Source organism: Manis javanica, chromosome 4 (assembly GCF_040802235.1).
Source record: "Manis javanica isolate MJ-LG chromosome 4, MJ_LKY, whole genome shotgun sequence".
In the NCBI taxonomy this organism is placed as follows: domain Eukaryota; kingdom Metazoa; phylum Chordata; class Mammalia; order Pholidota; family Manidae; genus Manis; species Manis javanica.
The window spans coordinates 132,441,235-132,548,480 of NC_133159.1; the positions used below are offsets into that span (position 1 = coordinate 132,441,235).

The 107,246-nt window shown below is 45.0% G+C and overlaps 3 protein-coding genes across 9 annotated transcripts; 2 read left to right on the forward strand and 1 right to left on the reverse strand.

Annotated features, from left to right (window-relative positions):
• The first annotated feature begins 462 nt into the window (after window positions 1–462).
• Window positions 463–47,963, forward strand: NCBP3 (nuclear cap binding subunit 3). Of its 3 annotated transcripts, none has more exons than XM_073235003.1 (15): window positions 463–739; window positions 2,663–2,728; window positions 4,601–4,706; window positions 26,335–26,460; window positions 29,094–29,222; window positions 29,430–29,506; window positions 30,230–30,338; window positions 32,600–32,699; window positions 32,996–33,099; window positions 34,974–35,271; window positions 36,257–36,411; window positions 37,857–38,018; window positions 38,890–39,052; window positions 39,510–39,670; window positions 42,379–47,963. In XM_073235003.1, the coding sequence occupies exons 1-14, from the start codon at window positions 557–559 to the stop codon at window positions 39,616–39,618; spliced, it is 1,887 nt and encodes a 628-aa protein (XP_073091104.1). In that variant the 5' UTR covers window positions 463–556; the 3' UTR covers window positions 39,619–39,670; window positions 42,379–47,963. The 3 variants fall into 3 exon arrangements, with proteins under 3 accessions (XP_073091104.1, XP_073091105.1, XP_073091103.1); XM_073235004.1 differs by having other exon boundaries at window positions 47,319–47,963; XM_073235002.1 differs by having other exon boundaries at window positions 465–739; window positions 39,510–40,231.
• A 95-nt stretch (window positions 47,964–48,058) lies between these two features.
• ITGAE (integrin subunit alpha E) lies at window positions 48,059–99,782 on the forward strand. 5 transcript variants are annotated; one of them, XM_037022849.2, is made up of 27 exons: window positions 48,059–49,034; window positions 66,009–66,129; window positions 72,652–72,743; window positions 77,234–77,301; window positions 77,685–77,802; window positions 78,038–78,175; window positions 78,580–78,695; window positions 79,336–79,487; window positions 80,157–80,310; window positions 80,943–81,093; window positions 81,554–81,621; window positions 82,321–82,456; window positions 83,055–83,194; window positions 83,540–83,680; window positions 84,309–84,533; window positions 85,317–85,447; window positions 86,262–86,392; window positions 87,782–87,945; window positions 89,050–89,178; window positions 92,164–92,237; window positions 95,441–95,573; window positions 96,969–97,067; window positions 97,566–97,645; window positions 98,324–98,401; window positions 98,908–98,971; window positions 99,055–99,162; window positions 99,710–99,782. In XM_037022849.2, the coding sequence occupies exons 1-27, from the start codon at window positions 49,001–49,003 to the stop codon at window positions 99,716–99,718; spliced, it is 3,054 nt and encodes a 1,017-aa protein (XP_036878744.2). In that variant the 5' UTR covers window positions 48,059–49,000; the 3' UTR covers window positions 99,719–99,782. The 5 variants fall into 5 exon arrangements, with proteins under 5 accessions (XP_036878744.2, XP_017527099.3, XP_073091101.1 ...); XM_017671610.3 differs by lacking the exon at window positions 99,710–99,782 and having other exon boundaries at window positions 99,055–99,189; XM_073235000.1 differs by lacking the exons at window positions 48,059–49,034; window positions 77,234–77,301; window positions 99,710–99,782 and having other exon boundaries at window positions 77,685–77,899; window positions 99,055–99,189.
• HASPIN (histone H3 associated protein kinase) lies at window positions 99,164–102,472 on the reverse strand. The gene has a single exon (XM_017671611.3). It carries the CDS (start codon window positions 102,332–102,334, stop codon window positions 99,995–99,997), a length of 2,340 nt encoding a protein of 779 aa, XP_017527100.1. The 5' UTR covers window positions 102,335–102,472; the 3' UTR covers window positions 99,164–99,994.
• Window positions 102,473–107,246: the final 4,774 nt, after the last annotated feature.

A 107,246-nucleotide genomic window follows, 5' to 3' on the forward strand; every position in this document is an offset into this window, starting at 1 on the left:
TACATTGTAAACCCATGGACTGCCCAGGGATGATAGGCCAAGGCTCATACTGGGCTCTGGAATCAGATGGCCTAGGCTTAGATCCAGGTTTCATCTCGTAAGTAGCTTGTCGCATTGGGTGCATTTATATGCCTCAGTTTCCTCACATGTGAAATGGGAATAATAATGGTGTGAACTTTATCGGGCTGTTGTAAGGATTCTAGCACTTTGAACGTCGCTGGCACGTGATGATAGCTCAGTAAAGTTAGCTTTTATTACAGGTTTGCTGCTCAAGGCATAGCTATTTTCTAAGCCCATATTGCACCCATCCTCCAGGCCCCGCCCCCTCCACCAGGTCCCGCCCACATCCCCACTGGGTTCCACCTCCCCACCCTGTCCTGCTCCAGCCGTCCCAGTTCCTCCAGCCACCAGGGAGCGGCAGCGCCGCAGGCGGCCTTCCAGCCGAAGCAGGCGGCGCTCTAGGCAACGGCGGTGGCTGCTCTGTGGCCAGTGGTGGTGGCGCTCTAGTCCGCGGGTGTGCGGAGCGGGCGCTCAGTGGTGCGGCCGGCGGGAGGCGATGGCGGCCGTACGGGGCCTGCGAGTGTCGCTGAAAGCGGAGGCCCCAGCGGGGCCGGCGCTGGGGCTCCCGTCGCCTGAGGCAGAGTCCGGTTTGGAGCGTGGCGAGCCGGAGCCCATGGAGGTGGAGGAGGGCGAGCTGGAGGTCGTGCCGGTGCGGCGCTCGCTGAAGGAACTGATACCGGTAGGGCGGGGGGCGGGGGGCGAGAAGGAGGTCGCCGAGAGTGTCCCGCGCCCTAGCGCGCCGGAAGGGGAGGCGGCCGGTGCTCGGCTGGGGAAGTCAGACGAAGGGGAGGGAGGGGGGCGAGCGCCCGGGGGCCGGGGGCGCCAGGCTGCGGGAGAGACGCGGAGCTAGAGAAAGGACGCCTGGGGCCCGGAAATGGGTGTTGGGGGCGCTGGAGGAGGTGGGGGAGAGCTGGGGTGTAGTTGGGGACACCCCCTTCGGTGCCACTGCGAGTCATTCTCTGCAAGGGGGTGAGTGAGGAGGGGCTGGGATTGTCTGGGGTCCTGAGTACAGGGGGAGCCCCTGGCCGGACCAGACCCAGCAGCAGCCCAGAAAGCACAGTCTCCCTGTGCGTCCGGCTCCGGTGGAGCTGGTGCCTTGTTAAACACAGCACTCAAGGTTTCACCTGGGAGGGGTGGACTTGTCAGCAGCAGAAACTGTGTTTCTGTTGTGACTTGAGGGTCATTTTGTCCCCGTGCAGTTCCACTGCTGTGTAACACGTACACTGTAGCTCCAGCATCTGCTGCTTAATGAAACCAAACTATCGGCCAACCGGCAGTGGCCCGTCTTTTATCACACTGGGGATGGAGAGAGGTGTTCTGTTTAAAGTGTGGTGGTTCCCTGTCCGGTTCTTAGGGCAGGTCTGGGGCCTGCATGGTTCCTCTCATGTACTGAATTTCTCACCTCACGGTCAGCAAGTCTTTTTCCCACATGTCAGCAAGTCTTGCTTTTAAACTGTAATGAAGATGAAGGTAGGTGAAATTAAGGTGAAAGTAGGATCACTAACGATAGCATTTGGTAATGACTGGTAACAATTAACATAGTGGCATTGAGCCATTTACTACCTTCTGTCATTTAAACATCACTGTAATTGTAAAGTAGATACTACCCTCCCTTTATTCATTCAGTTCAGCATGAATTTCTTGCATCCACCGCTATGTGCCAGGTACACTCCTAGGTGCTTGATGAAGCTCAAACTCCCTCCTGGAGTTTGTTTCAGTTGGGGGCACAAGCCAAGAAATAATTTCCTATAGGCATAAGTGTTGAAGGAAATAAAACATGTTAGTGGGATAGAGAGTGCAGAAGGCAGGGAGGGTTTGCAGAGTGGGAAGCAGAGTGGGATAGAATGGTCAAGGAAGTCCTGTGAGATCGTGACATTTAAGCTGAACCCTAAGGAACAAAAAGGAGCCAATCATGTGCAGATTTGGGAAAGAGTGTCCCCATCACGGCAACAGTAAGCACAAAGGCTTGGAGATGGGAACAAGATTGTTTTGTTGGAGAAGCAGTCCTGTAGCTCAAGTAGGAGAGCAGTGAAAGAGGTCAGGAAGGCAGGCAGATACCACAGAGGCATCCTAGATCCAGAGAGGCCAAAGAAATTGTCCAGCGTCATGTAATCAGCAAAACTCAGAACTGTGACTTGAGTCCTCAGCTTCCAAATCCCATCCTTTTTCATTTCACTGAGCTGTGCTTTCCCCAGGACATCTAGGTGAGCTTGGACTGGTGCATTTTGGTGATGCCTTCTACTCTAGCTGGTGGCCTGGCCTGATGAATTTGTCCAGTCTGGGTTGGGGCGATAAGTGACTGTACCTCATCTTAAACAGTTTTCACAAAAGCTTTTAGGTTTTCCTTTACATGGATACCTACAGTAGATGAACTTACTTAAGGTTTTGGATTGGCCCTGATCTAGAAAAGACTTCTCATTAGAGTGGCTAATTGCTATTACAGAGCTACTGAGACAGGCTTCTTTATCATTAGGGGTTGTCAGGTGGGGGAAGGATTGCTGAAAAGAATGACTGTCCAGCGGCATCAGTTGTTGGACTATCTTTTATCGTGAGGTCTTCCTCAGTTGCTGTCAGCATGTCTCACCCTTACCCCTCATGCTAGGACACAAGCAGAAGATATGAAAACAAGGCTGGCAGCTTCATCACTGGAATTGATGTCACCTCCAAGGTAAGACAGACCATGATTCATTTATACATTTTGCTAAGTGGGTGAACTTAATGAACTTTGTCTCCAGGACTTGTAGAACACCAGTTATTCTTTACCTCCTTTTCTCTTTTGTTGCTGGATTAAAACATTTTCTATAAAATTAAATTTTGTATTACACAGCAATGCTTTCATGCATCCTGAAAACATCGAGTAGAATTAGTGTGTTCTGATATCCATGGAAAGATGAAATCACTGTATACCTAGATACCCGTGCTTAACCATTTGCAAGAAGTTCTGTGCTGGGAATGTTTTGTACTGCTATGTCCACTCTTTAAAATGTGTATACTGTTTCTGCTCTCAACAGAACAAAATGTGAAAAGCGCCTGGCACATAGTAAGCCTTTAGTAAATGTCTTTATTCCTCACTGGTTGCAGGCTTAGGAAAATAGGATTTGCTAATTGTGGCTGTCTAAACTTTGAAGGCCAAGTCATCTGAATTATTCTCTGTACTAAGGAGTATTGCCTTTTATCTAGGTATTTATTACTACATTATCTGCTTCATTTTAACTTCTCAGAGTCAAACCTATTATTTTCCTTATTATAAACAGTCAGTACATATTTGCTGCTCTAATTGGTGATATCCAACCCTGGACATTCTGATTTTAATGTGTGCAGTTAAGTCTGGATCAGAATTTTTAATTACAATTCTGAATAATAGTACTCTGTTGCTATACTGGTTGTATGAAACCAATAAATAAATAAATATGTCGTGCTTACCTTTTTACATTTAATTTGGGTCTCCATCTATCTCAGATTACTTAAAGGCCAACAGAAAGAACCAATCACCTTAAAGACAGATAAGAAAAGAGAACAAAATGAAGATGTCCTCTTGTTGTAAATGACTGAGTAAACTCTAGTGTTCTTAATCCTGTAGTTTGCATTATATGAAATAAATATATGGGAGAAAGGGTGGTAGCCCCAGAATTGTTACATAAGTTGTTACCAAAGGTAGGTAGATAAGTTGTTTGCACTGGGAAGATGTCAGTGAAAAAAATTAGCCTAACTATTGAGAAATAACAGAAGCGTTTGCTGCTTTACCAATCTCCACAAGCTTTCTATAGTCAGACCCTCAATTAGTGTGACAAAGTCAATATACAATTAGTGGGTGGTTCCTGAGAGCGTTCAAGAACCCACAGTTGGACCTGGATTTATTTTAGCTCTTGGGAAAAAAACACAGGAAGCTGATTATTTTGTTTTTCAGTGAAGCATCAATGCCTCTTGTCACTTAAAGATGAAAATTGGCAATTCCATGGACACAAACCTAGAATAGAGGAGAGCGTCTCTTTGCTTCAGTGTTATTTTTACACGGGGAAAATGCTTTAGGGAGTGGACTGCTCAGGCAGGCATAACGTTATAGGTGTGATTACCATGTACACAGACGCTGTGAAATGCGGGTGGTGGTGGGGCTTCTAGAAATAACACTGAGATCAGAAGATTATCCCTGTTATAGCTAAAGTGTCTCCAGCACATATTTTAGCTTTGGTATGCTTCAGTTCTGTATATCAAGTGGGATGTTAGGATTGTTTAGTTGTAAATAAATAAAACATTATATGTTATTATTACCCATCAAATTGACACATATTCCTTGAATTCCTGCTATGCCCCAGCTACAGTGATAAGCATTGAATCATCATGGAATTATTACAGATAATGGCAGAGTTAGTGTGTGCCCTCCCAGTCACTGACTCAATATCCCGTTCTCTGCAAAAATCAGGGAAGGCACGTGCTGCTTATTTCTCTCTATTTTAGGGTTGTCACTGATGTATCATGTCGTGTGATGATTTAACTTTCCTCCTCCATGGTTAACTTCTTTGGCTTTTTCTGGACCTCCTAGGAAGCAATTGAAAAGAAGGAACAGCGAGCCAAGCGTTTCCATTTTCGATCAGAAGTAAATCTTGCCCAAAGAAACGTAGCCTTGGACCGAGACATGATGAAGAAAGGTACGGCGTGCTTTGGGGGAGTTTTTCCATGTTACCCCAGGGAATAACTTTGCTCTGCCACAGCCTTGTGCATTTGGCCTTGCCTTGCACGTCCAGTCCTTATCCACACAGTCCTAGAGGAAGAGAATTGTTCTTAGATGACCTGTTTGAAGTTGAGCTGCTATTAGCTATATCTCAGATGTTAGAGCTGGAAAAAAAAAAGAGAGAGATTATCTTGTCTGAAAAGGCCCAGAGAAAGTCACCCAGTTAGTGGCAGAGCTGGGATTAAAACCCATGCTTCTGCAGATGCTTACTCATTTTCTGCTTTTATCAGAGAAGTGTTAACTTCTCTTTCTTTTGAATGTAGTGGAAATGTATCACAGTAAGACTTTTTTTAGGGGAGTCAGAGCAATATTGGGATTGGTGTGGAAAAACCATTAATACTTAAATGTTAATACATTATTCTAGTTTTATTTTATTTTTGTGTTTTGTTAGGTATTTTGCTTCCAAGAACTTATTTTGAGTTACCATACATAGTAATCTGTCCCAGTCTTCTGAAGCAATTTATAAATAAAAGGGAGAATTATTACTTTTTTAGTGAAATCAGAGCCGTACTCATTACTTCTAATATAAATCCATGAATGCAAAAGGTCTCCCTCTGTTGTATTTGCAAATTTGGGTATTTGTGACAGGCTTATTTGGCAGCCCTTTGAATGCATGTTAAAGGTCTCTGCTTTGCTGTGTGAGTTTCTCTAGGCTTGCTTGGTTGATAAAAACATGTTGGATGAATGAGAGAATAGCTACTGTTTGTTGGGAACTGGCTCTCTTACCAAGCACTGTGTTAATCTGCACATTTCATATTTGTTATTTCTCACAACGGTCCTATGAGGAATATGTTTTCATCCCAATTTTACCAAGAAGGAAAGGCTCAAAGAAGTTTGATAAATGCCCAGGGTTATACAGCTAGTAAAAGTGGACTCAGGATTTGAATCTAGATTTATCTGACTTTGAAGCCTTCTTCTTAACTGCTTTGCTCTGATGCCTTATAATGTGTGATGTGATACCATAGACCCAAAACTCCTGAGTTCATCCCAGTGAACAGAGTAACTTGGATGAAGAGTTCAACTCTGGGTGCTGCTTTACTCTTTGCTGCATCATGAGTTCAAATTAGAAATGTGACCTTGGCTGCCAAATAAGCCTGTCACAAATACCCAAATTTGCAAATACAACAGAGGGAGACCTTTTGCATTCATGGATTTATATTAGAAGTAATGAGTACGGCTCTGATTTCACTAAAGAAGTAATAATTCTCCCTTTTATTTATAAATTGCTTCAGAAGACTGGGACAGATTACTATGTATGGTAACTCAAAATAAGTTCTTGGAAGCAAAATACCTAACAAAACACAAAAATAAAATAAAACTAGAATAATGTATTAACATTTAAGTATTAATGTTTCTAGGCTGGGTTTCTAGGCATCTGCTTGAGCGGATTTCTGTTTCAGGAAAAGTCCTGTGAACACCAAGGACAACCGTGTAGCTTCGCATTCGCGCACCTATACAGTGTGGGCTAGGTAGGCCTCTGAGGCCTCTCTTACAGCTCCACCTTGAGAGTACTGTAGTGTCACCACACCTGTTGACTTCTAGTCCTGTGAGCATTTCTTTTGAAATCTTGCCTCTGATCTTGTTCCTGCCTTTCCCTTTGCTGATTTGCCCTCCTTTGTTCCATGCTTAGTCTAGTTCAGGTGTTACTTCCTCCATTACCCATCCCTCTTCACCTGCTCAGATTTCTCTCCCACCTCTGTTGGAGCTCTTTAGGGTGCTAAGCCCTCCTGGAATAAGTCTCAGTTCCTTTTTGAATGGGGCAGTTATTGAACCTTTTTAGGTGTCAGTCTCCTTTTCGGTAAAGTGGGAATATGATAACCTACCTGAATAGGGTTGCTTTTGGATTTAAAAAAATTGTTTTTTGGCAAAGCAATCCTTATCTGATGGTTCTAAACATATTCCTAAAAAGCAATAGATCTGCCTGAGATGTCAGCTGGTGCAAGGTGCTGCTTCTACTTATCTCTCATCCAGGAGACAGTGTGGTATGTCTCTGAGTGCTGGCAGGGATGTTAGGGACACAGGCTTCAGTAGGACCAGTCTTCAGATCCCAGCCTTGCTACTGACCTCAGCTCTGGGACCTTGGGCAGGTTTCTCAACCTCCCACTACCTTATTTCCTCATCAGTAACACAGAAATGATAAATAATTTCCCCTCATAGTGTTGTTGAAAGTATAAGTGAACCACATAGCAGAGTGACTGGCACATAGTAAACATTTATCAAATGATATCTTTCTCCCGAACTCTGGAGAACCCTGCTGCCTATACCAGATCAATTTAAATTAGAATGGGGGAGGTTTGGACAGGTCCCGGATATAGTTATTATTTTTATATCTCCCTAGGAGTCGTTATGTATGGTTAAAGCCACTGGTGTCAGGGTGAAGAGCATGGATTCTGAAGCCTGACATCCTGTATTCAAATCCTGGCCTGTCACCTTCTAGGGCGAGTTATTTAGCCTCCAGTAACCTGCGTTTCCTAATCTGTAAAGATAACAGTAGTTCTTAGAGGGTTGCTGGGAGGCTTTAACAAAATGTTACAGTTCTTAGAGAGGTGTCTGGCACTCAGTAAGTGCCCAATAAATGTTAGTCATCTCGTTGTCTGGTGTTCTTCATCTTCCAAGCAGTCATCTAAGTGGCCCAGCCTCTTGGGAGAATGGGGACATTGGAGCAAGCATCTTGACCCCAGGTGTCAAGTTATTTCTTACTATTATTAATATAAGCAATAACAAAAGATACCATTTTATAAATGCTTACTGTGTGCCAATCACTCTGCTGTATGGTTAACTTCTGCTTTCAACAACACTATGAGGGGAAATTATTTATCATTTCTGTTTTACTGATGAGGAAATACGGTAGTGAGAGGTTGAGAAACCTGCCCAAGGGTCAGTAGCAAGGCTGGGATCCGAAGACTGGTCCTACTGAAGCCTGTGTCCCTAACGTCCCTGCCAGCACTCAGGGCCAGGGTGTGGGGCACACGCTGCACTAGACCATTCTGCATCAAGAGGGACTTGATACTCTTGAGGGACTCAATGTAAACAGCTTTAGCCTCCTTATCCCCAAGATCAAAGCTCTTAGGGTTGGGAGGGACCTTAGAGGTTATCTAGACTAACCTTCTGCCCAGTGCTGCAGGCCTTTTGGCAAAGTTCCCAATGGTCTTTAGGCCTGTGCCTGAACATTTCCCAGTGATAGTACAGCTGTTCATGAGGCAGGCAGTCTTGTTTTGGGGATTTCCTCATGTGGAGAGAAACTGTTGTCTAGTAATTTCTGTCAGTTAGTTACTGTGTGACTCTTAGAACAAAATAAAGTCCTTTCCTTATTCACATAATAATAACCCTTTAGGTGAGGAAACGAGAAGCCTGTTACCTAGTTTTTTTTAATGTGACCTGACTTCCTGGTCTCCCTCCTCTAGATTCTTTCCAGTTTCTAGATGTCCATTAGATGAAGCATAGATTTCAGATATGGTTGGATTTGTGGAGAGTATGGTAGGATTATTACCAGAGCCTCTATCCTGGTCATTTCATAGTGTTGTATTCATCTTCTAGTCAACAAAGTACCTAAGTCTTTCTTCCAGGAAATGCACCCATCGAAACATCGAAACAGTCTTTCTCATCTTGTACTTGAGGCACTTATAAGAAATTACGTTTTAATTTATCCCCATTAAATTACAGCACATTGATTTCAAGTCTCTGTTTCAGCCTGTTGAGTTAATTTTCATCTTTATGTTTCAGCTTGTAGCTGGGCGCCTCACTTCGGTGTGCATGGCTTCTGCGTCTTTGTCCCATTGTTGCTAAATGTTGAACAGGATAGTCCTGTGTCATGCCATGAAACCGATCTATGAATTCTAAGTCTTATTCTGTTACCAGGCCCACATTTCTTTGCATTGTCATGTAGAGCTAGATTACATGCCTTAATGAGCTTGAGGTAGAACACTACCTATGGTATTTGAATTTATTGGCCTGGTAGTCCTGTCAAAAAAAAAAAGAAGAGAGGTCAGTGTGGCTTGCTTCAAAGCAAACTCATCATTTTTTATGGTTTCTTCAGGGTCATCGATTTTGTCTGATAAGCAGTTTTTTTTTTTTTAAGTTTCTGAGAATGACACTAATCTTTTCAAACTGGTTTGGGAATTTCTCTTTTCCTCTTTTATGAAAATCAGTACAGGATTAGTCCTTCTCAAGACTTTAAGGTAGTTCACTCTTCTGCCACTTTTTAGAGATTACCTGCCTAATTTAGAGATTACTGTATAATTCTGAAATCACATCTGAGTGTTTTGAGTCAATATGTTGGGATGTAATTCTCTAGGAGATTTAAATCTGTTAAAACTAAATCTTATGCTGTCCTCCTCTATCTTGGTTTTAGTCCTTACTTTTAATAGCTATTCTGCTGCCAGTAAATACAATAGCAAATTACACCAACAGTTCTGCCCTTTTTCTTACATCATCTTCCCAAAGCAGTATTGCTTGTGCAAAAATTTTTTAAAAAGCCAACAGTCTTTTTGATAAGGCTATTTACTCTGGACTGTAACCTTTTCTTCATTGGATGTCGTACAAACAACTCATGTTCACTAAAGAAAATGGGGAAAGTAGAATAAGAAGTTGCCCACAGTCCACCATTCAAACCCATTGCCAGTGTTTTGTGTATTTCCTTCTCATCTTTGCTGGGTGTGGACTTTATTTTTGTTACTCCCTTTGTAGTCATACTGCTGTTTTCCTTTTTACTTGCCAGTCTGTGATCAGCATTTTTCATGTCATTAAATAGCCTTGATGTTAGTCTTGCAGATTCTTACATGGCTCACATCCATTTTCTTACATCTGTCAGTAGTAATTTACCCTTTATCTGTCTCCCGTGTTTTGTTCTGTGGTTAGTTGTGCTTACCTAACCTTTGCTGCCTTCTCTTTCCTTGGGGATCATCTCTCATACTCCAAGTTACTGTATTTAGCGTCTTCCAAATCTTTGCATCATTGAAATCTGAGGCCTTGGAATTGGCTGCTTTTCCTGTGGATTTTCAGAAATCTGCTTTCCTAAAGACTTGAGATTTGTGTCCTACTATTATCATTCATTGTTTTCTTCCCCGTTAGAAAACCCACATGATACCCCCTCCACCTTTTGTGGTCAGCGCTCAGTAAATGCCCAGTCCTGGTTCCCCAGGGCGTCTGTTCCCTGCCACCTCAGCAGTTATCCCTTACTCAGCCATTGACCGCCTTTGTCCTGTTTGTGTGTTTTAAGCAGTGCCATTGTCAGCAAGGTGAGGAGTGCAGCGCATTCTCCTTTGGCAACCTTCCATCAAATCTGGAGCCTCACAGTATTTATCTCTAGTGGATCCTGCCACTGTCAGTCAGTTTGGTTCTTTTCTGAAAAGCACCTTTCCTATCCTCCAGCTGATTGAGATAAGTGTATGTCTGCAGTGATACAGCTTTTGCACTTCTTTTTAATGTCTTTACTTTTTTAGAACAACATTGTCCATTTTGTTGTATATGCTGTTCTCTCTACATTAAAACAGACATTTTGTTCCTGTTCCTTACACTCTTTTCCCTTTTTTTTTTTTTTTTTTTGATTGGGATTGCCTTTAATATAACAGTTATTTTGGAGAGAATCGGTATTTGTACAGTATTTAATCTTAAAATCCATGAACATCATACATTCTTCACTTATTTACATCATCAACTTCTCTGTGTAGTGGTTTTTTGTATCTTTTATTAAATTTTTCCTAGATGTATGTTTTTGATGCTGTTGTAAATAGTACATTGAAAATTTGTTGCTGATGTTAGAAATGCAACTGATTTTTGTATTCAGAAAACTTGCTAAACTCTGAACATTTATCTGTACATTCTTCAGGATTTTTATATGTATGTCATGTCTACAATCATGACACTTTTTCTCCTTTCTTTCCAATCCTTTTTTTTTTTTTTTTTGAGAGGGCATCTCTCATATTTATTGATCAAATGGTTGTTAACAACAATAAAATTCTGTATAGGGAGGTCAATGCTCAATGCACAATCATTAATCCATCTCAAGCCTAATTCTCATCAGTCTGCAATCTTCTGAAGCATAATGAACAAGTTCTTACATGGTGAACAAATTCTTACCATGAACTTAGTGAATAAGTTCTTACATGGTGAACAGTACAAGGGCATTCATCACAGAAATTTTCGGTTTTGATCACACATTATGAATTATAAATAATCAGGTCAAATATGAATATTTGTTTGATTTTTATACTTGATTTATATGTGGATCCCACATTTCCCCCTTTATTATTATTATTTTTATTTTTAATAAAATGCTGAAGTGGTAGGTAGATGCAAGATAAAGGTAGAAAACATAGTTTAGTATTGTAAGAGAGCAATTGTAGATGATCAGGTGTGTGCCTGTAGACTATGTGTTAATCCAAGCTAGACAAGGGCCTTAAAACATCCATGGATGCAGATTTCTCTCAAAACAGGGGGGTGAGGTTCTAAGCCTCACCACTGTTGATCCCCAATTTCTTACCTGATGGCCCCCCTGCGACTGTGCCTGTCTTAGGTTGTTCCTCCCTTGAGGAATCTTACCCGTCTCTGGCTAACCAGTCATCTTCCGGGGCCATACAGGGAGATGTAAAGTTGGTAAGTGAGAGAGAGGCCATATTGTTTGAAAAGGTTAGCTTTTTACTTCTTTGCAGATTTATGCCCTGTGGCTTCTATGCCCAGCACTTGTCTCGAGGTATCTTTACCACCTGGAGGAATTATGATGCTCGGTAAATTCGATATGAGGCACAAATTCTATTTAAGGGTTGTAATTAGGAAGGAAGAAGAAAAGCTATAGAGGTAGCATATGGAAGAAAACATGGGAGGATTGATTATTTCTTTGCCATATCTTCTTGTATAGTACCTTAAGCATGTATAGGTTTTAAACTACTAACTAACTTGCGCACACATATTAACATAATAGGAATACGGTGACATAAACTAAGCAAATCTATAATTACCAGCCATCTCCAGTGAAGCCAAGAAAACCATTTAGGCACCCTAGGCATTTGTCAGAATTTGTCTATGTTATGATGGATATTGTCCAACTGTACTTGAACAGTCTGAGAGAAATCAGACAAATTAAAGCAACCCATTTCTGGGATCTGTTCACATCCCATATGTTCTTTTAACCGTAGATAGTCTATAGTCGTAAGATTTTGGAGCACTACAACTTGCACCCCTCCCAACTCCTGGTTGAGTTCCAACAGTACAGATCCTCTCAAATTCGTTGTCTCACTGTATGCACATGCCAGCCTAGACATCTCCCTCCTCATTCCAGTGGCAAGTCCAGGAAACGGTGGGATGGACGCAGCCACAACTGCAGCATCGCCCGGATCCCTGTGGTGGCTTTTTGATGATCATCCCCCGGCACGAGTCCTCCAGAGAGTACTGATGCCGGAAGCTCCTCCTCATATCGTATCTTAGTTCATTTTCTGGGTAGCCAAGCTAGGCCTTGATCTTCTGCATAAAAACAAACAGACCCTTTGCCCACACTTTGACATGCCCTCTATACCACTGTGTAGAACTCATTGGAGGTCAGCACACAGGAACTGCTTTTTTTATTTTTTTATTTTTATTAAGAGAAAGGAATATTATCAGAAAAGAGTACCTCCATAGCCGATCATCTGACACCCTTTAAGTGATCAAAATTAAGGATATTTAAAGCATGTGTTAATCTTTGATTTACCAATAGTTTTATCCTATCAAGGAGTAATCCCCCTATTCATTCTTTCTCTCTTTTTTTCCCTTTTTTTTTAAATCTTTAATCTACACTTACATGAAGAATACTATGTTTACTATGCTCTCCCCTACACCAAGTCCCCCTAAAAACCACATTACAGTCACTGTCTATCAGCATAGCAAAATGTTGTAGAATCACTACTTGTCCTCTCTGTGTTGACAGCCCTCCCTCCCCTTTCTCCCTCCCCCCCATGCATGCTAATCTTAATACCCCCTTTCTTCTCCCCCCTCCTTATCCCTCCCTGCCCACCCATCCTCCCCAGTTCCTTTCCCTTTGGTACCTGTTAGTCCATTTTTGGATTCTGTGATTCCGCTGCTATTTTGTTCCTTCAGTTTTTCCTTTGTTCTTAATACTCCTCAGATGAGAGAAATCATTTGGTATTTCTCTTTCTCCGTTTGGTTTATTTCACTGAGCATAATACTCTCCAGCTCCATCCATGCTGCTGCAAATGGTAGGGTTTTCCGTCTTCTTACGGCTGAGTTGTATTCCATTGTGTATATGTACCACATCTTCTTTATCCATTCATCTACCAATGGACATTTAGGTTGCTTCCAATTTTTGGCTATTGTAAATAGTGCTGCGATAAACATAGGGGTGCATCTGTCTTTCTCAAACTTGATTGCTGCGTTCTTAGGGTAAATTCCTAGGAGTGGAATTCCTGGGTCAAACGGTAGGTCTGTTTTGAGCATTTTGAGGAACATCCATACTGGTTTCTACAATGGTTGGACTAATTTACATTCCCACCAGCAGTGTAGGAGGGTTCCCCTTTCTCCACAGCCTCGCCAACATTTGTTGTTGTTTGTCTTTTGGATGGCAGCCATCCTTACTGGTGTGAGGTGATACCTCATGTAGTTTTAGTTTGCATTTCTCTGATAATTAGCGATGTGGAGCATCTTTTCATGTGTCTGGTGGCCATCTGTATTTCTTTTTTAGAGAACTGTTCAGTTCCTCTGCCCATTTTTTAATTGGGTTATTTGTTTTTTGTTTGTTGAGGCATGTGAGCTCTTTATATATTCTGGACGTCAAGCCTTTATCGGATCTGTCATTTTCAAATATATTCTCCCATACTGTAGGGTTCCTTTTTGTTCTATTGATGGTGTCTTTTGCTGTACAGAAGCTTTTCAGCTTAATGTAGTCCCACTTCTCATTTTTGCTGTTGTTTTCTTTGCCCGGGAGATATGTTCAAGAAGAGGTCACTCATGTTTATGTCTAAGAGATTTTTGCCTATATTTTTTTCCAAGAGTTTAATGGTTTCATGACTTACATTCAGGTCTTTGATCCATTTTGAGTTTACCTTTGTATATGGGGTTAGACAATGGTCCAGTTTCATTCTCCTACATGTAGCTGTCCAGTTTTGCCAGCACCATCTGTTGAAGAGACTGTCATTTTGCCATTGTATGTCCATGGCTCCTTTATCAAATATTAATTGACCATATATGTTTGGGTTAATTTCTGGAGTCTCTAATCTGTTCCACTGGTCTGTGGCTCTGTTCTTGTGCCAGTACCAAATTGTCTTGATTACTATGGCTTTGTAGTAGAGCCTGAAGTTGGGGAGTGAGATCCCCCCTACTTTATTCTTCTTTTTCAGGATTGCTTTGGCTATTCGGGGTCTTTGGTGTTTCCATATGAATTTTTGAATTATTTGTTCCAATTCATTGAAGAATGTTGCTGGTAATTTGAGAGGGATTGCATCAAATCTGTATATTGCTTTGGGCAGGATGGCCATTTTGACGATATTAATTCTTCCTAGCCATGAGCATGGGATGAGTTTCCATTTGTTAGTGTCCCCTTTAATTTCTCTTAAGAGTGACTTGTAGTTTTCAGGGTATAGGTCTTTCATTTCTTTGGTTAGGTTTATTCCTAGGTATTTTACTCTTTTTGATGCAATTGTGAATGGAATTGTTTTCCTAATTTCTCTTTCTATTGGTTCATTGTTAGTGTATAGGAAAGCTACAGATTTCTGTGTGTTAATTTTGTATCCTGCAACTTTGCTGTATTCCGATATCAGTTCTAGTAGTTTTGGAGTGGAGTCTTTAGGGTTTTTTTATGTACAGTATCATATCATCTGCAAATAGTGACAGTTTAACTTCTTCTTTACCAATCTAGATTCCTTGTATTTCTTTGTTTTGTCTGATTGCCGTGGCTAGGACCTCCAGTACTATGTTAAATAACAGTGGGGAGAGTGGGCATCCCTGTCTGGTTCCCGATCTCAGAGGAAATGCTTTCAGCTTCTCGCTGTTCAGTATAATGCTGGCTGTGGGTTTATCATATATGGCCTTTATTATGTTGAGGTACTTGCCCCCTATTCCCATTTTGCTGAGAGTTTTTATCATGAATGGATGTTGAATTTTGTCAAATGCTTTTTCAGCATCTATGGAGATGATCATGTGGTTTTTGTCTTTCTTTTTGTTGATGTGGTGGATGATGTTGATGGCTTTTCGAATGTTGTACCATCCTTGCATCCCTGGGATGAATCCCACTTGGTCATGGTGTATGATCCTTTTGATATACTGTTGAATTCTGTTTGCTAATGTTTTATTGAGTATTTTTACATCTACATTCATCAGGGATATTGGTCTGTAGTTGTCTTTTTTGGTGGAGTCTTTGCCTGGTTTTGGTATTAGGGTGATGTTGGCTTCATAGAATGAGTTTGGGAGCATTCCCTCCTCTTGTTTTTTGGAACACTTTAAGGAGAATGGGTATTATGCCTTCTCTGTGTATCTGATAAAATTCCAAGGTAAATCCGTCCGGCCCTGGAGTTTTGTTCTTGGGTAGTTTTTTGATTACCGTTTTTTTGCTTGTAATTGGTTTCTTTAACTTTTGTGTTTCTTCCTTGGTCAGTCTTGGGAGGTTGTATTTTTCTAGGAAGTTGTCCATTTCTTCTAGGTTTTCCAGCTTGTTGGCATATAGGTTTTCATAGTAGTCTTTAATAATTCTTTGTATTTCTGTGGAGTCTGTCATGATTATTCCATTCTCATTTCTGATACTGTTGATTTGTGTTGATTCTCTTTTTCTCTTAATAAGTTTGGCTAGAGGCTTATCTATTTTATTTTCTCAAAGAACCAGCTCTTGGTTTCGTTGATTTTTGCTATTGTTTTTTTCTTCTCAGTTTTGTTTATTTCTTCTCTGATCTTTATTATGTCCTTCCTTCTGCTGACTTTAGGCCTCATTTGTTCTTCTTTTTCCAGTTTCGATAATTGTGATGTTAGACTATTCATTTGGGATTGTTCTTCCTTCTTCAAGTGTGCCTGGATCGCTGTATACTTTCCTCTTAAGACTGCTTTCGCTGCATCCCACAGAAGGTGGGGCTTTGTGTTGTTGTTGTCATTTGTTTCTATATATTCCTTGATCTCTATTTTGATTTGTTCATTGATCCATTGATTATTTAGAAGCATGTTGTTAAGCCTCCATGTGTTTGTGAGCCTTTTTGTTTTCTTTGCAGAATTTATTTCTACTTTTATACCTTTGTGGTCTGAAAAATTGGTTGGTAGAATTTCAGTATTTTGGAATTTACTGAGGCTCTTTTTGTGAGCTAGTATGTGGTCTATTCTGGAGAATGTTCCATGTGCACTTGAGAAGAATGTATATCCTGTTGCTTTTGGATGTAGAGTTCTATAGATGTCCATTAGGTCCACCTGTTCTAGTGTGTTGTTCAGTGCCTGTGTGTCCTTACTTATTTTCTGCCCAGTGGATGTATCCTTTGGGGTGAGTGGTGTGTTGAAGTCTCCTAAAATGAATGCATTGCAGTCTATTTCCCTCTTTAGTTCTGTTAGTATTTGTTTCACAAATGCTGGTGCTCCTGTGTTGGGTGCATATATATTTAGAATGGTTATATCCTCTTGTTGGACTGAGCCCTTTATCATTATGTAGTGTCCTTCTTTATCTCTTGTTACTTTCTTTGTTTTGAAGTCTATTTTGTCTGATATTAGTACTGCAACCCCTGCTTTCTTTTCACTGTTGTTTGCTTGAAATATGTTTTTCCATCCCTTGACTTTTAGTCTGTGCCTGTCTTTGGGCTTGAGGTGAGTTTCTTGTAAGCAGCATATAGATGGGTCTTGCTTTTTTATCCATTCTATTACTCTGTGTCTTTTGATTGGTGCATTAAGTCCATTTACATTTAGGGTGACTATTGAGAGATATGTACTTATTGCCATAGCAGGCTTTAGATTCGTGGTTACCAAAGGTTCAAGGTTAGCTTCTTTAGTATCTTACTGCCTAACTTAGCTCGCTTATTGAGCTGTTATATACACTGTCTGGAGATTCTTTTCTTCTCTCCCTTCTTATTCCTCCTCCTCCATTCTTCATATGTTGTGTGTTTTGTTCTGTGCTCTTTTTAGGAGTGCTCCCATCTAGAACAGTCCCTGTAGGATGCCCTGTAGAGGTGGTTTGTGGGAAGCAAATTCCCTCAGCTTTTGCTTGTCTGGGAATTGTTTAATCCTGCCATCATATTTAAATGATAGTCGTGCTGGATATAGTATCCTTGGTTCAAGGCCCTTCTGTTCCATTGCATTAAATATATCATGCCATTCTCTTCTGGCCTGTAGGGTTTCTGTCGAGAAGTCTGATGTTAGCCTGGTGGGTTTTCCTTTATAGGTGACCTTTTTCTCTCTAGCTGCCCTTAAAACTCTTTCCTTGTCCTTGATCCTTGCCATTTTAATTATTATATGTCTTGATGTTGTCCTCCTTGTATCCTTTCTGTTGGGGATTCTGTGTATTTCCGTGGTCTGTTCCATTATTTCCTACCCCAGTTTGGGGAAGTTTTCAGCAATTATTTCTTCAAAGAGGCTTTCTATCCCTTTTCCTCTTTCTTCTTCTTCTGGTACCCCTATAATACGAATATTATTCCTTTTGGATTGGTCACATAATTCTCGTAGTGTTGTTTCGTTCCTGGAGATCCTTTTATCTCTCTCTATGTCAGCTTCTATACATTCCTGTTCTCTGGTTTCTATTCCTTCAATGGCCTCTTGCATCTTATCCATTCTGCTTATAAATCCTTCCAGGGTTTGTTTCACTTCTGTGATCTCCTTCCTGACATCTGTGATCTCCCTCCGGACTTCATCCCATTGCTCTTGCATTTTTCTCTGCATCTCCATCAGCATGTTCATGATTTTTATTTTGAATTCTTTTTCAGGAAGACTGGTTAGGTCTGTCTCCTTCTCAGGTGTTGTCTCTGTAATCTTTGTCTGCCTGTAGTTTTGCCTTTTCATGGTGATAGAGATAGTTTGCAGAGCTGGTACGAGTGACAGCTGGGAGAGCTTTCCTTCTGGTTGGTTTGTGGCCTTCCTCTCCTGGGAGAATAGTGACCTCTAGTGGCTTATGCTTGGCAGCTGTGCGCAGACAGGGCTTCAGCTACCTGCCCGGTTGGTTTGGAGTTTATCTCTGATGTTGCTGTGGGCGTGGCCTGACTGGGGCTGCTCCTCCAAAGTGGTGGAGCCCGGTTGGAGGGGGAGCGGCCAGGAGGCTATTTATCTCTGTAAGGGGCCTCTGTGCTCCCTGTTGCCCAGGGGGTTAGAGTGCCCAGAGATCCCCAGATTCCCTGCCTCTGGGCTACGTGTCCTGTCCTGCCCCTTTAAAACTTCCAAAAAGCACTCTCCAAACCAAAACAACAACAGCAACAACGAAAGATAAAAAAAAAAAGGGGAAAATGCGTGACTTTCTTTGTCCTCAGGCGCCGGTCTCAGGCACGCGCTCACCGGTCTTGCTGCTCTGTTTCCCTAGTATTGGGGTCCCTGTCCCTTTAATGCTTCCAAAAAGCACTCGCCAAAAAAAAAGGGAAAAAGACGCTATTTTCTTTGTCCTCAGGCGCTGGTCTCAGGCACCCGCTCACCGGTCTTGCTGCCCTGTTTCCCTAGTATTGGGGTCCCTGTCCCTTTAAGGCTTCCAAAAAGCACTTGCAAAAAAAAAAAAACCGCTCCCGTTTCTTTGTTCTCTGACATCAGCCTCAGGCACCCGCTCGCCGGTCCTGCCGCCCTGTTTCCCTAGTATCCAGGACCCCACGTATGCACTGTGTCTGCGCTCTGGTCCGGAATCCTGGGGCTGGGTGTTCAGCAGTCCTGGGCTCTCTTTCCCTCCCTGCTGACTCCCCTCCACCCGCCAGGGGCCGGGGGGAGGGGTGCTTGGGTCCCACCGGGCCGGGGCTTGTATCTTAACCCCTTCGCGAGGCGCTGGGTTCTCGCAGGTGTGGATGTGGTCTGGATGTTGTCCTGTGTCCTCTGGTCTCTATTTTAGGAAGAGTTGTCTTTGTTATATTTTAATAGATATATGTGGTTTTGGGAGGAGATTTCCACTGCTCTACTCATGCTGCCATCCTGGCTCTGCCCCCTCTTCCCTTTTGTTTTTAAGCTAGTTCTCTCACCTGTAGTGCTTTCTTTTTCTTTTAATGTTGGAATGCTTTGTTATACTAACCCCCTGATACTTTTGATAATTTATTTTTGTCATTTCTTTTGGTTTTTATTTTCTCTACTTGTCTCATTTATGATTAAATCCTTGTTACCAGATCAACAAATCTACAAGATGCTTTCCCCCTGATCCTCAGTCTTTTGCCTCTGCCATCACCAGCTCTTCCTGTTGTTGGTTGCCTTCTTCACAACCATCTCTTTACTTCCCAGAAGACCTTTTTCTTCCAACGTCATGACTTTTAGCTTGAAGAGCTAAGAAGGCTCTTCGGGTTAAACCCTTGAGTTTCCCATCCTGCATGTTGGAATCACTCTGGATGTCCAGTGTGGACATCCACCTCACTGGGGCACCTGGTCACAGTTGTGCTGTGACCACTAATCAGGAGTTGTGGGGTTCCTTAGTCTTGATGGTGTTGTGGTCTCCATGAATCTGACTGACAGGAAGTTATTCACCTGCTTTATTTATTTATTTTTATTTTGGTACCATTAATGTACAATTACATGAGCAACATTATGGTTACTAGACTCCCCCCATCATCAAGTCCCCACCCCATACCCCATTACAGTCACTGTCCATCAGCGTAGTAAGATGCTATAGAATCACTACTTGTCTTCTCTGTGTTGTACAGCCCTCCCCGTGCCGCACCCCTACATTATGTGTGCTAATCGTAATGCCCCTTCTACCTCCTTATCTTTCCCTTCCCACCCATCCTCCCCAGTCCCTTTCCCTTTGGTAACTGTTAGTCCATTCTTGGGTTCTGTGAGTCTGCTGGTGTTCTGTTCCTCCAGTTTTTTTTCTTTGTTCTTTTTTTTTTGAGAGGGCATCTCTCATATTTATTGATCATATGGTTGTTAACAACAATAAAATTCTATATAGGGGACTCAATGCACAATCATTAATCAACCCCAAGCCTAATTCTCAACAGTCTCCAATCTTCTGAAGCATAACGAACAAGTTCTTACATGGTGAACAAATTCTTAGATAGTGAATAAGTTCTTACATGGTGAACAGTGCAAGGGCATTCATCACAGAAACTTTTGGTATTGATCACGCATCATGAATTATAAACAATCAGGTCAAATATGATTAATCATTTGATTTTTATACTTGATTTATATGTGAATCCCACATTTCTCCATTATTATTATTATTATTATTATTATTATTATTATTATTATTATTTTAATAAAATGCTGAAGTGTTAGGTAGATGCAAGATACAGGTAGAAAACATTGTTTAGTGCTTTAAGAGGGCTAATGTAAATGATCAGGTGTATGCCTATAGACTAAGTATTAATCCAAGCTAGACAAGGGCAACAAAACATCCACGGATGCAGAAGATTTCTCTCAAAACAGGGGAGGTGAGGTTCTAAGCCTCACCTCTGTTGATCCCCAATTTCTCACCTGATGGCCCCCCTGTGACTGTGCCTGTCTTAGGTTGTTCCTCCCTTGAGGAATCTTACCCGTCTCTGGCTAACCAGTCATCTTCCAGGGCCATACAGGGAAATGTAAAGTTGGTAAGTGAGAGAGAAGCAAAATATTTTGAAAAGGTTAGCTTTTTACTTCTTTGCAGATTTATGCCCTGTGGCTTCTATGCCCAGCATTTGTCTTGAGGTATCTTTACCACTTGGAAGAATTATGATACTCGGTAATTTCGATAGGCACGAATTCTACTTAAGGGTAGTAATTAGGAAGGAAGAAGAAAAGCTATAGAAGTAGCAGACGGAAGAAAACATGGGAAGATTGATTATTTCTTTGACATATCTTCTTGTAGTGTAACATAAGCATGTGTAGGTTTTAAACTACTAATTAAATTGCATGCACACATTAACATAATAGGAATACAGCTACATAACCAAAGCAGACCTACAATTACCAGCCATATCCAGTGAAACCAAGAAAACCAGTTAGGCACCTTAGGCATTTGTGAAAACTTATCAATGATATGATGGATATTATCTAACTGAATTTGAACAGTTTGAGAAAAATCAGACATATTAAAACAACACATTCCTGGGAACTGTTCACATCCCATATGTTCTTTTAACAGTAGATAGTCTATAATCGCAAGATTTTGGAGCGCTGCAACTTGCACTTCTCCTAATTCTTGGTTGAGTTCCGACAGTATAGATCCAGTCAAATTTGTTGTTTTACTGTATGCACAGGCCAGCTTAGATATCTGCTTCTGCATTCCAATGGCAATTCCAGGAACTGGTGGGATGAATTCAGCTACAACTGCAATAGCACCAGGGTCTTTGTTGAAGTTTTTTGATGATCATCTTCTGGAATGACTCTTCCAGAGAATGTTGTTGTTGGAAGGTCTTCTTCATATCGTATCTTAATTCGTTTTCTTGGTAGCCAAATTAGGCTTTGATCCTCTGTATAAACACAAACAAACCCTTTGCCCACTCTTTGATATGCCCTTTATACCATTGTGAAGAACTTATTGGAGATCACCACACAGGAACTGCTTTTTTTTTTTTTAAGAGAAAGGAATATTATCAGAAAAATGTACTTCCAAAGCTGATCATCTGACACCCTTTAAATGATCAAAATTAAGGATATTTGAAGCATGCATTAATCGGTGATTTGCCGTTAGTTTTATCCTATCAGGGAGTAATCCCCCTTTTCTTTTTTTTTTTGTTATCATTAATCTACAATTATATGAAGAATATTATGTTTACTAGGCTCTCCCCTATACCAGGTCCCCCCCCACAAACCTCTTTACAGTCACTGTCCATCAGCATAGCAAAATGGTATAGAATCACTACTTGTCTTCTCTGTGTTATACAGCCCTCCCCTTTCTTCCACCCCCCCATTATGCATACAAATCATAATACCCCCTTTCTTCCCCCCCCCCTTATCCCTCCCTACCCACCTATCCTCCCCAGTCCCTTTCCCTTTGGTACCTGTTAGTCCATTCTTGGGTTCTGTGATTCTGCTGCTGTTTTGTTCCTTCAGTTTTTTCTTTGTTCTTATGCTCCACAGATGAGTGAAATCATTTGGTACTTGTTTATCTCTGCCTGGCTTATTTCTCTGAGCATAATACCCTCTAGCTCCATCCATGTTGTTGCAAATGGTAGGATTTGTTTTCCTCTTATGGCTGAATAATATTCCATTATGTATTATGGAAGATACCACATCTTCTTTATCCATTCATCTACTGATGGACACTTAGGTTGCTGCCATTTCTTGGCTATTGTAAATAGTGCTGCGATAAACATAGGGGTGCATCTGTCTTTTTCAAACTAGGCTGCTGCATTCTTAGGGTAAATTCCTAGGAGTGGAATTCCTGGGTCAAATGCTATTTCTATTTTGAGTTTTTTGAGGAACCTCCATATTGCTTTCCACAAAGATTGAACTAATTTACATTCCCACCAGCAGTGTAGGAGGGTTCCTCTTTCTCTGCATCCTTGCCAACATTTGTTGTTTGTCTTTTGGATAGTGGTCATCCTAACTGGTGTGAGGTGATATCTCATTGTGGTTTTAATTTGCATTTCTCTGATGATTAGCAATGTGGAGCATCTTTTCATGTGCCTGTTGGCCATCTGAATTTCTTCTTTGGAGAAGTGTTCAGATCCTCTGCCCATTTTTTAATTGGATTATTTGCTTTTTGTTTGTTAAGGTGCGTGATCTCTTTATATATTTTGGATGTCAACCCCTTATCGGATATGTCATTTATGAATATATTCTCCCATACTGTAGGATACCTTTTTGTTCTATTGATGGTATCCTTTGCTGTATGGAAGCTTTTCAGCTTGGTATAGTTCCACTTGTTCATTTTTGCTTTTGTTTCCCTTGTCCAGGGAGATATGTTCATGAAAAAGTTGCTCATGTGTATGTCCAAGAGATTTTTGCCTTTGTTTTTTTTCTAAGAGTTTTATGGTTTCATGACTTACATTTAGGTCTTTGATCCATTTCGAATTTACTTTTGTGTATGGGGTTAGAGAGTGATCCAGTTTTATTCTCTTACATGTAGCTGTCCAATTTTGCCAACACCAGCTGTTGAAGAGGCTGTCATTTCCACATTGTATATCCATGACTCCTTTATCGTATATTAATTGACCATGTATGTTTGGGTTAATATCTGGACTCTCTATTCTGTTCCACTGGTCTGTTCACCCGATTTAGTTTGGCCACCTACATAGGCTCTCATCAAACTTATTTTTACTCTTCGAGATGACAAGGCACTATTTAAAAAATCATTTATCTGAAAGTATTTGCATGCATTTTATTTTTTCAAGAAGGTTGTTCTTGCCCATTTTTAAGTTCTTCTGAAGGGTCCCAAATGTAGTGCAAAGGACAGATTTGGGGGAAAAGGAGACACCTTCAAATCTTAGCCCATTACATTAGAGCTGTGTGACCCTGGGCAGATGCCACAGCTTCTGTGAGCACTGGGGGAGATTACAAAAAATCCTGGTGGAGAGAGTCTGGGAGAGTGCTCAGATAACAGGGTCTTGGAGAAAAAACCAGCCCCGTCTTTCCCCTCCTGTAGTCTGGGGATGGCCTGGGCGATATATACATGTAGCTTGCTTCTCCAGTGTCCATTGTATTTTAAGTTTGTTCTAAATAAAAGTAACATATGTCATATATTTAGGTTGGCTTAGGATCCTTTTTGACTATAGCCTTCAACCTTTCTTCCTTCCTGGAGGTAACAACGGTTATCAGTTTGGGGTGAATCATACAAGGCTTTTTTTCTAGGTATTTTTGTATATAAATATGTACCCTTAGAAAATGTATGATAGTGTTTATGTTTTAATTTTTTAAATGTCATTTTATGTATTGTTCTGCATCTTGCTTTTTTCACTCAATGTGTCTCCCATGGTATATAATTTATTTCATTGTTTTACCTACATACTGTTCTTTAATATGAATAAACCATGATTCATTTTATATGGATAAACCCTAACTTAGTACTCAGATCGCTACTGGGTTGTTAGAAATAGAACTGCAGCAAACTTCTTTGTGTGAGCTCATCTGTGAGCCATCATAGATACTGAGGAGTAAAATTGTGGTGTTTATAGGGCATGTGCTAAATATTTGTAATAGACACTCCCAATTTGCTCTTCAGAGTGGCTGTACCAGTTCACGTTCCCACTGGCAAAGGGTGTGGCTCTTCCCCCCACACTGCCAACAATTGATGCTAAAAGACATAAATTAAAAAAAAATTCTAGTCAAAGCTGAGTATCTTGTTTTAATGTACATTTTCCTGATTAGTAGTGAGATCAGCTATCTTTTCATAAGCTTATTGGCCTTTTGTATTTGCTTTTGTGTGAGATACCTGCCCATATCCTTTGCCCATTTTTATTTTAGGCTGTTATTTTCTTACTGATTTTATAGGATTTCTTTAGTTTCATACTTTGCTTTATATCCAGGAGCAATGTCTCTTCTTTTCACAATTGTCTTGACTATTGCACCTTTCTCTTTGACACATTTAAAATTTTAGAATCTGCTTTTCTGGTTCAGTGAATAATCCTGTTGAATTTGATATTGCTTTAGTTACTACAGGTAATGTAGGGAGAAGTATATGTATTTTACTAACACTTTGTTTATCTTCCTCAGCCTGATATGCCTATTCTGAATTAAATCATTTGTGTAATGCTGCTGTTATGTGATAAGAATTAAAATAGCTTAGCTTATTGTGTGTCTCATTTTCTTTTTTTTTTGTTTTGTGTTGTTTTTTATTTAAATTTTACATATGTAGAACCATGCAACGTGGACTCATTTGTGTCTGGCTCCTTTCACACGACTCTGTGTCTGACAGATCCAACCAGGTGGTCGGACCTAACTAACATAATTTAGGGTGTGATGTTGGTCAGTTGTACTCTTTGAACAAATCATCTCATGTGGGAACAAACTGTGGCGTATCGGGAGGCACGTAGCATTGCTCCTGGGCAGACATCCCCTGGTTGTCCATGAAGGGATGTGGGGCAGTCCCTCCAGTGAGTCCACGCCGACAAAGCGGTGGAGGCAGTTTCCCAGTGCTGCCTTCATCACAGCCTAGCCACGGCTGGCATTCCATGGCTGGAAATAGGTGCACATCTGTGAGCTTCCTCCCGGGCAGTGTCTGTGCCCTCATATGGCTTAGTACATGCCAGACACTTTGTCCTGCTATACCAGCAGCCTGCGGGCAGAGTGATGAAGTATGCACACCGCCGGGGCCGCTGTCTGGTTATCGAAGCTATCAGGTCTGGCCTGGGTTCCCGAGGATTTTCCTGCCTGTAAAAGACTTGCTTGATAAAATGGGAGACTGGTGGATGAGGTATAGATGTCTGCTCTCTTCACCAACTCTTGTAGGACTTCCGTGTCTTATCCTGGTGTATTTTCATGAAGATCTTTAAGGCACTCTTTAGATGCCTCCTGAATTAGGAGTCTGGAAATCTAATAGCCCTGAGGCAGCAAAGCACAGCTGTGGTGGGGCTGTTTTAATGAGATGAGTGGAAGGCACAGCCGGGATTACACTGGGACTGAAGCAGTTCCTGGTGAGAAAAGTGGTTCGGGAGCCAAGGGGTGAGCACGTGGGTCAGTGCAGACATGACTAGTTAGGCGGGCTTTGTCTGGCTTCTGCCACTAATTAGCTGGTCATTTAACAAAGCCACTCAACAGCTTTGGACCTCAGATTCTGCCTTTGTTTTGAAAAGTGAAGTGGCTGTATTTCATGATCTGACGCCTTCCAGTCTAAAACAGTGTGTTTTCTAAAACTGAATGGAATATTCAACATTGCAGGGTGTTAATTGTCTCATTCTGATTATCTGGGTGGTCTTGCCATAATGCAGTAAACCTTCACTTAGAGAGTTGGAGACATTTACATCTGGTGGAGGCTTTTACAAGTCAAGAAAACAGACTCTAAATGTGCAGATGACTTATTCGAGGACGTCCAGATGGTTATCTGAAAAAACTAACCTGTTACACCCCGAATCTCAGGTGCCCAGTTCTGAGATCTATTCAGTAGTTTCTCAGAAGAATCGCCTAGAAAATTACCTCCTTTCCTCGAAATCCTGATCCCACTGGATTATAGAATCAGGACTGTACTCCATAGAACTTTTGAAAACTTGCTAGACCAGCGGGAATGGTTTTACATTAGCTGCTGCCATCAGCTCCTTTTTTTATATTAAGGTGTCATTGATACACATTCGTGTTTCATGCGGTCTGGCGTAGCCTTTTGTGTTGCTCTTTTAGGATTAGTTGTATTAACTATATTTTCATATTATATGTGGTTTTGGGAGGGGTTCTTTGTCTCACCTCTCACGCCGCCATCTTTAATCTCCTCATTTTCTTTTAAAGTAATTGTCATCTCCTTTAGCATATTTCTTTTCTAAATACATGTGATCTGAACTGTTATAAAGGGATACTGGTGGGGTATGCAGTAGTGGGTGGGAAAATTCTATCATTTCTGTGTCTTGTTTCTCCAGCAATCCCCAAAGTGAGACTGGAGACGATCTACATTTGCGGAGTAGATGAGATGAGTACCCAGGATATCTTTTCCTATTTTAAAGAATATCCTCCAGCTCACATTGAATGGTTGGATGATACCTCTTGTAAGTACACCCAAGTTTCCTGTTGAATATGCTTCTGTTTACAATTTTAAAAGCGTTCTTACCATCTCAGATGGTAAATGATTATGGCTCACACTCTGTGTCTAACCTCTGCCCTAGCCTAGGAGAGGGAAAATTGCCTGAAGATTAGCACAGAATGCCTTAACCAGTATTCCAGGGCAGTGCAGAGGTGGTGACCAAGTCTCTAGGAGGTGGCTGCTGGCATCTGAGTCCAGTGTACATGATAGAGGCCTCTTTAGCTCTACAATTTCCCAGCAAAGGAGGGGATCCAACTGTATATACATGGGGCTGCGTTTTCAAGGCTTTAAACTTTGTCATTGCAACTTGTCATACAGCTGTTCAGCAGGCTAGCCTGCCTCATTGCCTCTGTCTGAGAACTGAACCAGAACCTCTGACACTGTATCAGCCCTCTCACTCCTGCTTGCTTTGGAACTTCACCGGCTTGCCCTAACCCGTGAACTGCCCGATTTGTGACCTAATGGTGATTTTTAACTTAACCTTCCCGTGTCAAGTCCAGCCTGGCCTCTGCTAGCCACTTTGCTGGCTTCTTGTCTTGACTCACTTCTAGTCTGGCTTTACCTACTGCCAGCTTGCTGACCTGCTGGGTTACCCCAGGTAGCAGCCTGATTTTCCTAGTTGCTTTCTTTAGAAAGTGATTCAGTGTTTTCATTGAAAGAAGAAGAAACATTGACTGATGTGTGGGTGTATTTTCCTACATATATATATATGTATGTATATGAATAACAGTAGCAATATTATACACAGCAGTAATAGTAGCATAACTCCATTTGGGTTCCTGGACCCAATTCCAATGTCTGTGTGTGGGGGGGTCTCCCCCCTCCACACCACCAAGAAATTCTCCAACACCAGCAGGGTGTCCGAGAACTCAATTCTGATGCTATCTGCCTGAAAACAGCACCAGATTCCCCAGGTTAAGGGCTCCATCCTACAAGACGGTCCTCCATCCCCCCACTCCAGATGCCAGTCACAAGCCCCAGTCAGTCCCACTACCTTTTCCTTAGTTTCAGTTAATTTGCTAGAGTGGCCCACAGATCTCAGGAAGACACTTATATTTACCAGTTTTATAAAGGATACAAATTAACAGCCAGATGAAGAGAGACATAGGGCAAGGTCCCAAATAAAGGAGTGTCGGTCCTCGTGGAGCTTGGGTCCTTGCTCGGTGCACGTGGAGGTGTTCTGGTTCCCTAAGCGTAGAAGCTCTCCCCGACTGAGAGAAGCAGAATCCAACAGAGCGATAAGCTCTCCTTGGGGTTTTGTGAGGGCTTCATTGCTTGGTCATGATTGACTAAATTATTGGCCATTGACTGATGCAGTCTGGTCCAGAGTCTCTCATTAACATGCCAAAACACCCGTTTCACCTTTAAGACTGTAGTGTTTTCAGGAACTGTGGATGAAGATCAAATACACCTAGGAAATATATATTTGGTCAAATGAATGGCCAAATATGTATTTCTTATGACTCATTTTATCACAACTGAGTAACAGATTTTTCTTCTTTATCCTTTTTGCTTAACTTACACCATCCAAATCAGGGGTTGGCAAATCTTTTTCTATAAAGGGTTGAGTGGTAAATATTTTAGGTTTTGCAGCCTGTACATCTCTGTTTCATCTCCTCGACTCCACCATTGCAGCATGAAAGCTGACAGTACGTGATTGTCTATGAGCCTGACCATTTTCCATGGAACGTTATTTACAGAAATGTGATTGTGTAATTTTTTTATATTAATTATAGGTAAATAAAGTTGGTACAGAAATAACCAAGCAGTAAATAAACAGGTGGTAGGTTGGATTTGGCCTTGGGGTTATAGTTTGCAAATCTTTGATTTGAGTCGTTGAAATGATAGCTAACAGGATGTTAGAGTTAGAAGGACTCCTGGAATTAATTACCCAATTCAACCAGCTCATATTACAGAGAAGGGAAGTTGCTCAAGCCCAGGTGGCACGTTAATAACAAAGATGAGAATCTTTAGGCCTTAGTTTTTTAAACTGAGGTGTAAAATTAAAGTAAGATTGAGAAATGCTGTTTTAAACAGAGTAAAACAGATCTCTTTTCTACAAGATTCTTCAAAAACTTTTTCTTACCAAATTCTGTTACTTAAAGAAGTAAATTGAGTAAGTTGCTACAAAGCCAAGGGGCTGTCATGCCTCCATGTTATCTATCCCATGGATACCTTCATCACCCACAGTTCTCAGTGGCAAAACATCATTTAGCATGTCTGAGTGACAAGATACAGCAGAGAGCTTCCCTGTAGGGGGCAGTAGTATAAAGGATATTCCAAGTTTATTTGACCACCACCATCATCATCAAAAACCGCTGACGTATTCTGGCACTCACTGCATGTCAGGCAGTTTTAATATAGAATGAAATACTTGACCATCACTTGTGGAACCCAGTTTTGGCATGTAGCTCTGGCTAACTTCATCAAAGAGGTTTTACTATCACTTTCTGAACTTGTTTTATTAGTTGGTTTATACATTTTACTGGTGCCAGTCTGCAGCTAGATGAGGCTGGAGCAGTGAATACGATGCAGTCTCTGTTGCCCAGTAATTGTTTGGATGCAGTGTAACATTTTTTATTTTACATTTTATTTTAGGTAATGTGGTTTGGCTGGATGAAATGACAGCCACCCGAGCCCTTATCAATATGAGCTCTCTGCCAGCCCTGGATAAGATAAGAAGCAGGGATGCCAATGAGGACAGGTCATCTGAGAAAAGTAAAAAAGGTAACTGAACACAAAGGATGGACTTCAGGGCTAAAAGTCCTTTTGTTTACACAGTTTGAGTTACTGTACAGCGAATTATATAGCATGTCATTGTCAGTTATTTCAGAAGTGGGTCCTCAGGAAATAGGAGGAGAAAACATTAGACATCTGAATTGTTTGAGATGGAGTTATGTTAAGGTTCATCTTGTCCCTCACATTCCATTTTAGATAAGCAGGAAGACAGCTCAGATGATGATGGGGCTGAAGAAGGAGAAGTTGAAGATGAGAACTCAAGTGATGTTGAGGTTAGTAATAGGGCAAAGAATATGTAAGGTTTTACTATAAAAACTGCTTATTGTCTTTTTATTTAAAGCTTAAAGACTTAGTAAGTTGTGTGCTTCCTCTGCCTTTTACCAGTAGGCCTTCTGAAGGTACACCAGCCTCTCGGCCCTTAAGTTCCTGTGGCTGTAATAAATGATAGATACATCTTGAAATCTTAGACTAGCGTTCACGCTTGTGTATAAAAGAAAATGTTTTATTGAGAAATACTTTTGAGTGGTATCTACTCAGGAAAAAAAGCAAGTAATGGCCTATTTCCTAATGGACTATATATGATTGTTGGAAATACTAAAATGTGTTCATTTTAAAAATATTTATTGAGTGCCTACTTTGTACCAAATACTAGGTGCTGGGGATATAGTGTCAAGCAAAACACAGTCCTTGCCCCGTTGGAGCCTATATCATAGTGGGGAAGACAGACAATACACAGATATGCAGATATGTAATGTAATGTCAGGAAGTAAGGGTGTTGTGAAGAAACGTAGGGAAAGTTAAGTGGATGGAGAGTGCTGGAGACTATTTTAAACAAGGTGGTCAGGGAAGACCTAACTTAGAAGCTCTGCAGAGGGACTGGTGCTGTACTGTTGATGAGTGTTACTACAGGTGGAATATGCCTTCTTAATCAATGGTAACTGAGTAAACACGGAAAAGGCTTTAATTTTTCTTTGAAAATACTCTTTTTTCTTAAGTTGGACACGTTGTCTCAGGTAGAAGAAGAGTCTCTGCTAAGAAACGACCTTCGTCCAGCCAACAAACTTGCTAAAGGCAATAGGTTGTTCATGAGATTTGCTACAAAAGGTAAATGTGATACTTGGTATTGATTTTTATTATTAATCACAGTGATTTATTATTATGTGAATCAGAATCTAATTTCTGATTTGAATCAGAAATTAGATCAAGTAATCTCAAGGCCCCTCTCAAACTATAATATTCTGCAGTGATGATTTGCTGTCTGAGTTGAATTTCAGACTTCGAGGGTGAATATTAGCTATTTGTATACTTTGGTGTTTCTGGCTAAAGTAAGTTTTCTAGTTTTCCATATGTGGTTTTCAGCCAGTTTATCTTCTGAACTATGAAAATTTTTTAAATTGTATTTTTTTTAACTGATCAGAGCAGTAGCTTCCTGGACATCGCTAATAGTGCCATTAGCTCTGATTCTCTGAGAAATTAAATTAAAAGTCTCTTACAGTTCATATGGCTTCTTATACACAGTGAGTTTGGTGTGTCTTAAAAAATACAAATAGTGTTTTGAATCACTTGAGAATTAATTGGAGGTGGTAACATTTCACCCCTGAATACTTCCGTATGTATTTCTGAGAATAAGGGCTTTGTTTTTAATCAAAGTCATCAAAATCAGGAAATTTAACAATACAATGCTGTTAGCTAATCCATAGTGCACCTTCAGATTTCATCAGTTGTTTCGTTGATTTCCCCACTTTGTATATTAAAACTGCCTGGCACACACAGAGAGTGCTGCATAAGTGTTAGCAGCACTTGATGGTGGTGGTGATTGTCAAATGTATTTGGATTATTCTTTACACTACTCCCTCCTTAAACTCAGATCCACTCCAGGACTGAGAGGTTAAGGATGCCATGTCTCCATAGTCTCGCTGAATATGAGACTCCTCTACCTGGTTTTCCTTGACTTAAAAACATTCCTTCAAAAACATGTTTAAAGCATATAGGCTCATTATTTTACTGACTGCCCCTCAGTTTTGGTGTCTGATGTCTCCTGATTAAATCTGGGTTGTGCATCGGAGGGCAGGAATACCACAGAAGTGGTGCTGCGTCTTACCAGGAGGCACATGATATTTGTCCCATTCCCGGGGATGTTAACTTTTATCAATTGGTTAAGGTAAACTGTGCCAGGTTTCTTTACTGTAAAGTTACTCTTCCAATTGTAATTTGAAGATTTGTGAGGAGATATTTTGAGATTATGTAAACAGCCTGTTGCTCATCAGACTTGCACAAATAGCTTTAACAGCCATTGATGACTTTTTAACCCTCCATTTTTTTATTAGTTGGCAGTCTGCTGTAAGGAAAAGCTTTCTCTTTTTACCCATTTATTTATTTACTTATTTATATCAGTTTACACTCATGGAGCCTTGTTTTATTCAGTGGGTTATCATCCATTTAAATTGTCTTGGATTTGGCCAGGAGAGCCCCTTCACACTGTGTTCTTTTGAGATGCCTCCATGATTCTTTGAGCACTTAATTATTTTGTGGCACAGTAAAATGTCTTGTTTGCCCAGACTCAACTTACATCTTCCCTGCCCCAGATCTGGAATTGGCCACGTCTCCAAGGAGCTGGGGGGCCCTTTTTTTGTAGGTGTACCCCCTGGTTTATGCTGCCAAGTTTTCCCACAGCACTGGATATGTTTGCATTGGTGTTTATGCTTTGCAATCATTTGAGCGCCCAAGGAGCTGTCAAAGACCCTGACCACCTTTTCTTTCTGTTAACTGGCATTTCATCTCGACAAATGTGATTTTTTTCTCTAATTGTTCATTTGCATGGCTATTTGGGTGCATTGTGGATATATACTGCTCTGCTGTTTTCTTTAAGGTATTTTGAGGAACATCATGATAAACTGGAAAAAAAGGTTTACCAAATATATGGAATTGTGTGTGATCTGTTTCTTTAATACTGATTTTGTATTATTGGAGTGTTGTTATTCAGAAATGAGTATCAGCTTTGAGGAGGCAGTGAAAATGCCACCTTTTTTAGAAAGCTTTTTGATTCTTGAACACCTGTAATGACTGAAGCTCTCTCATGCTTCTGGGAACCTGGTATTTTATATTGTTTTTGTTTTTTAATGATATTTTCTCTAGTAAGTTGGCTCCTTCAGAGCATCTTAACCTCATGTATCCCTGTAGCTTGCTCCACCCTCTCCACAGTGTCAGAGACACTCAGAGGGACTGTTATTATGGTGCCTCTTTCCATTGTGTTGGCAGACTGCTCATCTGATCCCAGCTATGGAAACATTCTTTTTTTTTTAACTCTTCAACATTGTCTTCACACCCACAGGAAATCCTAGGTAACTGTTGCAATTAATTTTTAGATGACAAAAAGGAACTTGGAGCTGCCAGGAGAAGTCAGTATTACATGAAATATGGAAATCCAAATTACGGAGGCATGAAAGGAATTCTTAGTAATTCTTGGTGAGTCCAAAACCTTAACAATACTATAGTTTAAATAGTACTTAAACTTTTCTTAATCCTTCAGTTGGTATTCTGCAGTGGAATGTCGACACCATGTGTGTGGACTTGAAAGAAGACAAGAAAGAATTCAAGATCCTTAACTGTGGTAAATGGTGTGAGAATGCTGAATTTTAGTTTCATGTAAAATGTCTCTTTTAGTACCTAAGTTGCATCAGTGTGGAGTTGAAATTAATTAGTGAATTTCAGGGTTCTTCTTGTTGGTGTTTGATTATGTGCTTATCTTGGCGATGTTGCAGGAAGCGAAGATACCATTCCCGTCGCATTCAGCGGGATGTGATCAAGAAGAGAGCCCTGATTGGGGATGACGTTGGCTTGACGTCCTATAAACACCGACATTCCGGTAGTTGCCTGCTCAGCTCTTGGGTAGACACATGTTTGGCTCCCGAAATCGTATTTTTATTCTTAATGCAGTCTTTTAAGGTTCCAAACTTTATCATCCTTTCTTCCTTGCCCTCACCCTCTGCCAACATATAGGAAAGTAAGTCAAGTCACGATTAATTTTAAATTGCCCATACAAAGAGGTCAAATGATTTTATAAAAGCTGCTCTAACAAAAAAGGCCAAATGTGATGTAGGGAAAAGACTTTTCTTAGGAATCTGATTTTCTACTGTTAATATCAAAAGCTGCATGAAAAAAATTTTTAAAATTATTTTATCAGATGAGCTGATGTTATTGTTCCTTTATCTGATAGTGAAAAACAGGCTTCCAGGTCTAGTATTTTATGCTTACTGGTTTGTGCACATGAATGCCTCAGTAAAGTGGATTTCTTGACTGGGGTTTCACTTTGTTTTGCTCTTCCTTCCTTCCTTCCTCCCTCCTTCCCTTCCTTCCTTCTTTCTTTGGTACTTTCTGTAAAAGAACCATTTTCATTATGTTTTATAAAGATTTCTTTTTATTTTGGACCTAATCTGTGGACTCATTTACATGCTTTGTAGAACTAGCTAAGTCGGTTTATAAACATGGAATAACATGTATACACATTTATCATTGTAATAGGGACAGGGAGAGATGAAGTTACCATATTTAATGTCTAAGTCCAAAGTTGCATATTTGAAATCTGCATCTTCAAGATGCTTATACTTTTCTGTTGCAGTTAAACTTCTCCAATTTCAGTTACTCTAAGATACTTTTATCATATCATCATTAAACTAAAAGCAAATTGCCCCTAATTCTAGCACTCTAATAAAATACTCATTTCATTTTAAACTTTTCCTTTTTGTCTCTTCATAAGTATAATTGTGAACATATATTTTATATTTTTCCACATATAAGCATTTTTCTATGACCTTGGAAGTTACAGCTGATTTTCATTATTCGTGATGGTTATGTCTATAGAGTCACTGTGATCATTGAAGCAGCAAATTTTAAACCATTCAGAACTTATCATACCATTTTCATCATCTGATCAGTATATAACCTTGTTTGATGTATATTTCTGTTTAAAGATGTTTTATTTATTATATATTGTTGATTCATTAATGTTGGACTCACAGCCAACAGCACTATAACGCATGCCTGAATGAAGTTTATCTATCTGTTTAAAGATGTTTTATTTATTATATATTGTTGATTCATTAATGTTGGACTTACGGCCAACAGCACTATAACTCATGCCTGAATGAAGTTTATCTAACATATATTTTCTCTATTAGGCACAATACAGACCTCTTAGGAAGTACTTAGGAACAGTAGACAGTTTCAGCACTACATTTGGAGGCCATTTTAAACAGTGAAATCACCAACAAAGGCCACAAAAATGTGAAAAATGTGGCACTCACTAGATGGCAAAAAGAGCACTTGCTTACAATACAAATGCTGACACAAGAAGCCACATTGTTTGACCTCAGCTGGGAACAAGCATGTCTGGTGTCTCAGATTTTTTACCACTCTAAACATATCCACAAATGACCACAGAAGTGCTTTGCGTGTTGAATTTGGAGTTACAAATAAATTTGGCAAATTCACAAAAAAAGAATCTGTGAATAATGACAGTCAACTATATTTTGGGTAATATCCATCAGCCTGCTAGATCATACTTTACCTGGCCATTCTCCTGTTGTAGGTATCAGAGTAGCAACCAGATTGGCACTGTTACAGATAATGCTTCAAGAAGCTCTCAGGCATGGGCACCTCATCTTTTAAAAAGATCCCAATGCAGAGTAGAAAATCAGATTTGTTAGTAGAAAACCTCATGTTTTCTGGTTAAATTTCTAGGACTGGTGAATGTTCCTGAGGAACCCATTGAAGAGGAGGAAGAAGAGGAAGAGGAGGAGGAGGAGGACCAGGACATGGACGCAGACAACAGGGTGGTGGTAGAATACCACGAGGAGCTCCCAGCTGTCAAGCAGACTCGGGAGCGGAGCGCATCTAGGCACTCCAGTGCCAGCAGCTCAGACTCAGATGAAATGGACTATGATCTAGAACTGAAAATGATTTCTACTCCCTCACCAAAGAAAAGCATGAAAATGACTATGTATGCTGATGAAGTGGAATCTCAGTTGAAAAGCATTAGGTAAAAGTATTTATTCTTTTTTTCAGATAATCATGTTTATTTATCTGTTCTAATTTAGTCCTTTGGAGAATGTGAATAAAAGAGTACATTTTTTTCCTTTAAATATACAAAAAGTGATATTTGTTATAAAAACTAGAGAATACAGAAAGGGAAAACCACCTGTAATTTCATCCTTTGCTAAGGTAACAGCTGCTAGCAATTGAGTGAATAAACTTCCTGCTAATTTTATGTATATACATAACACATGGAGAAATTATAGATATATTTGTACAAAAATGAAATTACTATGCTATTTGTGTTTTTTTGCAGCATGCTTTTTCCATTTAATATGTTGCAGACATCTGCTGTTTTTCAACTGTATCTGGTATTGTTTGAAAGTATCATGATTTATTTAACCAATCAACTAAGGTTAAAGTCTAGGGGTGCTCTCTTTAAGTATTCTTGGTGGTATATTTGGGAAAAGGAAAAAGACATTCTAGCTGGTTTGTTTGTATGGCTTTGTTCACATCCTTAGTTTTAGTTTTTGGAGAGCTTGCTGGTGGTGACTGCTGCCAGAATGACGCTGGCCCCTAGTGTGGTAGCAGATGTGGTTTGACAGAGAAGTCTGCCCTTTAAAGAAGGGGATGGTAGACTCTCTTGTATTTTGACTGCAACCATATCAGAGCCTGGGTGAGCAGAGAGCCCCTGTAGGCCTGTTTGTCCCAGAAGAAGAGAGGGGACTCATGACCACGTGCTCTTTGATGGCTTACAGATATAAGTGGAAACCACCCTGGAAAACTCAGGAACCTGCTTGTCCCATCTGGTCTCTTCACAACAGGCTGATCATGATTTTTGTAGGCAAATAATTATCAGGGTCTGGTATTTGTAAATGAATGTTGGCCGTATTAGATTGGATTTCTTAAATTGTTTTCCAAAATATATGAGGTTGTTTCATAGGCATCATCCCACAGTTGACATTGGTTAATTATGTCCTTTTTTTTTAAAGGAACTCCATGAGGGCAGATACTGTATCCACAAGCAATATCAAAAACCGAATCGGTAACAAATTACCAACTGAGAAATTTGCAGATGTCCGACATCTGTTAGATGAAAAACGCCAGCACACGCGTCCACACCACCTGGGCAGCAGTGCTAAGTCAGGTATTGTCTGGTCGTGTCTCTGGGCTTCACTCTTGAGCTCTAGAGAGCATATTGGGGCAGGGATGGGTCCTTGGATAGAATGGTGCCTCTTGTGGACTGCTTTAGTTGTCCTGGTTCATCATGTCTAGGTTTTGGATCAGGCATTGGAACTTTAGGACATGAAAAATAATCAGGTTTTTGCATTCCTAACCTTCAGTATTTTTATCTCAATTATTTTACTATGCCTGTCATTGGTATACTTTGTACATAAGGACAGTAGGAAATTAAGCTGAGTTGCTTTATACATGGTTAAGAATTTGAACTAGATAGCTTATATGTGCAAATAGGATACAGTACTTGGCCACGCATGCTGTATGCCAGGCCCTGGGCTTGCTGCTGGCAGTGTTAGGGGTTTGTGGAGGGGATGCAAAGTCATCAGGAACTCAGATGGAGAAACACGGGTGCACACATTCAGATAATTCTACCCCAAAGAGGAATGGAGTAACTGCTCTAAAAAGTATATAGGCAGTGGGCTGTGGGAGCAGAGAGGGGTGGGAAATCTACAGGGAGAATTGTGGAAGGCTTCTTAGAGAAAGTGGCCTTAGAGGGAGGCCTTGCGGGGAGAATAGGACCTGAGTTGGCAAACCTAGTTTTTGAAGATGGGATGTAACCTGATCTTTATCTGGTTTGGAAAGATTATTTGGTGGCAGAGTGGGAGTAGGATAGAGAGTTAAGTGAATAACAAGGACCCAAACTAGATCCGGGTCAGTGGAGACAGAGTGGGTGACAGAACTTCAGACCTTGGAAAGGAAGAAGACTCAGCACTGGGCAGTGAGGGAGGGAAGGGAGAGAAGCTGAGGGCTCAGGTCTGAGGGGTGAAGGATGGGGCTGTACTCTTGAGACAATAAGCAAGGTGGGTTAGCCCAGCGCGGTGAGGTCCTGAGAAGCCTGGTATTGTTAATGGGAACTTGGGAGGACAGGTGGCTCTCAGGGGGGGTTGGAGGAAAAATAGGTTTGATTTGGGGTATCTTCCCCTGATCCTTTGCTTTTTGCCAATCTCATTATTGTTAAGTATAATAAGTTTATTGAGAACTTCTTATATGTTCAAAGATTATGGCTTCTGCCCTCAGGGAGCACAGTATTGCTTGTTAGCTGAAATGTTTGTAAATTATGTGGTGTGCTTGGTTCTACTAAAACAAAAAGCAAAACAGTTGATTTTGCCTTCGAAATTCCTTTCTGGAGCAGTCACCTGAGACACTTTCTCCTCAGGACAGCTGTGTCTGGCTTTTTCTAGGGGAATCGGACTGACTATGCAGAGAAGAGGCTTTGAGAAGCTTGATTTTGTTGGGCGCTGTGTCCCCAGCTTGGGGAGACCTGGCACTGGGCTGTGTGGAGGCCGCGGGCTGACAGCATGGAGAGCAGAGCACGTGCGTTTGGTCATAGCAGTCCTTTGTTTCTTTTCCTAGACATACGCCAGAGGCTAGGAAAGAGACCATATTCTCCGGAAAAGGCTTCTGGTAGTAACCCGGTCGTTCGGAGAGAGCCCTTTTCTGATGTACATAGTAGGCTAGGTGTTCCCAGGCAAGATGTTAAAGGCCTCTACTCTGATACTCGGGAGAAGAAATCAGGTTGGTAACACTTGTAACTGACGGGGATGGGACTGGGTAAGAGGAGAGACAATGGGTCTATCACACAAAGGCTTTGTTTGCAGAAGAAAGGAAATAGTATATGCCAAAAATAAGTGATTTTTTCTCCATTATAATCATTTTTATAATAATAGTAAGAATGGTAACAGTGTGGAAAATTTAGAAAATGGGGGGAGAAAACCTACCCCTGGTTCTTTCTGTTTAGCACAAAAATAATGTTTAGTTTCATATAGGCTATTCCAGTCTTTGTTGATAAACAATATCCTACTTTTTTTATGTAGCATTTTATCATAATAATTTTTCCACATTGTTGTATTCTTTATAAATAAAACTTTTAGTTGCCTTATAGTGTGGCTGTGCTATGAAATTCTAAACATGTATTTCTCTATTAGATGTTAATAAAGTGTATTTTAAAAATTAATGGATAGTGGGCAGAATCTCTGAAAGTTTACAGTGTAGCAGGGCCATCAGTTTGCAAAGTGTTACAGCTGGGAATCATCTGGGAATGCGCCACTCCTGGCAGAATGAAGCTATGCGCACAGCATGGTGAGTCTCCCCAGGGAGGGACAGGTGTAGTAAATAGTTTCCCAGGTGATTTGGATGGACCTAGTGTGGGGGCCACATGGCGCCCTGCCGTGAGACTCTCCCACTGGGTCCAGTCCCTCAGTTTGCAGTCTGGGGCCTGCAGCCAGGGAAGCGAGAGCACCCCCCCGAGACTGCACAGTGGCTGCAAGTGCCACAGACACCCTGGTACTTCTTGCGTATCATGTGCTGGTAGTTCCCCAGCCTCCTCGGTACCTCCCTGTTTCTCAGCATTAACCGCCAAAACTGAAGTGCCTTCTCATCCAAACAGGTAGTTTATGGACTCGCTTAGGATCCGCACCCAAGACCAAAGAAAAGAACATGAAGAAAGTGGATCACAGGGCGCCGGGCACTGAGGAGGATGACTCTGAGCTGCAAAGGGCGTGGGGGGCTCTGATCACGGAGAAAGAACAGTCTCGCCAAAAGAAGAGCCGGTTAGATAACTTACCATCTCTTCAGATTGAAGTTAGTCGGGAAAGCAGCTCTGGTTCAGAGGCAGAGTCCTGATGCCCTTGGGGCTGAGGGCAGCTGCCCCAAAGCCTGCCATTCCTCCGCGGGGTGGGGCGCACAGAAGGAGCCTCCCCCTGCAGGAGCTGGCGCCCCTCCTGCTCTTACACAGTCACCCTCAGCTCTTGCTCCTCCAGCAAGACATCTTAAGAATGTGACATGTTTGAAGGGCATCTATCTTTTGCTGCAGAGTTATAGTTCTGGGCCCTCAATTCTTTTCCCACCACCCCACAAGCTTTAACCCTTTGAGGGAAAGGCAGCCCTCCAAATTTTGTAGACATTTTTCTTAATATTTTTAACATGTGTCTTTTAAAAGAAATGTTTTACACAATTCATCCAAAGAGCAGAGAACTGAACTTCTCACTATTGCCTTGGCCCTGACAGCTGTTACCAGCACCCTTTTCCCAAGAAAAGTCAATTCCCAGGTGCTTATTGGACAGCCTTCGAGGGGGAAGATGAGGGAAGCTGCCAGCTCACTCTTCCAGGACCCTAGTGTGGGGTCGAATCTCATGGACCTGACCTCAGAGGTGCACCAGTGCCGCCAGGTAGATAAGAGACGCAGCGTCGGTCATGCTTCCGTTCTTCCCCGGGAATTTCTGTCAGGGGCCCCTTATTAGCCATCAGCTTGAGTGAAGACCCAAGTTCAGTGCTGTGGGATTTTTAGGAACAAAAAACTGTGACTTCTGGATTTGGGGTGAATTTTTGTGCTAGGGGCAGGGTCATGGGTTAATGTTGAATAATTTTTAAGTCTGTATTACGTTTAAAAAATATTGATTTAAAAGTTTAAATTTTTAATTTTTATATGTGAAAGTACTTCCTGTTGGCTACAAAGGAAGCTCAAGTGGTGTCTTCTTATGTGCTGTTAAATATATATTATATACTTTGGAAGAAGGCAAAGAGAGGAGTCTCATTATTTTTAAATGATCCTAATTGTATAATCTGTTGTACATAGAATTCAACTTGCTTTTTTGGCCACTGTAGGAAAAAGAATCTGTCCATCTGAGATGGGGGTCCTGTAGTTTATTATTACTTGAGAAGTGATACATTGATATTTATTCTTTCTGTCTCCAAGTTCTGGCACCTAAAGATATCTTCAAAACTGGCAAGTAAGATAATAGTTCTAGAAATTTTAGTTCATTTATTTCTAAACTTCTTACAGATTATTTTACCATGGAAAGACAGTAGATGATTTTGTCTTTCTGTCTGATTTTTATTTTGAAGTATTTAATGTTTGTATTCCTCTGCAGGCTTAAGAATAGTCTTTCACTTGAATTCACTAAAACTTAGGACTTGGAGATAAGTCCCCTTTGTGATGTCTCAGCTCCTCACCTTTCTGGTGTGTTTTGGTAGCCTATACAGCCCTGGATCCTGGGCATCTTGTAGCTGAACTAATAGTCATGTTGGTAGTTAATTACAGTGCAGTGTGACTAAATGCAGAACACTGCTGTGAATAAAGTAAAGGGCTGTGGAACTCATGGAGGATATGTTCGTGCCTCCTAATAAGATTTTAGTAAAGAGATGGTTCTGGTTTCTCTGTCAGCTGAGACCTGAAGTTTTTGAGATTTCTCAGCCCCGTGTAGCACACGGCTGAGAGCCAAGTTCTTGAGGAGGTCAGGGGAGTTGAGGAGCTGGTAGAGTAAGAAGTACAAGGGCCTGAGAGAGACCTGGATGCCAACCCCTGCCTCTGCTCCGTGGGCCTGGGCCTCAGTTTCCTCATCTGGCAAATGAATGGGCAGGTAACCAGAGCTTCTGGCTCTGTTGTGCATCCAGCAGTGTTCTGCTCTTCCCCAAGCTATGGCTGCGGTGAGCAGGCTAGCGCTTGTTTCTGTGGCAGGTTGGGGGAGGCTTGAGGGGACAATTGAGGAAGTGTATGAGGTTGTGGACAGGGATTTACCCCATCCCATCCCCAAATAGTCTCTGGGTCTTCTAGTGGGACAGAGATGTCCTGTGGTCAGGGTCGCAATTACTGTAGTCTCTGCGGTTTTCATAAAATGCTTCCTCTTGGACTTCCCTTTGTTTCCCAGTCATGACGCTTTTGGGCCTGTCTGTCCTATGGCCTTTTAGCCCTGGCCAGTCTCCCTTTCTGGAAGGGTAGTGGTGTGTAGTCAAAACTAGCTCTTGGATCTATAAGAAAAATGCCTACTTCAGCATCCTGCAGTTCTCACAGAGAACCCAGAAAAGTATCTTCAAAGATTTTATTTCCCAAAGGTATAGGCCTTGGCCTCTTGTGCTGTCCAGTCACACTCAGGTACTCAGGTCTTGCAACATCTTGGCCACCCCTGAAGGCCCAGGCCCTTTCTGTGGATTTTGGGGGCAAGGGTGGCAGTCAGGACAGTCCCCTGGCAGGCAGCTCACCTTGCTTCTCTCCCAGGCACTCTTCGTGCATATGTATACATGATACAGTACCACACACTTTTCTGTAGTCCTCTCAGTCTCTGTGTGGATAAAATTTAAATATATTTTTGCTGCTTGATAATAAATGCAGGTACCTCAGTTCTGTTTCCCACTGTCCCTCTTGGGAGCAGTATCAGCTACCCAGGAGAACTTGGGGAACCCACAAGATGGAACCTCCCCTCCCCTGGCCGCGTCCAGGCCATCTCATGAATCCCTCCCTTAGTTCTACCTCTTGTTGTCTCCCACTCCATCCCCGGAACTGGTCTCTGCCCTGTCTCTCCATTCTACACGCTGCAGCTGGGGTGAACTTTTGTTCTTAGCAGCTTCTTTGAGATGTCATTTACATAGCATACAGTTTACCTATTTGAAGTGTGCACCTTCAATGACTTAGTATATTCACAGAATTATGCAGCCATCACCATGAACAATTTTAGAACATTTTCATCACCAAAAAGCAATCCTGAACCTACTGGCAGGCATTCCCAGTTCCCTTTCCCCCCGCAACCACTAACTGACTTTCCGTCTCTATAGATTGGCCTGTTCTGAACATTTCCTATAAGTGAAATCAGACTCTTTATGGCTATTTGTGACTGGCTCCTTTCACTTGCATAATGTTTGCGACTTCATCAGTGGTGTAGCCGGTGTCAGCACTGCGTTCCCTATTGTTGCTGAGTGAGGGACCGCTGCGTGGGCACATTGCTTTTTGTGTATGCGTTCACCAGCTGGTGGGGTTTGGGTTGTGTCCACTTTTTGGCTGTTATGAATAACACTGCTGCAAACATCCATGTACAAGTTTTTGGGTGGATGTATGTTTTCATTACTGGGTCATGATGGTAACTCTGTCTTTAACTTCTTTAAGAACTGCCAGACTGTTTGCCTCAGTGGCTGCATCATCGTCCATTCCGCCCGCAGTGTACGAAGGTTCCGACTCTTTCATCTCGTCATCAGCACTTATCATTGTTGCAGTGGTATCCGTCGCATTTGGGTTTGCATTTCCCTGATGACATGTGTCATTGGCAACTTTTCATGTGCTTCAGGAAGAGCTTTCTTAAGAAAGTTGTTCCTGTTATTTCTCTGTTTAAACCCTTTCCAAAACTTACCCATTTCCCTTGGGGTACATTCTGGACTCCTTTGATAGCTCACAAGGCTGGTCAGTTTCCAGCCTCTGGCAGTGTCTCTGGCCTGTTCCCCCATCGTCCCTTGCCTGCTGCTCCCTAGTGCCCAGACCCATCTGGATCTCACCAGCCTTCCGGACTCAGCTCACTGCATTTCTGCCACAATGACACACTCCTCTGGGCCTTTCCTTCCTGCCTCAGCCTTGCCTCCTCCCCAAGGACTTAGAGGCTGCTCGAGACCCAGAGCGGGGCTATGGGCACCTGCTATGTGTCCCATAGTACACCGCCATGCAGGAGTCTTGGCTTATTCCAGGGTGAGGTTATAAAGTCAGGCCTAATAAAAATTGAGTGTAAATTCTTCTTGGAAAGCCTGAGGAAGTTGCCATGTTGAAGGCCAGTGTCACTAGGTCCAGTGTGGTTGGCTCCTGCCAGTGTGGGAATAGATCATGGTTTCTTTGGCTGAGCACCAGATAGAGTGGTTGGCCTGCAATTAGGGCTATGTTGTACAAAAAACACTTACTTTTAGGTGTTAGACTCACACTCAGGCAAGTGGCTCACTTTTGAAGAGGCTCTTGGGAATGAGATGGGTCACAGGAGCAGCAGAGGCACAAGACAAGCTTGCTTCAGGCCCTCCTGCCTGTCTGTTCAGTGAGTGGAGGAGCAGGTGGAATGGCCCAAATGACTTAAAATTGTTTTCCTTTCTCCTTGTCTTTTTTTTTTTCTAACTTTTTTAGACAAATACCATGGTGTTTGCCTAAGGTGAAATGTGTGTATAATGCCAAATCTCTGTACCCTCCCCACCAGCCCAGCATACCTATACACTGGATTATAATTCTCTGTTTCTATTTTGTGTTTTTGCTACACTGTAAGCTCTGTGAGAGCAGGGACCTTGTGTGGCTTATTCATAGGGGTTTCCCTAGTCCTAGTATGATGCCTGGCACCAGGCAGGTCGTCCATTGATGTGTGATGAATGTGTAAACCCCCTAGCTGCAGACCAGCTCCATTCTGAGGCCTGGGGTCTTCTGGGATCCTGTTATATAGGTTAGGCCTCATTTTTCTGCCTTGTACACATAACACTTTTGTTTTCATGTTTTATTCTCCCTGCTAGCCTGTGAGCTCCTAAGGGGCAGATGTCCTTATGCTGTTACCTGTTTTCTTACCACATCAGTCAGAGTAAGTAGTGCTTCAAAAGGGTCTGGTGAATGAATGAGTTACTGTAAACGAACCCAGCTCTGGTACCTTTGTCTGTAGGCTGGTCTAACTCTAGCTGAGACAACCACATTCAAAAAGAGGAAGATTATTCAGAAGTACATAAACTGTACTTATAGAAGAAGAAAAATCTCATTAATTAGATCTTCATAAAATCTAAGTTTGGTATGTGGCCGTATCTGAGCTGAAGCTTACTGAACTCTATAATGAATTTGCTAGAGAATCATGCATAGTTCAGAATATTTTTTAGAAAGCATTTGTCTGTCTCAGGAGAGCAGGAAAGGAAGCTGGCAGGTGGATAAAAGGCCCAAAGAGGGACTGCTGAGCCTTTTCTAGCCTCTGGTCCTATTGTTGAGGAAAGTGACAGCAGTTCAAAGAAGGTGGGAAGAAACAATTCATTCCCGGCAGCAGCTCTTTTGCCTAAAACAGCATTCCAGACCTCACATGGAGCATTCTTAAATTTTGGTGAAATGCTAATAGGCAGTTTGGATTAAAGTCAACAGCAAACTCTGCCTTCACAGATTAATTGCTGTATAAATAAGTTTGATGTATAAGCATTTACTTTTAAACCTTATATAACAAGAAGTAAAGAGAAATTAAACTGTTTTTTTTTTCTTTTAAGAACTAAAAGGACAGTGTTTTTGCGAATCTTGAGAATAGTAGATTTGCTCCAAGGTGAATTGTTATTGTATTATCTGACCAACACTAATCTAGAATTCTTACATGTTTATAAAATAAATCTTAGAAGAAAAAATACTGTAGTATTTTAAAAAATGAAATTCTGTTAACATTTCACAGAACTTTGATGTTTCTGGGAGCATTTAGGGAAATGCTGGCTCAAAAGCCTATTTCAAATAGCTGTGAGGTGTTGAAGTGGGATTTTGCTGTGCTGTAAATAAAACTCTCAAGTATGGGTGGTATTTAACCTGCCAAAGTCAATACTCTGCCCTGGGCTCTTATCTGCTTTTGTTTGAGCAATTTTAGAGGCTCCAACAGTGGAGACTGTCTGTCACCCTCGGCCCTGGACCAGTGCAGGTTAGTGAGGGTAGGATGCCCATACCATTGGCAGGAGAGGAGACCATGCCTTTTGTCCCTTTTTGGGTTATTGTGTGTTTAATCCTGTGATACATCTCTTCTTGTCATTGGCAAGGTTTCTCAGAGGGCCTTTGAGCAAAAGGCAGCACTTTTAGCTCAGGTAGAGTGTCTTCTTGGAATGGTCAAATAGGATGGTGCTGGGGCTGGGCCTGGAGCCCTGGGGACTCATTCTGTCTCACATATAAACTAGAAAAGCCTGAGCAAGTCCCTTCACCTCTCTGGACCTCAGTTTTCCTGTCTGTTAAATGAGGGGCTTGGCTAGGAGGATCTCCAGGTTTCCTTTTAGTACTAATATGAATTCTGTGTTTTTGCTGTACTTTCCCAGGGAGCGTCAGGAGTGTATGTTGGGCAGGAAGGAGTTGGCGGCTGGCAAGAGAACTCAGTCCTTGGACCCTTTGTTCCATGACTCTGTACCATCCCCATCCACAGCCTTTCAGTTGTGAAAGGACCAGAGGATCACTTGCTCCCTCCCCACCAAGCCCCCTCCCAACACACACACACAGACACACACACACACAGAGCAGTTGTGCATTAGTTCAGGCCACCATAACAAAATACCACAGACTGGGAGGCTTGAACAACAGAAATTTATTTTCTCACAGTCTGGAGGCTGGAGGTTGAAGATAGGGTACCAGCATGGTCAGGTTCTGGTGGGGCCTATCATCCCCATCAGTTGTGTAGGCATGTAGATGGCTGTCCTCTCACTGTGTGCTCATATCTCCTTTCCTTAGCGCATGCACAGAGAGAGAGGTCTCTCTTCCTCTTCTAAGGCCACCAGGTCTATTCAATTAGGGTCCTACCCTTATGAGCTTAATTATTTCTAAAGGCTGTTTCTCTAAATATTGTCACATTGGGGGATTATAGTTTCAACACACAAATTGGGTGGGGGGCCAGTTCAGTGCATGGCACCCAGTAATGTGAGGGTCCCAGTATATGTTTGTGCAGTGAGGCCCCTGCTTTTAAAAAGCTCACAAACTGGGAGAGATTTAGACCCATGGGTCTGAAGGCTGTAGGGTTGGTAGTGGTTCAGAGTACTGGTTCTGAAGGAAACAGATCTACTTGAGTCCCAACTCTGCCACTTACTAGCTTTATGGCCTTGGGCAAATGACTGGATCTCTGTGTCCAAGCCATCTTCCTCCTCTGGGAAGTCAGGGTAGTTGAATAGGGTGGCTGTGAGGATCAGGTAGGTGAGGGCTTGCCTGGGAGGCCCTGGGCACTGAGTCTGGTGCCCCCTCCTGTGCACTCGGCCCAGGGTGGGGATTCCTGTTGCTCAGTAGGCCCCAAGCTCCCCTTTGCCAGCTCTCCTCCTTGCGCTCCTGTCTCTAGTCTCAGTCATGTCCTCACTCTTCCAGAGTCCCTCTTCCCAGCCTGCTAGGCCTCAGAGGACAAGTGGTAATTAGAAACATGTCTTGCATCTGTCCAGAGGCTGGGAGGTAAGACCGTGGGGACAGCCCCCTCCGTTGGCGAGGACAGACACCAGGGCTTGTGTTACTCTTGGGACCAAACTGTTAGTTCTTTCACCTCAGGCTGGACAAATCTCCACCCCATGACTTTTAAAACACTTTATTTTGAAATATTTCAAAATTACAGAACATTGCTAAGGTACAATAATGAACACATTGCCACGTTTTATCATCTGATTCTCCTCCTTCCCTGTTGGAGAGTTACCACGCCCATCGTGTCCCTTTATTCCTAAATATTTTAGTGCCCGTTTCCTAAGAACAAGGGCAGTCTCCCATATGCCTGTGGTATGGGTGATCACATTTGTGAAATGTGAGGTGTTTTTTTTTTTGAGAGGTATCTCTCATATTTATTGATCAAATGGTTGTTAACAACAATAAAATTCTGTATAGGGGGGTTAATGCTCAAAATGTGAGTTTTATTTGATCAGCACAGTAGTTCTAATCTGCAGTTCTTGTTCAGTTTCACCAGCTGTCCCAGCAATGTTTTTTAAAGCAGTTCTTTTTCTTGCCTGGGATCCAGGCCAGGATCACACACTGCATCTAGTGTCTGTCTTTAGTCTCCTTTAATCTGAGTCATTTCCTTAGCCTTTCTTTTCAGATATTGACGATTTTGAAGAGTCTGGTCCAACTATGTTATATAGTTTATATAATGTCCCTCAGGTTGGTCCTTTAATATTTATTTAAAATGAGTTGGGAAGCCATGTCACATACCTTTTGTGTGTACTTGCTGAACTACCAGGCTTGCATGAGGTGCTGTGAGTGGGAGTATTACACAGCACAGGCTGGTTCTGCCCTTGGGATCATAAGTTCGAGTTGTGGGGACAGCAGTTATATCAGAGGGCTGAAGGGCCCCTTGTGCACTCATGATTAGGGGTCTGCCATGCTGGCACCAGCAAGCTCAGATAAATACATTTTAGATGAATGCAGGATGAATCGGCATTCCAGAAGTCTCCAGAAAATGGCCCTGTACCGGTCGCACCCAGTCATCAGCTTTGCCTGCTCTCCTGAAGTCCACACTCCAAACTCGAAGTCCTGCTTCTCAGAAGTCTCCAGCGAGCTACAGTCCTGGATGTTGGCTTGTCCCTACTGCTGATCTGTGGCCTGGGACTACTCTCTTCCCCCTCTGGGTCAGGGATGGGGAGAAGAGCCCCTCATGGTTCTGCCAAGTGCGCCTTGCACTCTGAACAAGTGAGTGCCGGGTTGGGAGAGTCACTGAGCTCTGGAGTGGTAGGAAGACAGGCCAGGATTCTGGCCCGTGACAAGGTTAAGCTGACTCGGATGGTCTTCATTGTGATCTGGCAGACAAATCGTCCGACCTGGACCTTCACTTTTTCAGCTGTTTAAGTTCTCTGTTGGAATGTATACAGTGTGAAAAATAGTGAATTGTGATCTCTATTCAAATAACCGTGTTCCATCGGGAAACTATCATACCTGCTGTAGGTATTTTGTCAGACCAAAGCGGACAATGCAGAAATGTTCTGAGTGTCATCGATCTTTACAGAGCTTTGGCCAAGCAAGTTTTCAATGTGAGAAACAGAATAAAATTGATTTTCATCTAGTCATTAAGTCAACACCATTGCCTGCTATGTTTTACCACATTAACACTTCCAAATGCTGTTCCTGGGGATGCATACATTCATGTTAGAGAGAGAGACACAGAGTTCTCTGCCCTTTTTAAATGCAAGTTAATTAAATTAAACTTAAAATTCAGTTCCTTAGTTACACTGGTGACATTTCAGGAGCCCAGTAGTGTGCTGGACAGTGCAGGTCTAGAATGTCAGGTGGAGATCTGCTGGACAGGGCTGCTCTGCGTTCCTGAGAAGCAGGGGTGTGGGAGGAACTTCCTTCTGTGACAGCCTTGGGCACACAGGGAAAGTCTGACAAACTGTGAAGGTAGCATTTTCATGATGGCTGCAGACTGTTGGCAGTTTATCCTCTGGGTTCTGGGCTGGAGCAGAGGTATGCTGAAAGATGTGTGGAATTTTACTTCTTCCTTTGTTCTGGTAACTCAGAGCTTTGTTAAATTCATTCCGGTATCACGGTGCTGTAGCCAGGTTTTAAAGAGAATGCTGCCAGTTTTAGTTAGTGCATTGAGTCTCTCACCTGGCCTTCCACAGCCGCAGGGCTTTGAGGGCACCAGTTTCTAGCTGCGGGGCACTTCCTGTGGGAGGGGGCTCCATTCTCATTGCTGAGGCAGCTGCCACCAAGTGCCCTGGGCTGGGTGCTGGGGTGAGGCATCCACTGGGTTCTGGGGCAGGGCAGGGGTTTGAGACTTGCACCCCCAGATGAAAATGGTTGGATTCATACAGCTCCTGCTCCTCAAACATCTCCCGAGGACACCAGAGCTGTGTTCCCAGGTCAAACCTCAGCTCACGCTTCCAGAAAAGTGTGGGTGATGGAACAGGGCTGACAGGTGTCTCTGCGATCCTAGGACCTAGCTCCCTGGGTCTGAGGAAGCCACACACCCGGCTGTGTGCTAGTGGGAGCGTTTGCCTGCCTGTGGGTCCTTGCCTGTGTGCCTCTGCCCCGCCTCCCGGCCACCAGCGAGGAGGGGAAGCTGAGTAGGCCAGGGCCCTGTGCTGCCTCTGCTCCAGCTAGGATGTGGCTCTTCCACGTTCTGCTCTGCATGACCAGTAAGTCAGCCTTACCCCCTGCCTGAGGGGCTGCTGTGCCCTCAGCATAGCCTTTGTGTGTCTGTCTGTCTGCTTGAAGGGGCTCAGTCAGAGCCAGAGCTCAGAGAAAGTGTGGGAGCTTCCCCAGGGGGATGTTCTTGCTCCGTGGGCCAGATCCCCAGGCCTGCTCTGAAGGGCCTCTGGTGCTCTAGTAACAGTGCTGACACGTCTTCAGGCTCTAGAGCTCTGCCACCCTGTTACCCTCCAGCCATCCACCCCTCCCCAGCACCCACTCCAGGCAGGTCCTCAGGCCCCTGCCGGGTTTGCTGTTGGGGTGCGGAGGCTGAGGACATGCATCCTGCCCAGCAGAGCAGTCTGAGCTAAGAGTTCAGCCGAGGAGGGTGAGGACCCTGTGAGAAGGTACATGCTGATGAGAGCAGGGGCATGTGTCTGTGGGGTGGAGGGCGAATGCTTCCTGTCGCTGGTGTTAGGGTCAGTGTGAGGACCTGCCTTGGGGGAGGGGGCACTCCCTCTTCCCACTACCTGGAGGTCCCTGGGGGCCTTTAAGCCTCTCATGGTAGCCACCTGGGGCAAGCCAAGCCAGAAGCCTGAACCTGCCCAGGGGCCCCAGGTATGAGATTGAGCATGGCCAGCAACCCCCTGGAGTAGATCAAGTCTGAGGCAGGGTGGTCCTGCCTGATGATCTGAGCAGTCATCCCAGGGATCTTTTGCCCTTGTCAGAAGCTTGACAGGAATGAGATGGACATCAGGCAGTATAGTTTTGAGGCTCCTGGGAACCTTTTCTCCCTGAAGGAGGGCAGGGACCAGCAAGTTAGGGCCAGACAGTGTCTGAGAGAGCTGAGTGCATGCTGAGAGGGGATTAGCATCAAGGGTGGGAACAGATCACCAAGGAGCAGGCTGCAACATGCGTGAAGTACCAGCAAAATGTGTTCTGGGATATGTGTGATATTTGATATTCAGAGTAGTCATGGAAAGGTAAAAATTGTGCTCAACTCCTTTTCCTTACTTTATAGTTCAGACTTAACTATTTTCAGTTACATACCTGGTGAGAGGGTCTCATGCTTTTTTGGCTTATGGCTTTGATCTCCTGTCACCAAGAATGTCCAGAGAAGATGCTTAGCCTAGACTGTACTCCCCAGTACAGAGGAGGTTAACTGAGTCCCAGAGAGGGGCAGTGACTGTCCAGGGTTACAAGCAAGTAGAAGCGAGCCTCAAGCCCAGGTCTCTGTCCCTCCTGCCAGCTCTGGAATACCCCACGGCCTGGGACACTAACCCTGGGTCACTGGGCTGCTTGCTCATCTGTTTCCTGTGGCTTCTGGACTGACCAGCCGTCACCCAGCATGTTTTTTCCGAACGTCAATCCAGATATCACTGAACCCTTTCAGAGGCCTAGGCACTTCTCATGCTGACAGACAGCAGAGAGCAAGACGGAGCAATGACAGGCTTGTAGTGACATCACTTACGGGAAGAGGGTGAGAGCCCGGCCCCAGTGCTCTAGTCTGACTGGGAGAAGTGAAGCTGTGGTAGTTCTGCCCCGAGCTGTGAGGCCCTGAGACTTAGGGACGGACCAGCCCTGAAGAGCTCCCTAGAGGAGGTGTACCTGCAGGCTTAAGGGCTGGGACAGTCTGAGGAAGTGACAAGGAGATGGCTAGGAGGGTGGGAGGAACCCCTCAGGCTGTGACCCCGGGCGCGGGGCGCCCTGCACCCTGTAACTGGCTAGGCCTCCCTAGGCTGGAGAGCATCCAGATCCTTCCTGGCCTGACCCTGACCTTCCATCCTCGGGCCGCCCACTATGCTGATGTCTACTTCTCATTGTCTAAAGAGGTTTCGCGTTAAGTGCAGATACCCAGAAACACGGAAGCCCTGGAGCTCGCCCTGTCGCCGAGCAGCCTGCTGTCCCCTGTCAGGCCCCACCTTGACTCATCCTGTGAGCGTGGGCACTCACTTCTCCCTGGGTCTCAGGTCGAGTCCCCATCCTCTGTGTGAGGAAGGGGACTATACTGTCAGCCTGTAAAGCCTGCAGTGATGAAGAAGGAGCCAAAAGCCCAGGGTCGGCTCTGCTCTCGCACCAACTTCAGGCTGAAGCCTGGGGCCCGGCCAGGGCCTGCTGGGGGAGGGGAAGGTATCAGAGCTGGCTCTGTCTGAGGTATTACCTCAGACCTGTGTGCAAGTGGGTGATAGAAGATCTTGGCCTTTGGGGATGGGGGTCCACAGTGTCTAAGGCTTGGTGCGCGTGCGCGCACACACACACTGACAGTTGGACCCCATAGTGTCTGATGCTTGGCACACGTGTGCACGCACACACATGGACCCCCTCCAGCCCTGGGGCATTAGGTCTCACACAGTGGGGATGGGGAAAGGCATTCCTGGTGTGGAGTGCAGACCACCTGGGAACCAGCCAGGCATTTCCACCCTTCTCTGGGAGGCTGGCTTGTAGGATTTATATGGGGGGACACATTGGCGGTCAGGCTGGGGAAGTCCAGGGTGGCAATGCGGTGTGTGGGCAGTCTAGAGTGCCAGGCTCTGGGAGCTTGGACCTCACCCAGGGGCCACAGTGGGTCTTGAGCAAGGTAGTGACAGTGGGTGGAAGGTGGACAAAGAGGAGGCAGAGAGGCCACTGAGGAGGCTGTTGACATGGTCCAGTTCAAGGGCATTGGGCAGATGAGCATGGGTAGGAGGAGACTCATGAGAGCTTTATAGGAGGAGAATCCAGAAGCGCATAGTCAGTGCACAGACCTGTGGGCCACTGTCAGGTTGACGGTGAAGTAGGACGGCAGGGGGGTGAGGTTTGGTGCTGAGACAGTGAGGTTCCTGTGTGGGCTGAAGGTGAGCTGCAGATGGCTCTGAGGATTGAGCCTCCCCTCCCCCAGGACCCTCCTGGGTGTTCTGGGCTGGGTGTCAGGGCACCTGAGTCTAGTCCCGGTTCTGCAGCCGGCTCCTTGTATAATTGCAGGCCAACCATGCCCCTTGGGCCTCAGTTTGCTAAACCCGGAGCAGTGCTGTGAGAGTGTGCATTTAAAATGCCCACTGTGATGAGGGAGAGGGGGTGGAGGGGGAGGCAGTGGTAGCTGACAGGATGGAGGGAGGGTCTTATTCTGACTCAGCAGGCCTGTGTGTCTGGCGACAGCCTGGGGGAGGTGGCCCTGTGGGCGGTGTGGTGACAGACACTGGTTCAGCTGGGCTCTCATGTCTGACAGCAAGCGAGGGGGGCTTGAAAAGGAGGCAAGGCTGTCGGAGAGAACGTGACAGCCCTTTGCTTTGTGGTTACAAACACTCCAGCACCGGCGCTCATGCACTGAGCCTCTGGCTTAGGGGATGCTGGGGAGCATTGCTCATTTGCTTCTCACAGCCCGTATCAGATGGGGAAGCTATGGTGAGGCGGCAAGCCAGGGTCCTTCAGACTTGAAGGCACAGTGAAGATGTGTGCTCAGGCCTATCTCCTGGTATTTTCTCTGAGCCTTGGAGGGAAGTGGGAAGGGAAGGGTTACCCTTACCTTTACAGCCCAAGCAAAGGTAGAATGCCGGAGGCCTGGAGGGAGTCTGCTCCAGCAAAGTGGCCCATGCCTGGCCGATCCCAGGGTTCCTGCTGTGACTGGGGCAGCACAGCGAGGAGAGTGACCACTCTGCACATCCTCAGGCCACACTGCCTCCTCAGGAGGGTCTCGCAGACCTAATTACTGGCCCTCTAACTTAGAGCTCGGCCCTATCCGTGAGCTGAGGGCACAACAGGGAGCTATGCCCACCTTCCTCAAGCCATTTGTGACCCTGATCTCTGTTTACCAACTCCTCAGTGCCTCCAGCTTTTACTAAGGGCTTTAGAATTAGGCAGACCTGGGCCCCAGACACAAATATTCAATTTGCTGATGGGCCATGGGCAAATTGCTCTGCGTCTCTGAGCCTCAACACCCAGTACAATGTCTTGGAAGAAGGCAGGTGCTCCCAGGGGGTGCCCCCAGGGATTATGCACCGAGACCTCTCAGTTGAAAAAAGCAAAAGGGGGTGGGGTGGGGTGAGAACAGGAATCTCTGCCCACTCTGACCTTTCCAGGACACCTCTTCAGGGCCTGGCCCTGTGCTGAGCTGGGCCTTGTGGTTGGGAGGGGTGTCACAGATGACTCAGATCTGATCATGGTTTTGGGGAGAGAGACTTACTTACAGATTACTCTGACCCAGACAGGATTTAGTCAGAGCCAGGCAGAGACACCACAGGGGCTGAGGGGGCTCAGGGACAGGGAGTTCCTGTGGTGGAGAATCTCAACTGGCCTCTGGGGCAGGGAGTGCCTGAGGGCCCCCAAAGATGGGGGAGAGGTGGGAGAGAGGAGGTCACGCTGAGCAGAGGGAATGGCTTGTGCAAAGACCCAGAGGTGGGGAGTGCAGGTGGTGTGCAGGGGCTGGGGGATAGAGGGCTCCCTGTGGCTGGGGCAGACCTGTTTGGGGATAAGGGCGTTGGGCTGGGCAGGGAGATGCCACAGATGCCCAGGTGAGGAGACTGGCATCATCTCAGGGGTTTCAAATCAGGTCTGTTAAGTTACACTGTCAAAAAGGAGAAAGGAGGCCTTCCACTCACACCTCATAAGAAGCTGGTAGTTCTCACTTTTTCATTCTTTCTGAGGCAGTTTGCTGATGCCCAGCCCTGCCAACTCTTACCCCAGCCCGGCTGACCAATAAACAGAGCTGAGCATGAAGTGGGCGGTCTGTGTCCAAACTCCATCCCAGCCATCCCTTCTCTGAGCTCTGCATTCAAGGAGGATGGTGATCCCCCTTCCCCATCTGGAGTCTTGATCTGGAACCCTTGAGGGTTGGCTGATGGGCATCTGGGAGCCCGCTTTATTCATCCAGCACCTACCAAGTGTAGCCACCATCCCAGGCCTTGGGATGATTCCATGTACGAGGCAGATGCACAGTCTTTGCCCTCCAGAGGCTCACTGAGGTGGGCAGGGAGTGGGGGACAGTCACAGACAATAAGTAAACTAGGAAATGAGCAAGGTGATTTCAGATTGTAACCAAAGTCTTATGGGTGGGGGTACAGAGTGCCCAGGAGGGGGTCGGGAGGTAAGGAAGGCCTCTTGGAGACAGCAAAATGTGAGGAGGAGACCAGCGATAGCTGCAGGGTGAGATCTGTACAGACATGCACTTGGGGGACTGGGGAGGGTTCTGATGCTTTTCTCAGATTCTCAAAGTCCCCTGGCCCCCTAGAGCTCATGGTCTGGTTACATTTTCTGCATTATACTTTGGGAGGATGGTGGGAGGACAGGAATAACAGCTCCAGGTAATTTGGAGTGCGGGTTTGTTCATGTAGTGTTCTTGTAGAACCCTCAGGGAAATTTTTTCTGGTGTACTTTTTTTTTCTGCTTCACCAGAATAGTTTTTGTTTTTCCAAATTTGGGGACATTGTAAATGGTATAACTGATCATTTTCATCCCTGTACTGGCTTCAGGAAGTTCATTCGTTTATGCCTTTACTCAAAAAATATGAAGTGCCTACTGTGTGCCAGTGCTGTGTTCAGAGCCAAAAGTGGGGTCTGTGATAGAAAGTGCTACGCTTGTTGGTACACAGGTTACAGGTTTGCTATTATATTAGCCTGCTTCTGGGTTTGTGTCCCTCCATTCCCCCCCCCCCTTTTTCTATGGCTTTCTTCCTGTCCTTTCCCCACCCCACCCCCACCTGCCCCATTGTTTAAAACAAGTTTTGTCTTATTGTATTGCGCATTTTTGCATGTCACCACGATTCACACCAGGCAAGGGAGAGGTGTAAAGGGGAAGGAATAAAGTGCAGATGCCTGCTTTGTGCCAGGCTCAGGGAGAGGGCCTGGGAACTCAGAGCGAAAGGGACAGACACTGCCCTCCCAGCCCTCACCCAGCATCTCCTCCTACAGCCTTCAGTGGGTTGGTTTTTAACAACATTTTAAACACATACAAAAGTAAAGAAAATAACCATTATAAACCCAATATACCCAACCCCCCAGGTTACACAGTTCCCAAGGTTTGGCTACAAGTGCTGCATTCATTTCAGTGTCTCTTTTTGTTTCCTTTAGCAAAGTATTGTAAAGCCTTGCTGCCCAGGAGGTGGTTTGGGGACCAGAACTTGAGTCTCAGCCCAACTCCCTGATTACTGAATCAGAATCTGCATTTTAACAAGGGACTTGGGTGATTCATTTGCAGGTTTCTTTTTTCTTTTTAACAACTGATAATCAATTTATTAAAAGGTTCATTTAAGCATATGCAGTGGTGACTTCAATCTGGACTCCTAGCTCGATACTGAAGGGAGTAACCAGCTTAACAGTCTCAGGACTGTACAAGTCTGCGAGTCCCCTCTGGGCTCTCATCTGAAAATGATCCCATGTCTTAGAGCCTTTAGCCCGAGGAGTTTTTCTTGGGGTTGATTCTGAGTCTTGGTAGGCATCTGAACTTCGGCTGTCCGCTTTGAGATTCCTTTCCTTTGCCCCTCATACCAAGTTGGCACATACCTTCTCCAAAGATTTTACTTACATTGCAGCTGGCGAGAGGAATTATAAGTCAGTGAATCGCCAAGGCTGGTTCCATGGTGTCTTTGCAGCCACAGCTGTGGCTTCTGGACCAACTTGTTCCTGGGATTCTCTGCAGCTGCCACTGCATCTTCCTCAAAGAGTCATTTGCACATTCATTTTTTTTTACTGGAAGATTGGCCATTAATAGATGACCACTTGGAGATGAGAATTTTTTTTTTGGTATCATTACTACAATTACATGAGGAACATTATGTTTACTAGACTCCCCCCATCACCAAGTTCGCCCCACATTCCCCATTGCAGTTATTGTCCATCAGTGTAGTAAGATGCTGTGGAATCACTACTTGTCTTCTCTGTGTTGCACAGCCCTCCCTGTGCACCCCCCCACATTATACATGCTAATCATAATGCCACCTTTCTTCCCCCCCCCCCCCCTTATCCCTCCCTTCCCATCCGTCCTCCCCAGTCCTTTTCCCTTTGGTAACTGTTAGTCCATTCTTGGGTTCTGTGAGTCTGCTGCTGCTGTTCTGTTCCTTCAGTTTTTCCTTTGTTCTTATACTCCACAGATGAGTGAAATCATTTGATACTTGTCTTTCTCTGCCTGGCTTATTTCACTGAGCATAATACCCTTTAGTTCCATCCATGTTGTTGCAAATGGTAGGATTTGTCTTCTCCTTATGGCTGAATAATATTCCATTGTGTATATGTACCACATCTTCTTTATCCATTCATCTACTGATGGACACTTAGGTTGCTTCCATTTCTTGGCTATTGTGAATAGTGCTGCGATAAACGTAGGGGTGCATTTGCCTTTTTCAAACTGGGCTGCTGCATTCTTAGGGTAAATTCCTAGGAGTGGAATTCCTGGGTCAAATGGTATTTCTATTTTTAGTTTTTTGAGGAACCTCCATACTGCTTTTCACAATGGTTGAACTAGTTTACATTCCCACCAGCAGTGTAGGAGGGTCCCCTTTCTCCATGTCCTCACCAGCATTTGTTATTGTTTGTCTTTTGGATGGTGGCCATCCTTACTGGTGTGAGGTGATATCTCATTGTGGTTTTAATTTGCATTTCTCTGATGACTAGTGATGTGGAGCATCTTTTCATGTGTCTGTTGGCCATCTGAATTTCTTCTCTGGAGAATTGTCTGTTCAGCTTTGTTGACCATTTTTAAATTGAATTATTTGCTTTTTGTTTGTTGAGGTGTGTGAGCTCTTTATATATTTTGGATGTCAACCCTTTATCGGATCTGTCATTTATGAATATATTCTCTGCACGTTAATTTTTAGGCATTATTTTAAGGCAATCCCAAACATCATGTCATTTCACTCCTACATATGGAACATTAGTCTGCATTTCTGAAGTATGTGGATATTTTCTTACACAACCATAGTGTTTTTATCACCTAACAAAATTAACAATAATTCTGTGGTATCATTGTTGGCCATAAAAATAAAGCTGTCAGTATTTTACCAGCACAGTGGGTTTATTGAGGAAAAGCAAAGAATTGCAACTCAGAACAAGTGAGCTAAGGCAAAAACCACGACCAAGTCCAGAGAACAAAGGAGAGGAGGCTCTTTTGTAGAAGAAGGGGGAGTGGCGAGTTGGGGACTGTTCTAAGCAAAAGCCCATGGGAGGAAACTGGGAGTCCCACATGTCATGGGATAATTATATATAATATTACGTAAAATTATATATAATATATAATTATACATAATATTACAATATTATTGGTTATAGTCTCTGTTTTGCTTCCATTCCTATGACTATTTTACAATTTGCAGTTTGTATCTCTTTATCCCCATCCCCTTCACCTATTTCACCCATCCCCCTACTTCATTCCCCCTGTTAACCAACAATCTTTTGTTGATAGTTATGGGTCTTTTTGTTTTGTTTTGTTTTTTAGATTACACATATAACTAAAATCATGGTGTTTGTCTTTCTCTGCCTGGCTTACTTCACTTAGCATGATACCCTCTAGGTCCTTCCATGTTGTTGCAAATAGCAAAATTTCCTTTTGTATGGCTGAATAATATTTCATTGTGTATATGTATGACATTTTTATCCATTCATCTATTGACAGACATTTTGGTTGCTTCCATATCTTTGCTATTGTAAAGAATACTGTAGTGAACATAGGTGTGCACATATCTTTTCAAATTAGTGATTTTGTTTTCTTTGAGTAAATTCCCAGAAGTGGAATTGCTGGGTCATATGGTATTTCTATTTTTATTTTTTTGAGGAACGTCCATACTGTTTTCCACAGTGGCTGCACCAATTTTCATCCCCACTAACAGTGTAGGAGGTTCCCTTTTCTCCATATCCTGACCAACACTTGTTATTTCTTATCTTTTGGATGGTAGCCATTCTGACTGGTATGAGGTGATAGCTTATTGTGGTTTTCTGATTTGTGTTTCCCTGATGATTAGAGATGTTGAGCATCTTTTCACATGCTTGTTGGCCATCTGTATGTGTCCTTTGGAAAAATACCTATTTAGGTCCTCTGCCCATTTTTTAAAATTGGATTATTATTATTATTGGTGTATAGTTATATGAGCTCTTTATATAATTTGGATATTAGCCCCTTAACAGATTATCATTTGCAAGTATATTCTCCCATGCAGTAGGCTGTCTTTTTGTTCTGTTGAGGGTTTTCTTTGCTGTGCAGAAAGAAGCTTTTAAGCTTAATGTAGTTTATTTTTGCTTTCATTTCCCTTGCCCAGGGAGACAAATCCAGAAAAAAAATTTTCATGTTAATGTTCATAAGATACTTGCCCATGTTTTCTTATAAGAGTTTTATGTTTTCATGTCTTACATTTGGGGCTTTAATCCATTTAGAGTTTACTTTTGTGTATGGCGTAAGACAGTGATCTAGTTTCATTCTCTTGGATGTCATTGTCCAGTTTTCCCAGCACCATTTATTGAAGAGACTGTCTTTTGTGTGTTGTTTTCAAGCCTTTGCTTTACCGTAGAGCTTGGTCAGGTGTCTTGTAAACCATCTTCATTCAGGATTTGTGTGTTTGCTTCCTCTTGGTGTGATTTGTCCTTCTGTCCCTTAACTTTCCCCAAACCTGGAAATTAGTGGTAATAGCTTCACTAAATTAAGGTTTAACTTTGTGGCGAGCATACACTGAACAATTATGGGGATTTTGCCCTACTTCCTCCATTTATCCCCCTTCCCATTTGTTTCATTTGCAGAAGTATTTTAAAGACTTGCTACTCAGAATGTGGCCTGAGGGTCAGCAACATGGGCAACACTTGCGAGCTTGTCAGCAATGCAAAGTCTCAGGCCCCTGTATCCTTCTTCGGGTGTCACACTAGGAGGCATATATGCCTGAGGCACTCGTGCAGAAGCTAAGATTGACTAGTGGGCTCAGGGGCTGTCAGTCTAATTTTAAAGTTCTTTATTAAACTTAATATCTATTTTTTTCAGCCATTGGTGATTGTGACCTGAATTAATTATTGTATCATGGGTTGCAAAATTGTATTTTTATGATTCTGTTGTGCCTCCCACATCAAATAGGACTCTTTGGTGACTATGAAATGTAGTTCATAAAAGAAAGGAAAGAACATTGTTTAATACTTTCCCTTTAATGGTCAATTTTCAGAGCAAGGGGATGGTACCCTCATTACTTGCAGTGGTGACACATGCAGTGTTTTGATTTCTTTTGTTTTTGTTTCTTTCTCTCTCTTTAATAACATTTTGAAATCATGGAATTTTTATATTCAGTGTGTTTCAAACACTTGCAATTTTAAAATGTAAATGCTTTTTTGAAGGAACTTACAGAAAAATAGACAAATTCAAATCAGCGAATTTTCAAATTAAATAAAATCCATGTCACTAAATCCATTCTAAGAAATGGAATATTACCAACATCACAGAAGTACCCTTGGGGATCCCTCCAGCCATTACCTTACCCCCAAGGGTAACCACTCTCTGACTTCTAATACCATAGATTAGTTTACCTGATTTAAACTTTGATTAAATGGAATTATACAGTATGTTCTGTTTTGTTCCTGGCATCTTTTGCTCAACATTGTGTTTATGAGCTCCATCTGCCTTATTGTAGAGTGTTTTCATTGCTGTAGGGTACTCCATTGGTAATTATACCATAATTTATTTATCCTTTCTATTGTTGATGGATATTTGGGTTGTTCTAGTTTGGTGTTATGAATAGTGAAGCTATGAAGATTCTTGTATATGTCTTTTCATGGACATAGGGACACATTTCTGTTGGATATATGCCTAAACAGAATTGCTAGCTTATTGAGTTATATATATGCTCAGCTTTAGTTGATATGGACAAATGATTTTCTAAAGGAGTTATACCAACTTACATGTCCACCAGAAGTATTTGAGTTTTAGTTATTCCACATCACTGTGCCAACACTTGGTATTGTCTTCTTTTTTTTTTTTTTTGGTATTATCTTCTTTATTTTAGCCATTCTGGTAGTTGTATAGTGATATTACATGGAAGTTTTAGTTTGCCTTTTCTGAAGTCTAAAGAGTGCCTTTTCATATGCTTACTAGACATTTGGATAATCTCTTTTGTGTAATACCTTTTTCTGTTAGCCTATATGCTTTTGTCCTTTTGAACTGTAGGATTTTTTTTAACACATTCTGATGTGAATCTTTTGTCATGTATTTGTGTCACAGATATCTCCGTGACTTGCCTCCTTACTCTCTCAGTGGTGTCTTTTGATAAACAGAGGTTCTTCAGTTTAATGAAGTTCAGTTTATCATTTCTTTCATATCAGTTTATTAGTCTATTATATTGGTCTATCATATCAATTTATCAATTTTTTTCCTTTATGGTTAGTGGTTTTTGTGTCCTGTTTAAAAAATACTTATCTACCACAAGGTCCATTGTTTTCTCTTAAAGGCTCTATTGTTTTATTTTTCACATTTAGATATCTAAATCCACATTTTAAATCTGCCATTAAGAACCGATTTTTTGTGTATGGTGTGAAATTAATTAAGATTAATTCTTTTTCAGTATTGATTTCTAAGTGACCCAGCACCATTTATATAAAACATCATACTTCCCTCACTATTCCAGACTGTCACTATTCCATTGTTTGTCATAAATCAGGTGATCATATGTTGCTTGGACTCTGTTCCATTGGTCTCTTTGTCTATCTTGTATATATCCTTGTATATTTATGTCCAGTAAAATTCTGTCTTGACTATGTCTTTATAATGGCTTGATAAATGATAATGTACATTATCAAGTCCTATAGGTTTTTTATTCTCCCTCAAGGGTGCCTTGATTATTTTTGCCCTGTGAACTTTCACATAAGTTTTTTTATTTTTTATTTTTTATTTTGGTATCATTAATCTACAATTACATGAAGGACATTATGTTTACTAGGCTCCCCCCTTCACCAAGTCCCCCCCACATACCCATTCACAGTCACTGTCCATCAGCATAGTAAGATGCTGTAAAATCACTACTTGTCTTCTCTGTGTTGCACAGCCCTCCCCATGCGCCCCCCCCACACTATACATGCTAATCGTAATGCCCCCTTTCTTTTTTCCCACCCTTATCCCTCCCTTCCCACCCATCCTCCCCAGTCCCTTTCCCTTTGGTAACTGTTACTCCGTTCTTGGGTTCTGCGCTTCTGCTGCTGTTTTGTTCCTTCAGTTTTCTTTTGTTCTTATACTCCACATATGAGTGAAATCATTTGGCACTTGTCTTTCTCTGCCTCACATAAGTTTTTAAGTTGGCTTGTTAGTACCCCCCTTCCCCCAGTAATGTGCTGGATTTTGAATTTGATTGGATTGAAGCTATAGATCAATATAGTGATAACTGATGATACTGAGTCCTCCAGTTCATGAACATGATCTATTCCTCCATTTATGTAGATCTTCTTTAACTTTTCCCACCTTTTATAGTTTTCAGTGTAGAGGTTTTGTATATCTTTAGGTTTACTTTAAAGTATTTAAAATTTTTGTCTAATGCTAATGGCAACTTAAAAATTTTTTTATTTTCTTTTTGATCATTGATAGTATATAAAAGTACAGTGGTTCTTTGCATATTGCCTCTATATTTAGTGGCCTTGCTAAAGACACTTACTGATTCTCAGTGTTTATCTGTGAATCTGTTAGATTTTACAAACTATCGAATCCACAGACATAGATTCAATCTGTAAATTATGACAGTTTTATTTTTTCCTTTTTAATCGTTATGCTCTGTATTTTTTTCTTTTCTTACTGCTCTAACACCAGCAATAAAATGTTGAATAGAAGTGATGAGAGTGGACATCCTGTCTCATTCCTGATTTTAGGGGGAAAACTTTCAATAACTCACCTGTAAGAATGAATGTTTGCTGAAGTTTTTTGTGGATCTTGATCAGATTGAAGAAATTCTCTTCTATTTCTAGTTTGCTATGAATTTTAATCACAAATCAGTATTGGATTTTATTAAATGTCTCTTTCTGCATCTATCATCATGATCATGTAATTTTCTCCTTTTATTTTCTATTAATGTGATGAGTAAATTGATCATTTTCAAATGTCATACCATTTGTATTTCTGAAATAAACTCTGCTTGGTTGTGATGTATTATGCTTTTTATATATTACTGGATTTGATTTGTTAATATTTTATCTGGGATTTTTGCATTTATGTTCAAGAGAGAAATCATCAGATTTCCTTTCGCATATTGCTCTTGTCAGATCTTAGTATCAGTGTTATGCTGGCCCCATAAAGTGACTGAAACGTGTTCTCTCATTTTCTGTTCTCTGCAACAGTTTGTATAAGATTGGTATTTCTTTAAATGCTTGGAAGAGTCTCTCAGTGAAGCCATCTGGGCCTGGAGTTCTTCCTAAGGTTTTAATAATGGATTCAATTTTTTGATTTAGGATTATTCAGATTTCACTTCTTTTGTCAGTTTTGACATGTTTTTATTTCAAGAAATGTGTTCATTTCACCTAAATTGTCAAGTTCACTGGCAATGAAAGTTGTATATACTCTCTCTTACTATTTCTTAAATGCCTTAGAATCAATTCTGATGTCCTCTTTCACTCATATTGGTGATCTAGGTCTTCTCTCTCTTTTTTTTCCTTGATCTGTGCTGCTAAGGACTTATCAGTTTCAGTAATCCTTTTAAAAACAGACTTTAGCTTTGCTGATTTTCTCTACTGCAGGTTTTCTGTTTCACTGATAAATGCTCATATCTTTATTCCTTCCTGTACTTTCTTTGTGTTTGATTTGCTGTTCTTTTACCTTCTTGTGATAGAAGCTTAGATAATTGGTTTTTAGCCTTCCTTCCTTTACAACGTATGCATTTAAGGCTGTACAAAAATTTTCTATAAGTACTGCCTTCACTGTTTTCCACAAGTGTTCATTTGTCATATCTTAATTCTCATTCCATTAAAAATATTTTAAAATTTCCATTGTGATTTCATTTTGGACTCTAGGTTGTTTAGAAGTGCACTGCTTAATTTCCAAGAAGCTCAGATTTTTTTGTTTTTAGTTACTGATTTCTAGTTTAACTCTGCTATAGTCAGAGAACATATTATGAATTATTTCAGTCCATTGAAATTTATTGAAGCTTGTTTATGCCCCAGGACATGGTCAATTTTGATAAATGTTTCATATGCATTTGAAAAAATGTTTATTTTACTATTGTAGTGTACAGTGTTCTGTCAGTCACTTAGATTGACCTTGTTAACTGTGTTGTTCAGATCTGTATCCTTACTGATTTTTTTTGTCAGCTTTTGCTAATATGAATATTTGTTAAGCATTAAAGTCTCCCACTCTGGTTGTGGATTTTTGTATTTTTCCTTTTAATTTAGTCACTTTTGCTTTATATATTTTGAAGTGATGTTATTCAATACAGACAGATTTTACATTGTTATATCTTTCTGGCAAATGAAGGACAACATATTTCATTGGGTCCATTTCTTCTCCATATATAAAAGATAACATAAGCTAGAAACCTATCTTTTGCCCAATTATTTTAATTTGTTCCTAAAATCTCTTCTGCTAGGTGAAAAGCCATTAATTTCCATCAATTTCAATGCAAAAATTATGATGCATTCCATCCAACTCAATATCCAAACAATTTCTACTAGTGGAAAAATGTATTAATTAGCCAACAAAACAAATTTATATTTAAAAAACAATGATTTAGGTATAAAAATATAATTTACATATACAACTTATGTAATGAAGGTTTATTGTCCTTGTTAAAGCTGGAAATGAAGTCTCTTAATGGTGGGTGGTGGAGGACTGGTGGGAAGGAATCATAACTGAGGAGATACATTTTTCTTTCTGCACCATTTCTTCACCATGTCTTCAGTCTTTTGGGCATTTGTGGCTATCTGGCACTCAAACTACCTTTAAAGATAAAGTTATAGCCCAGAAAAATACCTTGAGGGCAAAATAAATACTAAACCTGAAAGCAATGCAAAACATATGGAAACAGCCTGTGCATTCAACAGACTGCAGGGTCATAGAAGATGCCACCCTTCAGCCCTCGCCATTGGCATTCATGTGCAAAACAAAGCCTTTGGGGTTTCCGAACATGGTAGGCAATGCAAATGTGTTTAGCCTTCCTATGATATTGTTGGGCTAGAAACTGTTGTAGTAAGTAAATTGGTGAGTGTGTTTTTGCTTGAAAGTGTGATGTCAGAATGTCATTCCTTGTAGCATGTTTATTTGGTGTATTTAGGGATGAAAAAGTTATTATGCCATCAGAAAAGCGGAATGTTCACCAAAAAAGCACTCTAGTTTTCAAGAAACATTGTGGCAAAAAGTTGTTAATTGAACAGTAATAGAACAGATAAGTCTGTACACTGAACTTCACCTTGCCTTTTTTCTGTAATACATTAGAATTTTTAGCCATGGATTCGCATGGTCAGACCATGCTTTTAAAAATTCTGGCTGCTGGTTTGGAGAGGATGTATCAAGAGGGAACAGTCTTGGAAGAGAAAGGTCAGAAGACTAATGAAGTCAGTGGAGCAGAACTGAGTCCCGACAGTTCTGCTCCCACCAGCACAAATGCATTTGAAAATTGTGAGAATGATAAAGGTGGTATTTCAGATCTATGGGATAAGAAGAACTATTGAAGAATAATGTTGAGACTATTTCATTTGTGGGGAGAAGAAGTAAAGCTGGATCCCTATTTTACTCCATATATAAAAATAAAGTCCAGATGGCTCAAATATTTAAGTATAAGAAGTGAAACAAGCAAAAAATTATAGAGGAACACATGAGCAAATTGAAAAAAAATCTCTGAATGGGGAAGCATGACACAAAACTCAAGAGTTATAAGGGAAAAATAGCTACATGAAAAAAAATGTAGGTGTGGGAGAAAATATACCAATCAAACAGCTGAAGTGAGAAACAGTAACATACTGATAATTTGTTTTGGATTCAAAAGTTCTTATAAATTAATAAGAAAGCAAATACATCATAAAATGAACATATATGCAGTAAACATTTATAATAAGGGGCTTGACTTCACTCATTATTTGAAAATAAGTTTTGGAGCAAAATGATGAGATATCTTTTAAAACAAGGATGAAAAGTCTGCACACAGCTCAAGGAATGCTGTGAGGAAACTGGCCTTCCACCATTCTGTCATCGGAGTATGATCTGGCAGCCTCTGGGGGGCAATCTGCCAAAATTAATTTTCCCCAAAAAATGTGTAATGAAAAATGTCAAACGTACAGAAAAGCTGAAAAAATTATTCGGTGGACAACCACATACCATACTCAGATTTGACAATCATCATTTTGTTATATTTGCATTATTACACATTTTTATTTTTAAATATATGTATATATATATATATGCATCCCCACATATTGATCTCCCTCTCTATATATCCATCCATGCATCCATCCTATGTTTCATTTCATTTCAAAGTAAATGGCAGACATTGGTACACTTCATCCCTAAACATTTCAGCACACATATCAACCAGAGTTCAATATTTGCTTATGGTTACCCTACAGTTAATTTATCCCATCCCCAGTTGATGTACATTTATGGTTTTTCCAGTTTGGGACGATCACAAATAAAGCTGCTATAAACATTCATGTGAAGGTATTTTGGAGGACATATGTTTTCTCTTGGGTCCCTTGATTTGGGAAACATAGACCCTCTCCCTGGGGCACATTGTCTATTTTAGCTTTGGTACAAGACATGGTGATGAGTGTTTGCTACACGACAGGTGCAGAAGGTCTACATCGGGAGGTGTGAGAAGGTGGGAAGGTAGGAAGTGCTTCTAGGGAGAAAAGCATAGAAGGCTTCCTGGAGGAGGGGGCCTTGGTGCTGACACAGTTTGGTTTAGTAGGAGGATGAAGGGCTCTGGGTCAGACATACCTGGGTTCTTGGCCTATACCCATGGGAAAAAGATCCTCGGGAATCTTGCTTTGCTCATTTTCAGAATGGGGACTGGACAGCATAATGGCAGGAAAAAGGCCAGCCTCGACCCCAACAGGTACTTCTTTTGCTAGATGTTCCTCTTCTCACAGGCCTGGCTCCCCTGGCCACCTTCAACGTGGACGTGGCCTGGACCTGGGTGACCCCTGAGGATGGTGCGCCCTACGTGCTCAGCTCCCTTCTGCACCATGACCCCAGCACCAACCAGACCTGGTGAGTGGGGCCTGGCAGACTCAGGCGTGAGGGTTGAGGGGGCATCCAGGGAACAGAGAAGGCCCCCAGGAAGGCCTTGGCACCCTACCACCCAGTCTGGGGACAGCCTCCCTTCACTGTGTCCAGGGGAGAGGCTGTGAGCCCTGGCTGGTCCACCCAGACCCTGCCGCTCTCTCACCCTGACCTCTCCCTTCACTGATAGGGGTCAGAGGACAGCCTTAAAATTGTTTAAAAACAAAGTTTATTAAGGCTCTTTTGTCTCTTACAAAAGTAACACATGCTCAGAATAGAGATTTTTTGACAGTGACAAAAAAGAACAAAGAAAAATGGAAAATAAGAGGCAGGAGGAGGGGCTGTGGTTCAGAGGTGGGCTGGAGTCTGGTAGCCACGAGTCAGTGGCAGCTTCACTGTGCATTGGGGTAGCAAGAAGCTCCATCCCAAGCCTCGGTTTCTCCTCTCTATGGTGGGGGTGGAGATTTACTTACCTCACAGGCTTGTTGCAAAGGCTATATGAGTTAATGCACATAAACGGTACAGCCCACTTTCTGGCCAAATTAAAACTCAGTAAACATTACCTTACGTTTTTCAAATTCCACTTGTCCCATTAGATAAGCCAAAAAATTTAAGTCTGATTACAATTTGCTGGTAAGGATGTGATGAAACAGGAACTTGTGGGAAGGTAAGTCAGTGTAACCACCTTGGAGAACAATGTTGCCATTCCTGGTTAAGTGAAAGGTGCACAGGGCCTTTGACTCAGCCATTCCACTCCCAGATACCAACCTTAGAGATACTCTCAGGCACACGTGGAGGTATTTATTGTAGCACTGCTTGAAAGCCTGAAAGCCTGGAACCGTTCATCATTAGGAAAATGGTGAAATAAGCTGTGACTCATATGATGCAATACCAACACGGAGGAAAGTGGATGAAGTAGGTGCAGTGGTTATTAACTGGAATCTACCTAGAGACATGTTATCAGGTGAAAGAGGCAAGTTGTAGAATGACATACGCAATGGTCAGTCACTCAGGAAATATCTATATGCAGCACCTGCAATGGGTCTAGGCCTTGGGGATGCAGCAGTGAGCAGATAGAAATCCTTATGCTAAGGGGAGACAGACGCTAAGCAAGCAGGTAAAATGGGTATCATATGGGATGGTGGTGATGTGCTTATGTAGAAGCATGTCTTAGGTTTTTTTTTCCTGTTGCCACCCAATGACTCTTAGAGCCTGGATCCCATCCAGGTTCATGGTTGCAGGTTTTTGTGTCTCCTTAGTGTCTTTGAATCTAGAGCAATCTTCCCTTTCCCTTGTGCTCTTGATGGTCCTAGGGCTTTCTCAGGTCCTGCCCCAGGCTGTTTCCCTCCTGCCCTCACCCCCGCTGCTTTACTTCTGGACCATGGTCAAGGGTTTCCTGCATACCCAGTGCACTTGAGCCACAAGCCCAGCATCCAGACAGGCTTTGGGGCAGAGCCAGTTGAGGTGCCCAGGGTTCCTGGCTGAGCAGAGCTCCATGTCTCCCTCAGCTGAGCAGAGCAGTAGCTCGGTTTGGTGGAGGGTGGGTGCACAGTGATGGCTCCTGAGACAGCCTCATAGCTCTGGGTCTTGGACCACCACCCCACCAGCCAAGTAGGCTTGGACCCCTTGCTGGACTGTGGTTCACTGTAAGTGAAGAGGCCGGTGACCATTAGATTTAAGTGTTGAGGGCAGGGCCAATCCATTCATTCATTCAGCAAGAATTTATGGAGCATCTACTCAGTGCCAGGCAGTCTTGGGGTAAGATAGTGAAGGAGATGCAGTCCCTGCCTGCACGGAGCTCGCAGGCTCATGGAGGAAACAGACAAGCCAGTTGATGACAAGAGGAGCGATGACTGCCAGTGGGGTGTCCAGGGGACTTTGGGGACGTAGAGGCCGTGGTAGCCTTCTGCCAGAGGATATGCATCCACGCTAGGGCCTGGGGGAGGAGTAGGAGTGAGAAGACACGGGAGGGGAAGTCCTGGCCAAGAACAGTGTGGTCAGAAACCTGGCTGGGGCGAAGTCAAGGAACTGAGAAACGTTGGGTAGCTGGAGCTGAGCATAGCAGGAAATGGGACCGGGAGGCAGGCAGTGCTTTTCACCCAGGCCCTGAAGGTTTGGGGTGCCAGAAAGGTTTGAAGCAGGGAGGGGTGGTGAGAAGGGTGACGGGAAGGTTTTGGCTGCAGGAAGATGAATGGTGTTGACATATGTCACACAGAAAAATGTATACATCGTTAAGTGTACAGCTCCATGAATATGCACGAAGTGAAACACCTACGTAGGTGGCATCCAGGTGGAGAAGCAGAGCATTACCAGCCTCGCGTAAGCTCCATAGCCCAGGGGCTCCCTTCCAGGCACAGCCCCTGTCAGGAGTTAACCACTGCTCCCACCTCATCTCCGTGGATGAGTCCTGCCGGTTCCTGAAATGACTATAAATGAGGCACACAGTATGTGCTCTATTATGTCAGGCTCCTCTCCCTCATGTACAGTCTGTGAATTTCGTCCCTCATGTTGCCTGAGACAGTGATGCCCATTCATGTTGCTGGAGTTGTCCACTGTGTGATCAGTGCTGATGACAGCTGTTCGGGTGGTTTTCCAGGCCATTAAAATAGCCCTGCGTGCACTTTCTTCCCGCAGGTGGGTGCCCTTCCTTCCGTCAGGCACATGCTGGCAGTGGAATTGCTGCATCACAGCTTATGCATGGGGTCAGCATTCAGTTTTCCAACTTTGCCATGCTTGAGTGTTCTGATTGCTCCACATGCCGGTACAGGTTAGGTTTCAGTCTGAGTTGTCTGTGACAGCTCCTGCCCTGTCCACTCCCACCAATACCCCAGCAGGGCCGTCCCCAGCTCCAGGCCTGACAGACTTTAATTCCCCTCCCTCAGAAGCCATGCTGAAAGGACATGGTGGGTGAGGGGAGTTTGAAGTCCCCAGAGCAGAAGCTCTGAGCCTGCCGAAACGTGGGAGAAGAGCCCAGCTGGGCTCATGAAAACCTCCCTTAGCACCTGCTGCAGCAGAGGGGGGCTCATGGGAGGATGTGGTGGGAGGTACTTCTGGGTTCCTGCCACAAATGATGGAACCTGAGACCACGGGCCTGCTGCACGGAGCAGGAAACGCACTGCTGGCTGCCCAGGGCAACAGAGAAACAGGCTGAGCTCCTGAGCGAGGGTGACATGCTGCTCTCATTCTCTCATGCTGTTTCTCCCCAAATATAACAGCCAGGGCTGGCAGCATCACGGCCTTGGCTGCTGCAGGAGGAATGGAGTGGAACATAAAGATGGCCTCCCCTGGGAGGTGTGGGACTAGACTCTGAGAGCAGAGACAGTTAGAGCTGGCCAAAGGCAGGAGATAGGCCGCACCCACCCCAGGTATAATAGTCTCTGGGGCTGTCAGCTTAAGGTGTGTTCAGTTATGTTTAGTTTGTCAGCCTCTCAGTCAACAGACCTGGAGCCCAAGAGACCACCTACCATGAAGGAAAGGAATGGGCAGTAGAGACAACTCACACTGGGCCCTGCCCATAGCATTGTGTGACGGGATATGAAGGGCAAGCCTGGGTTGTGCAGTGCACAGCCTGTGCAGCTGTATATGGTAGCCTCTTGGGAAATTTCAGTCTAGGTGGGAACAAATACCTGGAGGCCTTGGAGGAGATGAGGTTATTGCTTTTGGGAAGGCTTCCTGAGGAGCTGGTGTTTGTGATGACTATGGTACAGGAAAAGGAAGTGGAGGCATTGCAGGCAGAGGAAGCAGCTTCAGCAAAGGCCTGAGGGAGGAATAGGAGCCCAGGCTATTCTAGGCCTGCACCTATCCCACCAAAACATGGTCTTGGGTGGAGCCTAGGTCTGGGCCCACCTCTGTGGGAGAGCAGAGAATGAGGTAGGAGCCCAGGGCTGGGGCTTAGGCTGGGGACAGAGGCAGGGTTGCTGAGCAGATGACCTAATTTGGGAGCTCTGCTGCAGAGCCTGCAGAGCTCAGCCTCACGCAGCCTCCAGCCCTCAGCCCTGCCCCAGATTAGCCCCTCACCTGCTGTCTGTGTTGTTCAATCATCATTCAACAAATATTTACCAAACTCTGCTCCATGCCAGGCACTGTTCTAGGCCCTGGTAACAGGGAGAACAAGATAGACAAGATCCCAAGGTAACTTACAGTCTTGGGGAGACAGATAGTGAGCATGGTAAACAGGTAAACAGGATACTATCAGGTGGGACACATTCTGAGAAGAAAATAAAACAGGGTGGCCTGAGGCAGAGTAGCTGGGTCATGAGGTGGGGCTGGTTAAAGAAAGCGTTTATGAGAAGGTGACAGGCCAAGGGGTGAAAATGAGCCAGCCTTGAGGAGTGGAGGTGGAGAGGGCTACAGCAAGGGGTGCGGACACGGGAGGCTCCTGAAGCAGGGGAGTGACATGATGTAAATTACACGAGTCGATACCAGGAGGCTATTACTATAGACCAGGCAAGATGAGGGGCCAGATGGCAGGGAAGTGGAGAGCAGAGATGGCTCTCCTGGAGGAAGAATCGACAAGGTTTGCTGATGGGCTTGATGTAGGGGATGAGCAGGAACATGAAGCAAAGACGCCCCCAGGCTTTGGAATGTAGTGTTTGATGGTGCCTTCAATGGCTGGAAGGAAGACAGAACGGCACAGGTTGGGAGGACAAGACCCCGAGTTCTGTTTTGGACATTTTACGTCTGAGATGCCTATTAGATGATGGACAGTTGGTTATTGTATTAGTTTCCTATTGCTGCTGTAACAAATAACCCCAAAATTAGATGCTTAAAACAACACAAATTTATTATCTCAAAGTCCTGGAGGTCCAGAGAAATCCAAAAAGTGCCAACTGGGCTAAAATCAAGGGTTGGTTCCTCCTGGAGGCTCAAGGGGGAATTCGATTCCTCACCTCTTCCAGCTTCTAGAGGCTGCCTACATTCCTTAGCTCGTAGCCCCTTCCTCCTCTTTAAAGCCAACAGTGTAACATGTTCAACTCTTTCTCTGACTCTGACTCTCCTGCCTTCCTCTTATGAGGACCCTTGTGATTGCACAGGGTCCACCCAAATAATCCAGGCTAATCTCACCATCTCAAGATCCCTGACTTAAACAAATCTATAGATCTAATCAAATCTTTTGCCATAAAAAATAGCATATTGACAGGTGCTTGGGATTCAGGCATGGACATCTCTGGGGTGGCCATCATTTTGCTTTCTACGGCTCTGCTGGTCTGGCTTCTAGGGACACTAGGACCACAGATGTAAAGGTGGGTTGAAGACTATTTACAGGTGTATTGAAGCCATGGGATTGGAGGGAATCACTAGAGAGAATGTGCTGATAAGAAAAACAAGGACTAAGCACCAAGGCTAGTGACATTCAGAAGGCAGACAGCAAAGGAGTCTGAGAAGGAGCAATGAGAGAGGTAGGGGGAAACCAAGAAGAAAGTGTTTCAAGGAGGAGATGGTCACTCAGGTCCAGGGCTGCTGAGAGGTTCAGGAAGATGTGGACAGAAAGGTGTCCATTGGATTTGGTGATGTGTGGACCCCTGGTGACCTTGACAGGATTGGTATCTGAGGGTGGAAGTCAGCTTGGGGGTGGGCTTAGTTGTGTGGGGCACACAAACTGGGGTAGACTTTATGATCATTCCATAAAGCATGGAGATAAGTGAATGATCTACTTCATAACTGTGACAGAGTGACGGGAGATGAGGAAGTAGACAGTCCTCTTTCCTGCCCCCGATCCACCGTAGCCCCATCATGACCTTTGGAAAGTACAGACTACTGTGTGTACTTCTTCTTTATTAAGTCTTCTGTGGCTTCCTACCGCCCTCAGCATAAAGACCTTGGACTTGGTTCACTGGTACCAAGCCCAGCCTCCAGCTCCCTCCCCAGTACCCCCTACCTCTACTGACACCCCCTAGGGTGAGGAGCTCACTCCCTGTCTCAGGGCAGCTCAATCCTCCCTGGGCAATGTGGATAGTGACAATGCTCAGGCTGACACTGGACTCTGTTGTCCCGCCTGGCCCAGGGTGGAGGGCAAGATTTACCATTGCAAATCACATCTCCTGGGGCTGCCTTATAGGACGGGGGCACCAGTGTGCTCTTCTCAGGAAGTACGGTCATTGAGGCCAGGTGGGGCAGGTCCTCAGGAAGCCTGAATTGTCTCCAACAGAGCAAACTGTGCTGCTGGCGGCTTCCTGGTTCCCTCTACTGCCAACAAAGAGCAGATTGGCTCTACTTACCGCCAGTGCCACCTGGTCTCTGCCCTAGTGGGCCAGCAGGCAGGGAGGGGATGCATTTAACCATTTCCTGCCTGGAGTTGTGCAAAGGTAGAGGCTGAGCAAATGCTTCCCATGTAATGCAGAGTCTGTTCTTCTGGGCTGGGAGCCTGCCTGCCTTCTCTAGTTTCTTCCATAGTTTTCCAGGGACCCTGTGAGCCTGTGGGCCTGAAATGGGCAGACTGTGCCTGGGTGGGCAGGGAGAAGAAGGGAATCACTGACCAGCTCAACTTTGCTCAACACCCCCCCTTCTTAGGCTCCTGGTCACCAGCCCTAGAAGCAACAGGACAGCAGTGCCCCTGCATCGATGTTCTCTCAGCCAGGAGGAGATCCAGTGCCAACCAGTAGGTAAGTCAGCCCCAGCTCCAGCAGAGGCTCCCAGGACCTCCTCTCTAGGAATTCCACTCACCCAGCCCAAACCGTCCCACCCAGCCTCACCTCATCCAGTCCCTCTGCCCTAGATTCCTGCACCACTCACATCAGGCCTTCTGTCCCGATGCCCAGTCCCAGCCGAGCCCACCCACCCAGACGCTAAATTACACCTACACTTTACTAATGCTTGCCACATGCCAGATGTGCCAGGTGCTCTGCCAAGTGCTCTGCTCACTCTTAATCCTCAAAACCCCACCGTCTGACTGGAGAGGAAGCTGCAATTTAGGGAACCTTTTGGTTACCAGCATGACTCAGGGCAGGTGTCTGTCGGCAGCCCCACGGGTGGCAAACCCAGCACCACCTCTCCCACCTCCTCCTGCCTCATCAGAATCCAGTCCTTCCCTTCCCAATCTAACTGTGGCCCTCCTAGCATCTAGCATGGGCCTGGCATATATTAGGTGCTCAAAAAATTCTGCCCGAATGAACAAGTTAATAGGCCTAATTAGCTCATTAACCAACTCACCCAATCCAACTCCAGGCCCACATTTGCAGAAGATCCATTGGTGTAGGGCAGAGTCCGTTGTGTCTCTGTGGGAGGCACTGTTTCAACAGCCTTGATCTCTGCCTCAGTAGGGGACTCAGTCCAGCTGGGTGACCCTGCAGTTCAAAACAAGTCTCCTGAGGCCCACAGTGGGAGGGAGATGAAGGAGCTACAGCTCTGCCTGGGGTTCTGGGGCAGTAAGATTCCCTGGAGAGGATTAAAGATGGCAGCGTGAGAGGTGAGACAGAGGCTTCCTCCTAAAACCGCATATAATACAAAAATATAATTAATACAACTAATCCTGAGAGAGCAACAGGAAAGAGGACTGCGCCAGACTGCATAGACCTGGAGAAAAGAGCAGACCTCATGGAACAGGGTAACGTACCAAAGCTGTGGCCCAGTGGGGCCCAAGCCCTTACCCCACCCCAGCTCACTGGCAGGAGGGAAAGAAACTGGATAACCTAGAAGAAATGGACAACTTTCTAGAAAAATACAACCTTCCAAGGCTGACCAAGGAAGAAACAGAAAATCTGAACAGACCAATTACCAGCAATGAAATTGAATTGGTAATCAAAAACCTACCTAAGAACAAAACCCCTGGACCAGATGGCTTTACCCCTGAATTTTATCAAACATTTAGTGAAGACCTAATACCCATCCTTCTTAAAGTTTTCCAAAGAGTAGAAGAAGAGGGAATACTTCCAAACTCATTCTATGAGGCCAACAAAACCAGGCAAAGATACCACAAAAAAAGAAAATTACAGACCAATATCCCTGATGAACATAGATGCAAAAATACTCAACAAAATATTAGCAAACCAAATTAAAAAATACATGAAAAAGATCATCCATCATGATCAAGTAGGATTTATTCCAGGGATGCAAAGATGGTACAACATTCGAAAATCCATCAACATCATCCACCACATCAACAAAAAGGACAAAAACCACATGATCATCCCTATAAAGCTGAAAAGCATTTGACAAAATTCAACATCCATTCATGATAAAAACTCTCAACAAAATGGGTATAGAGGGCACGTATCTCAACATAATAAAGGCCATATATGACAAACCCACAGCCAACATCATACTTAACAGCGAGAAGCTGAAAGCTTTTCCTTTAAGATCAGGAACAAGACAAGGATGCCCACTTTCCCCACTTTTATTCAACATAGTTCTGGAGGTCCTAGCCATGGCAATCAGACAACACAAAGAAATAAAAGGCATCCAGATTGGCAAGGAAGAAGTTAAACTGTCCCTGTTTGCAGATGACATGACATTGTACATAAAAAACCCTAAAGAATCCACTCCAAAACTACTAGATCTAATATCTGAATTCAGCAAAGTTGCAGGATACAAAATTAATACACAGAAATCTGTGGCATTCCTATACACTAACAATGAACTAACAGAGAGAGAAATCAGGAAAACAATTCCATTCACAATTGCATCAAAAAGAATAAAATACCTAGGAATAAACCTAACCAAGGAAGTGAAAGACCTATACCCTGAAAACTACAAGACACTCTTAAGAGAAATTAAAAAAGATACCAATAAATGGAAACACATCCTGTGCTCCTGGATAGGAAGAATTAATTTTGTCAAAAAGGCCATCCTGCATAAAGCAATCTATAGATTCAATGCAATTCCTATCAAAATACCAACAGCATTCTTCAATGAACTAGAGAAAATCATTCTAAAATTCATATGGACCCACAAAAGACCTCAAATAGCCAAAGCAATTCTGAGAAGGAAGATTAAAGCTGGGGGCATTATGCTCCCCAACTTCAAGCTCTACTACAAAGCCACAGTAATCAAGACAATTTGGTACTGGCATAAGAACAGACCCATAAACCAATGAAACAGACTAGAGAGCCCTAATATAAACCCAACCATATATGGCCAATTAATATACAATAAAGGAGCCATGGACATACAATGGGGAAATGACAGCCTCTTCAACAGCTGGTGTTGGCAAAACTGGACAGCTGCATGCAAGAGAATGAAACTGGATTATTGTTTAACCCCATACACAAAAGTAAACTCGAAATGGATCAAAGACTTGAACGTAAGTCATGAAACCATAAAACTCTTAGAAGACAACATAGGTAAACATCCCCTGAATATAAGCATGAGCAACTTCTTCCTGAACACATCTCCTCGAGAAAGGGAAACAAAAGCAAAAACGAACTCATGGGACTACATCAAACTAAAAGGCTTCTGTACAGCAAAGGACACCATCAGCAGAACAAAAAGGCATCCTACAGTATGGGAGAATATATTTGTAAATGACATATCCGACAAGGGGTTAACATCCAAAATATATAAAGAACTTACATGCCTCAACACCCAGAAAGCAAATAACCCAATTAAAAAATGGGCAGAGGATGTGAAGAGACAGTTCTCCAAAGAAGAAAGTCAGATGGCAAACAGACACATGAAAAGATGCTTCACATCACTAATCATCAGGGAAATGCAAATTAAAACCACAATAGATATCACCTCACACCAGTAAGGATGGCCAGCATTGAAAAGACTAAGAACAAATGCTGATGAGGATGCAGAGAAAGGGGAACCCTCCTACACTGCTGGTGGGAGTGTAAGCTAGTTCAACCATTGTGGAAAGCAATATGGAGGTTCCTCAAAAAACTAAAACTAGAAATACCATTTGACCCAGGTATCCCACTCCTTGGAATTTACCCAAAGAGTACAACTTCTCAGATGCAAAAAGACATATGCACCCCTATGTTTATTGCAGCACTTTTTACAGTAGCCAAGATAGGGAAGCAACCTAAGTATCCATCAGTAGATGAATGGATAAAGAAGAGGTGGTGCATATACACAATGGAATACTATTCGACCATAAGAAAGAAACAAATCCTACCATTTGCAACAACGTGAATGGAGCTGGAGGACATTATGCTCAGTGAAATAAGCCAGGCGGAGAAAGACAAATGCCAAATGATTTCCCTCATTTGTGGAGTATAACAGTGCAGCAAAAGTGAAGGAACGAAATATCATCAGACTCAGAGACTCCAAGAAGGGACTAGTAGTTACCAAAGGAGAGGGGTGTTTGAGGGCAGGTGGGGAGGGAGGGAGAAGGGGACTGAGGGGTATTATGTTTAGTACACATGGTGTGGGGGATCACGGGGAGAACAGTGTAGCACAGAGAAGGCACATAGTGGATCTGTGGCATCTTGCTGCACTGATGGACAGTGACTGCATTGGGGTATGGGTGGGGACTTGAGAATATGAGTAAATGTAGTAACCACATTGTTTTTTCATGTGAAACCTTCGTAAGAGTGTATATCAATCATACCTTAATAATAAACAAACAAACAAACAAATAAATACATAAATACTGTGTCCCTATAGCCTTTGAATCTGACAAAGCAGGCCCTTAAGATAAAGTTTGTTGTATGTAGTATATGGTCATTTCTTAGACCCTAAAAAGCAATGGTTAATAAAGCCAAAATGTTAGAATTAAAAAAAAAAGAAAGATTTCCTGGAGACAGAATTTTGAGAGTGGAGTGTTCATCGGTCCATACAGCCAGTCCCTTGGCATCCTGCTTGACTCCCTGGTGCTGCGCACACCTGCCGCCACTGCTGGGGCCAGCAGCCCAGGGGCCCCTGTAGGAAAAGCACAGGCCTGCCTGTCTAGATCCCCATCACCATCTGGCACAAGGCCAGGCACAGAACACCACAGAACATTTAGTGATGATGTTGATTGCATCAGTGAATGAGCTCAAGGTGTGTCCAGGCCCCGTCCTTGAAAAGCCTACCCCATCCCGCTTCTAGAAGCCTCTAAAGTGGCTGATGGTTCCTCGTGGGGCACCGACCAAGGGGGCCCCATGCGCTCTGCCTTTGGCTCTAGGGCTGCCTCCAGCCTCCCTCCCTCCTTACCTGGGCTTAACTCTTTCAGAGCATGTCCCCATCCCAAAGGGGAGGCACCGGGGCGTGACAGTTGTCCGGAACCACCACGGTATTTTGGTGAGTGTGTGTGGGGCAGAAGGACAGAGGACTTTGGGAGGCTGGTGCTTATCCCTGTGGCTGACGGGTATTGATATGGAGTCCTGACCGGCATGTTATTCTCAGGGCTGAGCCCAGCTGTCTCCTTGGTGCCAAGCCCAAGGTTGCTGGTGGCTCTGACCTGGCTGTTCCATGTGACCCAGCACACTGCCTCTGGTGCAGACCTCACCTTTGACCCCAGCACTGGCTCCTACCCCTGGTGAGGGGTGAGCAAGCTGTTCCTGCATCCCCTGCCTGGTTGAGACACTTGGTTCTGGCATGGGGGCGACGGCGTGGCTGTGACTAGGGGGCTTGGGCTGAGGGCAATCCTGGCTTTCCTGTCCCTCACTCCCCCTCTACCCCAGATCTGTATTCAAGTGCTGGCCCGGCGACCCCACAGCCTCAGCTCAGAACTCACAGGCTCCTGCAGCTTACTGGCCCCCAACTTCCATCTCCAGGCCCAGGTCTGCTTCTTCAACCTTGGTAAGGATTGGGCACTCATGGCCTTGGACAGCTCTGAAGAGATTTCCGGTCTCCAAAAGGAGGCACCAGCCCACAGCAGATACAGAGGGACACAGAGGTGCAGAGAGGCGAGGGCCAGCCTAGACTCCCCCGACCCCAATAAAGGGAATCAGGGCAGAGCTAAGTGTGGGCTTGTCTGGAGATGAATAAGGAGGGTGTCTGATTTTGAGCTCTTCCCTGCATATTTTTTTAAAAGAACAAATCCTGGATCCCAGTGCATGTGTGGATGTTGAAGATTGCTACAGGAACAAAAAACATAGCACAGAGAATACATCCAGGTGGCGCCGGGCTCTGGAGGCAGAGGAGGAGGAAGAGGACGAGGAGGAAACAGCTGGTGAGAAGCAGTTCTGGCTTGCTCCTGCAGACCGTCAGAGCTGACCCTTAGGCTGCTGACCTCCAGGGGTGAGGTGTGCCTAGACCTGAGAGATGGGGAGCAGTAGCTGGGTTCTCCAGGCCTGGCCAGTCCCAGCTCTGCCCTCCTCCATCTGACAGATGGACAAGCAGGCCCCGAGAGCTGGAGTGATGGGAGTGACTCACACAGCAGGTCAGAGCCTGAGCAGTTTCTGGCTCTCCCTCTGCCTGTGAAGCAAAGGCTCCACTCATGGGAGCTTCACCATCTCCTGCTGAACTGAGCCTTGGGACTTGAGTAGGGTGGGTACCGTTAGGACAGGGTATGCTGTCCTCATTACTGCCCCAAATTCCTTGCCCTCTCCTGACCTGCTCCCTGTCTTGGCCCAGGCACTGAGATTGCCATCGTCCTGGATGGCTCAGGAAGCATTGATTCCCTAGACTTCCAGAGAGCCAAAGACTTCATCACCAACATGATGACGAACTTCTATGAGAAGTGCTTTGAGGTGGGCTTCCCCAAAAGCTAGATCCACACAGTTGATCAGTTACCTATTGCTGTGAACAAAATACCTCAAAACAACAGCCACTGTTTGCTCACAGTTCTGTGGGTCAGCTATTTGGGCTGGGCTCACCTGAGTGGTTCTTCTGCTGGTCTTGCCTGGAGTTATTCCTGCAGCTATAGGCATCTTGGTTGCTTGACTGGATGACCTGAGATGGCCTTGCTTGTCAGGGCCCTGTGACTCCAGCAGGCCCACCCAACTTTTTCCCAGCTGTAATATTCCATGGGGGCAGGAATGCAGTGCATTCAACCACCTTTAAGTCTCTGATTGTATCACATTTGCTGATGTCCCATTGCCCAAAGCTAGTCACATGGCCAATCCCATAGTCACTATGGGGGAAAGGGACTACATGGGAACGTGGATTCAGGAAGACATCTGTGACTCTCTGGAAGCCATTACTATCACACCTTCCTCCACCTCTGCTTGCCTGGAGATTCCCTCTGTCTTAGCATCTCCTCCTGCCTGGAGATGGAGGAAGAATGAGTGAATTCTTCCACTGCATCCAGGGCAGTCATCTAAAGGGCGGAGGTGGTTTTGGGCATGGTGACTCTGCCAGCCTCCTCCCACCCCCATCCTTCCCCTCCAGTGCAACTTTGCCCTGGTGCAATATGGTGATGTGATCCAGACTGAGTTTGACCTTCGGTACAGCCAGGATGTGATGGCCTCCCTCAACAGAGTGAAGGACGTCATTCAAGTGGGGAGTGTCACCAAGACTGCTTCCGCCATACAGCATGTCCTGTGAGTGTGAGGGAAGTGGAAATACCTGAGCACCTTCTGGGTGCTGGCCTGCCCGGAGACTCTTGGTCATCACTTCTGGAGAGGTGGCTGGGCAGAACTGTGAAGAGGCGAGGATCAGGGTTCTAGCTCTTCCTTGGCTGACAGGGGAACATGACATCTTTCAGTCTAGCCTTGGCTGATGGATGATACCCCAGGACAGTCCTCCAAAAATTTGTCTTCAGACTCCTCTTGTGAGAGGCAGTAGCACCCTGCTTCCAGGGAAGCTCTCAGCAGCTGCCTGGGTGTACATCCCAGCTCCAGTTTATACCTGGGAGACAGGCCAGCGCCCTAAGCTCTGTGCCTCAGTTTTCTCACTTTTAAGGTGAGAAAAATAATCCTAATTGCTGTAGAGGCTTTGGTGAAGATTATATGGGTTAAAATATGTACAGTGCTTGCTGTCCAGCACCTTCCTGTTGGGAGCTGAGGGGTGAGCCGTGTTGCAGCCTCACCTCTGCCCAGCCCTGCTGTGTGCTGAAGGGGCCATCACCACCCCTCTCTGGCCTTTGTTCCCCTTTTGGGAGGGCTCCTTAATCCTCTCTGATTCTAAAGCAGCTCAATGCATAAAAGCTCCCCAGAGCTCACACATCCCTCTGGCAAAATTCTCTTCTTCATTTACTTTCCCCTGCTTAGAGACAACATCTTCACACCAAGCCATGGCTCCAGAGAAAAAGCAAACAAAGTCATTGTGGTGCTTACTGACGGGGACATATTTAGGGATCCCCTCAACCTCACGAATGTCATCAACTCCCCAAAGATGCAAAATGTGGAGCGCTTTGCCATCGGGGTGAGTGCCAGGAGCTTGTGTGGGGGAGCACTGCCTGACCCTGTTCAGCAGGAGTGGGGAGGAGCCAGGCTCCTGACAGGGGCTTCTGTGAGCAGCTTAGCCAACCTTGCTGTATTCACAGGCACTCCCCACCTTCTCTCCTCCCAGTTCCCACATCCCACACTCCCCCACCCCCCACAGGGTCACCCCACAGCGGGCCCATTTCCCAGTGGTGGTCACAGGTCCTAGTTCACAGCAGTGATGGGGAGGGCAGTGACACTTCCACCCACAGGACAGCCATCAGGGAAGGGTTCTGGAGGAGATGGTGCAGAGCTGAGTCTTGGAGGACAAACAGGAGTAGGTGGCCTAGGGCACAGTGGGGTGAGAAGGGCTCTGCAGGCAGAGGGAACAGCATGTGCAGAGGTGGGAACGAGCCTGGTGTGCTCAGGAAAACACATACAGATTGTTAAAACTGGGCCCAGAGTGTGTGTGTGTGGTGTGGAACAGGGAGCAGGGAGAGGAGGCAGGGGATGGAGGGCCCTGAAGGCCAGGCAGAGGGACTCAGCCTTCTTCCTGGGCCTGGAGAGCCTTTCAGGTTCAGGAGTCAGCCAGCCCTCATAGTGCTGACCCGCTGAGCCAGGGCCTCTGTACAGGTGGGAGATGCATTTAAGAATGCTAAGACTAACAGGGAACTGAAGATGATCGCCTCAGACCCTGATGAGACCCATGCCTTCACTGTGACCAACTACACGGCGCTGGATGGGCTACTGAGCAAACTGCAGCAGAGTATCATTCACATGGAAGGTGAGGGCTCCGGGGGTCCTGGCCACCTGGCGTCAGCCGCCTTGGTCTTCAGCAGGGGGCCTGCACCCGTGCTCCAGCCCCACCCGTCCTACCTCTAGGTGGCACTCCGGATAACCCCGTCACCTCTCTGAGCCTAAGCTGTTCCATCTCTAAAAAGCAACAGTGTGGTCAGCCCTCCTCCCTTCCCTGAAATTCTGTGAAGCCCTGATGGGAAGCTCTTTCTGGTGCTGGAGAAAGGATGACTAGGGCATGGTTCCTGCTCTTAGGAGCTCACAGATGAGGAAACTGGGGCCCAGAAAGAGGGTGACCTGCTCAAACCTACTCTGCCAGTAGCTGCTAGAGCAGGACCCATGTCTCTTCTCACAGCCTGGAGCACGTCCCACTATGCTGAGGGTGAGGTCTAGCTGGGCCCTTCCCTGCTTTGGTTTCTCCCTTCACCTCAGCCCTGCTTGGCTTCCAGGCACCTCTGGAGATGCCCTCCACTACCAGCTGGCACAGATCGGGTTCAGCGCCCACATCCTGGACGAGGTAGGGACCCACAGCACCAGGTTGATTCGCCATAAAGGAGGGGACCCAGTGACATCCAGGGACTCAGGGACCCTAGCTCATAGTGCAGGGCTCTGCCTGTCTTTGGGGATGCCTCTGAAGGAGCCATTCTAGGATAAAGGAAAATGCTTCTGCTTGCTCACCCTAATCTAGACCTTTGAGTTGGACCAAAGTGTGGCCACATTTATTATAGCAGGTCATTCTGTTCTGTGTGCTCAGGGACGGAGCAGTCCCCTGAAAGCAGGCTTGCCGCTGAGTTGCATACTTCTCCTCATGGATGGGATGGGGAACAAGGAGGGTGAGGACACATCCTTGTGTGTGGTGGAACATGGTGGGCAGTCAGTCAGTCAACACAGGCAGCCACCTCTACAGAGGAAATGAGCCCTGTTTTGCTCAATCGTACTTCTTTAAATGCTCAACACTGGGGCCCTGCGTTGGATTTCTGCCCTAGGGCTGTCCGGCACTGGAGGGCTGGCTGCCCCCACAGGGTCGTTGGTACGAGGCAGGAACCCAGCGTTTGCTACCTCATTTCCTCCAGTGTACCTGGCCAGGAGGCCATGGGGCCACTGAACACCGCCCTGCTCCCTCAAAGTTTGATGCGTTGCCAGGTAGACCTGCAGCCCCCGTGGATGGCCACAGGTCCCTGCCTCTCAGATGGCCTCCAACCCTGGTCTCCTGCAGGGGCAGGTGCTGCTCGGTGCCGTGGGGGCCTTTAACTGGTCGGGGGGCGCCCTGGTCTATGACACAAACAGCTGCAAAGGCCGCTTCCTGAACCAGACCAGAGCGAAAGCTGAGACTGCGCAGTACAGCTACCTGGGTGAGGCGGGACCTGGAGACAACCAGGGTGGGGGTGTGGCCAGGAAACCACCTGTGGGGGGCGGGGTCTCGGCAGGAATGCGGAGGCTGTGCATTAAGCTGCACTAGGCTTTCTAGACAGGCAAGGTCCTGGTCGTAGCATGGACTGAGAGATGGGTCCTGGTTAGGGACCCTGAGGCTGAGAATTAGGGAGGGCCACCTGGGTGGGGACAAGGCCTGTGCAGATAGATCGAAGCTCAGGGTGGCCCAGGGCGGCTGCCTAGGGAGGTGTGACCTCGATGTTACTAATAGTGATGGGTGACCCTTTCTCCTATACTGCATGTGTGACAACGGATGTGGGTGCTGACTGTATGTGAGGGAGTGTATTTTGAGCGAAGCTGTGTAAATGATGATGTGTGTATATCACATGTGTGTGGTGGGCCATGTGTGTGACCAGCCATAGTGGGTGAGTGGGAGCTCTCGCTGATGCTGAATTTGAAAGCATGAAAACGTCTCTCTACTTTTGCCCCCTGCCCAGACCACTTCGAAGGCATGGCTGGGAAAGTGTGGGACCAAAGTAGTGGCCTGGTGGGAGCCCCCACTCACAATTCCTCCCCCAGGCTACACGGTGGCGGTGCTGCATAAGGCCAGTGGCCTCTCCTATGTGGCTGGGGCTCCACAACACAAACATCGGGGGACCGTGTTTGAGCTTCAGGAGGGCAGAGATACCAACTTCATGCCAGTGCTGGAGGGAGAGCAGGTACCTGCTGGAGAAGGACACCCCTGCTGTTATAGATGGAGGATCCGGAGGCCCCAGAGGGAAGGGGACAGGCTCTCGGGCACACAGAGGGTTGGGGACCCAGCCATGGCGCTCAGTGCCTCTGCCCCGGCCCTGCATGACTGACTGCCAGCTGGTCCCCGCTATCGTGGGGGTTAGTGCTGCTCACCCAGTGTTCGGTGCAGCTCCAGTGACCGAGCTGATCCGGAACAACCCAAATCTGGTGGTCCAGGAAGAGCAGGAGCAGGGTTCTAGCCTTGCCGAGGTGTTCCCGAGGCGCCTCCCCAGCACTGCCCCCCTGTAAGCTGAGTTCCTCCTGGGCTTCAGATAGGGTCCTATTTTGGCTCTGAGCTGTGCCCTGTGGACATCGACATGGACGGGACCACGGACCTCTTGTTGGTGGCTGCTCCATTTTACCATATTCATGGGCAAGAAGGCAGAGTCTACATGTACCGTCTGAATGAGCAGGTGGGAGAGTCTCCATCTTTGCACTTGCTGAAGCTGTGGCTGCTCAGCCTGGTGCAGAGTGACAGAGGCTGGGAGCACCCTGGCAGGCCTTGCCCAGTGCTGGTGGGGGGTGCTGGGTGGATGGTGGCCGGGTGGGGCAGCTGCTCCACTCCCTTCCCTACCCCACTGTCTTACTTTCCTCATCCCACCACCTCATGGTGCTGATAACCTCCCAAATAGCTGCCCAGTTGACAAAGCACACTTGTCTATGATCTTTCTCACAGTAACTATGGGAGGCAGTTATCACTCCCATTTTACTGACGAGGAAGCTAAGGCTCAGGGAAGTTGAGACTTGGTCAAGTTTACATAGCAAGTGTGCGGTAGAGTCAGGATTAGAACCCAGGCCTCCCAACTGCCAGTCCAGTACCCCTAACTGTGGGAGCAGAGGGGCCAGGCTCTGGGCCCTGAACTGCAAGGTGGGAGGACTCCAGCTTTACCACTCTCTCACTGCGAACCCTTGTTTTTTCTGTGCCTCAGACTACCTGCTGGAGAATCAGAAACAGCAAGTGCAGTGAGCATGCCTCCTGGGGTGGCCATAGGATGGGCACGTGCTTCTTCTTAAGGACTAAGCTGCCTGTTTGCTTTACAGGATGGTTCCTTCTCCTTGGCACACATGCTGCGTGGGTACCTCGAGTTCACTGATGCCCGATTTGGCTTTGCTATGGCAACAGTGGGGGATATCAGTCAGGATAAGCTCACAGATGTGGTCATCGGGGCCCCCCTGGAGGGCTTTGGGGCAGATGACGGTGCCAGCTTTGGCAGCGTGTACATCTACAATGGACGCTGGGATGGCCTCTCTACCAGGCCCTCACAGGTGACCCCCCTGGTTCTCTCCTGTCTCCACCCTGGGGCTCTAACCTCCCCTAGATGTGCTAGCCTGAGCCTCAGGTCAGCTCCAGTCCTAAGTTTCAGGCAGTTCCCAAGGGGTTGGGAGTACCCAGTGAAGGACAGAGGTCACCTGGAAGATCCAGGCCAGGGCCTTAGCCCAGATCCTTCCAGCAGGGCAAGAGATTGTGGCAACATCTGTCTACTTGCTGACCTGTATCTTCCTGAGCATCTCACCTGGATGGCCCCAAGGCATCTCACTTCACACTGCCCAACTGAATGCATCCTCTTCCCCCAGACACCTCTGGGCCCCATGGCCCCATCCTTCCCCTCAGACACCTGACACTCAGCAGAGCCTGTCAGCCCCCAAGTCCTATGATTCTAGCTGCCTCCCAAATCCAGCCCCACCACGCCTGCCCTGCTCCCACCTCCGCCCCACCTTCCACCCTGTGTCTGCTTAGACATGCCCACCCCACACCCCAGCCTTGCATCAAGCCTCCTCGCTTCCAGATGTCTTCTGTTCCCACTGCCCTGGCCCCTGGCCATCTCCTTAGATGACCCTGCTCTTCCCCACCTCACTCCCCCCGGCTAGTCCCACCTGCCTCTCAAGTCCCCATTCAAATGCCACTGCCTCAGGAAACCTTGCTTTCCTCTTTCCAGTTCCTCAGGTGGAGGGTTCCCGGGGTGGGGACCATGGCTGATGATGCTGATTTGAATACAACTGGAAGGACTCCCCTTTCTCTCCTCCACTCCTGTGTTTCTCCCTCCACAGTGGATCAGAGCCTCGGCAGTGGCCCCAGGACTCTGGTTCTTTGGCACGTCTGTGGCTGGTGGCTTAGATTTCAGTGGCGACGACCTCGCTGACATCACCGTGGGCACTCTGGGCCGGGCGGCTGTACTCCGGTAGGGGTCTGCCTGCCTTCAGGGGTCCCAGGCCCCAGCCTCACCTGCCCTATGACCTTGTGAGGATGTGGGCTCTGGTGGGAGGGAATAAGTATGGCTGTTAAGGGCCCTGGCTCTGGGGTCTGCCCATCTGGGTTTGAACCTCAGGTCTTGCTTAACCATGTGCCCTTGACAGGTTGATGAATTCTAGGTCCCAATTTTCTCATCTATAACTGAGAATAACAGTAGCACCTACCTCACAGAGTTACGAGGATTAATTGAGAGATTCTATGCAAAGTATTTAGCACAGTGCTCAGTGATGGCTATTGTGATTATCATGAATTTCAGAGGTTCTGTGCTCCATCTCTGAGTGAATTATCAAGTCCATGGCTATAAGTAAGCTGATGGAGTGCCTACCTGCCCCATTGCTCTCTGAGCTCCAGGAGCAGCTGTCTCCTCGGCACCCCTCTTGGCGGCTGCTCACAGGCCCCGCAAAGTTAACTTGTCTAAGGACGGACTCTCATTCTCACCCACCTCTCATCCTCCCGCAGCCTGTCCCCCCTCAGGCTTCCCTTCTCAGTAAATGGCACCATTTGTTCAGGACAGAAACTGCTGTATCCTATCTTATTTTTAGCATCTCATTACCTGTACTGCTTCTTGTTTATTTGTCTGTTTTTCCCATTAAAGCAGGGATGTGTCTCTTTCCCTACTGTATCATGAAGACTCAAAACAGCACTTGGTATATTAGAGATGTTCAATAAATATTCACTGATGAATGAAGGAGCCAAGAAGTCCTTCGCTCACTTCTCACAGTCCTCTTTGCTGTCTTGTTTAGCTCAAGACCTGTGGTTTACCTGAAAGTGTCCATGACTTTCAACCCCACGGCACTGCCCATTGGCTTCAACAGCAGCGTGAACATGGGTTTGTGTTTTGAAATCAGCTCTGTGACCACAGCTGCGGAGTCAGGTAACAGGGAGCCTGGCTGAGCCACCCAGGGTTGTGGTCACTGCCTGTGGGCTTCTGTAGGGGACAGAGAAAGAGGATTGGGGTGGAGGGTGGGTATTAGGAGGTCCTGGTGCTTGAAATCCCTCTATCAGAGCTTACCTCCTTTGACATCAGGTTCTCTCTAATGGGAACTGCCAGAAAAGGGTGATCTGCTGTGAAGTCCACACTCTGAAGGGTTAATCTGACCCTTACAGATGTGGTCATCGGGGCCCCCCTGGAGGGCTTTGGGGCAGATGACGGTGCCAGCTTTGGCAGCGTGTACATCTACAATGGACGCTGGGATGGCCTCTCTACCAGGCCCTCACAGGTGACCCCCCGGGTTCTCTCCTGTCTCCACCCTGGGGCTCTAGTGCAGCTCCTATGTAGCCTATGTAGGGGCATAGGGCATTGCATTGCTTCCTTGGGGCTGAAGGGTTGAGTTTCTCAAAGAAGACTCAGAAAAAGGTGGCCATTTCTCTGTCTCCATCTGCTGGCCCCACACATGTGTGTGTGTGTGTAGGGGCTCCTGAGGACTGCCCTTCCTCTTCCTCTTTGATTTACATCTTCCCACCTTCCCTTCTCATGGTGTCTTCTGGCTCAGGTGGGACTGGCTAACCTGCCAGAGGCCTGGCCTCTCTTCTTATCTCCTTACTTGGTATTGGTTGGGAGACTTTCTAGAAGGCAGAGGGTAGGCAAAGCTTTCATAGCCTGGCACTTATGCCAACCCCAGAACCCCCCTCCAGAATAATCCCTCAGCAACAGTCCTCAAGGTTTAATCTCTCAGTAACAATCCCTGAGATGCCTTTTTCCTGAAGGCCAGAGAGCACTGTCCCAGGTGGGGTGGCTTTACTGCAGAAGGCCAGAATCAAATCTGGGGGCAGAAAATGACAGGCCTATCGGTTCCTGATGTATATAGGCTGAGAGCTTCAGGCCACAGAGCCTGAGTTGCTGTGTGACACTGGGCAGGTGTCTTTCATTCTCTGGGCACTATTCTGCTCTGAACAGTAAGGGAGTCTACAAGTACTTGCAGCTCTGTTATCCTCAGACTTTACTCCATTTCCCAATTATTCCTCCTCTTCCTCATTTCTCTCTCAGTCCCAGACTTCTCCTTGAGCCTTTCTTCCCCCAGGGAAGACTGACTCAGCCCTGGGACTGTGCCGCTCTTGAGGGCACTGAGGGAGCCTAGCCAGGTGCCAGAAGACCAAGAGAAAAGTACCTTTGAAATGAAGAAACTGGTCCAGCACCAGAGAAGTGCCTGGGTGGGGACACCACCCAGGAGGGTCTCATAAGGAACTGCAGGCAGGCCGGGGGGTCTCTGTCTAGGGATTACCCACTCCACCCTTACCAGGAAGGTCTGCTCTTCATTCCCAGGTCTGAGAGAGACGTCTCTGAACTTCACGGTGGATGTGGATGTGGGGAAGCAGAGGAAAAGGCTTCGGTGTGCAGACACGAGAGCTTGTCAGGGCCACCTTAGTGGGTGGGGCGGTGGGTCCCATCTTTGTGAGACCCTCCTGCTTATGCCCACAGATGGAGAGGTAAGTGGAGGAGTTTAGAACAACACTGATGTTGAGAAAAGATCTGAGGTGTGAGCAATGAAGGATGCATACTCAAATACAGTAGGCAATTAAAATAACCACAATAGATCAAGAACCACATAATGACATGGGTAATGGAGTTAATTATATTAGAAAGCTGAATGAAAGAAATAAAGTAAAATTGAACACTATATCTCTGAGCTTCCTAGAAGCTGGACAAAAAGGGAAATGCTCTAATTGCTGACATTTTTCTTGGTGATGAACCAGGAATAACAGGGCTTTCTCCCCCTCCCATGTGTCATATAACCTCGTCTGATAATAACAGTGGGGCTGAGGGCCCTTATGCGAATCAACATCAGAAAAATTGAACATGGAGAAATTGGAAATAGGAAGACAAAGTTGTCATATGTCAGGTTTACCCCTGACAAAGGTACCTAGGGACATGAAAATTGTCAGAATTCAGGGCTGACAGGACCCAGAATTTGGGACCTATAAGGGTCATTTATTCCAATAAACTCATTACTGTGCTTCTGACTACACATCTGTTCCCACATCTGTTCAGATTGTTTACTGGATTAAGAAAGTGTTTCCGGCAAGCCTTTGGCTTCCTTAAACAAAAGCATGGCTACGTTTTCACCTGGGAATGCCGTAAACCTCTCAGGGCCTCAGAACTCATACGGTGGCAGGGAGCCTCCCTCAGAGAGATTGGCAAATGGCATCCTACGCAGTCTCCTCACCTTCGGTTTTTGTCTCTCTAATATGTCCTCCATGCTGCTTTAAGAAAGATCTTTCTCAACTATCTGAATAAAGTCCAAGTTGATTTTTAATTCCTAATGGCCAGAATCCCATTGTGATCGGGGTGGGGACCAGAGGAGTTACGAGGCCTGAGGCCATCACAGATGAAGGGAAATTTTTCCAAAGTCCTTGGCAGCTTGGTTGAAGGGACTTCCCTTTCAGCCTGGCCACTTGGAGGCGGCGTAGGACTTCTGGCTCACCACTTTGATTGTTTCTTTCTTATTCTGACTACTCAAAGTTAAAAGTATTGTCCTTGTCATCTTCCCCCCACTTCCAACTGCAACCCTGCGTTCCTTGGTGCCTGTGCAGCTCTGTGAGGAGGACTGCTTCTCCAACATCAGTGTCAAGGTCAGCTACCAGCTCCAGAGCCCCGAGGGCCGGAGGGACCATCCCCACCCCGTCCTGGACCTCTACACCGAGCCCTCCGCCATCTTCCAGGTGATTCACCTGCGACCGGACTCGCTTGGAACCATCCCCCCAAATGTTAGACTGGGAGAGCCTTCAGAAAGCCCGTGGGCCCCTCACTGTACAAATGGGGAAACTGAGTTCGTGAGATGGGGTTAATTTGCCCAGGACCTCACTGGTGGGCAACACAGGTCCCCAAATGAACCCCAAGGCTAGATCCCTGTGTTCACAAAAAGTGCTTGCTACATATTTAGCAAAGCATTCGAATATGTTGCCTGATTTGGCAAGGGTGTCTGATGGCCATGCAGTGGGGGTCCCATGTGGGTGCAGGGCTGGAGCTCGCGTGCTCTTTGCCATGGAGAGGAAGCATTTTGGTGTTCCTGCTACCCAGACCCGCCCAGGGCCTTTGGGCTGAATGCCCCCACAAACCTGCTCGCTAACTGGTAGCGACATTGCAAGACACTTTCCTCATAACTAAGGCAAATCAGAGGAGGAGAATAAACAGCTAGATTTCTGGATTTATGATACCTAATGTGATTTTGTTCCCATCCAGTCCTGGCCCCCAGGGTATTCTGTCAGTCTTCATTTAAAGAGTCTTTCAGGGTATAGAAAATCAGCAAGATCAGAGATGTGACAACATGAGCCTTAAAAAGTAATTACAGTCAGGTGGAATGAATTGAGTCTCCAAAAATAAAAATAAAAAGACAAAAGTAGTTCATGCTGGCACAGGCAAGCTTCAGGTAACAGGTATATTTCCAGGTAATCACAGGACAGTTACAGCTATCTAATATTTTTATAAAGTGCTCTACATTAATTAAGTTATATAAACCTTTAGCTCCCAGTTTTGGTTAACACCCACTGTACCAGTGGCAAGCAGTAAGCAGGAATAAGAGAGCAGCAGACTCGGGGACCGCCTCCCTTGCTCACCTGGCCGGGAAGAGGGAGATGGGTCTCCCCACACACAGGACTGTCATCTTAATTTTTTTAGGCAAGAGATTTTATTTTATATTTATAATGGTATCTTTATTTTATAAAGATTAAAAAAATTTGGTATTGGTAGTAAGATGATTCAGAAAAGATTGGGAGAGCTAATGTAATAAAATGTCATCAATAAGCAGATTATCATTAATCATATATATTCTGCTTTTTAAAGCCTTTTATTTTGAAATATTTGGCTTACTGAAAAGTTATGAGAATAGTCCAAAGAATTCCCATGCATCCTTTAACTAGATTCCCCAAATGTTAACATTATAACATCTTATCTCATTTGTTTTGTCATATTCTCTCACACACACACATATATAATATGTTAATCAGACATTAATTGGAAACATTTTTATATTTCTGAACCATTAGAGTAATTACAGATATGCCTCTTTATGCTCCATTACTTCAGTATATATTTCTAAAAACCAAGGACCTTCTGTAAGAAATAACCACAGTACAATGATCGAAATCAGGAAATTAACAATGATAAAATGCTATTATCTGATCTATAAGTTTTATTCAAATATCACCAGTTGGCCTATTAATGCCCTTTGTAGCAAAATAAAAACTTTTTTTTCCCTGGTTTAGGAACATTCACTGCATTTTTTCATTACCTACCTTTAGTCTCTCTTAAATTGGAACAGTTTCTCAGTTTTTCTTTGTTTTAAATGACCTTAATATTTTTGAAGGGTACAGGCCCGTTATTTTATAGGACGTTCCTTAACTCGAGTTTGTCTGATGTTTGCTCACAAATAGATTAAGGTTATACACCTTTGGCAGGAATATCACAGAAGTGAAGCTGTGTCCTTCCAAGTGCCTAGTACCAGGAGGCACATCCTGTTGATTTGTTCCATTTCTGGTGCTGTTTCCCTTTGTAATTAATAAGTATCTTATGGAGGGGTGCTTTGAGATGATGTACATGTCCTGCATAGCATCCATTCATGATTCTTACCTTAATCAGTTATTACTTTGATGGTCTGGAAAAAACATTAGAAAAATTTCTTTTTTCCACTGATAAAATAGGTGAGGAGAAATTATCTGGTGTTATGTTAGCCCCATAGATGTTTCCAGAGAATGAGTTCTAGCTGGGAGTCTAGGTGGTTTAACTCTGCCCTTTCACTGGGGTTGGGTAAAAGAGAGCAGGCTATGCGGTTGTATTAAAAACAGAACTTATAAGACCTGCTCCAGCCTGTTGACCCGGTCAGATAGAGCTCCAAGCTCTGACTTCTGCAAACTTCATTTTCCTTCTCCAAGAAGTAGAAGGTTTCCTTTCTAGCCCTGGGTTCCCATTCCAGCTCCAGGCCATGGTAACAGTCCTTGCATAAAGCTGCTGGGGTGGTTCCTGGCTGCTGGAGAGATAAATCCAGAGATTCCCCAGTTAAAGATCGGACTGTGTTTCCTTCATAATAAAACAGAGGCCCAGCTCCTTTAGAAAATTTGATTTTTTAACCTAACTAGGGCTTTTCAACCTTGAGTGGGCCTTTTAGATCCAGTGTGGCTTCCTGCATTCATTTTAGTGTAGGCAAGATTGCAAGGGGTGTGTTTAACCTACGAAGAGGAGCCACAGGGACAAGGACCCTGATCGTATTTGGTGAGGTATCTCCAATTCCAGCCCCTGCCGTTCCTGCCCCTGCTTGAAAAGACTAAGGAAGCTTTTCTTCACATAGGTTTCCTCCTAAAATGTTCAAAGCAGTGAGTTGTGAGTGTTGCTGCCGAAGCCACACAGTATGAATGGGATGGGCATGCCCACCATGCCATGAAGGGCACCTCATTTTTGACTTAGGCAGAGGCCTGACTCAGCCCCTAACCCTGACTGTCACCCCCTACCTCTGAGGGCAAGAAATGTCACATTCACTGCTCTCCAGGCCGTGTGCGCACAACCCCAGCCTGTTAGCCTTTACCTCCCTGTACCTGCACATCTCAGAGTCAGCAGGAAGGACAGGAGAGTCCTGAGGAGACGATCATGAGGCAGGGATGCTGGGGGTGGCGGGGGTCCCTGGGCTGACCCTGCCCGACTCTGTTTGCTTACAGCTGCCCTATGAGAAGGCCTGCAAGAATAAGCTGTTTTGTGTCGCTGAGCTACATTTGGCCACTGCCACCTCTCCGTAAGTTGGATCTAGTCTTCATAGTTTCTGCAATTACCTTCCTCCTGCAGGGTGACCTGGCCAAACCCCTCATGAGGATCAGTTGCTCACTTCCTCCCTCTTCCCTTCATGGTCCACAAAGGGCTTTGCATTTATCATCTCACTGTGTCCTTGGCCACACCATGCGGGAGGCAGAACAGAATTTGTATTCCCATTTTAAAGATTAGGGAACAGATTCAGCAGTCGAGGCCCTGCTGGGATCACAATGGTCCTTGGTGGACTTTAACCCAGGTCTCTTGACATCCAGACAATGCTGTTTTCATAACCCAGTGTTTCTTGCTTCTAGGACCACCTCAGTGAGAGGTAACCACTTTCTGAATTACGTGACCTCTTGTCTGAATTAATTAATTCATTAATTATTTATGGAGCATCTCTCTGAGCCAAGCACTTTGGTGCTGGAGATACATCAGCAAACAGCACAATGAAAATCATTGCCCTCTTGGTGCTTTTAGGGGGAGAAGATAATAAAGAATTTTATGTTGGTGAGATGTACTATGAAGAAAAGTAAGGCAGGGAAGGTTGGGGGGAGTGCAAGGTGGAGGTGGGGTTTTAAATCAGGAAAGGGCCCATTGAGAAGGCGACATCTTGGTGCACCCAGGAGGAGGTCAAGGAATGAACTACGTAGGTGTCTGAGGGAAAAGCAACTGCAAATGCCCTGAGATGGGAGCACGGCTGCAGGTGGGAGGACCAGCCAGGACACTGGTGTGGTCACAGCAGAGGGAGGGAGATATAACGTGGGGGCAGAGGGAATGGTCATACAAGGCTGTGGAGGCCCTTCATACAGTCTTTTATTGTGAGCTGGGAAGCCAGAGGAATGCATGTTCTTGCACTGACAGGGTCCTGCTCACTGCTGTGTTACAGACTGTAGGAGCAAAGGTGGAGGCGGGGAGACAGTAAGGAGTTGTTACAATAACTCAGGTGAAGAGTGGTGGTGAGGTGGGCCAGGGTGGTAGCAATGACGGTGGTTATATTTTGAAATTAGAGCCCACAGGATCTGATGACAGATGCACGTGGGGAGTGAGAGAAAGAAAAGGGTCTAAGAAGTCCTCCACAGTTCATCCTGAGCATCTGGAGCTCTGCTGTCCAATGCAGTGGCCACAAGTCACATTTGGCTATTAAAATGTAAACTAATTAAAATCAAAACTTTAGTTCCTCAGTTGCACTAGGCACATTCAAGTGCTCAGTACCCACATATGGCTAGTGATACTGAGCAGCACAGGTCTGGCCCATTTCCACTACTGCAGAAGTTCCACTGGATCACAGTGAATTCTAGAATGATGGCAATGCCAAGAACAGAACTGGGAAGCCTTTGGAAGAACGGTTTTGGAAGGCAGGGTAGAGAGGAGGAGATCTTGACTTGGGTTTCGCATATGCGGTGGTCTAAGAGTGTCCTTCGTGCCTGTGTGAGTGAATGGTACTGAAGGCCGGGTGGCTGACCTTGGCATCTATGGGGAAGGGCTCTGCTCCCGGAGTCCTGCTAAGCCCTCATAGAGACATTTATAGGACCCGTGTTTCACATGTGGACGGCTTAGCGCTGCCCATCTCAATTACTGAAGATCCAATTCAAGACTTCTGAGTGCTTTGGAGTCCAGCCTAATAAGCAGATGCAGCTGGTTCCAACAGGGAATGAGTTATAGCCGAAACCCGCTCCCAGCCAACTCCTTGTGAAGAGATACCGCGCTCACAGTTGGCTCTACACTACCTCCTAGTGTACAGAGCAAGCAGTCTCTTCTTTTTTCCAAAGTAGTGTTGAGTCTAATTGTTTAGCATCCAAATGTCTCAATGGTATTCGACCTTTTTGTGGCTACGGATTTTGAAAGAAGCTAAGCAATACTACAGATTCTTCTCCCTAGAAGGTCACATGTGCACACATTAAGTGTTTGTATCCGGGGCCCTCTGAAACTGTCCCTGGTCCTCAGGTTAAGAACCTCTTAAATATTTCAATGACTCTCTCTCTCTCCTGGGCTCTGGAACAGTGTATCTGCCTGACATTTCCACATCTCTACCCTGTCATCCTACAGGCAGCCCTCATCCTATGCCAGACATCTGGGGGCTCCCACCCTTGGGTCTTCCTCTGTGTTCCCTCCATCAGGCATAGCACCGCTCGGTCATCCATGGTGGAAACCCAGGACTCACCCTTGACTCCTCTCTCCTTGGCTCTGCCGAATCCGGTTTCCATCCCTTCTCTCCATCCCCACCGACTACTGTCTTATTTCAAGGACAGCCATCTTTCGGATGTCTCTGTCCCTTCTTCCTTCACTCTATCCTCTTCTCAGCTGCGATAAAAACAGACACAACACAATAACAACAAAACGTCTGTCATACTACCTTCCAGAGCTGCATATACCATCTTCAAACTTTTCTGAAGGTTAGCAAAGGTTTCTTTGTATTAATATGTTGTCATGTTGATCTCAACTACTGATAGTGGTTCTGCACTCTGGGGCCCCACAGTACCTCAGCGGCCTGAAGGAAGCTTTCACAAGTCCCCAAGTTTTCTCTTCAGGCTGAACAGACTCATGTTTTAAACCAGAGCCTTTACGTTGGAAGAGCCCGAGTGATTCTGTGGGTGGGAGAGCTGAGGCCCAGAAAGGAGTCGGGACAGCCGGCTTCAATGGGCTGCTTATCTCGTGTTGAGCAGAGTACTTGGCACAGAGAAAGTAGTGCATGAATATGTGTGAAATGGGTGAATTTGTGTAGTGAAGTACCTTGCCTGTGGTCACAGGGAATGGATGGTGATAGAGGATTTAGATCCGGTTCTCCCTACTCCCTTCTGAGGCTGCTACTTGTTTCCCTCTCTACGAAGTGGAGAGTTAAGTGTACTAGTTCACAGGGCTATTATGAGGATTAAGTGAGCATGTGAAGCATTTGGCACGGTCCTACAATGTGCAGTCAAGAAATGCCAGCCATTATTGTCTCATCTAGCAACTGAGGTGGGGATGGCAGTCCAGGTGGTGCTTATGTTGAAGAGAAGAAAATCTAGGCTAAATGTATCCTTTAGGCAATTTATCTAAAAAGTTAGTTAAGAATGTGCTATTGTATTGCACTGAGGCTTTTAGAGATTAAATAAACTGGGAACACATATCTATTTGCCTACACTGATTACATTTGCCTACCAGATTAAATAAACTGGTAACACATAATCTATTTGCCAAATCCTACTACAGGCAGGATTTGGTGGTGGGTCTCACAAAGGAGCTGACCATGAACATTAGCCTGACGAACTCTGGAGAAGATTCCTACATGACAAGCATGGCTTTGAATTACCCCAGAAACTTACAGTTTAAAAGTATACGAAAGGTAATTATGGCTGTGGCTTTGGAAACACACTCCTCACGGCTTTTCCTCTCTGCATACCGGTTTTTTCATGGCAACATCCTAACTGCTCTCCCTGCCTCCAGCTGCATCCTGGCTCATTCAATAAATGATTATTAGACGAACCCCTCCAACCACACACCATTCAGGCAGTCATGCCATTCTTTGCCTTAAAAACCCTCAAGGGGGCCATTTTGCTGCACAGTCACTCCTCCTTGCTTGCAGCCTTTTAAAAACGTGTTTCTGAGACCTAAATAATCTCTCATAAATTAGCCTGGGCTGGGAAATTTGAAGTCTACCCAGCCTGGGATCAACAGACACAAAGCCAGCTGCAAGATACTAGGAAACAGTATTTCTCCCAAGCACATCCTGCAGCTTTAAAGTATCATAACGTGAGAAATTATATTTTCTAAAATCATAAGCAATCAGAAACTTTACTGTTTGAAGTTATATCTGTAATTCTGAAACCATTTCACTCTTGACTGGAGAATCTAAGTCGCTTTGATTAGACTTAATCTCAGTTTCCATCTGAGGGGGCAAAGCTTCAGATAAAGCATTTCTAAACACAATTTTCTACATCCATCTTAATAGGTTCCCAGGAAATGGGTTCCTGGATTCAGACCTGTTGTTGATTGACCCTTTTTACAAACAGCCCTGCTTTCCTTTGAGCCAATCAAAATGCTGCTTGACTTATATTTCTCCTGAACTCCACCCTTCCCCAGAATCTTTTCATAACTGTCTTCTCCTTCATTTGTGAGAGACTCCACAGTGCAGTTTTCCTCATTGCAATGAGTCAGTAAACCTGGATTTGTCCAACTACAGGTTTGTCCTAGTGGTCCTAGGCTGTCTGGGCTAGAACAGCATCCACTATGTAAAAAGAATGAAATTATCTCATAAGCATCTAGAATGGAATGGTGATGTCCCCTCCTTTGGAGAATTAAGAAAGTCACTCAAATCATACTGCATAGTCAGGAGTCCAGATGAGGAGCCATGGATGAGAAAGCATTCACGGCAGGCCTTGGGCTCACGCTGGCCTTCCCCCACCTTAGTACGTTAAACTGCATTGGTCTGAGGCCCAGTTCAAATGTCTGCTTCCCTGTGAAGACTTTACAGATTCCTCCTCATTGGATTTCATCTCTTTCTCTACTGCTTTTCTCTGTACCTCTCCCACAGAACCACTCCTTAGGCCTGTGTTTAAATTCCTCAATCCACTACTACTGCCCTCCTGCCCAGCTTTTGAGGAAGACAGGGAGCAAGTCTGATTTGTGTCCCCAGCTCCTGGCAGGGTGTCTGGCATGTGGAGTCAGTGAATGCTTGTTGATTTGTGGGAGGAAACTGCTCCCATTTTTGCCCTTAAAGAAGTATCTTTTGTGTTACCAGCCTCCTTCTCTGAACATCCAGTGTGATGACCCCAAGCCAACTGCTTCTGTCCTGGTCATGAACTGCAGGATTGGTCACCCTATACTCAAGAGGTCATCTGTGAGTCTGTTCTGATCGGCTGACTTCTCACTATGCTGGAGTTGGTGTCTTCTCCAGCCTTGTCTCATCTGAATCTCTCTGTGGTGGGCTCCACACTCCCCCTTACTGTAGCCAATCCATAGCAGTGCTTAGAACAGCCAGGTCTGCTCTGCAAGTAGGGAGTGGGGGACACAGCCATAGACCATTGGCTCCCCCCAGTAACAGCAGAGAGAAGTGGGGGTGGTCTGAAGGAGCACCAGACCCAAAGTTACTCGTCCTGAGCTAAGTCCCTGACCTTACCACTCATGAGCTTTGAAGTGGTTTCCTCAGCTGGGAAAGGGAGTAATGCTGTCTGCCCTCTTCTTCCACGCTGACATCGTGAGGCTTACATGCAATACATGGAGTCATGCTGTGCTACAATAACCTGATTGTTTCCCAGGCCTATTTAGGTTGTAGGAAGCAGTGTGAACTGTGGGTGGTATAGAGAGGAATCAAGTGACTTTTTTTTTCTTTAAACAGGCAAACTTTTCAGTAGTTTGGCAGCTAGAGGAGAATGCCTTTCCAAACAGAACAGCCAGCATCACTGTGACAGTCAGCAAGTAAGTAGTGCCTGTGTCACAGCAGGCCCAGGCTGTGGGCCCATGTGCGGGTGTAAGAGCTACGGCTGCCTCACGGCCCCTGGAGAACAGGAACGCCACTGAGGCCCCAGAAGACAGCCGTGCCGCACACTGGCATGGCTTTCCCTTCTGTTATCAAAGATAGTAAGACACTCTTATGGACACACAAAGGAAAACTATGGTGTAGTCCAATGGGAAACAAGGCATAGCCCAGCCTTGGACGGGAGGTCTGATTCTGGGCTGTTGAGCTTTGCAGCAGTTCTGTCCCCTGCAAAGCTGCCTGGAGGAAGGGTGAGGTGTGGCGTTCTCAAACGGGGTGATCCTGTCCCCAGGAACAATGCCTCAAGACACTTTTGATTGCCACGACTTGGGGGTGCTAGTGGCATCTGGTGGGCAGCAAGTGGAGAGGCTGCTCATCGTACAGTATACAGAAGCCTCTCACAAAGAATTGCCTGGCCCAAATGTCAATACTGTCAAGGTTGAGAAGCCCTTTCTAAATCACCTTCTCCAAGTATAGTTTTCTAGTATGTGTTCTACACTCTAGTTGCTCATCTCCAAGTCTTTTCTTATCTGACCCTTGATGACCCTGGGAAGCAGGATACAGAAGCAGCTGTGTGTACAAAGCAGATGTGCTGTGAACTGACACTCTTTGTTTCCTAGTTCCAATGAGAGAAGGTCTTTGGTCACACAGACCCACAGCCTTCAGTTCAGGTGGGCCTTCATGGCAGTTCTTCCCAAGTAAGTACTTCCGAGGGGCCAACACCTGCACAGTGTCAGGCATTTTCTCCTGTGGATGGAACTGGGGCCAGGGTGGGCGGGGGGCACTGCTCTTCCCCGACGGGAGGCTGCTTAGAACCCAGGCTCCTCCAGTTTCTTGGGCACTAACTGTTGGGTCTCAGAAACCCCATGGCAGTCATCAGCGGGGGAGCAGTGTCAACTGATCTTGCTACAAGAGCACTGATGTGATGCTGAGGGAAGGAGAGGGGCTGTGCGATTGGGAAGGAAGGAGAAAAGGCAGCCCACCCTGAGGAATGGTAACTAGACATACAACCAGCCCAAATACACAGAATTCAAATATTCTACCTGACCCCACTGTCCTACCACCACTTTACATTTTGATATTCAGCTTTGATATCTCCAAAGTATCTGGTGCCCTCTGTCCTAGTAGACTTAACAGATAGCATTCAGGTTCATTTAAAACAAGAGGGGGCCTTGAGGCCTAACACATGTCCTCTCAATTGCAGACCATCAGTGATGTATGTAAACACAAGCCGGGGGGTTTCCGACCACAAAGAATTCTTCTTTAATGTAAGTGCTAAGTGCTTATCACCCCAAAGCTGCAGGAGGCAGGGCTACACCAGCTTGGACATCCTACTGATTTTATTTTGCAGATACATGGGGAAAATCTCTTTGGAGCCAAATTCCAGCTGCAAATTTGTGTTCCAATCAGATTACAAGACATCCAGTTTATAAAAGTGAAGAGCCTGACAAAGACTCAGGTACTTAAAGGTAGTTCTTTATTTTGATCACATTTCTTTCCAGAGTGACTATGGATTTTTAAAGGTATAAAAACTAGACTTCTAGAAAAGGAGTAAAAACAAGTTAAGTCAACCTGGGAAGACATTAGGAGTAAATTGCCAAAGTCACTTTCAGGAGGAATATCAACCACTCAGCTTTTAGAGCAACATTTCAGTTTTCCTTCTCTTGGTGAAAAACAAGGAAAAATTCAGACCTTGTTTTTAGTAATAGTAGCTGTGAAAACATTAATTTTCCCTTTGAAAACTGATAAATTCTGCCTCTCTTTGTGATGGGCAAATGAGCTTGATAAACATGTGGCATTTCTCATGCTTCTTGTAAATTTACCATCTTTCTTCCCTCTGTCCCTCCCATCTGTCTGTCTGGGCCTCTGCTTGGCTACCACCCCTTTGCTTTGGGCGACTCTTCATTGGTGGCATGGGGCCCGCAGCTGGTCTATGACACCTACAGCACTAGGCTCTGATCAGTGACAGCCGAGGCCTTAGGCTTCCTGCATTTTCTTTTGCTCAGGCTACCTGAAGTGTCAAGGCTCAAAAATGAAAATATGGAATTTACAGAATGTACTCTGCTGACAGAGGGCTTGTAAGTTGTAAACACTTGTTCTCTTGTGTAGTTTTTTAAGAACATTTGTTAATTTCAACCATTTGCATTTCCACATGGAAACAAAATTTTTGTTTGAAAAGCTGCATGTGCACATGTAAGAATGGGAATTCCACCCCGATCTGGTGTGGAGACTGGAAACAGCACCAGGGGCTTCAAGCCTGGTGCCCTAGGGGGCAGTAAAGGCACCTTTGGCTACTTAAACAGACTGTGCTGGCAGAGCAGGTCAGTGGCAGAGCTGAAGTTCAGCATTGTCTTGTAGAAATGTTGGATCTTTTTCCTCATTTGCTTCATGGCAGGGGTGTTATGTTTATTCTTGAAGGTCATCTGTTTCAGCACCTTGTCTGTGAGGTAATGTAGCCAGAGTACATTATTATAAGGATGATACTCGCCCCAGCAGTTGTTGTTCTCCTTCCTCATTAGCCTGTAGATCTCAAACTGGTAGTCACCTTCACCTGTGAACAGGTCCTCGTCCATGGATATGTCACAAAAAACCACAATCCCATCCCGCTCCAAGCGGGACAGGGTGTAGTCAATGATGCTGACCTGCAGCCCACAGGTGGGGATTGTGCTCATCTTCCCGTTGAGGGTGTACTGCAGCTTTTTGAGGCTGGTTTTCTTTATGAGCACATTCCCCCAATGTAAGTCTCGGTGCTCAAAGTGCAGTGATGCCTCGGCCACCGCGAGGGATGCAGTGATCTGGTGTAGAATGCTTTTTGCAGTAGCCATGGAGGACAACTTCTTTCTCATTTGCTCCAAGTCAACCCCTCCAAAGTCAAATTCAAGCACAATGAAGAGCTGGTCTTCCTCAAAAAAGTCAGGTCGGTCATTTGCAGACCCTTTGGTTGAGTTATAGTGATCCCAGGCTCTGAGGAGCAAGGGAGGGTAAGATCCCTGAACACAGTGCACTGAGTTCAACCCAATAAAGCCTTCTGTGCGGTTGCATACCTCATCAGACAAGAGGCTCAGCTCTTTGGAGATGATGATCTCTGGCAGGATTTCCTTGAAAGTCTTCTGATGGGCCCCATTGACTAAATCCGGTCCTTCAATAGCAATGATTTTTAGAGCTACAGGTATGTGATTAGCAATTGTTCGAAACACTTCACCAAATACCCCTTCCCCAATCTTCTCACAGCATTCTAGTTTTTCTGTGGAAAGGCAATAGCTAAAGGGGACAGGACCTTCCTGATTGCACTCCCCATAAACCTTTTCAGCATCAGATACCTTTTTGTCTATAACACAGAGTGTTTTTAAAGGGGTTAGCAAGTACATGGACGAGGAGTGCGAAGGGGACAGAGCACTGCTTGTTCTGTCTGTGGCGGGAAGGTTTGCATATTCTGATATGAGGGACCCTGACAGAGAAGTGGTGGCGGTGTAGCTGCTGCATACTTCCGACACAGTGGTCACCATCTTCTTCTTGTGGAAACTCAAAGAAGCCCTGGTTTTGGTCCAAGTGCAGGCATTCTGTAAATGAGTCAGGTCCTGGCTGAAGAATGGCTCTTTTTCCATCTTTTGGCCCTTTTTAAACTGCTGATAATGGAGGAGGGAGGTTTCTACTGTCTCCTTATATTTCTTTTTCCTGCTTGGCCCAGTCCTCTTAGGCCTGCTGATTACCCCAGGTACAGTATAGTCCTTGCAGACACTGGCTTCCTCATACCCAATCTGGGTAACCTCTTGAGACCCAATCTCTTGACAAGAGTTCTGGTCTGTAGCTCTCTTGGGCATGCCTGATAAGCCTGGACCCTCCGGCCTCTTCCCCACCAGCTCCCTTTCACAGCAGGACTCCCTCATATTCTTCCCATCCGTCCCAAACTCTGAATCCTCAGGGTTTTCTGCGCCGATAAAGCTAAAGGAAACTGACCTGAGGCTGGCACGGGGGGCCAGCCTGGTGAACCTGTCTCCTGTGGCTGCCTCCCGGGAGCAGGTGGTAGGCGCGTGGTCCATCGAGGCTGCTGGGATGTGGCAGCCGCTCGGAGCTTCAGAAGCTGCATCCGGAGAGGCGGAGGAGCCGGTACAGATGACACCATCTTCTGTCGCTGAGGACCCAGGGCCGAGGCCGGGAGAGCCCAGAGCGCTGAACAGGGAGGCACTGGTGCCCAGCTCGCCGCCGTCCCGGGACCGGCGGCACACACTGAGGTCCAGGCTGAGCCGGCCCGGATTGCCATTGGGGAAGGGCGGCGTCCGGAGAGGGCCGCAGGGGGTGCTGCACTTCTGCGGGGGCCGCGCCCGCAGCCTCAGGCACTTGGGGGTCACGATCGGGCTCGGCAGGTCCTCGGAGATTCGGTCGCCGGGGCGCCTCCGCCGCTGAGCCGCGGGACTGCTGGGAGAGAAGTCGGGGTCGTCAGGGTCGTTGGAAGCGACCGACCACGAAGGGTCGCTGCTGCTACTGCTGCTGCTGCTGCAGAAACGCTTCCGGTCTTGTGGCGGGAACCACTGCGCGGCTGTCAGGCGCGGTCGCAGCCGCGACCTCCGGCCGCCGGGAGCCCCATACGTTCGGAAGAGCCGATTCCCGGGTCGCGGGACCGACCCCGCCATAGCCGGCACCCGCCAAGCGGTTCAAACGCAAACACCGCGAGACTTCCTCGAGAAGCGGACGCGCCCGCCGGGCCGGCCTGCCCGCGGGGGTCCTAGCGCTCGGCCTTGCGCAGGCGCGTCACGCCGCGTCTCGCGGTTTCTGGGAGAGGACGGTGGCCACGGCGCTTCTGTCTTAACTGAGTCTCGGCAATGCCTGTCGTTTCAGGCCCGCACTGTGTGCACCCAGAGTCAGGAGAGCGCTTGTGGGAGCGATCCGGTTCAGGTGAGCGTGGCCATGCCTTCTCGAGACGCCAAGGAAGGGAGGAAGGCCTGAAGCGGTTGACGGGAGAGGCCCGGATACTATTCCGACGTTTCCCTGGAAAGCAAACGCCGGGCGGCCCCGAGGCCCTTCTTAGCCTTAGCACTGGGTCACGTCGGTAGAGTTCGCGGTTGTGCTTGAGCCGGCGTGGGCGCTGAAACCTGCGCCCGCTCTCTATCCTGGGAGCTAAATGTGCTCTGCGTGCTAAGGATTCACATTTCTAGCTTTGCCACCCAGAAAGGCATGTGCTAACTAGACTTTCCTTTACTAGCACGTGGAAATATGGCATTTGGTGAGCTGTGCCATCACTTCGGATAAAGAAAATATAACCGTGGCCACAGAGCTCTCCTTGAGTCAGTATAAGCAGGTACTTGAGACGGTGAATGCTCCAAATTTGATCATTTTGCTCCTCACGGGCATGTAGCTCCCCTGGAAAGGATAGTAGCATCTCAGTTATAACGTGTATGAAAGCAGGTCTCTTGACCCACCTTTTGCTCCAGCCTGTTTATTTAATTAGTACGGGTAACTTACTAGTAACTTACTCGTTATTAGGAATTCTAGGAAGTACTTAGGACTCCTCCCTTACCTACATCCCCGTATCAATTCCAGCAGCAAGCTATGTCATCCCACCTCCAAAATATATTTTAAATCCGTTCATGTCTCTCCATCTCTCCTGCTATTGTAGTTCAGGCTACCATCTTTCACCTGGGCTGTTGTGGACACACTCTGTCTTTTCTTCTTGCCTCTGCTCTTGCCATGCTTGCTTGCTACAAATATTTCTTCACAGAGCACCTATTTTAAAAAGCAAACGTGGTGCCACTCCTATGCTTAAAAAAAAAGATGGCATTTGAATACACTTGGACTAAAATCCATATCTTTTCAGTTGTCCTTTGGCACAGTATTATCTGGTCTCTGCTTTCTAACTTCATCTAGTACTCTCCTCTTGCCCACTTCTTATATTCCAGCTATTTTGCTCCTCCTTTCTGCTCCTCCAGCTTAATAGTGCTCTGGCCACAGGACCTTTGTTCTTGCTGTTCCTTCTGCAGGAAACTGCTCTTCCTTTTATCTTCATCTGTGTGTTTTCTTCTTATATTTAGTTCAGATGTTAGAAGGCCTTCCCTGATCACTCATTCTGAAGTGGACACTGTGGTCAAGTTTAATGTCTTGCAGTGATCCAGGTGAGAATGATGAGATCTGAACTCAGGAAGTAACAATGGGGATACAGAAAAGGGGCCAACCTCTTGAGGTGCAAGAAAGACTAAAAATATATTGTCAAGGGCAGGCTTGGGTGAGGGTATGACAGGTAAAGGGTAAGGGACAAGAAGTTGAGGAATGACTGCAGGTTTCTTGCATGGGTAACTCTGGTGGCTGAGGCCACGAATCAGGCTGAGAAATACAGGAGAAGGAACCCTATATTTCCCCTGAAGGGAAGGCTGGTAAGTGCTGTCCATAAGTCCTTGTCTAAAATATGTTTTGCTTCCCCCTCACCCACCTCCTACAGTTAAGAGATGTAACTGAACTGCAGATCCTTGGTGAAATATCTTTCAACAGATCTCTGTACGAGGGGCTGAATGCAGAGAACCACCAAACAAAGGTAAACCCCTGGCTGTTTTCTGGTTTTCTGGGACTTGTCCTGGGAAAACTGCCTAGCCTTAGAGCCCCTGTACAGGCCCTCTGCTATTGCCAAATTCCTGTTTTCAGTCTTAGGACCTTGATCTTGACTCTGACACCAACTCATCTGTAACTTTTGAGTTTAGTCAACTTTTGCCTCAATTTTTCCATCTATGAAATGAGGCAATTGAATTAGCTGAGAAAATCTGAGAAATAACTAAGCTGGAATCAATAGTTATATATTTTTTTATTTGAAAATGTTTTAAAAAAATTTTCCTAACTGAGAAGTGATTTTTTGGTCTATGTAGCTCTCTTCCTGTGCAGTGTCAGTGTTGTGAGTATTAAATAGTCACAGCAGTCAGGGTACATAATTCTTTTGTGTCTTAGACTAAGTCCTAGAACTCTTGGGAGTCATTTTGCAGAAGTGTTACCACAAGTCAAACTGACATCTGTGGTCTGTGGGCTGAATATGTGTGTGCTGCCCACCGTTGTCATTCTTGTTGACAGTCACCTAGGCCTCAGAGATTATCCATCTGTGCAGTCTATAGTTAGGCATGATGATGACTGGAGGGAATGTCAAGAGAGTGAGACCACATTACTAAGTACTAGGTGTTCTGAGTTCTTCCCTGGAGGAGAAAAGAGCAGTTCTCTAGGCATGTCAGAAATAACATTTCCTTTTTTAAGTATTTGTAATGCTGAAGATGATATATAAGAAAGGAAAGTGCCCCTTATCCTCAGATTAAAAAAAAATAGAATAGCAAGAAAATCCAAGTCATACCAAACGAAAAATAATGGTTCTTTCATTACCTCCTTCCCATGTCCCCAGCTCCCTCTTCTCAAAGGGTGTTACTGTTAACAGTTTCTTATTTGTACATTCATAAGTAATGTTTACATTATATGTATATTTCTATATTTCTTATATAGATTTACATATATATTTCCTTTTTTATTTCCGTAAGCATAGATTTCCCAAAATTATTTTCCTTTCTTTAAATTCAATACCCTAAGCAAAGTATTAAGTTGTTCCTTAAAATAAATAGGCACCTGACTTAAAATGAATCTATGAGTATAAATAGCTGTGTATCCATGTGCATTTGAGCTGCAAGTAAGTAAAATTCTCACTAATGTACCACGGAGGCATCTGTCGTTTATGTAGTGAGGGGGGCAGACCAGGGTCAGTGACTTTGTTCCTCTGGATCTTGTGCTCTACCGTCTGTGTGTTGGTGATGCCTCCCCTTGTGGCCAGCACAGAGTTGCCACATCTCCCAGTGCTGTATTTTCACATGGCAGAATACAGAATAGGAAGCAAGAGGTCATAGCCAAAGGATCTTTCTTCACGGGCCTTACCTTTTCAGGAAGATACCTTCCTGATATCACCCAGTAATATCTCCTTACATCTCATTAGTTAGAACTGGATCTTGTGCCAGTCGCTCACAAAGGGAATAGCTTTGTCACGAGCTTGGAGCAGTCATGATTTCAGAACAAAATCTAAAAGCAGACAATGGCTCTGGGCCACCGTCGATGCTTGCTACAAGCAGTAGTATCCTGTGTCTTGTTTCTCCCTTGCCCTCTACCAGGGCAGCTTTGGGGCACTTTAGGAAACTGGGTTTAGAAGAGGAAAAAGGGAAGAGGCTTTGAAAAACAGCAGTTTTCCTCCTCAGATCTGGCCTCTTACCCCACTTTCCTCCCCTTGGGACTTCAAACCCAGGTTCTTAAGGCAACCCCACCCCCCCAAACCCAACTCTTCCATAGAGGGAAAAAACAGCTCTTCCTGTTCTTGCTCCCTCCTTATTCTCAAGGCCCAGAACTCACTCCTGTTAAGTTCAGCTGCGTATGAGTTAAATAGTGCCTAGAGGATCAACTCTAGGAAGAAACCAGCATTTATCACTTAATTGGAAGAGTCCTGAAAGGTAAATTTGTCCAGCCTTCTACCCCATACAGAAATTTTCTCCAAAGCATTCCTGACCTGGGTGCCTGAACACTTGTTTGAAGGGAACTCAGTGTTTGGGGCAAGCGGAGCAGTCTTGCTGGCTCTCTGGCCCCCCAAAGCCCTGGGAGCATGCTCTGCTGTGGTCTCAGCTGGCCACAACTTGGGAGAGCCGTGTCTGGGTCTCACCCTGGGAATCCCATCCCCTGAGCGTTCCAGCTAAGTCCTGTCCGAGAGAAGAACGCTCAGACCCCTGACACGGAGAGCCTCCAGACGGCAGTGCTGTGGGTGGCTTTTCGTGGAAGAGCTCCCCAAGCAGTACACACAAGTGCCGTTTTGTGTTTATTATCGTGTCTGAAGTAACATATGCTTTAGTTTGGTAGAGAGCAGGCCAGTATCTTTGTCATGTATTTTTCTTTGAGAAAAACATGTTATCAGATTTTAGGGATTTGTGCAAGGTCAGAAACACCTGTCAGAGTATTTTTGGACTTAGAGGTTACCTAAATAGTCATCCTGAAGATGATAAGCATAGGGCTCAAAGACATCATGTAGGATAGGTAGGTGTAGAATCTGGATTTTCTGTCTTTCAGTATTCTTTAAAACTTAGAGATCTTGATTCCCTGGAACCCTGTTAAACTGTCAGAGAAACCTTAACAGAAGGTCACAGTCTCCAGACAGACTTAACTTTTCTAGATAAGAGACCAGAATAGTTTCCATTAAGTGTTTTGATCATTAGATAATTTTATTGTGCTCAGTTTATTTTTTCAGTTTTTGTGCACTGTGCTGTTGGGGAATTCTGTTGATAAATCTCTAGCTGTGTCCTGTCTGTAAACAGCCTGTCAAAGGCATTCTTCATTTCTGTCAGTGTTTTTGGTTTCTAGCATTTCTTTTAGGTTGTCTTAGGAAGGATTTCCATCTCTGCTTACATCACCCATTGGTTCTTGCATGCTGTCTACTTCATCCTTCAGAGCCCTTAGCAATCACAGTTGTTTTAAATTCCTGGTCTGATAATCCTAGCATCCTTGACATGTCCGATTCTGATACTTACTCTCTTTCCAAATGGAGTTTTTTTTTTT

Bases quoted from the DNA above. Each gene is read 5' to 3' on its own strand.
- NCBP3 (XM_073235003.1), top strand. From the start codon at position 557: ATGGCGGCCGTACGGGGCCTGCGAGTGTCGCTGAAAGCGGAGGCCCCA. The intron at 740-2,662 runs GTAGGGCGGGGG...CCCTCATGCTAG, and splicing joins CGCTGAAGGAACTGATACCG to GACACAAGCAGAAGATATGA. The intron at 30,339-32,599 runs GTAAATGTGATA...ATTAATTTTTAG, and splicing joins CATGAGATTTGCTACAAAAG to ATGACAAAAAGGAACTTGGA.
- ITGAE (XM_017671610.3), top strand. From the start codon at position 49,001: ATGTGGCTCTTCCACGTTCTGCTCTGCATGACCA. The intron at 85,448-86,261 runs GTAGGGGTCTGC...TGTCTTGTTTAG, and splicing joins GGCCGGGCGGCTGTACTCCG to CTCAAGACCTGTGGTTTACC. The intron at 86,393-87,781 runs GTAACAGGGAGC...CTTCATTCCCAG, and splicing joins GACCACAGCTGCGGAGTCAG to GTCTGAGAGAGACGTCTCTG.
- HASPIN (XM_017671611.3), bottom strand. From the start codon at position 102,334: ATGGCGGGGTCGGTCCCGCGACCCGGGAATCGGCTCTTCCGAACGTAT.